General features: G+C 33.2%; 13 protein-coding genes and 1 long non-coding RNA gene across 19 annotated transcripts; 3 read left to right on the forward strand and 11 right to left on the reverse strand.

Moving 5' to 3' along the window:
• The first annotated feature begins 29,852 nt into the window (after positions 1-29,852).
• LOC133805396 (uncharacterized) lies at positions 29,853-35,475 on the forward strand. The gene is made up of 12 exons (XM_062243568.1): positions 29,853-30,242; positions 30,705-30,924; positions 31,020-31,220; positions 31,327-31,397; positions 32,274-32,433; positions 32,928-33,521; positions 33,645-34,025; positions 34,152-34,227; positions 34,416-34,479; positions 34,690-34,825; positions 34,993-35,106; positions 35,231-35,475. Exons 1-12 carry the CDS (start codon positions 29,902-29,904, stop codon positions 35,294-35,296), a joined length of 2,424 nt encoding a protein of 807 aa, XP_062099552.1. The 5' UTR covers positions 29,853-29,901; the 3' UTR covers positions 35,297-35,475.
• A 1,157-nt stretch (positions 35,476-36,632) lies between these two features.
• On the reverse strand, positions 36,633-44,404 carry LOC133805397 (uncharacterized). The gene is made up of 8 exons (XR_009878950.1): positions 44,251-44,404; positions 43,404-43,530; positions 43,052-43,272; positions 42,731-42,800; positions 38,444-38,586; positions 37,592-37,722; positions 37,415-37,501; positions 36,633-37,008 (listed from the first exon to the last, which is right to left on the reverse strand). It is a non-coding gene; the product is annotated as an uncharacterized LOC133805397 (long non-coding RNA).
• A 1,343-nt stretch (positions 44,405-45,747) lies between these two features.
• LOC133806721 (uncharacterized) lies at positions 45,748-48,000 on the forward strand. The gene is made up of 2 exons (XM_062244813.1): positions 45,748-45,873; positions 45,988-48,000. The coding sequence occupies exons 1-2, from the start codon at positions 45,748-45,750 to the stop codon at positions 47,998-48,000; spliced, it is 2,139 nt and encodes a 712-aa protein (XP_062100797.1).
• Positions 48,001-49,140: 1,140 nt separating this feature from the next.
• On the reverse strand, positions 49,141-49,982 carry LOC133806723 (uncharacterized). The gene is made up of 2 exons (XM_062244814.1): positions 49,492-49,982; positions 49,141-49,417 (listed from the first exon to the last, which is right to left on the reverse strand). Exons 1-2 carry the CDS (start codon positions 49,980-49,982, stop codon positions 49,276-49,278), a joined length of 633 nt encoding a protein of 210 aa, XP_062100798.1. The 3' UTR covers positions 49,141-49,275.
• Positions 49,983-50,017: 35 nt separating this feature from the next.
• On the reverse strand, positions 50,018-52,444 carry LOC133804517 (uncharacterized). The gene is made up of 5 exons (XM_062242674.1): positions 52,126-52,444; positions 51,264-52,040; positions 51,023-51,169; positions 50,231-50,934; positions 50,018-50,152 (listed from the first exon to the last, which is right to left on the reverse strand). The coding sequence occupies exons 1-5, from the start codon at positions 52,345-52,347 to the stop codon at positions 50,047-50,049; spliced, it is 1,956 nt and encodes a 651-aa protein (XP_062098658.1). The 5' UTR covers positions 52,348-52,444; the 3' UTR covers positions 50,018-50,046.
• Positions 52,445-54,780: 2,336 nt separating this feature from the next.
• Positions 54,781-60,509, reverse strand: LOC133806724 (enoyl-CoA hydratase 2, peroxisomal-like). The gene is made up of 11 exons (XM_062244815.1): positions 60,450-60,509; positions 60,301-60,323; positions 57,979-58,084; positions 57,832-57,902; positions 57,331-57,403; positions 57,075-57,114; positions 56,629-56,698; positions 56,214-56,364; positions 55,589-55,659; positions 55,114-55,287; positions 54,781-54,953 (listed from the first exon to the last, which is right to left on the reverse strand). The coding sequence occupies exons 1-11, from the start codon at positions 60,507-60,509 to the stop codon at positions 54,866-54,868; spliced, it is 927 nt and encodes a 308-aa protein (XP_062100799.1). The 3' UTR covers positions 54,781-54,865.
• Positions 60,510-63,463: 2,954 nt separating this feature from the next.
• Positions 63,464-68,627, reverse strand: LOC133807274 (L-ascorbate oxidase homolog). The gene is made up of 8 exons (XM_062245489.1): positions 68,331-68,627; positions 68,129-68,238; positions 66,646-66,916; positions 65,349-65,451; positions 64,909-65,260; positions 64,322-64,684; positions 64,151-64,229; positions 63,464-63,996 (listed from the first exon to the last, which is right to left on the reverse strand). The coding sequence occupies exons 1-8, from the start codon at positions 68,481-68,483 to the stop codon at positions 63,784-63,786; spliced, it is 1,644 nt and encodes a 547-aa protein (XP_062101473.1). The 5' UTR covers positions 68,484-68,627; the 3' UTR covers positions 63,464-63,783.
• Positions 68,628-79,186: 10,559 nt separating this feature from the next.
• LOC133806725 (uncharacterized) lies at positions 79,187-81,079 on the forward strand. Its single transcript, XM_062244816.1, has 2 exons — positions 79,187-80,052; positions 80,254-81,079. Exons 1-2 carry the CDS (start codon positions 79,187-79,189, stop codon positions 81,077-81,079), a joined length of 1,692 nt encoding a protein of 563 aa, XP_062100800.1.
• A 293-nt stretch (positions 81,080-81,372) lies between these two features.
• LOC133806726 (uncharacterized) lies at positions 81,373-81,696 on the reverse strand. The gene has a single exon (XM_062244818.1). It carries the CDS (start codon positions 81,694-81,696, stop codon positions 81,373-81,375), a length of 324 nt encoding a protein of 107 aa, XP_062100802.1.
• Positions 81,697-88,677: 6,981 nt separating this feature from the next.
• Positions 88,678-91,225, reverse strand: LOC133804839 (U11/U12 small nuclear ribonucleoprotein 25 kDa protein-like). Of its 3 annotated transcripts, XM_062242963.1 has the most exons (6): positions 90,888-91,201; positions 90,474-90,515; positions 89,671-90,001; positions 89,457-89,562; positions 89,020-89,119; positions 88,678-88,912 (listed from the first exon to the last, which is right to left on the reverse strand). In XM_062242963.1, the coding sequence occupies exons 3-6, from the start codon at positions 89,900-89,902 to the stop codon at positions 88,805-88,807; spliced, it is 546 nt and encodes a 181-aa protein (XP_062098947.1). In that variant the 5' UTR covers positions 89,903-90,001; positions 90,474-90,515; positions 90,888-91,201; the 3' UTR covers positions 88,678-88,804. The 3 variants fall into 3 exon arrangements, with proteins under 3 accessions (XP_062098947.1, XP_062098948.1, XP_062098946.1); XM_062242964.1 differs by lacking the exon at positions 90,474-90,515 and having other exon boundaries at positions 89,457-89,553; positions 90,888-91,225; XM_062242962.1 differs by lacking the exon at positions 90,474-90,515 and having other exon boundaries at positions 90,888-91,200.
• A 1,781-nt stretch (positions 91,226-93,006) lies between these two features.
• LOC133804484 (ubiquitin-like domain-containing protein CIP73) lies at positions 93,007-99,968 on the reverse strand. Of its 3 annotated transcripts, XM_062242636.1 has the most exons (19): positions 99,687-99,968; positions 99,315-99,456; positions 99,091-99,208; positions 98,465-98,572; positions 98,233-98,351; positions 98,041-98,130; positions 97,459-97,638; positions 97,310-97,379; positions 97,078-97,232; positions 96,613-96,777; positions 96,460-96,531; positions 95,816-95,936; positions 95,645-95,719; positions 95,411-95,530; positions 95,166-95,311; positions 94,850-95,050; positions 94,040-94,621; positions 93,553-93,708; positions 93,007-93,444 (listed from the first exon to the last, which is right to left on the reverse strand). In XM_062242636.1, the coding sequence occupies exons 2-19, from the start codon at positions 99,441-99,443 to the stop codon at positions 93,388-93,390; spliced, it is 2,664 nt and encodes an 887-aa protein (XP_062098620.1). In that variant the 5' UTR covers positions 99,444-99,456; positions 99,687-99,968; the 3' UTR covers positions 93,007-93,387. The 3 variants fall into 3 exon arrangements, with proteins under 3 accessions (XP_062098620.1, XP_062098621.1, XP_062098619.1); XM_062242637.1 differs by lacking the exon at positions 95,411-95,530 and having other exon boundaries at positions 95,531-95,719; XM_062242635.1 differs by having other exon boundaries at positions 95,411-95,719.
• Positions 99,969-100,601: 633 nt separating this feature from the next.
• Positions 100,602-116,481, reverse strand: LOC133806727 (neutral ceramidase 2-like). Its single transcript, XM_062244819.1, has 9 exons — positions 116,132-116,481; positions 115,541-115,749; positions 104,603-104,893; positions 104,238-104,478; positions 102,590-102,848; positions 102,340-102,465; positions 102,087-102,150; positions 101,831-102,000; positions 100,602-101,374 (listed from the first exon to the last, which is right to left on the reverse strand). The coding sequence occupies exons 1-9, from the start codon at positions 116,479-116,481 to the stop codon at positions 100,820-100,822; spliced, it is 2,265 nt and encodes a 754-aa protein (XP_062100803.1). The 3' UTR covers positions 100,602-100,819.
• Positions 116,482-122,529: 6,048 nt separating this feature from the next.
• Positions 122,530-123,906, reverse strand: LOC133804902 (dehydrin COR47-like). Its single transcript, XM_062243012.1, has 2 exons — positions 123,470-123,906; positions 122,530-123,380 (listed from the first exon to the last, which is right to left on the reverse strand). The coding sequence occupies exons 1-2, from the start codon at positions 123,794-123,796 to the stop codon at positions 122,853-122,855; spliced, it is 855 nt and encodes a 284-aa protein (XP_062098996.1). The 5' UTR covers positions 123,797-123,906; the 3' UTR covers positions 122,530-122,852.
• Positions 123,907-137,147: 13,241 nt separating this feature from the next.
• Positions 137,148-140,612, reverse strand: LOC133803720 (alcohol dehydrogenase-like 7). 2 transcript variants are annotated; one of them, XM_062241834.1, is made up of 10 exons: positions 140,435-140,612; positions 140,233-140,369; positions 140,102-140,148; positions 139,471-139,796; positions 139,172-139,254; positions 138,992-139,067; positions 138,780-138,844; positions 138,552-138,647; positions 138,275-138,448; positions 137,148-137,482 (listed from the first exon to the last, which is right to left on the reverse strand). In XM_062241834.1, exons 1-10 carry the CDS (start codon positions 140,478-140,480, stop codon positions 137,366-137,368), a joined length of 1,167 nt encoding a protein of 388 aa, XP_062097818.1. In that variant the 5' UTR covers positions 140,481-140,612; the 3' UTR covers positions 137,148-137,365. The 2 variants fall into 2 exon arrangements, with proteins under 2 accessions (XP_062097818.1, XP_062097819.1); XM_062241835.1 differs by having other exon boundaries at positions 138,284-138,448; positions 140,435-140,609.
• Positions 140,613-144,179: the final 3,567 nt, after the last annotated feature.

Consider the following 144,179-nt stretch of genomic DNA (forward strand, 5'->3'; position numbering starts at 1 on the left):
TCGCTATACTATTGACTCTATTAGTCATACACTCACTATCTGGCACGAAGAAGTCTGGCCCTAGATTTGGAGTATAAGTAAAATTGCCGTCCCCGTCAAACAAGTGACAAGGAATTGGCAAGCTATTTAAAAGCAAAATAACAATACCGTTTTCATCTGAGGATTCATCCAGGTCTATGACAGACTCTGTTGCCTTTTGTTTCCCCTTGCCTTAGGGCGCAGAAGGCCTCTTTGCTGAAGGGATGCCAGTGGGTTCCCTGATTGTAACCCCCGTTGGCCTCCTTCGGGGAGGAGATGCCGGGGGTTGCTGCTCGGGATCCCCCTCGGCCGTGGCATCTGCTACCACAGGTCCTCTTGTTTCATGGCGAGGAGCCAGGAGGCCAGATAGCCTCAGATTTTCATCAGTGACCAGGGACTTGACGCTTTTTTCTGTGTCTGCCATCCTGGGCAGTGCGTTGGACCTCAACACCATGTCTGGTGTTGGGTTCGGACGTAACCAAGGACCTGAAAGGCATGGTATACTTTAGAAAGTTTCAAGAGAATTCATAAAGGAAAAGTAGCGACCATTGAAAAAGGCATTTACCTCCGCGAGCGAAGGCCAGGTTGTTCGTAGTCATGTCCGGCGTGAGGAAGTACTCCCTACTGTACTGCCCCACGTTGGAAATATGGGTAGTATCACTCAGAAAAGTTGGCTAGTTTCCTGGTGACAGAGATGGAAGAAGCCTGTTCTGTATTGTTGAGGGTTGGACTTAAGGTCGAAGAGGAAATTGACCTCATGAGGGCTAGGTTCTGGCCATTTTTTAAGTTTATACAGGATATAGAGTGCGGCCAGCATTCTGTATCCATTTGGAGTAATTTGAAAGGGGGCGACACCAAAATAGTTGGCCACCCCCTGATAGAAAGGATGTAAAGGGAAGATAGCCCCCACCTCTATGTGATATCTGGACCAAGCACTATAGGCACCCTCGGGAAGGTTAGCTCTTTGGTCAGCAGCCGGGATGGTAAGATTAACTCCTGTAAGAGGATACTTCCTGCGATAATTGGCAAGCATCCGAGGAGTCACTTGGCTGGTGGGGGAGAGATACCACTCGACACCAAGAAGGTTATGGTGCCGAGGGTGAGCCCTGACTTGGATATGAGGGTTTGGGGCGGCATTTTCTCGACCACTGGTCGAGTGAACCTTAGCCTGTGAATCAGGCTGGGCATGAGAGTTTGGACTGTTTTCGGAGTCAGGTCTTTTCTTGCCTAAGGACTTAGAGCGGGCCATTTGAGGTGGTGATAGACGAGGTCTAGAAGAAGATCGTGAAAATGGAATCTCGTGAACTCGGTCGATCGGTTGTTCTTCACCTTCGAGCAGCTGGGCAAGAAGATCGTCGTCGATGGGCCGTTCACCTCCCCACAAATCTGGCATTAAAGTCTGCAAACAGAAGAATGGGGAGGTGAGGATGAAGAATTTTGAAAGTTTTTTAGAATAACGCTGGTCGAGTATAAAAGTTAAGCTTTTATACAGCGGCATTCTAACAAAAAACTAAATTTTTTCATGCGAACAGTTTGAGAAACAGATCAAAAGTGAAATCAAAAAGTTTTTTGAAAAAGCTTTTTCAACTCCTTTTAGGGCAGGAAAAACCTAGTTTTTCAGCTAGCATAAAAATCGAATTTTCACTTCGATTTTACGTCCTAAGGCCATGATCATAACTATCAAACTAACTCGTAACTCCCTAGTAATAGAGAAATATCACACAACATTCAGTATCACCTATTAAACCCCCCTACTGACATGCATTTCAACCCAGAAACGAATGAACCCAACAGTCGGTCTACAGAAGCATGCACGACAAAAATATAAAGCGTAAGAGTCCAGAAACTTACCAGGATGAAGATCATGGAGATTTGAGAGATTTTCCAGGCGTAAAAGGGGCTCACAGGCTGAATCTTGAAACATCGAAAGACGGTCTTCAGAGGGAAACAGGAGCTCTGGTGTTAGGGTTTCTTGAAAGAGTGATGGCTTGCGTAAAAAGAAAAAGGAGACTTCAAAGAGGCTATATATATATATTTGTCCGTAAGCATTAAAAGGAAGTAATCATCAGCTTCTCCTGTTTCGAAGTATGGGGAAGGGTGATAGTCGTCGAAACGTTACTTGGGAAGCGAAAAGCCGTGATTAGACAAGGGTAGGTTGCTTTTTCCAAGATTGCACGAAGTGTTTTGACAGGTATGGTGGGGTAACCGAAGGGTCGTTTCCTCAAAAGTTTATTTATTGCTCGTAATAAATAAACTTGGGGGGCAAATGTTATCCAAAAAACAGGCACGAATGCGTGGCAAGTGACTTCTGGACACATGGCTGACACTTGGCGGAATTCTGCTAGGGTATCGACCAGAAGAGATATTACAAGCAAAAGGCAGTCGAAGTTTACCCGCGACCAGTATGGTCGCAAGTTCCGCGTATCTCATGATATTTTTATAAAGATCTTAGTCAATCCCGAAATTGACTCTCATGATTTCCTGAGTATCCGATTATTTAGGAAAGAATATCTGTAACAAATTAATGTAATCCCCCTTGAGCCTATAAATAGAGAAAGATAGCTCAAGGAAGGGACTTTTGGCCTTCGAATTATTTGAGACTAGAGTGATTTTATTTGATATATTGTCTTGTCCTTCAGAGGTTGGTGAAACTCATTGAACCCCAGTTCTTTGATCACTCCTTTAAATTCTATATCAATAACAATTCGAGTGGACGTAGGTTATTACCAGATTTTGGGGCCGAACCACTATAAACTTTTGTGTTCTTTATTATTTCGTCATCTTATTCTTTCCAACGTGTTTGTCAGCATCAAGTAAATTTAACTCCGTGTCAGTTGGCAAAATTTGGGGTCAACAAGTAAGATATCATCTACATAAAGAACCAGGAATACCACTATTTGATTTGCCTTCAGTTGGTAAACACAGGGCTCATCAATATTTTGTTCAAAGCCATAGGTCTTGATTATTTCATCAAACCTAATATTCCAGGAACGAGAAGCTTGCTTAAGTCCATAGATGGACCTATTCAACTTGCAAACTTTTCCTTCTTGTCCAGATACTTTAAATCCTTCTAGCTGATCCATATAAATAACTTCGTCAAGCTTTCCATTAAGAAAAGTTGTCTTGATGTCTATTTTCCAGATCTCATAGTCGAGAGCGGCTGCTATGGATAGGAGGATGCGAATGGATTTGAGCATGGCTACCGGACTAAAAGTTTCCTCATAGTCCACACCTTCTCTTTGGGTATAACCCTTTGCCACTAATCGAGCTTTATAAGTCTCGATATTTTCATCAACACCTCGTTTCTTCTTGTAGATCCACTTGCACCCAATGGCCCTAAAGTCACTAGGTGCTTCCACAAGATCCCAGACAGAATTTGAGTACATGGACTCCATTTCATGTTTCATGGCTTCGAGCCATAGTTCCTTTTCAGGGCTAGCCATTGCCTGTTTGAAAGACAACAGATCATCATCACTAGTGTCACCAACAACCATATTGGTTTCACCATCCAAACCATAGCGAACTGGGTTCCTAGAAACCCTCCCACTACGATGAGGCTTCGTGACTATTTGCTCAGAAATAGTGGTACTTTCTTCATTTAAATCGACTTGCGTCGGTTGGACGTGAAGAGTGGGAATTTCATCATCAACTCGCGTTGATGATGATGGAACATTGGTTGGAGTCAATTCTTTAACCATCTCCTCTAAAACTATTTTGCTGCGAGGTTTAAAGTTCTGGACATAGTCATTTTCCAAAAAAGTAGCATTTGTAGAAGTAAACACTTTCTTTTCTGAATGACTATAGAAAAGTCCACCCCGAGTACCTTTAGGATAGCCAACAATCATGCAAACTTCAGTTCGCGGTTCTAGCTTTCCCTCATTTTTCCTTATGACGTGAGCGGGACACCCCCAGATTCTATAATGGCGTAAACTAGGTTCACGACCATTCCATCATTCTAAAGGTGTTTTGGGGATTGATTTAGACGGCACGACATTGAGAATGTCGTTCGCGGTTTCAATTGCATGTCCCTAGAACGAAGTTGGTAGAGTTGAGTAACTAAACATGAATCTAACCATTTCCAATAAAGTTCTGTTCCGACATTCCGCTACACCATTTTGTTGCGGAGTACCTGGGGCAGTAAGTTGTGATAAAATCTCAAGTTTAGTTAAATGATCTTGGAATTGCATATCCAAATATTCTCCACCCCTATCAGATTGCAAGATCTTTAACATTTTACCTAATTGGTTCTAAGCCATTGCTAGGAATTCTTGAAATGATTTTGATTTCCTATGCATTGGGTGAAGACATGAGTATCTAGAGTAATTGTCAATGAAAGTGACGAAATACTCAAAACCACCCCTGGCTTGTACATTCAAAAGTCCACAAACATCTGAATGCACAAGACCAAGTGATTCTTTGGCCCTATTACCCTTTGCAAAGAATGGACGCTTGGTCAGTTTGCCTTCTAGACAAGATTCACAGACAGGTAATTCACCTAATGTGAGTTCCCTCAAAGGTCCGTCCTTTGTAAGTCTTTGAATCCTATCATAGCCAATGTGACCTAGTCTCAAGTGCCATAAATACGTCATATTATCGTTATCGGTCTTTTGTCGTTTATTGGTCCTAGGTTTAGCGACATTGAATAAATCATTATTAAGAGCGAGGGGTTCGTTAGGTCGCAGAATATAAAGCCCGTTTTCCAAACATGCAATACACAATTGTGATCCATTGAAAGAAATAGATATATTAAAACTTGTGAAAGTCATAACAAATCGTTCTAATTGCAACATGGAAACTGAAATTAAATTTCTACTAAAATCCGGAATAAAAAATACATCTTTTAAAATTAAGTATTTATTTCCGAACTTCAGACGAGCTCTTCCTCTAGCTTGGACCGCAACGAACGCTCCGTTCCCAACTCTAAGCTTTAAGCCTCTTTCGTTCACTTCCTCCCACGATTCAAGAAGCTGTAAAGAATTACAAACATGGTTAGTAGATCCAGAATCAATAATCCAAACGGATTATCATTCTCTAAAACACATGTTTCCAAGATAAATGAACTATAATCATTACCTTTGTTTTTGGCTGCTAGAAACTTAGGGCAATCTCGTTTCTAATGCCCATTCTCTTTGCAGTGAAAGCACTTATCTTTACCTTTCTTGTTTTTCTTGTTCTTCCCCTTAGGCGTCTGTGTACTTGGTTGTGCACTTGTCTTTGCAGGCTTGGGGTTGTTTATTTGTCCACCTTTCCTCTTGTTTCCAGCTTTCGAAGACAAAGCTGGATGAGCTTCAACCTTAGCTAGATCAGCAGCAACATCAGTAGTCTTATTTTCACCTCCTTTACTGGTCCACCCATGACAGGTTCAATAATCTGAAGCTCGTTCATGAGCTGCGTCAGACCATAGTTGAGTTGAGCACGAACGTGCAAACACGGTGCCACCCGAGAATTTACGGTGCCATCACGAACATGCAGAGACGATGCTATCCAAGCATTTACGGTACCATCACGAGCATTGACGGTGCCATCACTAACGTGCAGACATGATGCTCATTCTGGGGATTCCCCAATCATGACGAATTCACAATTGTCACCAATCAACTCAATGTTGATGTTTTGCTTCCATTTAAGGAAGTTTTCTCCAGTGAGTTTCTCCATCGAAAGTTGAGAAAGGATGGGAGTAGATACAGCCATAATTATACTACAAATTACCAATAAAATAGAAATCAATCACATTTGCTCAATAAAACTTCTATTCACATTCAAGAAATAGTACAACATATACCAAAAATATGTAAGATATGAGAAAAAATACCAAAAACAATCATATCTCTATTTCTTTAGGTTTGTAACTAATCTATGATATCCTTGTCCTCGTTGGCGAGAGTAAAAAATATCACTAGTTAAATAGAGTTGTAAACTCATTTAATAATGGACACAACTATTAACAACCTACTATTCGATCAAAATAAGAAAACAAAATCTCTTATTTTATGAGCTAGACCCACAGTTTCAATAATCATAGATTTAGTCCTAGTAGTCACCGTAGGGGTGAGTCTAGTAGAATTTGATATATAATTATCTATCTTTCAAAATCTAACCTTGTCAAAATAACTAATGAACACATTCCGTAGGGGGACGAATCAAAGCACCTCGAGGCCCCATTAAGCTATTAACTATGTTAAACCAACAGTGGAGATCGAATAAAATTCTTAAAATAAGCTCATTATAAAATTAAAAATAGTATTTTTATTATTTATTTTTAGAAAATTAATGACTATGGTTTTTCCAAAAAAAATTAAACAGATTAAAAATTTTAAAACCAAAGTCCTATAATTTCTTATTAATTCTAAAGTGTCATATTAAAACAAATTCAATTAATTTAGAATTAATTTGTTGCTAATCAATATTTAGGTTTAACTAATATAATGAACCTATACAATTAAGTCCAACTCAGTAAATGGGCCTTAACAATTGGACTTGTATGGAGGAGGGCTCGATCCAGTATATCGTTCCCACTACAAAAGCCTCCCATCTTCCATACAAGGTCCAAAAGACAGGAATTTAAACATTCGTTTTATTAATTGTTATTAATTGATTAGGCTCACTATAGTCATGCAAAGCAAATGGGCCTTCACAAGTAGAATCACCCACAAGAGAGGAATTTAAACTTTACATTTTCTAATGGGCCCAAATAAAACCTATCATTTTATGAATATTTTATTTGGCAAAATACCATATATCTAACAAACATATGTGCCACTATATGCATCTAAGCCCAATTGCAAAAATACCACATATAGTGCAAACATACATGTTATAATTGGATGGGCCTAATCATGTTACTATATGAGCAATTCTATGAATTTATGCAAAAATACCACAATTTATTTCATTTGCAAAAATACCACAATTAATTATCTAGAATTTATCAAAAAATTCAAATTAATTAAATTTTTACAAAAAATAAGTCAATTTAAATGAAATTTATCAACAATTAACAATAGTTAATTTAAATTTCATTTATCAACAATCAACTTGGTTTTAGATTAATTTGAAAAAAAAAAATTAAATAGGATTTATTAATAATTAATCAAAGTTAATTTAAATCCCATTAAAAAAAAAATATTTTATTAATTGGCTGGAAAAAAATTATATTTTTCAAAATTTAACCAATTTTAAATTTTAAAATCAATATCTTAACTATTTTCCAAAATATCTTGTTTGTTATAACTATTAGCTAATATTTTAACTATTTAATATATATATATATATAAATAGTTATAACAACCCTAAAATATCTCAAAAAAGTTAAACAAATTCAAATATCCATAAAAATATCTAACTAACAATGTTCAAATTTCAAATAATTTAAATATTAAAATCTATAGAATAAAAAAAATATCAAGAATCAAGAATAAAAAATATATAGATAAATAAAGATGAAAAAAATCAAACTATATTTATATTTTCAAATAAAGATTTAATAAAAAAAATCAAGAATTTAAATGAAAATATCTTAAATATCTGATATCATAATTCTAATATTTTAATATATTAAAATATTTAAAATTAAGTTGTTAGTCTATTTTTAAATTTGAATTTGAATCTTTATAGAAAATATCTAATTATTTAAATCTCAACTAACAAAAATATCTTATTTTTAAAAAACAATTTTAAATACATAACAAATCTAATATTTTTGGCTTTGATTATAAATAATAAATATCCACAATTTTAATTTTCTTTAATTAAAAAAACAAAGTGGATGAATAGTACCCGTGGGTACTGTTCACAGTGGCAGGTGCGCGGGCGGGTGCGCACACATGGGGAGCCAGGCCAAATTTTTTCAAAAAACTTTTTTGAGCAATTTTTCAAACAAAAACAATTTTCTAATTAATTTTTAACATGTTTTACACAAAATAAAGCATATATAAAAATTAATAGCATAGAAAACACAACAAAATAACTTTAAAATTGCTAAAATTCACGTAAAATCAATATGCTTCATAAAAACATGAAAACCATCCAATTATTCAAACATATCAAATAATCCAATTTTAAACGTGTTCATGCATGAAAATAAAGATTACCAAAGGCTCTGAGGCCAGTTGTTGGGAAAACTTATACAGGATCTTTATTTATTTTCATGTATATCTAATATTAAATAAATTAATACGAGATAGCCTAAAACATGTTTCTAAAATTGAATTCAAAGAGAAACAAGAATAGAATACTTACAGTATACGCAACGGAATGAAAGATTCATTCCTTCAGTGTCTCTAACTCTTGTATCCTCTCTGTCGCAGAGTATTATCAAGAAACTGAACCAATCTTCTATTTCCTTCACAGCCTTCCAATGTATCCTTAGAATCACCTAGACTAGTGTGGGAAATTCTCAACACATGAGATAAATACAGAGAAGAAGAAGAGAAAATAATCAAAGAGGCTTAGAAAATGACTTATATTTAGAGAGAATCTAAAACTATCAGAAAACTAGTGATTAAACTTATCTGTCGTCTCAGAAATTTTAACTGATGACTTCCCTCTAAGCACTCATTTTATAGACTCAATTAGGCCATTTAATTTAATTAAAAAATCAATAAAATAATAGACATTTTGAAGCCCTAGGTCAAAATTATCATGGGCTTTAGGCCCATGAAATTTCTCATTTGATTATAAGCCCATTGGACTTAAAATCAAGACCTGTATTATTTTCTATTGATTAAATTAATTAAATAATTATTTAAATCCCTTATCAAATTAATTATTTATAATTTGAACTTTGATTTAAACTTATTTATTAATTTAGATACCAATTTATCTTAATTAATAAATCTGCCATAATTTTTCTTTTCTTCTCAACATTACATAATTCTGTGAAACTATCCAAAATTGACCTGGTCAACTTCGATAATTCTAATTGATAATTAAATCAATTGATTGAGACTATCTAGATGATTTTATCCAAGGTACAATGGGGACCATGGGCCTATGAAATCAAGCTCCAATAAGTTGTCATAAATCTAACAAATAAATTTACTAACTTATTAATTCCTCGTGACTCCACTATAGACTCGGAATTGCACTCTTGAATTCATAGAACGCTCTATAACAAATATAGATACGCTATTAATTATCCATTGTTACAACCATAATTGTCACTCAATCCTCTATAGACGGTCTACAATGAGATAGGACTAAAATACCGTTTTACCCCTCATTGTATTTTATCCTTAAAACACTTAGTTCCTTGTAAATGATATTTCAGTAAACTAATTTAATTACTGAAATGAGATCTCTATCATTTAATACCTTGAACCAAACTAAAAGGAAACTATCGTTTCACTTCTTCATCAGAAGCTATAGATGTTCATATCTATGATTAACACTCCAACTCAATTATACTACCGAGTTCCCAAGATGTAAGTATGGGCTAGTCCGTAGGGTAAGCTGGTAACGAACAAGTCAAAGAACTCAAATAATACAATCAGTTAGAATACTAACCACTCAGAATTGAGATTGAATTGACCTAAGGTCAACTATATGATATGACTAGAATAGATAATAACTGTATGTTTACTTATCTTATCAACTGTCAATATCGGTCCTGTCTGATGTAACAAATACATCCGATATTATCTACTTTGCTAATGTTCTGGAAAGAACATAACACTGTAATGAGTAAGTAGATCATATCGTAGATTGGCAAGTCAGTGTAAATCCTGTGCACTGACTAATCTTGGGATTAACTTATTTTGAACATATAATCATATTTATATTCCACTGTGATTACGTCACTATAAATAAGATTAGCTATATGATCGGGATTTAATAGAAGTTTATATTAAACAAATAATCATGAAAATAAAACATGTGAGCAAAGTGATTAACCAAGTCAAAAAATGATTTCTATTCTTTTATTGATAATAAATTGAGATTACAAAGAATTTGAGTTTTAATTAAGGCATAAAATCCCAACATTATATACATTCCAGTATATTATTATTTAGAAAAATAAAAAGGCAAAAAATAAATGTTTGAAGAGCTCCACAAATAGATGAGAGAAAAGTGAAAAGAAAGATAAAATTTAAATATTTGATAAGAAAGAAAAATGGAGAGAAGAGAAAAGTGAGCGGAATAAAATAGAGTATGAGACCCACCAAATATTTTCCTCTTCAATTTGGAAAAAAAAATAAAGAGAAAAGTCCATTACAAATAAATAAAAATAAACAGACTAAAATATTTTACAAAAACTTATAATATTAATATTTTACATAATAATGTAGTAAATTTACTATATACAAAATTTCTTTCCTTCCAAAGTACTAAACAACTAAGAAGGAAATGTATTTTCTGTCTTTCTCATATTTTCGTTCTTCATTACCAAACATATTAGTCTCCAAATTATATAGTAAAAATTGGGCGACAAAATTTAGAGCAAAGACAACCAATGATCATTACTATAGAATAGACAAGATGATGGTGAAAGAGAGAGACATAGAGATTGAATAATTGAGAGAAATAATTAATTTTGAGAAATTGAAAGATTGAGAATGAAAGATGAGAAAATGTGAAGAGAGGCGGCTAGGAGATATAAAATTAGGTTTATGATTTCTATAAAAATATACAGATATTTTTCTAAACTGTACAAATTTTAGAGAAAGAAGAAAATTCAAAGAAATTACTATCGGTACAATATATAAAAGCATGTATCTTATTTTATCTATTTCAAAAGTTATTGATGAGTATACTATTTTTTTTTTGTTGGGAATAGAATTTAATACTATTCAGATTGTAACAGAAAAATAGTACAAATTGGAGAGGGGATTTCTTCCAACCAGCAAATCTCATCATCTAGCCTAAGGACATGTTTTGCCAATCCATGGGCCGCATTATTAAACTTACGACCAATATGTGACAGAGATGCCCTCGAAAAAGTAGACAATAAAGTTTTAATATCTGAAAAAATAATCTCCTGTTCATTTTGGTATGCTATGTTATTATTTAAAGCCAAAACAAGATAAAAGGAGTAAGAAAAAATAACATCTAGTTGAAGTCCAAGCCTTTGAGCCCAAATGAGTGCGACCAACAGTGTTATAGCTTCTGCTTGAAAGGCTGATAACATTCCTACAGTACAATTCAGTGGAGAGTTTAGGTAAGACAAAACAAAGGTATGTCATAGGAATTGAAAAAATAAAAACAAAACCTCCATCTAAAGCAATCAAATAACCTTGACCAAAGGGAGATCATCCCTTTGGTTAAGGTCCCTAAAATCGATATAACCATTTACCTTTTTTGCTCACTTATAGGAATGCCTCTATCTTTTAATTTTGAGTTTTTATAGTAAGTTTTAACTTAAAGAAAAATGACTCTTACCTTTTAAAGGCTTTGATAGAGCTGCAGTAACTTCCATCTCTGGGGAGAGGATGATTACTTCGAATCCTATCGTTTCTGTCTTGTTAGATATTGTAGCATCCATTGATAAGATAATGGGTTGGTTCCCCGAATCTTCTCTTCTTTAATTTGGAGATTTTGCATTTTGTAAGGGTTGCTCTGTCGTTCTCTGTGTGCTTCTTATTGATTCCCAGTATTGGGTTACCCATTCAAACACTTGGTATCCTTGTCTTGCTAGGTGTCCATGGGTTCTTTTATTCCTCTCAAACCAAATTGCCCAAGCTATGATGAGAATTTTTTGAAAGTTTTCTTTTTCCATAATTTCAGAGGCATAAAGTAGAATTTCCTTAAAGGAAATATCTTCTTTCCTATGTGACATGAATGGATAATGCCACTGATCCCATATTTCTTTAGAGAAAGGACACCAAAAGACAGCATGTGCATTAGAATCCTCTCCAAAACCACATAGTAGACAAACACTATATAACGACCCAAAATTTGCTAATAAGGCTTGGGGCCTTGATTAGCGTGCTTGGAGGGCAATAAGTGAATTATTGTTATAATATGTGAATTTATGCGAATATGCAATAAAGATGCATGTTTAGTCGAATCAAATATGCATGTGGGCCCCGTTTGGATATTAGGGGTATGTTTGTGATTTTAGCCCATTGAGGGCTAAATGTGATATGTTTGTGATATATCTGTGTCGCACAATCCGAGACAGTTCTAGGGAGCCGTTAGTCAGAAAGTCACAACGGGGTTGAGAATCCGACTTGGGGCGAGTCGAGGGGTATACCGGGTATGAGATATCTTATGGGGTTTTCGAGTTTTGGAAATAAATATTTGGAGATAGAATTGAAGTTAGAATGTCTAGGAGGGAATATTGGGGAAATTTACCATTTTTCCCTCGGGGACGTTTTGGTACCCCGAGCCTTGAGGTAACCACATAGACTTAAGTTAAATAAAACAAAAAATAGGAAACTCCCAGACTTCTCTTAACCGACTCTATCTCTTCCTTCACCTCTCTTTGGAAGACTTTCTCTCCATTTGAAGCTTGGGGAAAACTCTTGGCAAATCAAGCTAAAGACTAAGAAGTGGATCTGGGATTTTGGGGAGATTAAAGCTTGGAACCTAGAGGATTAGCTCAAAACTTAATTAAGCAAAGGTAAGTTTCTTAATATGTTTAGTTATGTTGATTTGCAGCTGAATTCTGTTGATATTCGGAGTTAGGAATTAGACATGCATGGTTTAGATTCTAGGATTGGTTTTGATTGCTTGATGGGTGTAGGAATTGGTTCTTGAGTTTGTTGGTATGCTTAGGTTGCATAAGTATGAATTTTGGGTTTAAGTGTTGGGTTGAGGTGATTTTGGAGGTGTTAGCTCGAAGGAAATGCAGGGAAAAAAATGGTTTTTCAGGGTTTGGAGGCGAAGGCCGCGGCCCTAGGAGGGGCATGCCGCAACCCGTGTGCACACGAGGCCTGGGGAGGCCATGGAGCTCGAGGCGCGCCGTGGCGCTTGGCCAAGCATGCCGCGGCCCGTGTGTGTTTCCAGGGAGGTGTTAGCCTCTGTTTTGAGGCTAGCTGCGGCCCTAGCCCAAGGTGCAGGGTGACTTGTGGGTTTTGACCTGGGAACCTAATTGCTAAGGCTCGGGATGGATTTTATCACCCGGATTGATAGAATTCAAGGTCCGGAGATTCGAGTTAAGGCTCGAAGTTATTTAATGGATTAGAACTTGATGGATGAAATTGTTAATGCGTTGTGACTAGGTTTTCGGCGAGGCTCGGACTAGGGAACTGTGCTCGGGACATTGGTGCTTAGAAAGCTTGGGACACAGGTAAGGAAACTACTGTTCCATAGAGCTTGTGTTGCAGGGCTCGGCCCTATATGATTGTGTTGCGGGGCATGGCCCTTTGACTGAATTTATATGTGTTCTAATATCTGTTTAGTATATTATGTGTATATGCTAATGATGGAACGACAATGGTTTGGAACATCGAAGGCCGAGAACGGCAAGGGACCGGGTGCAACGTTTAGCACGCGGAGTGCGAGTTGCTAGGGTGAGACCCCAAGGGATACCTGGGATATCCTTACAGTTTAGACCGCGATCCAAGGGCCTGGTAAAGCGCCTGGGACGGCATGGTCGTACTTGTATGACCTGGTGTTGGCTTGATTTTATATTAAGTGTTTGATATGCGTTTATTATTAGCTTTTGAGGGTTTTCTTGCTGGGCTTCGGCTCACGGGTGCTCTATGGTGCAGGTAAAGGCAAAGGGAGAGTCGATCAACCCTGAGTATGGCGAGCGAGACGAGCAGCGCGTACATGTCCGGTCTGCCTGGCTGCCTTGGCCAGGGGTGTTTTTGGGAGATGTTTGTACAAAACCTGAATTTTGTCGTTTAGTCGACTCTAACTAAATTTTGAGTTGTAAATATTTCTAAACAATGATTTTGGGATCCCAAATGCTATATGTCTTATAACTTTCAATGAAAGGTTCATTTTCAAGTTTATGACTCTGATTATGATTTAATTACACTTTTGTCTTAAATCCTCGATTAGAGAGTTAGTTGTACCTTTTTAACTCACTTGGTAACGGCTCTAAGGCAGTAGGGCGTTGCACACTGTGTGAAGAGATATTGCATTGATTTAAACCTTTAAGAGTGGGCAAAATTTAATGGTATCCTCTCCAAGCAAAATGTAAAATTTTACGTGGTATTTTGATTCCTCAAAAGGACTTCCACCACATTGCTAATAATGTAACATATGAAGAGGGCAGTGCAGTGTCCATAGTCGAAGCTAGATTATACCCACTTCTGACAGAATAGCTCCCATGATTTGTATAGTGCCAAAGCCATTAATCTAGATGATCAAAATGAGTTAGAGGTATGGTTAAGATGTTTTGGGCATCAGCAGCATTAAAAAATGGTTGGACTTGTATCATGTTCCATGAACCAAGAGTTTCTATGAGATCATGTACTCTAAGGGGATCAGTTATATCAACTGTACTCAGGAGAAAAGATGGAGGTCTTGGGATCCATGGATCACTAAAAGCCAATGTATCTTTTTCATTTCCTATACGTCTTCGCAATCCTGTACTTAAAAGGTCCCTACCCCAGATGATACTTCTCCATGTTATTGAAGGATAATGACCTTCTTTAGCCTCCAATATACTTGTATGTTGATAGTATCTTGCCTTGAATACTTTTGCAAGAAGGGAGGTAGGGTTTATTAATAATCGCCAAGCCTGTTTTGCAAGTAGTGCCTGATTATACTAAATAAAACCTCGGAATCCTAATCCTCCCTCACACTTTGGTCTACACATTTTATGCCATGCACGCCAATGAATTTTCTTTTGTTCAGTTGTAGAACCCCACCAATATCGGGCTTGTAGTCTTTCAATTTCTTGGCACAATCCTTCTAGTATACAGAAGCATGGAATTAGATAAGTTGGCATAGCTTGGATAACAGCTTTAAGTAAGATTTCTTTACCATCTTGAGAAAAAAGCTTTGATTGCCATAAGTGTAACTTCATCCAAACTTTGTATTTTATTGAATTAAACAGAATTCTCTTATTTCTACCTCCCAACATGGGTAGACCCAGATATGTTTCTATGGAATCAGTCATTTGCATATTTAGAGAGGATGTAGCAATCTCTTTCGAAGTATTTGGAGAAAAGTATAATAAAGACTTTGTAAAGTTGATCATCTGCGTAGAAAGAAAGACACTGATTTTGGATAAATTTGAATAATTGGAAACTTATGAATTGATATCTCTAATTTGAGCTATTTATTAGTGAATGCCTTTATTGTGTCTTTCGGAATTCGATTACAATGGTTTAAAACTTTACATGTCCTGAACATGTCGAGTATAGAGAAAATATGTTTTGTATAGCTTGTAGAGATCTCTCAGATGCCTGAACAATAATGAGGCTTTCATCCGCAAAGAATAAATGAGTAATGAAAGGAGCTCTATTAGCTATTCTTAGTCCCTTTATTTCCTTTCTACTTTCAGCCTGTTGAATTAAAGCTGAAAAACCTTTTGCACAAACCAGGAAAAGATAAGGTGATAGAGGGTCCCCCCTGTCTCAACCCTCTTGATGGAATTGCTTCACCATAGATTAGTCCATTAATTTGAAATGAATATCGGACTGAAGATACGCATTTCATTAATTTTTTAACCCAGTAAGGCCGAAATCCCATCTTTAGTAATATTTTCTCCACAAAAATCCATTCAACTCCATCGTACGCCTTACTCATATCTAATTTCATTGTTGCGAATGATTTCCTCCCTGACTTCTTAGATTTTAAACTATGAAGACACTCATAGGCAATAAGTGCATTATCTGTAATGAGTCTTCCTGGGACAAAAGCACTCTGCGTAGAGCTGATGAGTGAAGCTAGGAAAGGTTTTAATATATTAATTAATACCTTGGAAATGCATTTGTATAGGACATTGCAAAGACTGATTGGTCGAAAGTCACTGATAGCAGCTGGATTTTTCACCTTTGGAATCAAAGTAACCAATGTTGAGTTAATTGTAGACAAATCTTCACTTCCATTTAAGCATTCTAAAATAGTTTTTGAAACTAACGGGCCAACAATATCCCAGTGTTCTTGGTAAAACAATGCACTCATACCATCTGGACCTGGACTTTTATCTGCAGGCATAGAGAAGACTGCATCTTTTATTTCCTCCAGAGAAAATGGGGCTTCTAAGCTGATGTTTATCTCATCTGATACAGAAGTATGAACTCCTTGTAATAATTCTTCAATTTGTTCTTTTGAAGGAGACGAATAAGTGAATAGATAATTGTAGAACTTCATTGTGATCTCGCTGATCTCACTATCACTTGTGTGCCATTTGTTTCCATCATTGAAAAGGTCTGTCATATAATATTGGAAAAATTATTTTCATAAGTAAAGATTTTATGTCCTGCCCATCCTAGCTTTTATTTTTTAATGGTATAGAGATTATTATATATGATAATGGAATACTAGTTTATTATTGGTTTTGTATCTTTATATTATAATTATTCCTTGATTATCTTTGGTTCCTATCTATTATTGTGCCTTGAGAGATTCCTCAATTGTTATAAAGACTTTGTTAGCCAATATTTCACAACAGACTAATTAACCTTCTTGGGGAAGATATTTGGAATTCGAAATATAAGGTAAAATCAAGTAAAGTACCTTTAATTGAATTGTTCTTTTGTCGCTCTCTTGCCTTTTGATGAAAGAATTTTGTGTTTTGGTCTCCTGCTTTTAGCCATTTTATTCTAGATCATTGATGCCAAAAGACTTCCTCTTTGCGCAACAAATCATCCAGTTTTCTTTTTGTTTGTCGTAACTCACTATGATCTTCCATATGTTTTGGTAAATTCTGCAATCTGATAATATGTGAATGAGTTTCTTTGATGTCTTTGGATAAGGATCCAAATTTTGACTTGTGCCATGCAGAAAGGTTAGTTGTGCACGCCTGAATATTACTCATATTTGAGAGAAGGGAGGAGGAAGAAGAAAAAGGTTTCCAACACTTTTGACCAAAGATTTTCAAATTTAAAATGAGGTCTTTTATGTTTCTTAAAAAGTCAGACCCAGTTTCATTTTGTAGAGTTAAGAGAAGAGCTCTATGATCTGAATGGTAGAAGTCTAGATGTGTTAAAGAGGATGAATTAAACCTCTCTTTCCAGTCTTCGTTAACCATTTCCCAATCCAGCCTCTCTTGTAAGATGTCATCCTCACAAAATCTTTGCCAAGTAAATTGATTACCTCTATAACCCAAAGGTTGTAATTCACATACCTCTAGTGTGTTTCGAAACACTTCAATTTGTTGTTCGTTTCGAAGCCTTCCTCCATTTTTATTAGCTTGACTTAGAATTTCATTAAAATCCCCCATCACTAACCACGGCCCATGTGCTACTATTCGCAAATGTTGTAACAGCTCCCATGTCATATGTCTATTGGATACTGGTGGGTCTCCATAAAAGCCACTGAAATGCCAAGACAAATCTTGCTTATCAAAACTTATAAAGTAACTTATGTGATTCGAGGATGATGATTGTACTGAGATCACGACATTTTCTTTCCATAGCAGCATTAACCCTCCACCTAGCCCTGTCCTTGGAACCTCAAAACCATTATCGTAAGAGAGTTGCTTACACATTATTGCCACTTTATCATTAGTAAGCTTTGTTTCCATTAGAAATATTACTTCTGGTCTATTGTTCTTGATGAGGAATATTAATTGCCTCATAGCTTCATCTCCATTAAGTCTTCTAGCATTCCAACTAACAATAGCCATTTGGAGAGAAAACGAATATGGGACTAATGGAAACTTTGGATCAAGCTTGTGATATCTACTACTTTATTTATAATTATTGTAGGCTAAAGAGAATATTTTTCATGAAGATAATATTTTTTAATGGTGATCTCTTTCATATCATAATTAATAATGAATATTTCCTTCAATTTTCATGCAATTTATTATTATAACTATTTTCATACCAAACTGATATCATCTGTTTTGACTCTTGAATTAGACTTAATGATTTTCAAATTTTGTGGGATTTTATTTATTAGACAAAATATTTATCTTTATGAAACTTGTTTTATATTTTCGCTAGTTATGTTTGGCAATATAATTTTTTAAGTGATGTTTGGCAAGATAGTTAGAAATTACACAATTAAATAATATTATGTAGTAATTATTATTTAAAAATGATAATATTTAGTAATTATACTAAATGATATTCTTAAATTTCCTCTTTCATTGACTATTATGTGATACCCATTAACTTTTAATTATATTATTAATTGCTTATGAATTCCAATAAATGTCAATAACGTAGGAATATTAACAAATTATTTCATGCCTATTTGTATAATTTTTATGCAATGAATTATTATTACATATATTAATGTTAAGATTTTGATTCAAATTCATTGACTATTGTAAGATATCCATTAATTTTTTATTATAATATTAATTGTTTATGGATTCCAATAAATGTCTAACATCATAGGTATATTAACAAATTATTTCATTCTTGTTTGTATAATTTTTAGGCAACAAGTTATTATTACATGTATAAAAGTATTAAGATTTTGATTCTATTTCATTGACTATTGTATGATATCCATTATCTTTTAATTATATTATAATTTTTTTTATGAATTCCAATAAAATTCAGTAACGTAGGAATATTAACAAATTATTTCATGCATGTTTGTATATGGGGAATTCTTCTATTGGGGCTTCACTTTAATCCCTACCGGTGGGGCTCTCAGTGTTCTCGACCCGTGAACAGTTTTCGGTGCGATTTTTTTTATGACCATGTATATTGTAGCTATTTAGAGCATCCTGCAAATTTTCAGAAAATTTCGAATAGTTTACAGTACCGAAAACTAAGTTCAAACATGTTGTTACACTCGTGACTAATTTTTTTTATGTGCGTGGAAATCAACCTGTTTGAACCTAGTTTTCAGTACTGTAAACTACTCTGAATTTTCTGAAAATTTGCAGGATGCTCTAAATAGTTACAATATACACAGTCATAAAAAAAATCGTGCCGAAAACTGTTCACGAATCGAGAAACACTAAGAGCCCCACCGGTAGGACTTAAAGTAAAGACCCTATAGAAGATTGTCCGTATAATTTTTAGGGACCAAGTTATTATTACATCTATTATGTGTTAAGATTTTGATTCCATTTCTTACTCCATTATTCTAGCTTCTAGATATATCTTAATAGGTTAAAGACTTTTTTTTTAAGTTTTTATTAAGTATATAACTATCGTTTTTTATTTCCCTATTAGTAGGAATCCTTTATTTACAACTTATATATTTTAAAAATTGATTTCATTTTGGAAGATATTTATTATAATTATTAATAGGATAATTGATTTTCTTTTTATTATGTTTTGGAATTATTATGTTATTTATATATAACTTAATTTGATTTAATAACTGGATTTAAAAAGCGAATAATTATTTAGAAATGAGTTAGGATGATTTCTTTTGTTTTCTAAATCTTGATTAGTTTAATTTTAATAAACGATTTATGGGTAATTTATTTGCTAAAATTGATTATGTCTTATTATGAAATCAATTATGATAATAATGCTTTATAATTTTTTCTAAAAATAAAAGATATTTATTTATTTTATAGTATTTATTATTTTAATAGCTGAAATAATAATCATGTTTACAATTGAAATGGTTAATTAATTTAGCGATTTCTCCAAATTTGTTTGAAAATTGTATAATATGGATTTTAAAAGTCAATTTATAAATTGGAAAGTATATTAATATCAAAAGTTATTGTTCTATTTTAAATTTCTCTTAAATTCATGTTAATTTAATAGATGTAAGAGATAAATTTAATAATGTTTCTCCATATAATTAATAATGTTTATACGTGTGAGAGTTAAATTTAAAAAATATTGCTTTACCATAAAAGTTTTAGAACCATAGTTCTTATTATATCAATCTAAAAATAACCTTCTTACAAAAGTTAATCATGAGGACAAAATAAAGGAAGGAAGAAGGAAAAAATTTCAAATACTAAATAATATTCTTGGAAATTATATAATCCAAAAAACGAACTGACAAAAATCAAAATAAAACAACCACCATAAATCAATTCCTTCATGGTTTTGGGTTTTCCATTTTGTCTTTTCTTTGAACAGGCACATCCTATGAAGAGATTGTAGGGACTGTTTGGGGGGTTGGCATATATGTTTCTTTGTGTGGCTTCTTGATCTGTGTTAAGGAGTTTTTATCATTGCCCAAAGTTATCTCATTTTGCTTATTGGTCTTCATATTTGCCATAGCAATCTCGGAACATGTCTGTCTGTTGGAGGAGGTTGAGTTTTCTCCTATATTTTATTTATAAAACAAATTATGATTCGATGATAAAATTTTAAAAGATTTTAATAATAAAGATAAAAACATTTACCTATTGTTCCCATTTTTTGGCGTTTGACCAACGATTCCACTAATAAGGTTTGTGCACTAGATAAAGCAGCTTGTTTAGCATTCTATGCCATAGATTGTTTCTTTGATCCATAGGCCAAGGGAGAGAATGAGGAGGCGGTTGGAATCATGTTCGTCAAACCAGCTATTTTTAGTGTTTCATCATACTGCAAGGTTGGATTACGGCCCATATCGATTGCATCTCTAAGAGCTCCACAATCATTTTGGAAATAGTCTAGATAGCCACAATAGTAACAGAAAGTGGAGAGTCGCTCGAACCCGAAGGAGACCTATATGTTGTCATTTTGTTGGTCTAGATTCAAGAAGATTCCTCTGGACAGTGGTTGAAAGGAATCTAAAAGAACCCTTAGTCCCAGAAAGGTATGCCGCCTACTTGGATCAAACTCAAGGGAAATAGAGTTAGCTATCTTTTCCCCCAGTGGTTGCGCTAGCAGGGAGGATATGTTTCGCAGTGGGACTCCATGAATCTGAATCCAAAAGGGAATGTATTGGAAATCCTCCTCAGAGTTCTGATCTCTCCCAGTTGATTTTATCAAGACGAAGATGTGACTAGAAAAATGCCACGGTTGACCCTTTAGGATTCTATTCATCAATGTCTTCGACTCAAAGGTAATTATGAAAATGTCATCGGTGTAATCCTCAATTATCACCCCTGACTTATCCTGCCATAGTGCCTAGAAGAAGCTCTTCAAATTTTTCTTCTGGAATGGCTTGTTCGTTAACATTCTTCCAAAGATAACGTTTGGAGGGTCAATTTCTTCAGATTCTATAGTAAGGGAAGGGGTAGAAATTACTTTAAGTTCTTGAGGATGAAGTTGCAGAAAATCTATAAGAGTGTGTTTTGAAGAGTTCATCTTTTAGATGGTAGGAGTATGTTTTGGAGAGTTGAGATATTTGTGTAACGCTACAATATTTGTAAAGGGTGGTCTATATAATGGGCTCCTTCAGATGTAAAGGCAAAATGTAATGAAGTTTAATTTTGATTCTTTTTTAATATAGTAAGAATTCTCATTAAAGGAATATAATAGAATATTTGTTTTGTAATACTAAAATAATTGTCTTGTAATTTATTCTCAATTTAATAGTAAAAAATCTTCTTATTTTCTCTACTGATTTCTATATCTAAAATTCATATTTTATTTCATTGACAACTTCTTAATCTTAGGGATTTCATTAATGACTTTACTTCTGTGTTAGGATTTTAGTTATTTGTTTGGACTTCTAGTGTAATTCTTGTATACAAATTCTCTTAAATGCATTTGAAAAATGTCCTACAATAATTGAGCCTAATCTACCAATCGACAATTAGGAATAAATACTCTTTATTCTAGCAATTTGTTCTGTTAATCATATCCCATTTCTTATTACTTTGAACATATCCCCATTAAATTTTTATTGTATTTATTTTTCGTAATTCCGTTGCAAGTTTCAATATGATTTGGGTGAATTATATATTATATAATAATGCAATGCATTAAATACAAATTTATACATTTGTTTTAGTAAAGTTGAAATAATTCTTTGTTGTATTCCACCGAACATTTTGTATGATTGCAGTAAAATAGTTTTTTTAGGCGTGTATATTTTAGGCAACAAGCTATTGTTTACATATAGTAATGTGTTACGATTTTTATTCTAATTCTTACTCTATTAATCTACCTTCTAGATATATCTTAATAGGTAAATGACCCATTTCTTTTTTCTTTTTAAGTTTTAATTAAGTATATAACTGTCATTTTTTATTTCTTTTTTTGTATGGATTCCTTTATTTACATATTAGATAATTTAAATTAATGATTGATTCCCTTTTGGAAGATATTTATTATAATTATAAAAAGGATAATTGTATTTCTTATTATGTTATGGAATTATTAAGTTATTTATTTATATATAACTTAATATGATTTTATAACTGAAATTAAAAAGTGTATATTTGTTTCGAAATGTGTTAGGGTATCACACAATAAAGTGCTAGATTTGATTATGTCTTATAATGAATTCAATTATGGTATAATAGTTTTATAATTTTTCCTAAAATTAAAATATTTACTTATTTTATAGTGCATATTGTTTTAATTTAATAGAAGAAATAATATGTATGATTACAGTTAATATGGTTAATTAATTAATTTAGAGATTTATCCAAATTTGATTGAATATTGTATAATCTTGAATTTGAAAGGCATTTTATAGATTGGTTGAATAGTATATTAATATCAAAAGTTATTGTTGTATTCTACTTTTCTCTTAGATTCATGTAAATTTACAAGATTAGGCTTGGCTGATAATCAACCTTAAAATTAAGCAATCTATATCATCTATACTCCTCATGATTATTACAATATAGCCATAAAATGATACTCTTAAATTTCCTCTTTCATTGACTATTGTGTGATACCCAATAAATTTTAATTATATTATTAATTGCTTATGAATTCCAATAAATGTCAATAACGTAGGAATATTAACAAATTATTTCATGCTAATTTGTATTTTTTTAGGCAACGAGTTATTATTACATATATTAATGTTAAGATTTTGATTCAATTTCATTGACTATTGTATGACATACATAATATTAATTGATTATGAATTCCAATAAATGTCAACAACGTAGATATATTAACAAATTATTTCATGCCTGTTTGTATGATTTTTAGGTAACAAGTTATTATTACATATGTTAATGTGTTAATATTATGATTCTATGTCATTGGCTATTGTGTGATACTCATTATCTTTTAATTGTATTGTTAATTGCTTATGAATTTCAATAAAAATCAATAATGTAGGAATATTAACAAATTATTTCTTGCCTGTATAATTTTTAGGGACTAAGTTATTATTACATACATTAATGTGTTGAGATTTTGATTCTATTTCTTACTCCATTATTTTAGCTTCTAGATATATCTTAATAGGTAGAAGACTCATTTCTTCTTTCTTTATAAGTTTTTATTAAGTATATAACTGTCATTTTTTATTTCCCTATTAATATGGATTCCTTAATTTACAACTTATATATTTTAAAGATTGATTCCCTTTAGGAAGATATTTATTATAATTATTAATAGGATAATTGAATTTCTTATTATTATGTTATGAGATTTTTATGTTATTTATTTATATATAACTTAATTTTATTTAATAACTAAATTTAAAAATCGAATAATTGTTTAGAAATATGTTAGGATGATTTCTTTTGTTTTCTAAATTTTGATTAGTTTAATTTTAATAAATGATTTATGGGTAAATTTTTGCTAAAATTGATTATGTCTTATTATGAAATCAATTATGGTAATAATGCTTTATTGTAACGCCCTGCTAATTAGGGTCCATTACCAAGTATGTTTAAAACCAGTGCTGGACTCGCTAAACAAGTCATTTGGACTAAATATGTGATTAAGCCTCTAAGGGTTTAGGTATTGAAAGTTTTGATAAACTCATAAACATTTCCATTAAGTTGTAAACATGTTCTTTACATGGGATCCCAAAAACGTTAGTTTAAAAACTTATTACAAAACTCAGATTACACAATAAGCCGTCCTAAGCGGCAAAAGCTGGGTTTAACCCTAGTTCCTCTGAGCATCTCGGCCGTGGTGGTCGAGCGGACTGCATATGTACATACCACTGCTAATGCCCTCCGACTCATGGCTGGTTGAGCTTCTCTTTACCTTTACCTGCACCACAAAGCACCAGTGAGCCAGAAGACTCAGCAAGAAAACATAACCAACAGTTCAGTGAATAAAACAACCATCAAACAGTAATAACTGAGTCCAGTGCATTCATTAAACTCAATTGGAGACCATAGAGTTTCACAAGTGCATGTCGCACTTCCTTTCAAGTTGTTGGCATCCGAGCCAGTCAAGCGCATGTTGCACTCCCAGGGTGGCCCAGCCATGGTGGCCTGCACTCCACGTGCATTATGCCAATCTTAGCTTATAAACTAAGTTCCTTATGCCCTTGACTTATAAGTCAAGCCACCACGTGCCTCCAACTTATAAGTTGAAGCCTTGGGATTTTCAACTATTAAGTTGATCTCCACTTAACATCTTAATGATACCTTAGTTTATAAACTAAGCTTCATAATCATAACAGACAGTCACATGTTTCATATAGCATACTTAACAAATAGTCACACAATGCATTATAATACATTCACTCAACAGTCATAAGCATAATCATAATTATGCACGTTACAGCGTACCTAATCAAACATTCGCAACATAATTATAATCATGTTCATCACCTTAACTAAGCTCTAATCATGCATTCACATAACAAGTGTAGTTTTCTTACCTTTGGTCCGTATGCAGGTTACTAGCGACAACCCTCCGAGTATGATCCCCGATTCAAGCCCTTAGCGAAAACCTAGTCACAACCGCGATAAGGAAGTTCCCATCAATAACAAGTAAATAACAACTTCCAGACCAACTCTTAGCCTCCGGGACATCGAATTCCACTTAACAAGGAAGTAGGATCGATCCCGAGCCCAAATGGTTAAGTTTCCAACCTAAAAATCCCATTAAGGTCAATTTTCCCCTTACGAGCTGCGGCTCGCCTCTAATTCCAAAGGCTCGGCCTCCCTGGAAACCAACGCGCGCCCAGCCCGCCCCTGCATCTGAGCCCTGCTGGCTCAAAATCCTCTTCGCAGGCCGCGGCTCACCACCACGAACCCAGAAATTTCTGGGTTTCTCTTCAACCGAACCCAGCCAAAACTTAACCAAATTCGTCCCACACCTCCAATTCAATTCCCACAACTTATATACCCATTCTTACCAATAAAATCCAGCTAATTACCATAATCAAACTCATCAAAATTCCCAAACCCAACCAACCATCTATCTAACATGCATGGACACCATAGCTTTAAGTAACCTAACTGAACTAACATGAAATCTTTCAGTTCAGAACCTTACCTCAACTATAAGACTCCAATGATAATGACTCCTAGCAATCCCCTTGTCTCAAGCCTTCCCTCCAAGCAAAATCCTTCAATTTGATCAAAATCACCAAAGCTCCAAGAGAAAAGAATGTAGAACGTGATAGAGAGCAAGGGTGAGCTGCTGAACTTCTTTCCTTTAATTTCTCCAACCTTCTGATAAATTCCCAGCCATCTAAATCCTAAATTGCATGGTTATGACTAAATTGCCCCTTGCCCTTAGCTTATTCCCAAAATGTTCACGAGGGCAATTTTGTCCTCTACCTCAAATCCCACTAACCACGATTTACATCCTATAATTCCCGCTACTCCCAATATTCTCACACAATTACCAATAAATTTCCATTACCCACTAGTTCCCGGTAATGTACTAAATTACTAGAATACCCCGAACCGGGTATCTAGACCTCGTTGTGACTTTTTCGCTAACTTGCTCATCGGGACTGCCTCTTGTCGAGTAACCCAAATATATCCACATAATAATGTGGTCTCAATCACACAAGTACATATTCACATTTATACCCCAAACGGGTCAAATTACTAATATACCCTTCTTATAAGAAACGGGTCCACATACACATATTTAATATCTTTAAAATACAAGCATAATTATATTATAATATAATTCACATATTAACTCAATTAGTGCCTCCCGGCCCCCTAATCCAGGCACTAAGCCTTATTAGGAAATTTGAGATGTTACATTTATAATTTTTCGTAAAAATAAAAGTTATTTATTTATTTTATAGTACTTATTGTTTTAATAGGTGAAATAATACTTATTTTTACAATTAAAATGGTTAATTAATTTAGGGATTTCTCCAAATTTGATTGAAAATTGTATAATCTGGAATTTAAAAGTCATTTTATCAATTGGTTGAATAGTTTAGTAATATCAAAAGTTATTGTTCTATTTTAAAATTCTCTTAAATTCATGTTAATTTATAAGATTAGGCTTGGCTGATAGTCAAACTTAAATTTTAGCAAGCTATATCGTCTATGCTCCTCAAACTACACCAGTCCAAACTAAACCAACAAACATACACGAAAGAAGCCTACAAACATGCACGATACAAGCCTACAAACAGGCACACAAGCCTACAAGCAGGCATGGGCAAGCCCACATACAATGCCAAAAAATCCTACAAAAGGGGATGAGAAACACATACAGATAGAGATATTAGAGACCTACAGCTAGGCACAACTTCCTCCATCCAAACTTCATTAGGTCTTTGACATTTTAAATGGTTAAAAAGGTTACTATTAGACAAAATGCTAGATGAAAATTTAAATGTACAAGTGAGAAAACAGAGGTATCACATTAAAAATCCACACATATTTGGTAGGGGCAGAAACTTATACAAGTTGTTTACAATGAAAAAATTTCAGCACATATAATTGGAAAACCTTCTTACACTAGAAGCATAAACTAGCATATTATCGAAGTGAAAAGAAACCCTCTAAACATAATACTACAAATTTTATCCTTAAAACTAAACAAGCACTCAAATACTTAACCGGAGAATGAGACCTATCATTCAACGAAAGAATAATGTATAAAATGAAATGTTAAAAAAGGAAGCTAAAGTCTGATAATCAATGGCCTGGTGTTAATCTCACTGATCCAAAACAGGTCATTTCAAATCAAGGAAGAATTAATTTGTACACGAAACATGTCCAAAACAAACATGGCAATATTGAGATTTTCATCATCATTATTCAAAGCAGAGAAGAGCTGAAAACAAGATTTCTATTAGGATTGTGAGATTTGAGCCTGAAAAGATCGAATTCGTACCAACAAGGAGAGGAGCCGCACTATATCTTAACATCTTAACCAGCAAGGAGAAATGTGTTCATCACTATAGCCTTTTTCTACTTTTCTCAATGCACAGTTGATAAAAGAACCTATTAATTTTTTTAGGAAGCTACTAGCATCAACCCTAATCCAAACACACTCATCAATTTATCCTAGTTCAACCTGTTCTTGATCGAATTATAATTTTTAACATCGGTTCTGACATAATCATCATCTGAAACCCCTAAAATTTTATTCAAATCGCAGTAAAATAGCCACGATGTCTAAAAATTTACCCCTTCCAAATCGATAACCCTCAATTGATCAAATTCCTAAATTAAAACCTTAAAATCCAAAACCCAAATGGAATGATGGAAATAGTATATATCTATGAAAGGTCGTGAGACATTGAATAGGGGAAATGAGAAAGAGGGTATATGGAAACTTACCTATTAATGGAGTCCTCTCTCTCCTTCAATCTGACTTCGGCATCGGAGCTTGAAGAGGGTATTTGGTTTTGGATTACACTCTCCCTTCTTCAACTCCCTACACTTAGTTTTATTTTATCAGAAAGTGACCACAAAAACCCTTTCTTTCTCCCTCAAAAAATGGCCTCCATTCCTTTACTCCATCTCCCCAGTCCCTCACCATCCCTAACCTCAGAACTCGCTTCCCTTCCTTGCCTCACCCATTCACCAGACCCGACCTCCCCAACCTCAAATCTCAACCCAAAAGGCCCAAATCCACCACCACCCGCTTGTCGTACAACAAAAGCTCTGTCACCCCAGCCACCGATCGCTTAGTCTCGGCAGTGGCCTACACTCTCCCCTTCTTCAACTCCCTCCAGTACGGTCGCTACCTCTTCATGCAGTACCCTAAAATGGGTTACCTCTTCGACCCTCTCCTTTCCATCATTGGCATCTACAGGTCCATCCCTTACTCCAGCTTTGTCGCCAAAGATGACGGCGATAAATCCAGAGTAATCCACCGGCAGATCTTGAGGAGACACTACTTGCGGCACGAAAGGCCTCGCCGCCGATGGCTGCCGTGGATCGATCACCCACTTGGTCAAAGAGACGTTTTCAGTTATATGAGTATACTATTGAGATGAGTATTCTTTAGAATTAGAATCCCATTACTCATATTATTATAAGGCATGATAGGTTGCCTAACGCGCTTGATGCATTATACTAATCATCATATATCGTATCAATTGATCAGGATAAACTGTAACATTATGCAATAATCTCGAAATAATTGGACAATGAGAGTTATATTACCCCATTTATATAATTATTTTTTTTATCTTAACTTTTAAAAATGATCTAATATCAATTTTTTTTTAAATGCACAAAAATATGATTTAAAAATTGTAAGGATTTTAATATAAATAAAATAATTTTTAATTTTTTTTTTAAAAGTCATGTTAATTAAAATGTATATACATATATTTTTTAATATTATTACGAGACATTAAAGGTTGCCGCCTAACGCTTTTGATGTGCCATTTCAATTATCGTATGTCGTACTAAGTGATTGGGATAAACTATAACATTATGCAATGGTTCGAAAATAATTGAACAATGGAAGTTATATTATTCCATTAATATAATTAGATTTTATCTTAACTTTTAAAAATGATATAATATCAAAATAAATTATATTGTGTTTTTTACAAAATGCATAAAAAAATATCAAATTTAAAAAATTATAAGGGGTTTAATATAAATAAAATAAACTTTAAAATTAAAGAAAAAAGCCAAATTAATTAAAGTATATGTATATATATTATTATTAGGAGGCACTATAAGATCGGGTGGTGGGGTAGTGGATGAGGTGGGGGATGGGGTTAGAAAAGGACAAACAACGTTGTCCAGTAGTGGTAACGTTGCCTAGCAAGAGTAACGTTGCTTTCCTATTTATTTATTTTTTTAAAATTTCTTTCTCTTTTTTGATTGGTTAAATTTATTAAAAAAATTAAAATGGGGTCACTTAAGTCACTATTAAAGTTGCTCCCATTAATGTTGTTCTAAGGTGCTTATAGCTTTTGATGTGCCATGTGAATGTAGTGTCAAGTAATGAAATTGTTTCATAGTAATTATATATATAGGAGAGCAATTCACTCTAAGGACTTTCTTGGCTGCTGCACCAGTGCAACAAGTATGGTATTTCGACACTTAATTAATTTTTTTTTTTATGATGTTGTACATTGTAGTTATTTAAGATATCCTGCAAATTTTCAAGAAACTCTGAATAGTTTACAGTGTCGAAAACAAGATTGTTGCACGCGTATCTATTTTTTTGTATACACGTGTAAAATTCAACTGTTTAAACCTTATTTTCGAAACGGTAAACTACTATAAATTTTTTGAAAATTTGTAGGATGTCTTAAATGACATACAATGTCACGACAAAAATGAAAAAAAAAAAAAATTTAAATACCAAAACAGTCAAATGACTACACGGATGCAGCAAAATGATACCCTATATATATATATAAATAAATAAATATAAATCATTCATATAATTTCAAAGTTAAGTATCAAGTATGGAAAGTCCTTATCAGTAGTAAATTCGCGTATATGTATATTTTTGGAATTGACAATTATGTTTATTTATTATTCTTATTATTCCAAAAAGAACTACGTTTTCAAAGAGAGCAAGAGCATGGCGACATAGTAAACAAGAATGACAACACAAATAGACAAATAGACTTGGTTCGAGTTTGAGAAAAGCACAGGGTGTTCAACCCATTGGCCGTACAATGTTCTCATACTCTCGCCACACCCACGCCATTTTAATAAAATCAAGATCCCCTTTTACGAGTCTTAATGGGCCTATTCCGAGCCTTCTTATCCAAAATCCATCTCTATTAAACCGACTCTCCCCTCCTACTGCAACGCATTACTACTCTTCTTTAACCAAACCGCCTTTCATTTCATTCAAATCGCTTCGTTCTTTCTCCCGCTCCCGTTGTTCTCTCTCAAACCCTAGAATGGGCTCTCTCTCTATCCTGGACGAGCCCTTGCCGTATCCTACTGCTCGTAGGGACGAGTCCGTCGTCGATGACTACCATGGCGTCAAGATTGCCGATCCTTACCGATGGTAACTGATGAACTCTGGCTTTGTTTGATTTGCGATTCCTGTTTGTTTATTTCTTTTAATGTAGAGATTATTCGGAAGTATTATTGGAAGTTATTCAGTAATGGAAATGTTTGTGGTGTTTGTTTGGTTGACTTTGACCTTCGTTTCTGCTGTCCAGATTTTATCTGGAAAACAGTTAGATTTCTTTTCTTTTCTTTCTATTGTGTTTATGACATAGAATTTGGATTAGATTTGCGAATTGATTATGATTTATTGATTTTCGAATTCTGCATGTTTATTTCCTTTAATGCAAGATTTATCGATAGAAATGGAAAGATTGGTCGTGTTTGTCTGGTTGACTTTGATCTTTAGTTTTCCTTTTGTGTTCTTGTCTAGATTTTCTCGGGAAAACATTTACATTTTTTTTTCCTTTCCTTTTATATAGAATTTGGATTAGATTTGAGAACTGATTTTGTTGTTCAGGCTTGAAGATCCTGACTCTGAAGAAACGAAAGAGTTCGTAAATAAGCAAGTAGAATTGACGCAATCGGTGCTTAAGGTTTGTGATACGAGGGAGAAGCTTAACGAGAAAATCACGAAGCTCTTTGATCACCCGCGTTATGATCCACCTTTTAGGCGAGGGAATAAGTTCTTCTACTTCCACAACACCGGTCTTCAAGCTCAAGACGTCTTATATGTACAGGTTAGTATCTGTGTCCAGATTTGGATTGATAAATACTTTAAAGGTTCTATGTGGTGGTGCTCTGTCTTATTTTATTGTTCTTTGCCTAATATTAGGACAGTTTGGATGGGGAACCCGAGATATTGCTGGACCCTAATTCACTTAGCGAAGATGGAACTGTCGCTCTGAGTTCACTCTCCATAAGTAAGAATGCCAAGTACATGGCCTATGGGCTAAGTACAAGTGGCAGCGATTGGGTAACAATCAAAGTTATGAATGTGGAGGAAAAGAGAGTCGAGGCTGATACTTTATCGTGGGTGAGTTTGTTCGCGTCGTTAAGTTTCAATTGAATTGAATAATGATAAGCGCTTGCTGATACTTATATGATAAGGGAACTGAACATTTCTACAAACTGTTATCCAGGTTAAATTTTCTGGCATTAGTTGGACTCATGATAGCAAAGGTTTTTTCTACAGTCGTTACCCACCTCCAAAGTAAGCTACTAAATTTTCTTTAGTCATTCTCTGGCACTACAGAGTAGATAAGGTTATGAATCCTAATGCGTTTTGTACTTAGAATGAATGCGCATTTGAAACCTTTCTGGGAAGTTTTTCTGATAACAGTTACGAAAATTAGTAAGCATATTTGTTTATATGTTGAGTTTTAAACTATCGAAATTGGAAATAGATGTATCTATGGTATTAGAAGAAACATGTATGATGTTGAAGATGAATATTATCATAAAAAAAATATAGGTTTTCTGATTTCTTTTTTTCTTGTTGAATGGAAATATCACGAAAAGCTTTGGCAAAATTAATAACCACTCTAAAAATGAATTAAGTTAGATTTCACCATTGATACGGGTGGTGAAAAAATTGTTTGAGAGTAAATTTTGTGTGTGCTTAGCATCACTAAAAAAATAAATTTAAACATTTCTTAAAAAAAAAATCCAGTGTAAATGTTAGTGTCTATTTTGTTTATTTTGTTCCTATTTGGATTTTGAAATGGGAGTCTTTTTAAAAGGAGTTTTGCTATGAAAAAAAAAGGTAAATATATATTTATATAATTGTTCAAGCAAAATAAAGAGGTATGAGAAAAGAGGTGTTTACCATGACGAAAAATGTTGATGCAGATTTGAAGGAATTTAAAGAACTTTCATTTTACCAGGAATTTAGGTTTTTTCTTTAAAAAAATGTCTTATGGTTCAGCATAATAGAGATTGGAGGTGCTTTACTCCTTATGTATCATAAACTATTGCAATGGTTTCTTATATGTGTGTGACATGCAATTTGTTTTCCTCAACATACTATTTTGAGATTCTAATGGTTAGTTGAATCAGTTATAAATTATTAATTTTGCTTATTCTTCAGGGAAGGAGACATAGATGCTGGGACAGAGACCAATTCTAATCTTTATCATGAGATGTATTATCATTTTTTGGGTACAGACCAATCCGAAGATATTTTATGCTGGAAGGATTCTGACAATCCTAAATATTTATTTGGAGCAAGTGTTACGGATGATGGAAAGGTAAGAATGGCTTTGTCAAACTCATGTCCATTCTCTGTATGTTGATGTGGATGTAGTATATTTGCTCCACTATACTCTTTTTATATTATATATTTATGTATATGTTTTGTCCATTATGCTGATCATACACATGATTGATATCCTTGTTTGTTTATGAATTGTTGGTGTGTACTCGTCACTATATTTTATTGTAAAGCTATTGTCCTTCATGCTTGAATTATCTTATAATTGTTAGTAGTGCTACCAACTGTTCTCTAGCGGAGTACTGTATTTTATCTTTTAGGTAATTATATGTCTAGCAATGATGATGTATGCTTCCCCTTGACGTTCTCAAATAGCAATCAGAATATTTTGATAGTGAAGGAAGGATTTATAAGATTTGTTTTAACATGCAATGCATATGTGCATGAAACAATAAATTGATTTTAGCATAGATGAAAAGCTGATCTTACGCGATAGTGTAAACTATAAACCAATTTATGTTATTCTTGCAGTACGTTCTTTTGGATATTTCCGAGGGTTGTGACCCAGTCAACAAATTTTACTACTGTGACATATCTGCACTTCCCAATGGACTAGAAGGTTTTAGGGAGAAAAATGATATGCTCCCATTTGTCAAGGTTATTGATAATTTTGATGCGCAGTATCAAGCCATTGCAAATGATGACACATTGTTTACTTTTCTGACCAATAAAGATGCTCCTAAATATAAGCTAGTCCGAGTAGATCTGAAGGAACCGACAGTTTGGACAGATGTTCTTCAAGAAGCTGATAAAGATGTACTTGAATCTGCATGTGCTGTTAATGGTAACCAAATGATTGTAAGTTACTTGAGCGATGTAAAGTATGTTCTTCAGGTAAGGGACCTCAATTCAGGTTCCTTAATCCATCAACTTCCCATTGACATTGGCACGGTCCACGGAATATCTGCCAGGCGTGAAGACAATATAGTTTTCTTTGGGTTTACAAGTTTTCTTTCTCCTGGTATAATATATCAGTGCAATTTAGACTCAGAAATTCCAGAAATTAAGGTATTCCGTGAAATTGCTGTTCCTGGGTTTGATCGGTCAGATTTCCATGTTGATCAGGTAAATTCTTGTGGCCTCCATACTATGATGCTTTTTTCTGTATTATTATGTTCATTTTCTTAATCTATTTTTTATTCTTTTTATTTTATTTTATTTTTCATTGTTTGGGTTCTATGTTTCCAGGTTTTTTTTCCCAGCAAAGACGGTACTAAGATACCAATGTTCATTGTTGCTAAAAAGGATATTCCTTTGGATGGATCACACCCTTGCTTGTTATATGGATATGGTGGATTTAATATTAATATCACCCCATCATTCAGTGTAAGTCGTATTGTACTTTCACGGCATTTGGGTGCTGTTTTCTGCATAGCAAACATTCGTGGTGGTGGAGAGTATGGAGAGGAATGGCATAAAGCAGGCTCACTTGCAAAGAAACAGAATTGCTTTGATGATTTCATTTCTGCAGCTGAATACCTCATATCTACTGGTTATTCGCAACCTAAAAAATTGTGTATAGAAGGTGGAAGTAATGGGGGGCTTCTTGTTGGTGCTTGCATAAATCAGGTGTGACATTTCATGATTTGCTTATCAGTGTTTTTTCTGCTTTCTTTTACATATATATATATATATATATGTGGTTTAATAGAATGAGTTTTTTCACAAGCTGAACAAATTTTCATTTTGTTACAGAGACCCGATCTTTTTGGCTGTGCTCTAGCCCATGTTGGTGTAATGGACATGCTGCGATTCCACAAGTTTACCATAGGTTAGTCTATATAGACCTTTTAACTTCCCTAATTAAATTGTGTTTTTGGTATTGTTGTTATAATCTCACTCCCATGCCAAGCTCAAGTGGTTGAGTGAGATTATGTGTAAGGGTTTGAACCCCAGCTGGGTTTAAGGAGCTAATTGATTGCTGTAATTTTTTTATTATTTTTTAAAAATAAAACCCAGGCCATGCATGGACTTCAGATTATGGTTGTTCTGACAAGGAGGAAGAGTTTCACTGGCTTATCAAGTGAGTATCGTATTATTTAGTGATTTGAAAATATAAATCATACGTTGGATCATTTGGTTGATATAAGCAATTCTTTTTGACATGTAAAATTTTTAGATTCTACATTTTTCTCTAATAAATTTCCTGCATATGTATGCAACTTGGAATTTGTGTACCTCTAGTTATTATATGCTGTCTTGTACCTACCTACTACCTTTCTTGTATTTTCAGGTACTCACCTCTACATAATGTGAAGAGACCATGGGAGCAGCATTCTGATAAACTTGTCCAGTACCCATCTACTATGTTGTTGACTGCTGATCACGATGATCGTGTTGTGCCATTACATTCATTAAAACTATTGGCGGTTAGTATATATCTTCTTTGAGAAATCCTGAAATTTAGGCCACACTCAACATGTTTTTGCTGATTCATATTGCAGCAGTAAATTATAATGTGTTGGGAGATTTAACTTTGGGTATGTTGGTCCTTGTTAAGCAATATATCATTGTATATTTTTTCATGCCCTTGCAGACTATGCAATATGTTCTGTGCACGAGCTTAGAGAAAAGCCTACAGACGAATCCAATTATTGGTCGCATTGAGTGCAAAGCAGGCCACGGGGCTGGGCGTCCAACGAAGAAAATGGTCATTATTCTAAGATTTTTTTTTAATATTTTAAAAAAAATTATATATATTTTAGTAATAAACCTTGTGTTTGTGAGCATGCAAATCTAATTGTCAGATGTTTTTTTGTTCTTTTGAAAAATAGATTGATGAAGCTGCTGATCGCTATAGTTTCATGGCCAAGATGGTGGGTGCATCTTGGGTGGAGTAGTTGGAGAAGCTGAGGACAAAACTTTTTTGGACGTTTGGAATAATTGAAAGACGCCTGCCTGCCTGCCTTCATTTTTAATTACTTGTAATTTCTGTCTGTAATCCATTTATAAATATATATTAACCTAGTTTTTTTAAAAGGAAATTAGGCTAAGTAGAAGGTATCCAAATTTTACATGATTTGATAATATTAATCAGAGAACCACAACAAAAAAACATCAAGAACAAAACGACATAGATTAAAGAAATTCACGAAAAAAACGGAACAACGACATTAAATCTACGAAACCATATTTTTCAAAGAAAACGAATTATATATCCAAGACATTAAAGGGTAAAAAACGTTAGAGATGGAGCAAAACCACGTTAAAGTTGCAAATTTTCTGTCGTTTTTTTCAAATTTTGTCCATGTCATTTTTCAAATTTTCTGTCGTTTTTAAATGATTGATGTCGCATTCCTAATTTATTGCCGTTTTTAAACCTTTGCCCTTACACGATTGATGTCGTTTGGTGGAAGTATTGTCGTATTCAATCAATAACATTTTTCAACTTTCTATCGTTTTTGCAAATTATTTTTGTTTATTAATTTATGCCGCATTCATGTAGTTTGATAAAATTAATGTCGTATTATAAATTTAAAGTCGTTTTAAACGTAAGGTCGATTTATTTCAACCTGTGTCGTTTTAGTAATTGATGCCGTTCCCGAAACCCGCCATTTGTCCGACTTGAATCATAAACATTATTTATTTTCCTGCTCAACAAAAATTATGCTTATGTGGATTTTTTTTATAGGAAATTTGCGAACTATTTTTGGTGATAACGTTTTAAAAATTCTTTTGAACGATAAAATTAAGAATTATGAGTTGTTATTTTGATTTGTGTTAAAAAGTAAGAATATAATTAAGAAGCCCGGTTTGTCCAAATAAAAATAAAAATTCATTTGAAATAATAAAATTTAACCTTGAATAAAATATTCACAAAGCATTGATCAAATGCTCAACACAATAGAAAAGGCAGCAGAGGGTTACTCTTGTGAATGTGTAGAATTCAGTTATTTAGCACAATGACAATTATTCACAAGCAGTTTAGGGTAAAGAGAAAAAAACTCAAGTATGCAGCAATTTGAAACATCAAGAACAAGTTTAAAAAATGAAAGAGCCACGCTAGATGAAAGCTTAAACAAGGCTTCATTCAAGAGTAAGAGCCAGATGATGCTAAATGAAGATGCAGACTGAAAGTCTTCATCCTTGAGTGGTCGAGAAATCCACAACACTAACGAACTTGTAGTCTTAGATAAGCTAAAGGAAATAAATTTTTTAACTTAAGCACACTGACAATTATACCTTCTCACAAGGAGCTTAGAGTAAAACAAAAATTGACTGTGCAGCAATTTGAAATATCAAAGTTTTATCAAATCAATAATCAGTATGAGAATTTCTATAGGAAAAGTGGAAAAAGCATGCTAGTTGTATAATCTAATGCAATGTATAAAAATGGAGCCACTCTAGATGAAGCTTAAACAAGGCTTCATTGGAAATATATAAAGTTAACATAAAGATAAAAAAAAAAAAAAAATCAATAAAATTGCAATATTTACTGCTCTAGAGCAATTGAGAGCCAATCCAGATGAAGCTAAATTACTCACCAATTAAGAGCTAAATTACTTCATCCTTTGAGTAGTTGAGAAATCCACACTAGTGCAACGTATTGCTTCTGTAGTAATAAAAAAAGAAATAAAAATGTTGACAATGGCGTATGAGTTATCCAGAAAAGAAAAAAGAAATAATAATAATAATAAAAAAAAAGGAACAGCAAATCATGAGGTGAAGTTTTGAGAACATGCTTCTCTGACTATCCACTATTTAGAAATTTTTCACCACAACCTACATTAACGATATTCTGATTAACAACAAAACAAGTGTAGAAAAAGGAAGAACAACTATAAAGTGAACCTACCAATTTATTATCCGAGTAATTAACAAGTTTTTCTATGGATTTTGCATCCTCTACACACGGTGGTACATGGCGTGCATTTTACATTCTAACCTGAAAACTACTTTCAAACTTCAGAACTCCCTACTTAATTCAGAAATTTCATTAAAACAAAAAATAGACGTACATCAATATTCTCTCTGCCAGCAGGCATTAAACTCGTAGTTATCACCACGGCACACAGGAAGAAAAGAATCTTGCCACCAATTAATTCCTGCAGAGAAGCATAGAGCATCAACTTGTACTTTGTTCCACAATAAGAAAAAGAAATTGAAACATCATGGCATTTCAAAGGAGATAGTACCTCAACAGAAGCATTTCCCATTCTTTCATTGTCAACGATCCAACGTCTTTGACCGAGGTAAACTTCTTTCCTTCCATTTTCTTGCTTCCTTCGTTGAGACCCTTCACAAGGTCATGAATAGAAAGTAGTTCCTAGATCGTAAAGCACCCATTTTCTTTGTGAAATTTAGTTTCCACGGAAAAATTATTTACATAGAAGGAAGAGATTATGCATATATATATATTTTTTTAAAAAAACATACAATTAGTTGTTTCATGGAATTAGTCACATCACTATAGCCACACTCAAATATCACCCAATAAAAATAAGCCTATCCTTTAGGTATATCCCACCAAAAAGTTGGCAGGGTTCACTGATCTGGTTTGAAAACTAGAGCAGAATTAGTTTCACATTTTATAGAGCCAGTAAAGATATTAAGAACCACAGCCTAACAAACATAAACCACTTTAGATAATGATCATGTCCTGAAAATAAGTTGCCGATGGAAGCTAATTTTTACTGTTTATTTTTTTTTAAAAAAAAAAAAACAATAAATCATGACGAACATGTTCACACAGTATAAAAATACAGCATAACTTCACTACCCCTTGCTACACTACTCTAATCAGTTATCATAATTGCTCCCATCCCATGCGGTTGCAAATTCAATTCCTCATGGGGACCTACCCTACTAAAACATATACTAGAGTTTCTTATCTCCCAATATTTAATTTGTAGGCTGATGAGGACTGTTTCAACAAATTAATGTATTATATTAAATAGATAATAGTGGTAACAAAACAGTTGAAAAATTGCTGTTGATATTAAAAAAGCTCATTCAAAATTATATTCAGAGAATTAGAAAAAGGTGACCTTTTCTAGAAAGATGTTGCCGTGTTCAGAAATTTGACTATCTTGAGAGGTCTCAAAGATTGCTACATCTGATGCAACATTACTAGAATCAGAAACTTTGACACCATCATCAAAAGTTTCCAAGCCACCGCATGTGCTTATATCTGCAAAATCAAAAGAAAGGAAAAAGAGGGATTCACTTGAACATTCAAAGTTGGTCTTCCAATGAATTTGAACATAAATATCTAGGGGATTGGGAATCACACTAGAATTTAGTTTAGACCAAACTAACATCTCATGCACACTGTCAACTAGAAAATTCAAAGTTGGTCTTCCAATCAATTGGACTTAAATTTATACACATCTCACACTTGAATTTAGGTTGGACCTATTTAAATTTTTATGCACATAATCAGTATTTAGTAGAAACATATCACATTCAATAACACATGCACTGAAAGTCATCTTTACTAGATTTTGTAAAAGGCAAATGCGGTCAATAACAAAAGGTCTCTCTCCTTTTCAGAGTGTAATCAAAGAGTTGAAATTTTGTTAGGACCCATTCACCTATTCTAGGCATCGAAGGCAGTAACGGAGTTTTAGTTTTATTGCTTAGTTGTTTTAAAAGGCAGCGGAATGGTTTAGTTTAAGTGTTGAGGAGTTATGCTTTACATTGAGCTGTCATTTCTGTTTGTTTCTATTGGCTGGCTAGTTAGGAGTTGTGTTAGTCTTAGCCTATAAAAAGAGAGACTAAGTCTTGGGATAGGTATTGATGAATTTTGTGATTGTTTAGAGTAAAAGATTACTCTGGGAGATTTCTCCAAGTTTTCTCGAAATAACTTGCAAATTGTACAAACTTTTGGCTCTAATCAATATGATTGTCCTATTCATAATTCTTTCAAGAACTGAACTGTGCAAGTACTAGTGTCTATCAAATTTTTAGACTGATATACAGTCACACCCAATTACAATAGCATCAGCCAAAACATTGTTATGGGTATTTCACAAGATTTATTTACAAAAATGTATCAGTCAAGAGTCAAGACTGAACTAAACCAAATAAAATAAAAATCATGTTGAAAAAGAGAGAGAGAGAGAGAGCACAAGATGTTGTGTAAACCAGAAATTAGTGACATTTATTTTTCTCTAAGAACAAGTCATCTAAAAACACTATTCCAGAACAATTTCAACTAAAAACAATTTTCAGTCCACAAAACAAAATGTTTTAACAATATAAATTGTCTAAAGGCCACACCTTTAATAATAGTATAATCTGAGAAAACTAAGGACCTAATTGCGTACACCATAAAGGAGCTTACAAATAAACCAGTACCGTGCCAAGAGAGGTACTAAATATAAAGTGAATAAATAGTTTTTTTTTTTTGCTAAACAGTGAACAAATAGTTTAGTTTAGCTCTGATGACTTCATAGAAACCCCATATTACACTTTGCAATCTCACAATGAGATCCCCAGCAAAACTGATGTAGGACGAGAAATTTCCTAATTATGTTATTATTCTAGGAGTATCTTTTAGTCATTGATTAATAATTAGGAATTAAATTGGGAATCCTATTCAAATTAGAAATCGAATATTAGAATTACAAATGGGATTAGCATGATATCTGAAGATAAAGAAACCTATAAATGATTTGGTCTATCAAGTCTTGTAACATCATGTCTTCCCGCTAATCCTACAATATTTGTCACACACTTGTCACACGCAAAACTCTAGCAAATGATGGACCTGACACTATGCTTACCTATGGTTGCAAATAAGAAAAAACCAAAACAATATATCATTTATACGGTATGAGTTTCAAGAAATAATTCAAATTCTAAACAACAAAGAAGAATTCAGCTTCTTCATTTCTTCAGCAGAGGTATGAGTTTCAAGAAATAATTCAAATTCTAAACAACAAAGAAGAATTCAACTTCTTCATTTCTTCAGCAGAAGGGTATTGTTTACCAGTGTGAAGGATAAATTCAGTGCTCAAGGAAATAGAGTTGACCCGTTGTCCATGACCCACTCACAAAATAAAAATACAAAAAGAAAAAAAATAAAATAATAATAATTTTTTTTTGGAAGATTTACACTCACACACTATAATATAAATAATTAGTAATTTGACATTGATATTTTAATATACCCATATTATAATATTTATTAACCTAAATAACAAACAACCAAATTTTATTTACTTATTTATTATACCTATTTATATTTTAACATACATCAAAATTACATTTAACATATACCAATATTCAATATATTTCTTTATATAATTGCTTTGCTTTTTAAGACTCATCAATCATATCTCTTAGTCTCTTCTTTGACTTCTACGACTAATTTGGTATATTACAAACATAAAATATATTTCCTTATTTAATTGATTTTCTCTTTAACACTAATCATTATAACTACTTGTAGAAAACCCAAAATACCCAAAATAAATGCAAATGGGATACTATTTGGTATCCTTCTCTATTTGTTATAATATATATTATTATTATTTTGGATACAACTAAGTAGTTTATTTTTATTTAGAACTATTTAACCATGTTATTTACTTCAATCTCCAAAATTATTTATTTGGTATCCTATTTTTCATGTTGTTACTATTTATTATTTTTTGGTGTTGGATTTATGCATTGTTGAAAGTTGAATCTACACATATTTTAAGATGATCATCACTAGATTTTAATTAGATATAGATAACGTAGTTTCAATCTAGTTTGAATATGAAATTATATCTCCAATTTATATAATCTAGATCCAATTTCCAAAGCATCAATTGAGCTGTTAAAAAAATCAAATGAGCTACCAAATGGTATCAAAATACACTACTCACTTCATAATTATTATAGTTCATAGTCTATGTGCTCAACCATTCTTGAGAACATAATGACATAATTAATAAAATGATACTATATAATATTCTATATAGTTTGATACTTGTTGGTATCCTATAAAACCTATTACTATATAATATATTATCTAATAATGTATTTGTTGCGAAATTTAAGATACGCAAGTATACGTAATCGCAATTTGTAATAATGTATCTAATAATATATACTTATTTATTATACCTACTTATTTTTTAACATAGACTATTTCCTTATTTAATTGATTTGCTTTACAAGACTAAATCATTTTTCTCCTTATTTTCTTTGCATTTCACGATTGATTTAGTATATTGAAAGAGAGTGTTCAATTCCTAATTTTTGGGGTTTGGGATTGTATATAATCTTACATTTTTTTTAAATATTTATATAGTTTAATACTAAATGGTACCATATGGTTTCATACAAATTTTTTTTTTTTTTTTGCATAATTTAAACTACATAATATTCTACATATTTACCAACTAAATGGTATTCTATCTACACATTTTGATACTACATGATATTCTACATATATAGTTTAATACTAAAATGATATCCAACACTTTTTTTAACGCCAAATAACTTTTAGATACTTATGCGTATCCATAAAGTGAAAGTGAATGTTTGAACATTTTATATCTTAATAAATTTTCATGCATGTAATTATATATTTAGTGGTTTGGTAAATACATTTATTTAAGGAAAGATTTTATGAATGTGAGTAATATAGGGGATTTTTATTATTTTATTACATGAAATTAAATCCGTTAGCAACAATAAATTTATATTTATATACTAAGTGATATATATTACATAAAAAAAACTACCAATTAGTATCCAACATTTAAACAATATAAACCACCATTTATTATCATGCTTACAAGAGCTATTGTTTAGTATCCAACAATCTCAAAGACTACTTTTTGGTATCAAAAGATAATAATAGTAGAAACATACTCTTAATAAAAATGAGACCAAATAAGTTGTATGTTATATCCATTATAACAAATAAGATATGTTTAGAATAAACAGTACCAAACAATATCCAAAATGCTTGTTCTTCCTCTCCTGTCGATGACTACTTGTTTTTTAATTTTCCACTAACCTTGCAGTATAACCATGGTGTTTCTTTATTAATAATAAAACCCAATAAAGTAAATAATTAGTTATATGAATTAATAATAAGTTGGTTAATTATGTTATTTTAAGAAAGTTGTTATGTTAGTGAGTATTTAAGGAAAATTGTACAAATCAAATCGGTTATATATAAAAATAATTAATACGTTTTGGGTATATATTTTTATCTCTAACAAACTGTAATTATTTAATTCAATGTGTATAGATATGTAAAGTCCCTTTTTTTTTCATTACAACAACGGAACTAAAATGGATACAAAAGACTCATATATGTAAATACTTACCTTTAATTCACGAATCAGCTTGCCCTGTGAAGTTTCCCATACTTTAACAGTACAATCCATTTCCAAAGAACTGCAACAATTACAGAGAAAAACAAAATTTACTTCCTGGACTTGGGCATTGAGAATTTTATAATGATTGCACAATGGAATCGTCATAAGCCAATTTAAAAGCAATATTAAGTTACTCTCATGCTCAGCTAAATTAACATGATGCCCTTATCGACCAATAGACCAATTTATGACTTTGATGAGTTGATTAAAAGTATAAAGGTGAAACTAACAAAAGCTATTTACTAATGAAAAAAAAAAAGAAACACATACCCAGTGTAAATCACCCCATCTTCACTCCATTTAACACAAGTGGCAGAACAAGTGTGCCCAGAGAGACATATGAGAGATTTCCTCAATGATATGTCCCATATGCATGCAACACCATCTTTACTAGCACTTACAAAGCATCTACATGGAGCACTTATGTGCACTGATTTCCAAGCAATGGCCTTAACATAAATCTTGTGACCCTGGAGTAAATATTGCAATGTCTACAAAATAATAGGAATGAAAGATAAGTGCTAACTTCTAGCATTGTTTTTAGTTTGTCACACAATGATGACAAAATTTATAAAATGCAGTTCAAAAACATCCTAATTCCTAAGAAGTTAGAACTATTTACCATTAGCGTACTCCCTAATTGCTTTCTGTTCGTGGATCCCAACTCAAAATTTCTCCAGCAAAAGCCCCACTCACAAGATGCTTACCATCAGGTGACCATGCAACTCAAAGAACATGATTTTAATGTCCTGAATAAAATAAGGTCACAGATCAATACAAGTCTAATGAAAAAGGGGGAAAAAATCAAACAACTTGCTTCATGTCTAGGCTGCAACAAGCAGAAAGTGAAAATATCAAAATTAGCTTCTAAAACAGTACATCAAAATTTGAGTGGATCTTCCTCAAGTGGCGTTTAAACTGAGTTATTTTGTTTAGTAAGTATAACTGATCATGAAGTTGTAAACACATGAATCGATTTACCATTGAAATAGATGAATAAAGTTAAAAGAGTTAGATTTCAAACCTCTACATGTGTACAAATCTATAAGACAACAATGGACCAAATGCGTTTATGATCATCTCGAGTAGACCAACAAATTGCTGGTGTTTTAAATCCATTCAGTGATAAACTACTACTAATAAGCATAAAGGCTATACAAAACCCTAACTCTATCATTCAAATCGCTTATGAGCTGAATCCATAAAACCCTAAAAGCACTAATAAAATCTAATTTACATGTATTTCGAATCCATAAGACAACACTGGACCAAATGCGATTACGATCATCTCGAGGCGACCAACAAATTGCCAGCATTTCATATCCAAGCAGTGATAAACTACTAATAATAAGCACAATGACTCTAAAACACCCTAACTCTATCATTCAAATCGCATAGAAGCCGAATCCACAGATAAAACCCTAAAACAAAACAATAAAAGCGAAAGAGGTCTGGAATATGAGACGAACCTCAATGGACAACTCCTTTGCAGCGGGGGAAGGAAGCTCTCGAAAAAGTTCGAGGAGATCGCCATTCTCGCATTCGGCCATTGTAGAAACTCCGAGTAGAGAGAGTTTCATATCGTTGCAGAGAAGCGTTTCAGAGTAGGCGGTGGAATCGCTGGAATGGGGAGGAGAGAGAGAGAGAGAGAGAGAGAGAGAGGGAAGTTGGGTTTGAACTTTGAAAAGTCCGCTATTTAAACCCACTCAGTCCTAAGGCCCGCGCTTTACTTGGCTTCACACACATTTTTCGTTTTGGGTTTACCCTTATAATAATAATAATAATAATAATAATAAGGGGCCATGGGCAAAATGGCCTCTTTTGATAGTGCAATTTGCACTATGGCCTAGTTTCAATAGTTTTTATCTAAATGGCTTCTTTTATTAATGAACTTTTTATATTACCCATTTTACCCTTAAAATAAAATAATAATAAATTAAAACAAAAACCCTAATAATAACTATCATCTTCTTCCTCTCACCCATCCACCCACACCTATCCACAACCACCCATAATAATCCCCCCCACCAAAACCACCACCACCACCGCCACCGCCGACCACCGCCCCCTACCGCCGGCAAACACTGTTCATCACCGGCTGCCACAATTTCTCCACAAATCCAGCCACCACTCATTCAAAAGGTTGGTTTATAAAGCTTTTTTTATTTTTATAAAATATGAGATTTTTTATATTGTTTTTGTAGATTTAAAATGCAAAATGATTGTTTTAGTATGTTGAAAGTATAAGTAAGGATTTAGGTTTATTTCTGGAGTTTTATGGAGGTTAAAACTTGAAAATCTGAAAAAATTAATGGTGGTTTCGGTTATTTTCGAGATAGAAAAACCCAGAATTTTTCGACAGCTTGTCTAATTTTTCGACAAGGAGTCTAAATTTTAGACCAGTTGTCTAAATTTTAGACCAGTTGTCGTATTTTTTCAACCACCTGTCTAAATTTTAGACCACCTGTCTAAAATTTCAACCACCTGTCTAAAATTTAGACAGGTAGTCTAATTTTTAGACGGGATGTCGAATTATCAGACAGGTTGTCGAATTTCTAGATTTTTCAACTTGATTTTCATTTTTTTATATAACTTTTTAATCAAAGTAATATCAATGATTTATATTTGTTTATTGTATTATTATTTTTCAAATGTCTTTCAAAAATATTGTAATATTATGTGATGGAATGTGGAAAAAGAATGAGGACTCGTGGAAATGGATTTCAAATGGCCCACGATCAAGATCAAGTTTGGTACAAACTAACCTAACTTATGAGGAGTTAGTTGAACATATTTATGAAGTTACAGAAATCAATCGCAACCTCTTCGATATAGAATTAACTTACAAGATAACAACAATGGTGGAGATTGAACCAATTGCAATAAAAAATAGTAGAGACATTGTTAGTTTCTTTACATGGCAAGAGCGCGATTTGGTTCCGTTATGTGTGGGTTTGATCAAGAAGATGGAAAATATGCTCATTAAGAATAAACTTGTTACTAATATTGATTCTACTACAAATATTGATTCTATTGCAAACATTTCTACTGATGATGATTTTGATGATGCTGGTTTAAACGATGATAACAATGTTGATTTAGATGATGACGATGATGACAACGACAACGACAACGATGATGATGATGATGATGATGATGATGACGATGACGATGACGATGACGATGATGATGATGATGATGATGAGGGGGAAAGAAACAATATTGATGATGGTTTTGTTGAGGTAAATTTGAATGTCCCATGTCTTGAAAATAGAACTTTTGATGATTCCTTTGACGATGCATACATATGTAATGTTCCTGATGCTAGTTCTGCACCTCACACTCTTGAAGATAACCATTTACCACTTCCTCGTGTATCCCCTAGTGATCATTGTAATGAAAGAAGTCATGTTAGTAGTACACCAAGCTCAAATGCAACAAGTATTGATGAAGATGTTTTTTGTGTTGGTCAATATTTTGTGGATAAGAAAGAGTTGAAGATGAAAGTACACATGCTTGCTATACGACGAAACTTTGAATTCAAAGTGAAAAAATCAAATAAGAAATTAGTGGTTTTGGTTTGTGTTGACCCCAATTGTATGTGGAGAATTCGTGTGACAAAGACATGTGCAACAGGTTTGTTTGTTATTCGCAAGCATTGTAATGAACACACTTGTTCTTTAGAAATGCGACAAAATCATCATCGACAAGCAACTTGTTCTATTATTGCAGAGCACTTGAAAGCGAGATATGAAGGTGTGAAAAAAGGTCCAAATCCAGCACAAATAGTTAATGAGATGAACAAGAATCTTGGTGTAAAGTGTAGTTATTGGAAGGCATGGAAGGCAAGAAAGTGCGCACATGAACTTATAAGGGGTTCAGCGGCAAACAGTTATCCAAAACTCCCATCTTACTTGTACATGGTCCAAAAGTCTAATCCTAGTACGTACACTAGATTAATTGTTGATGAAGAACAGAAATTCAAATATTTATTTTTGTCTTTGGGAGTATCCATTAGAGGTTTTCGTTACATGAGAAAAGTTATATCTATTGATGGAACTCATTTGAAAAACCAATTTGGAGGAACTTTACTCATTGCAACTGCACAAGATGGAAATTTTCAAATTTATCCTCTTGCTTTTGGTATTGTTGATTCTGAGAATGATGTATCTTGGAATTGGTTTTTGACATGCTTACGAGATCAAGTGCTTGATACTACTGATTTAGTGTTTATATCTGATAGACACAAAAGCATTATAAAGGGAGTTCGAAATGTATATAAAAATGCTTACCATGGAGCTTGTATGTGGCATCTTGGACAAAATATAAAGACAAAATTTAGTGGTAAAGGTTTGAAAAAGTTGTTTGAGAAGACGGCAAAAGCGTACAGAGTTTCAGAGTTCACAAAGTTATTTGCTGAGATTTCTACAAAAAAACCAAGTCTGGCAACATACCTGAAGAATGCATCTTTTGAAAGCTGGTCCAAATGTCATTTCCATGGTAATCGATACAACATCATGACCACCAACAATTCTGAGTCATTGAACCAAGTTTTTAGAGAAGCTCGAGAATGGCCCATCATTCCTTTATTGGAGGAAATTATCACTACACTCTCCAGATGGTTCTATGAGAGAAGGACAAATGCAAATTCTTGTCCAACACCACTTACAGTTGACGCAGAAGATATAATGAGACAAAGATACGAACAATCAAGGTACATGAGAGTTACACCCATTAATCTAAGTGAGTTCCATGTTAAAGGTGAGCCACTAGACGGTCTAGTTAATATTGAGGAACATTCTTGTACATGTCGAGAGTTTGACATTGATAAGATTCCATTTATTCATGGAATCGCTACAGCAATGCATCGTGGAGTAGATGTTTATAGTCTATGCTCAAAATTCTACACGACTGAATTTTGGAGGATGGCTTATGCAGAATCTATTTACCCTTTACCACCTGAAATAGAATGGCTTCTTCCAGAAGAGGTTAAGTCTCAAGTCGTTATCAAACCAGTTAAGTTAATTCCCCCAGGGAGACCAAAGAATAAACGAATTCCTTCGAGAGGAGAGTTTCCAAAGGAGAAGAGTAATTCTGCACCTGAATCGTCATCAAAGAAAGTAAAGGGTAAGGTTTCTGATGTTGATGGGGGAAAAAAGCAACGGAAGTGTTCCAATTGTGGATGTTATGGGCACAACAAAACCACATGCAAGAAGTGATTATTTTTCAATTTATTTTGGACTTGGTTTGATGTGTTAATGTTTTGATAATATTGTGTGATTTCATATTTTGGACTTGGTTTGATATTGAGATATATGTTCTTTTATTGTGTTATTGGAGCCTTTTTAGACATTTCAAACATGTTAAACAGGCAGTCGAAATTTTAGACAAGCTGTCGAAATCTTTAGATAGGCAGTCGAAATTTTAGACAAGCTGTCGAAAGTTTTAGACAGGCAGTCGAAATTTTAGACTAGCTGTCGAAATTTTTAGACAAGTAGTCGAAATTTCAGACTAGCTGTCGAAAGTTTTAAGACATGCAGTCGAAATTTTAGACTAGCTGTCGAAAGTCATGACTAATTGTCAAAAATGTATAATGAATTAAGATCCAATTCGGCATGATAAAGTGTTGTTCTAATACTATAAACACAATCATCATAATAGTACCTCAATAGATTATCTACCACTAAATCCTTGATCATCATAGTAGTTTGATTGAAATATGTACCACTCAATCTGTAATCATCATAATCTCATAAAGATTAAGTTTTCTTTAACTTTATAAAATGTTAGACAAGTTGTCGAAATTCATGGCTAATTGTCAAAAATGTGTAATGAATAGATTATCTACCACTCAATCCTTGATATATGTTCTTTTATTGTGTTATTGGAGCCGTTTTAGACATTTCAAACATTTTAGACAGGCAGTCGAAATTTTAGACAAGCTGTCGAAATCTTTAGACAGGCAGTCGAAATTTTAGACAAGCTGTCGAAATCTTTAGACAGGCAGTCGAAATTTTAGACAAGCTGTCGAAAGCTTTAGACAGGCAGTCGAAATTTTAGACAAGCTGTCGAAATCTTTAGACAGGCAGTCGAAATTTTAGACAAGCTGTCGAAAGCTTTAGACAGGCAGTCGAAATTTTAGACAAGTTGTCGAAATTTTAGACAAGTTGTCGAAATTTTAGACAGGCAGTCGAAAGTCATGGCTAATTGTCAAAAATGTATAATGAGTTAAGATCCAATTCTACATGAGTAAGTGTTGTTCTAATACTATAAACAAGCTGTCGAAATCTTTAGACAGGCTGTTGAAATATAACACAAAGAAGTCTGAAACAGAAACATCCAACACAAGTAGTCTATAACAATTTGTGGTATACCAGAACTGTTTTATACATAAACAAAATACAATTCCATTGCCTTTGCTAATAAATATCCAATACAAGTCATACTATAAGAGTTTGATACATAAACAAAATACAATTCCAGATTTTCCTTTACTATGGATCCCAATCTCTATTGTAGATTTCACATGACATTTTTTTCCGAAAGAAGACAATATTGTCATCGTGAACATAATTCATGTTTAGCCCGCACATGTCGAACTCGATATGCTTGATGGCAAATATTCCACAATCTCCGCTGCATAAAGCAATTACAATTATATAACTAAGTCAAAATTAATCAAATCACATACAAATGTTCGGATGAAGTACCTGGATTGGTCTTGAGGAATGTCACACAACCTTCGACATGTAAATGGCTCAGGAATTTTGTGAAGACGACCCATAAACTTACCACTTTGACGAAGCAAGTACGGTAGCATGCACCGAAAAGGCTCCAAGTGTTTGATAAATTTTCGCTCAGGTGTGAGGTTTATATTACTATCAAACACTACAATCTCCCACTTCTCCAACTTGACTGCCAAAGATACCCAATGTTTGCCTTCGATATTTAGTGGTGCGTAAAGTGTGTGAACATTCTCCCAAGCCTTTCCTCTAAGTGGTTTCTCACCATTAACATACTTAATAAAAACATCATCAAATACAAAGTCCTTGTAATTTTTACCTAAATTGAACTTCTCCCAATGTCCGCAAAGCCACTGAGAAAATAATTCATCAAGAATGGCGACATTCTGATCAAAGAGGTCATGATACTTTTGTGACCTTTTTCTCATGCCCCATAAAGCATCATCTATATGCTGCATTAGTAATATCATTTTAAAGGGTAGCATAAGAAAACTTTCATTTATAATATTTGAACAAGTAAAATTAAAATACAATTATACTAACATCAGTAGACAGCCATGTTGCTGGGGTAAATAACTGTTCGAAGTATTTCCTTTGGTAGCTGCCGGCTCCACAGTTAATTAACATGCTACACACATCAATTTTTAAATTGTGTTAGGCATGTAAAGACAATCATAATGCAAGGAAAAATATTAAATTAAAGTACCTTGTGTTGTTCTCATTGAACCACTTCATAAAAGCCTCTTCCTTGTGCTCGTCAATCTTGCGAAATGGATCAACTTTGAACCCTTCACCTTTTCTAAATTTTCTCCTTTTTGTTGGGTCTGTATATGGTGTCATTAGGGCAGGAGCACGTTTCCTTTTTCTCATTGGCCTAGGATGAGGAGATGTGACCTCAACTTCATTTTCGTTATTGCAAACAACATCATCACCATTAAAAGTAGGTGGAGTGACATAGCTATATGCATCTCCGCACTCACCACCATCAACTTTTATGCCATTATGTTTAGCCTCCAACTCAAACTCAGGTTGATTAGATTTACAACCAGAACTACGAACCATCATTGATAACACCAAGTCCAATTTGGAGTCCATTTCATCTTGTCGCTTCATCAACTCATCAAAACGAGTGTTCATTTTCTTCTCCAAATCAACCCATAACTTTATCACATTGCCCGAATTTTGATTTGGATTAACATTTGAAGCTGAAGGGCACATTTTTTTATCATCTGAAACATCAACCTTCTCTTCTTCCTTATTGTATTCACTCAAAACAGGACTGCAAACCTTAAGTTTTTTAACAAAGGTATCAATCAAGTCATCGGCTTTATCATTCAATAACTCAAAATCCTTCATGTATGGTTGGCACTTCTCTAACTTAGAAGCATGGAGGATATGATGTACGTCAATCTGTCAAACAAACATATAACGACTTAAATTTACCTTACCCATATTAAAATTAAATTCACACATCACCAAAATGGTAATTTTGACTTACTTTTCCATGAGTAAGCTTCAATGCCTGACTAATCTCTTTGTATTCAGGCTCTTTTGCTTCCCAATGTAAGCAACGAGGAGTCACATTTCCTTCTTTTTGGTTTGCAAATAAATTTCCAAGTAAAAGTATTGCTTCATAAATCCAAACCTAAAAAACCAAAAATCAAAAGAGATAAATTAGACAAACTAAAGACAAGATACTGATGTTTAAATTCATTCAAATATATTATTAAACAACTAACCTGAAAAATATAAGGAAAACCATATAATTTGTATGATTCTTTGCTTTTTTTCCCACCAACCTTATTTTGGTACTTAACAGACTTTTTCTTCAAATTCGTCTTCAAACCATCTAATGTGAGATTATAACATAACCTACCCCATGGATATTTGTTAAAGACATCAAAGTCCTCAACAATACCCATGTTTTCCTCCCCTATAGGTTGTGCAAGCTCATGTGCAAGCACTACTCCTTCCAAACAATAAAGCAAAACAAGTCTCAAATGATCCTGATTTTTCTTTATGTATTTCTTCTTTTTTTTCAACTCCCCTACTAGATTTTCTTCACTCATATCCACAAACATAGTTTCCAAATCTTTAAGAGTAATGTGTCCTTCTATGTCCCTAAAATACTCTTTTTTAAGCCTATTACCCTTTCTTAGACTACTCAAGTTTGGGTCATTGGATTTTCCGCAATTAAAGCCACTAATCAATGCAAACTCGTGCATTGAAAACCTAACAGGTTGACTATCAATAACAAACCATAACTCATTTTCTTTATTAGTTTGTACCCGCCTCTGTAAAAGAAAATGTATCAACTGCCCACTACTCTTCGCTAGATCGATTAGTTTAAGAAGATGACCAAAACAAGAAGCTGTGAATGCTTCCAAATCTTCATAACAACGTAGTGATCGTATATTCCTCAACACTTGTATCCTGTAGGCTACAGATACACGACTTGTAAAATGTTCATTCTCCATCAATATCAGTCTTAGTGATGGTATGTCTAAAGATTTCACCTGTAAAATTATAACATTATGAATCAATTATATTCTTATTCTTACTTATCCAACAATGATATCATTCTATTATTTATTTATATACCTTAGACAATAGCGGTGATGGTTTCAATGAATACTTTTCATTTGTCTCTTCTCTTGCATGTATTGGAAGAGAAGATGATTTTTGTGGAGACTTTCTAACTGCTTCTTCTATTGCTTGAGTTGGAGGAGATGCCGATGTCATTGGAGACTTTTTTGTTACTTCCTTTATTGATTGTTTTTTAGGAGATGCCACTAATGAAGTGCTTGAACATCCATACACCATTTTTCTTGTAATAATACTACTTGTAAAATATTCAGCAAGACCTGAGACAAATAATTTACAATTTGACAGTCCAAAACGAAATACCTATTACAAAGAATGAGACAAACAATTTACAACTAACCTGTCCAAAATTAAGTACCTATTACAAAAACTGAGTCAACCAATTTAACCCGTTCACAAACCATGCTCAAAGGTTTATTGTCACTACAATATATTCCTAATGAAAAATATACAAACAAATACTCTATCCTAATAAATTCAGTCATGCATTGTGCCTATTCTAGTAAATAACCCAATTGATTTGTTCAGAAATCACAATTCAATGCAGGAAACCAATCAAAGTGTTACTAAACATGTCTAATTTTAGGCCAGCTAATATGGAATTAATGATTGAAATTAGTGTCACTACTACAAATTAAATTAAAGTTCGCTGACAATAATAGTGTAACAAATTGTTTGAGAAAATAATAATAATAATGTAACAAATATTTTCCTTATATGTACAGAAAAAGTTGAGTATTCCGGCTACAGTGTCTCATGTGGTGAAGTACGTACCACTGCTACAAGAAGAAGTGGAGGAACTAAAAAGGGAAGAGCTTTTGTCAAGGATAATTCGAGGCAGCAAGGGAATACTAATACTCTCCAAAAAGTCAGACAAAATAAAATACACGGCTGCAAACTCATTATCTTCCATTTCAGCAACTAAACTCAGTGAGAAAGAAATTGAAGTTCAAATAAATATAATCCCCACCTATCTTCCATTTCAGTTCATGAGAAAGAAATTGCAGTTCAAATATATATAATCCCCACCTATCTTCCATTTCAGCAACTAAACTCAGTAAGAAAGAAATTGCAGTTCAAATAAATATAATCCCCACCTATCTTCCATTTCAGTTCAAAGAAATTGCAGTAATCCCCAACCTATCTTCCATTTCAGCAACTAAACTCAGTGAGAAAGAAATTGCAGTTCAAATAAATATAATCCCCACCTATCTTCCATTTCAGTTCAAACAAATTGCAGTTCAAATATATATAATCCCCACCTATCTTCCATTTCAGTTCAAAGAAATTGCAGTTCATTATCTTCCATTTCAGCAACCCATCGGGTCAATGAGAGAACAAAGAGACGAGGTGGAGGGATGGGTTGCATACCTGCGTCTCCGTGAGTGACGGCGCCGTGAAGGAGAAGACCGGAGTGCGTGAGTGAAGGAGAAGACCGGCGTGCGTGAAGGAGAAGACCAGTTTATGGATTTTTGATGCGTGAACCCCTCCGTGAAGACCAGAAGAGAACGATGGGTAGGGATGTGTGAACCCCTGCGTGAAGACCAGAAGAGAACGATGAGACCAGTTTAGGGATGTTTTTGGGAAAACCAAGTTTGGAATTTTTAGTGATTTTTAGTGCGTGAAGACCAGTTTAGGAGTTTAGTGCGTGAAGACCAGTTTAGGAGTTTAGGGATTTTTAGTGTTATGAATTTCTTTTTTATTTTTTTTTTGTCAAATAAAATGAAAGGGTAAATGGGTAAAATTATGCCCATTCATTTAAAATAGAGGCCATTTAGCTAAAATGTTTTGAAAGTAGGTTATTGTGCAAAATGCACTATAAAAGGGGTCTATTTCACCAATTTCTCTAATAATAATCTTGTTCTTAATTTGTAAAGATAAGTCAAATATTGCATAATAGTGAATGGGAACAAAGTCTTACATAATTTTTGTGGTTATTTTTTAGTTAATTAAAATGCTTAGATAAGAATTATTCCAAAAAGTAAAACCTTATTAATTTTGATAAAAACTAATATAAATGTGTATTAATTTGCTAATCTAATAATACTTGTTATTTAATATTATGAAACTGAATAATTTGAGCATTCCATCAAATCTAGTGCAGATTTTTGTCATTATCCCAATGTGTGTTATGGTTCAAAATTAACTATTATTGTTTCATAAAATGTTGGCAATTAAGGGAAAACTAACATAAAACAATTATAAATAAATCCACCTAGAACTTACAAAGGCCATCAAAAGCATATACATATTTTGAGAGTATAAATATTATAAGTAATGATATGTGCACAAAAAATATACACTTAAACATTACACACAGTAATATATCAGTTTAGTCTAATTAATCAACTTTATTAAAACTGAGACTCACTGTTTTAAAAAGCAGTGATACATCACTGTGTATAATGTTTTTGTGCATATTTTAAATATACATATCATTAGTCAAATATTATATACATACTAAAGCAGTTCTCTCTGTAAAATTTGCAAATTAAATTTCTAAATAGAGACTCAAATTTTATCTAATCACAGCCTTATCATCTAAGAAAGCACCTAAACAAACCATAAGTAATGTAAGTATGACCATAGCCAAATCCAAGGTCATAATGTGAGTATCAAAACAAAATCTGATGATATCAACTCTTTTGTTTATAATAATAGTGTATTTGGGGTTTATCAAGTGGGTAATAAGAAGAGAGTTGGGTTGGGAAGGCTTCTAGTTGATAAGCCCTTACTTTTACAGGGAAGAAGTTAAACTATGAAGATCAACAAAGCCAGAGAGCACAGTCCGATTGCGTTCTTTCACCTTAGTTTGGTATATGACCCTGCATTTATAGAAAGAAGCACCAATATTTCAAATCCATGTTAGTATTCAACTCATGCTTGTTGTGCTGCGTTGTGTTAACCCATGCTCTTATATATTGTTGAATGTACCCACACACTATTAATATGAGATATTTTTCTCTAATAATTGACACTAACTACCTCATGCCCTGAAGCCACATTTCAGTGATCAATGTTTCCCCAGGGTACACATGCAACAGGAATCGCCCTGATATGCTCTTCACCATGTTTGGATCGCCTTTGCAGATGCATTTGATGGCGGCTCTAACTGCAAATCCAAGTGTGCACAATCCATGCAGTATCGGCCTCGAAAATCTTCGACAACACAAAAGCAACATATTTTGTCAAATGTAGGTACAAGTCTGAAAGTAATTGAACAAATTGACTAAAGCTTTGTTAATGAGCTTGGCCAGACGAGGGTTGTATTTGTGGAGAGTGTAATGCAACAGAACCAAGAAGTTACATCAGTTAGAGTGCAACAAACTAAGAGTCTTAACAGTTTAACTCTACAACTAACATAACTAACTATTACTGTCTTCAAAGTCAAATGCCATTAGATAGGTGGATTAAAGCTGTGATTAAAAATAAAAACGAGGCTCAGCAGCACTGTACACACCCTGCAACTTTTGCAAACTCGGGATCCGAATGTAGAGGGTTGTAATCATCTGATAGGCCATAAAGTAATGCCTGCAGAGAGAGAAAAAAAAAAAAAAAATTGAGAACTTTCACAAAGTCAAGGCAAATAAACGCTATTAACAGAAATTAAAATGGAGATATGCAAAAAGTACATGATTTAGGGATAATCAGACTCGAACGGATGACTTTTACCACATCAAGATGACACTCTACTGCGGAGTTGTATTTCTATTTCTTTGTTCCCCATCAAAAAATAGAACTGACTAACCTAAGACAAAGTGTCGAGAAACTCAACGATACTATTCTCGAACAACTTAGAGTCTGACCTTCTTTTCGCACTATTACTGATATGAAAACAATGAAAAAAATTGGATTCTATTGTAAGTTGTTCCTATGAGAAATAGGATTGACTATGGATAAGTTGTGTATTTTTATATTCTCCTAAAAACCAAAATATGCAGTGTACCCACATGGAATTTCTTGTAGTAGCAGAGTTAATATGGACCACTAACATGTTGACCATGATTAAAATCCTGAAAACAGAACATCTAGCTTTCACTTTTTAATGAGCAAGTTCCAGCTCTTAGTTAATCAACGAAACATGCCTGAGATGGTTGCGTAGGATCTTCAGACACTGCGAAAGGTTGATGTTCTGGGATTTTAATTGCTGGAACCTGGTTGGCTGGATAGTTTGAGAAGGAAAATGGCTGAGATGAAGTTGAGAAACCACCAGCACCTCGAAGAAAGACCGTCAACCTACAACATCATACCCAAGCTAAGTGTAACAATGTATAATGGGATGTAGTTTAGACACTAGATGTGGATAGTAATTGTAGAAAGTATAAGCATAGGGGTGAAAGGTCTAAGTAACATGAGGTTCCATCTCAAAACCAATTGGTGATGAGTGGAGTAACCGATGCTCTTATATTGTTGAATTTGCTCACGCATGTGGGACACACTAACACTAAGTGACTGCATCAGAATTTTGTGGCAGTTTATTAGAAAGGGTGCTTAGCTTACCGGTTCATGCATAACAATTCACCACACTCATTGTAACTTTTTGTTTCAATCTCAACAATAGCTGCTTTACCTATAAAAGAAAGATTAGATAAGATGAAAAGTAGCCACCAAACATTTATATCTGTAAGAAAATCATTCTATTTTTAGTATTATTCTTGTGTGGCTGTAAGTTAGCTATTGTAATTTATTGTTCCATATTTTTAGGGTACAGTTATGAGTTTTTTTCTATCATTATTATTTGATTTTATTTATTTCCCTTTTAAGGGATCCTTGTACATGTTAAATATATGTTTTTTTATGAGAAATAATATACAGAAATTACCCTATTTTGTTGACTAACAGCATAAATCTATGTTTTTGACTGCAATATCAGATTCAAGTGTCTTATAATCTTCATAATGCATGTATATGCAGTGTTAAAAAAGTCTGTCAACAGATATACTTACCTTTGTCATGCAATCCTGCCAGAGCAACCTTATTTTGTATCTGCATCATCAACAAAAGAATAACATTCTATTCAGTGTCGGAAGAAGAAAATAATCTTGGTTTCGTTGATTCTATAACAAAACATACTAAACTTAAGTGTTGCAAGACAAGAAGATTGTTGCATAATCTAATCCATATTGACTTGTAAAAGAAAAGTATAGCACATTCTATACTATCCATGATGGTTATTGGTTAGTGGTTTGAAAGAAGCCTTACACGACCACTTGAAGGCAGTGGCTTGTACAATTCTATGTATTGTTGGCCATGGAGCAGAAGGCGTGGATCATATCTAGTGGCAATACAATCAGAGAAACCTGGTTAACTATCTCCCATATTTGCAGACATAGACATAAATAATCAAGCTGGTTGATGTAGAGACGGTAATGAAACTAGTTGCATGTTTACTTAGTTCACCTCAATATGAATTACTTGCTTTGTAATGTCTACTTAGACTACTTAGAATTGGGAATGAAAAAACATGGTGGGGGTTCACATGTTACAGGGAAAAACATATCCCCAAACCCAGAATGGTCATGCATTTTTCAGTTCTTATACCAAAACTTGCTTAGTTCAGTAACATCATTATTACATCTGTAATTCTTATTCTTAGTTAGGCTAGTAGTTTAAGAAGAATGCAATAATCAAGGATTCGTATTCTAATACATGAAAACTACGTAAACAAGCTAATGAGAATTATGCCTGTAATGTATAACTTACTCTAATCCTGGTAGAAGAGACCTCATTGATACAGACCTTACGGCAAACAGAGCAGCAAATGTTGGCAATACCTGGAAAAGAAATATTCATTCAGGCCATGAGTGAATAACGTATGATAAAGAATCAAATTCAGGCCATGAGTAAAACCTGTATAAACTTCTGCCCATCCTCGTGATAAACATATTTCAGTTCTTCACCATCCACGGCATCACTAGCACAAGCTCCAATACTTAGCGCATAGAGCGTTGCATCTCTGTTTTCCAAAAAAAATTACAGTATTAGGGGACACACACACACATAAATATAACACTATAATGCCATTTTTTCTGGCCCAAAATTTTATGCTCTTTCAATTTACAAGTGTGCCCTTTTTAACAATTTTCAACCATTAACAAGAACATGTTTCTAATTAGTTTTTAGATGGAAGTCCATATTTGTTTTCATGAGTCATATCCATATTATTTACGAAATGTCACATGTGAACCAGTTCAACAATTAATTTTTATTATTTACAAAATCTAATAGAAATCTCATAGAGTAAGTTGCATAGTTTTAGGAGAATTTTTAACATTGCGAATCGTTAAAAGGGCACGATTATACCGTGGTCATAGTTCTGGGGACAAAAATGTTAATTATTCTCTATTTTATATATGTTTGCAGGTACTTCTCCATCTAGCCATGCATTCAACTATTTTTGCATTCCTACTTTCATCGGTCTCTCTTATAACTCATGTCTTATATTTATATGGACCCCTTTGTGATTTTTGTGCTTGAAGTGGAAATGGGTTTTAGCTGGTTATTGTGGTCTATCTAAGTCTGATATGTTTGATAAGCAATTTGAAGTTTGAGAATAAATTCGAACTTTATAGGACCAAATCTGAAATGGGTCTATATATATTTGGTTTTTAGGGCCAAAGGATCTTCCAATTATTGCCAGAGCTAAAGCTCGCCAGGTACTACCTCCTGTTAATCACTTTATGCTCTGAATAAACCAATGGAGGTGCCAAATAATTATTGAAAAGTAAGTTTGTATTAAATTATGTTTATTTTTGTATAGTAGGATTGGAATGGATATATCATGTGTATTATAACTTGGGCAAGAAAAAAAAAGAGTTTGGTAGCTTTATACTTTGCTTTGATTAGGTTCACAAAGAACTCCAAGATACAATGATGCAACTTGAGGCGATTCACCATGAAATTCGAAGCATATCTTTTGTCAATCCTGGTCCTTTCACTTGGAATTTGATGGACAATGCACTTGATCCCAGTCATCATGTCAATGCTGGCATGCTGGTAGTTTTGGTCCCCATTAAAATACTAATCTTGGGTTTGTTTTGCACTACTCTTGTGAATAAGCAACATTTCTGTACTTTATAATTGTAGGTGAGAATTGCCAATAGTGAAGGCTTTTAAAACTTTGCCCCTTTTTGACTATGTGGCTGTTTTATACTGCATAGACTATTCTGTGTTCTCTTATTTTCTTTTTAATTGTATTTTTATTAGGATGATAGTTTCATAACCTCATCTTGAGTTGACTTCCATTCTCAAGCAAATTCCTTTGTGAAATTAGCAGTGAAGATGTGTTCTTTTCGCGATTTTACCTGTTTTAGCTGAATCTGTTGGATTGCTTTGGAATCGCAAGGGTAATGGTCTTCAGACTACTAAGCTTATATTTTGAAATTCTATAATATTTCCTACATTGTTGTTTGCTCTCATTTCATTTAGTTATAATTATAAATACTCTTTTTTTTGTTTTTCATTTTTGAAGCAGTGGAAGGCTGCATGAAATGGTATATTAGTTTCAATCATTTTTGATAGTTGACTAAAATTTTAAGTTTGTTCACTTGTATGCAATCCAAAAAAAAAACTGGTGAAATCACTATGAAAGAGTAAAGACACATCAATGACATTGCATTGTATCTTCTATCTATGATAATCAGTTCTACCTTTTTTTTAATCGTAATTAGATTTTGTAATGCTGTAAATCTTGTTTAGTGCTTAACTTTCTTGCATATATATCTGAATAAAAATGCTTATATATATGTTTTATTGAATGGCTGTGAAAGTTATGATTAAATGCTTTCAGTTTCACCATCCATCATGCAAGTTTCAACATGTAATAATTTCTTTACACCTATCGTTTTGCTACACAAAAACTTACTTCAAATAATCACTAAACATCTACTAGCTTATGTACTAATGTTTGTCTAAACCAATTTGATAGCTATAAGTTGGTGAACCTTTCCATATACATGCATTGATAATATAAGGTTCGAAACAAGTTACTCAGGTCACAGTTGTAGTTATTGTGTATTGTCATTTCTATTGAGTTATTTAAAAACTTAGATCTTTATTTGATCACTTCCCTTCCACTAGTATATACATACATATATCCAAAAAAAAAACTAAGAAATTTACCCGGAAATTATCACATGTTAGAAGATTGAAGTCGTAAATTTGAAACTTTACCTCTCAGAATAGGTAAACGTCACCTGCAATCCATCTCGCGCCAGCAAAAATTGAGAAAGAAATGGTTAAGAAAATGTGATCCAACCAAAAAATTGAGAAACTACCTCAAGGGACTTTCTACAAACACTTGGTAAACAAAAAAAAAATACCTCTGGGAAATTTTGAGAGACAAGAAGATCAGGATTGACAGCCGGAGCATATCCCGCCATCAGAGCGACCAAAGATTCCACGAACCACTGGAAGAATAGATAATCCAAACCGGCCTTTCAAAGCATCTCCTTCCATAGACATTATTAACATTATTATTATTATTATGAATAATAGACATATACAATATTTTATCTCCAGTACTCTCTGTCAACTTCTACGAAATTGTTATAATACTTATTTTTCTAGTGAATTATATCAGATTAATTGAAGTGCTAACAACACCTTTTTATTTTAATCTTTTAGTCATTTTCGGTTTTAGAAAATACATGTCGGAGGATTTTTTTTTCAATATTTTTATAGTTCAAATTTTAAAAAAATTCTGAATAATTTATCATATTAAAAACAAAAACATGTACGTATTTTTTTGAATATGAGCGGTAAATCGGAATATCAATAAATATTAAGAACTCTGTTTTTGACATTGTAAATTATTCTGAATTTTTTAAAAATTTACAAAAATGATGTTGTAGCTACAACGAACACTGCCATGTGTTTGTAAAGGCGGAAGTTGATTAAAAAATTAAAATATGAGATTGACTATAACACTCCTCTCGATATGTTTGCGATGAAGAATAATAAACAAATTAAAGTGCAGTCCTGCTTTAAAAAATAGCAAACACTCTCCCTCACATGTAAATTTTAAATTTATGTTAATATTAGGAATAAAAATCATTTATCCTTAACATTTATTAGTCTAATATGTTCCATCTATAATACAAAAAAATATTTCATTCTATTTTTAATTATTAACATATTAATACAAGTAAACTGATTTGTCAATGTAAATTTCAATTTTAGATATTAATACAAATGATTTATGAATTTTTTATACTGATATTACAAATAAATGTGATACTAGCACCAAAATATCCTAAAATAATGTTCTAATCCAAACATTGTTGATCATAAACTTTGATTTTATAATAGGTGTAATAACTTGCTTTAGTATTTTGAGTAAATAAAGTGAGTCCCTTGCCTCTTCTCACATTTTGCTCGAGCCATGCGAGTGACTTAACAAGCAAAGTATCATATTACAGTTAATGCAGAACTCAACAAACAAATCAGCATAGTTGGGAAAAAAAAATACAAGACATGTTCTATAAATTCCTTGCACCTCTCAACATAATATTGTATACGCCTGAACCAAGTCAACTCCAGAAAAATGGGTCAAACTTGTCTTCACCAATCATGATTTCCTCGATGAGCTTAACATATTCTGGATTGTCAAAGGTTGATGCAATTTCACCACCAGCTACTAATGTTAGTCGCCAATGCCTTCAGATTCAAAATTAGGCTAATCAACAATCTCAATATGCGTCGCTTGGTGTATCGGTAGAATTATCTTCTCTATGCATCCTTTCTATGTAGGGTTAGAGGTTCAAATCCATCAAAATTTTCGCTTTATCTACTACAAAATCTGCATGGAACATTGCTTTTTCACTTACGTACGCATGTTCAAACGTTGGTTAAGAACTGATATCCTATGCAATGATGTCTTATGAAAAAATATCAAACATCAGTTGACACCAAAGCAACATCTAGCATTAGATACCCCATGTCGATTGTGGGACAAACGATGTCCCAAAAACGTCAAAATTAACTAGATTTGATGCGTTTGGGATGTCATTTCCCTAACAAATGAACACCACATGTCAATTGTTGTACAAGTGAGGAACGGAGTCACATGCTTGTCTTTGACACTCGCCAAATGTCGATTCTATAATTTAGGCAATGTTGAAATACATAGTACGACGGTTAATTGGGAACTAGCGTAAGTTTCATATTTGATTTGAACTTGAACTAAGTATCATATTGTGTAGATGTTGTACATCACATTATATCATTATATAAATGATAAAAGTTGATTTTCAGGAGTTTTGGGACATTTTGGTAGTTATGAATATTTCATTAAAAATAATAATAAGAGTGTAAGGACATTTTGTATATGCCTGACCCAAGTCAACACCAGAAAAATGGATCAAACTTGTCTTCACCAATCATGATTTCCTCGATGAGCTTAACATACTCTGCATTGTAGCCGCCCAATGCCTTTAGATTCAAAATTAGGCTAATCAGCATTCTCAATGTGCGTCGCTTGGTGTATCGGTAGAATTAACTTCTCTATGCATCCTTTCTGCATAGAACATTGATTTTTCACTGACGTACGCATGTTCAAACGTTGGTTAGGAGCTGACATCCTATGCAATGATGTCTTATGAAAAAACATCAAACATCAGTTGACACCAAAGCGACATCTAGCATTAGATACCCCACGTCAATTGTGGGACAAACGATGTCCCAAAAACATCAAAATTAACCAGATTTGATGCATTTGGGATGTCAGTTCCCTAACAACTGACCACCACACGTCAGTTGTTGTACAAGTGAGGAACGAAGTCCCATGCTTGTCTTTGACACTCGCCAAATGTCGGTTCTATAATTTGGGCAATGTTGAAATACATAGTACAACGGTTAATTGGGAACTAGCGTCTCATGACCTTTCAAATTGTAGTAGTGAATCATGCGTTCTTGATGGAAGAGAATTTGTAACTTATAAATGGTTATAAGATTCATAGCTTATACTCTTAAGTGTGTAAATAAGTTTCATATTTGATTTGAACTTGAACTAAGTGCCATATTGTTGATTTTTTAGGACTTTTGGGACATTTTGGTAGTTATGAATATTTCATTAAAAATAATAATAAGTGCAAGGACATTTCGGTACTTTAAAATGCCAAAAGATAATAGCAACTCAACGGAAGTTGTGACACATCGTCCAAAAAGCACTATTCAGGTGTTAAATGGAGTTGTTTTGTAACTTTAAGCTCAGCTTCAAATGCTCTTTTAACCTCTAAATATACTCTTTATGTCCACAAAACATTCAAGAAAAAAGAGCAGAAAACACTATAATACTATTTTATTTGCACAAAATGATCAATACTTGAAATGTATGTATCACGAAATAAATATATATTGAAACATGAATTAATTGATAATTTATATATGAATCCTTTCATTAGATATGAAAAACAACAATACAATCGATTCTAGATTTTAGATATAGAAAAAGAATGTGCCCTCGAGCTGAGGACCTAATAATGAAAGTGGTACATACGCATTAAATCATATCACAATGAAAACGCACCCAATCAATAATATAACAATAGAGTAATTTGAGCCCAACAAATACTAACCTACTCTTCATCAACTAAAGCTTGGGTAGACCTTCCTACCTAAACCATAGATGTCTTTCGAAATTGGCTGCCTTTTTGTTTAAAGGGGTCGAGTACGTCTTCCACTTGCTCTTCCACAAAGAAGTGCATTCTTTGGAATTGGGTACTCATCCCTCAAAGAAGTTGATGCTGTATATACACGCAAATATAGTTGTTGTCCCAAATATTGTCTAGCCCAGAACTCAGACCTCAAGTTCCACATACCCACATTGTCCAAAGCCACATGTATGGCAGTCCATGACTTGGGATACACCTGCATTCACCAAGTAAGTTTGTGACACGTTAAATACCACTTTTCTTTTATGTCAGATGGATAATGAAAGGAGTAAGTCATAATATTATTGGGGGTTCTAACACTATTTAATAATATTCATGTTAATTTCTCCTTTTTTTTCTAAATGTCTTACCTGAGTGGTGCAACGTGAAACTGCATCTCGAAGATTATACTGATCCCTACTAGACGGTGTCCACTGGCCTCCGTCCATTCTGCCACCAAATAACAAAAGGTTTATTATAAATAAAATACTCGAATAAGAGGAAATGAACATGTCAATTGTAAATTATTACTATATGCTTACCCAACGACAAAGAAAGAGTAGCCATCCAAATGTAAGCTCTGCACTATGTCTTCATCATTTTGGAAGACAAATTCGACAAAAGTTCTATAATCAGCTCCAAGAACCGCTGTGTCAAGGTACAATCCACCGCCACTAGGCCTGTCACCAATGCTTCCCACGCGGAAGCCTCCAAGTTTGAAATAGTCAGCGACCTTAAGAGGAGTATCAATTGGGATGAAGGACACACTGTTGAATCCGTATCTTTGCTTGCCGTTTATTTGTCCTGCGGAACTTGCAAGTACGAAGGTTTTGGTCAAGTTGATAAGACCATAGTGGTACGACCCTTGTGGGTTCGGCCTTGGTCCACTTGCTGTAAGATTCGTCCTGAAATGAACTTTTCCATGTTTAGCATAATATTCTATAACTATTAACTCTGCATACCATGAAATTATTGAATAAATAGACATGTGCAACAACGGTATACAATAAAATAATGTTACCCTTAATTGTTATGTTTATAGTTTGGTTGATCAGTTATTATTCTAGAATGAAGACTTAGATGATAAGTAGACAAACAGTAATAATAAGGGAGAAATGAAATGAAGTACCTAATAGAGCGGGCTTGGTTCAAAGACCAATCAATTTGGATGGTGGGACCACCAGGAGGTGGGCCAGAGACTTTGCCAGCAGAGTTGCTATAATGAAGAACACCGGTTGTAGTGAGGGAGTCATTGCCAGTGGTGAATCGAGTGGAAACCACAATGTAGTAGTCTTGTCCAGGCTGGTCTGCTGTCACCAGAACGGAATACGATTGGCCTGCGTGTACATCCAAGGAGGAGTAGGTGGTCTGGAGTGTGTGTGTTCCCTCCACTTCTACCAACTTCATTTTGTGATTTTGAATGCGGAAGTTCAGGGAATTTTGCAGCCCAACGTTTGAAATTCTAAGCCTGTAAGTTTTTCCTGAAATGGGAATATTTATTTATTTTTTACACCATGTCCAGCAATAAGAGAGCTCTTATTATATTGCATGTGAAGCTCGAGAGCTTACCTTGGTCAACCGTAAGAGAATAACCATTAGGCCCACGACCATTGATGAGAATTCCATCAGGGGAAGGCAACTTCTTGCCATTATCAAGATGGACTTTCAAATCCTACACAAAAGCAAATTATAATCATCACTTACCATCCAATATATAATCGAGTTAAAGAAGTTAATTAAGCAAGTACACAACAATGCCGTGAAAATGAATTGTGCGTCTTATATCAGCTCCCCTTGCAACTTGAGAGTGGAACAGAATCAACTTCATGAGAGAGAGGCATTCTTTAAACGAATTGGGCATGATTGAAACAACTTTTGAAAGAGCTATATTTTAAGCCTACCAAATGGTCAATATATTAAAATTGTGTTCATTCCAATACTTTGAATATAATCCTAAACTTTTTAGATATTAATTACCTTCTCGTATATAGAGTGAAGACAACACAAACGATTCAAACCATTAAATGAAACGAATAAGCATGGCCACCGCCATTTGCAAGTTTTTAAGTATAGAAACAAAAATATAAAAAATAAAAGAAGTTGCTGTGATCCAAACATTTAAAAGTCACAATTAAAATACAGTTAGCAAGTTGGCCCGCGTACCGAAGCAGTGGTAATTACAATGATGATATCGTTGACTCTGTTTCACTTAAAAACATTTTTTTTTCTTTCTTTATTTTGAACTTGTTTGGCTTCGAAGGAATGCAAGCGGAAGATTATTGTAAAACAATTTACAAGTGACACGAGTAATTACGAGTATGACGTATCCATAAGAATAAAAGCAAAGAAAAACAAAAAAAATGTTGGTTTAATAGTTACTATTATTGAAACATTTTCTTTTCAAAAAAATAAAAGTTCCTTCAGATCTCTACTACTATAACTACTAGTACTAGCTAAATTTAAATTAAACCGGGATATATGAACCCAGCCGAAAAGTAGTGGTGAGTCAACTCATTCACTATGGACAATGAACAGTTGTCTTGACTTTTGCTTAGCACACAATTTTGGGAATAAAGGGAAAAAAATTATGTTTTTATCGACAATAGAGATTGGGGAACCCAGCTATCAGAAGAAACAAAAATACAGATCCATCTAGAAACATGTTTATTATGACTACAACCAAGTCCCGGCCACAGTGATTTTCCTCCCAGCTAGCTTATTATGCACCACCAAAAATATTTTCTAATTAAAATAACCCATGGTGGTATTTTATTTAAAACTATTAATGTACCTAAAAAAAAGTAGATCACATGCAAAAATAAATAAATACGACTAATAAATAGTTTATATAAGGAAATGTGCTTACCGTGTGGTTGGACTTGTACCAGTCCCCAATAAGAACAGTGTAATCACCAGCAGGGTCTGGAAAAGGAACAGGGATTCTGGGCCTGCTAAGGATTCTAATACCTCCAAATCCTCCAGCAGCTTTGTGGAATGCAAGAGAAGGGAAATAGTAAAAGCTCCCAATCTGATCCTTCACTTGGAGAATGTAGGTGAAATTCTTGCCTGGGGGTATTGGGCATGTCGTTCCCCATACACCATCTTCAAAAGAATTCCTCCTGTTTTGAATTCCATTCCTATAACCACACACAAAACGACATTACTTCTCTACTAGCCAAAAATTAAACCCATTATCTAAAATAGGTCATTATTAATTATGCATTGTTATTTGAGCTACAAGATTTGAGGCAATAATGAATCAAATTTGACATAATTGATGGCTACCAAATTTGCATGTGCAAAGTAAACCCCAAAGTGCAAGTTTAATTCAATTTGGAAGTCGGTGGCCAAAATTATTAATTAAAATAATAAGAGAAAACCACTCCAATTTTTCTACATTTGATTCTATGGTTGGGCTGGCTGGTATAGTTGGACTAAGATGTGTCATATTGGCAGGAATCGAGGAATTTATCGAAATTCGGAATAATAGAAAAGCCAATGCCTTTTTACCTCCTGTACTCGTACTTCTGCCACTGATCCTTTTTTCAGTTTTCTACACGTTTCCTTAGTCTAGTTATAATTTAAATAGAAATGTCACCATCAAAGGCTTGCACCAGCTGTTGTTTCTCCATTAAAATAATCATGTTTTAAATAATGACAGCTAGATGAAAATGAATTCAAGGTGTCACTGTTCTAATATTTATTTTTTCATCTATTAATGGACACTTAATATCTCCTACTAATAATACCAACAAACATTAAATAATTCTAACTTAAAGTTGCTTTAGTCGATATTAACAGTATAGTCTAAGATTTGGACTTTTGACACTGATATTATAAAGACCAAAGTATGTTTGGTGGGACCCGTATTGCTAACCAGGCTCTGTTTTTCGATAACCGATTTGATAATGACCAAGAAGATAGGAGTTTTTCTCGGTAGAAAATTCCAATACAAAGTTGGAAATTGAGTCACGGGCATTTCATTTTGCCGTGATTATGGGAATTTAATATCCAATAGTGAAAAGGGAATATCAGTTGACAGAAATCTGAAACTTCCAGATCTAAAAATAAAGTCATCAACCAGAATTTTCATAATAAGCAAAATCACATGATTCGTATATAGGCCAAACAAAATCATATCGAACATTCTCATATTCACATTGTGAAATAATAAGAATAACACAGCAACACGAATAATTTACGAAAACGTCATCAAGCTTACATTATACTATATGCTTCTAAAGTAAGATTAGCGAGGGCAATATAGTTTTTCGAACAGCTAAAAGCAAAAATATAATTGATTATCGTTAATTAGTGGAGAGAGAGAGAGAGAGAGTGATTTAGTTTACCAAGAGATGAGAAAAGGCTCGTCCAAGCTATTGTGGACATTGATAATGAGATTGTCGTTAGTAACAGAGTGAATGTCGGGGCCTGGAAATTGTCCATTGATAAGGATTCCCTAGAAACAAACAGATCAGTTCCATTTTAGAGTCAGAGCAGATCGAAACCCAGACCAATAATAAAAAAAAAAGATCAAAATTAAGCAGGTACCTGCTGGCGAACACCAAGCGGGTAAATGTCACCGTAAGTGACATTCCAGTCAAAGAACCTGTAAGGATCTTCAGCCCTAACAATGGCGAATAGTGAAGCGGTGAAACATAGCAGAGCGCAGAGTTTAACTCTCGCTGAGCTCATTGGCGCCATAGAAACTGAATCAAATTGTTCAGTTTGTTTGTTTATTGATCTTCTTGAACAATTGTGTTGTATTTGGTTGAAGAGAGAAATGAGAGAAGAAGAATGGTGTGGTGAGTGGTGAGTGGTGAGTGGTGTGGATGGAGGAAGAAGAAGAAGACAGAAGACTATTTATAATGTAAGTGCGGTACAGGAGAGAGAGAAGAGAAAGTGGAACATGTGCAGCCTAGCCGCAAAGAAAGAGGGAAAATATAATATTTTGTAAATAAAAATAAATTAAATTAAGGGAGAAAAATGTAGTGTCGGTGGTGGGGTCCTCATAGACAGCAGACTAGCTAATTAGTTAGTATTAGTATTGGCTAAGTTTGAAGTGTGTGGGGTTTTGGTTTGGTTGGGTTGGGTTGGGTTGTGTTTGTATCTCCCACATGGGATTGTACAAGTATTTTGGCGCCACACATATTGAATTGAGTTGCATGTGAAATCTTTTCTTTTCAACTATTACGACCCTTTCTTTTTTCTCTATTTTTAAAAAAATAAAAACAAGAAAAATTATGTATAAAAGAGAATAGAGCCGAGGGTTTTCAATATGAAAAAAAATTTAGAAATTATAACTAAGGAACACATAAGAGGTATATTAGGGGCTTAAAAAAGAGTCCACCAGCAGGACTATTGTGTATTCCTAACTTGTGAACATTTTTCAGTTCGATTTTTTTTTATAATCGTGTATTTTGTAATTATTTAGAATATTTTACAAATTTTTAGAAAATTCAAAATAATTTACAGTGTCGAAAACTAGGTTCAAACATATTGTTTGTCACGCGCATAAAAAAATTAGTCACGCGTGCAACAATCTGTTTTGAACCTAATTTTTGGCACTGTAAATTATTTATAATTTCTTGAAAATTTGCAGGATACTCTAAATAACTAAAAAATACATAATCATAAAAAAAATCACGCTGAAAACTATTGACAGGTCGTGAATACACAAGAAGCCCCACTAATGGGGCTCTTTTTGAAGCCCTTATCGTAGAATCTCCCTATAGTTTTATTTAATTATAGATAGAGTAAATTGTGGCTAAAAATCCTAATGTTTTTAAAATATTGTATTTTTATACTCAATTTTTTTCGATGGTAAATATACTTAGTGTCTTCAAAATGTTGTATTTTTATAAACAAATTTTTTTTGCGGTAAATATACTCAATATTTTTAAAATGTTGTACTTTTATACCTATTTTTTTATTATTATTTTGAGAAATAATAGGAAAGTGAAAGAAAAATATAGGGTTTTGATTATAATTTAAATTTTAAATTATTTTCACTTTCTTAATCTTTCTCAAAATAATAAAAAAAATCATTTAAAATATTAAAATTAATCAAAGTAATTCAAACTTATATTTTTCATTCATTTAAAAAAAATTATATTTTAAATTGATGGGGAAATATTTTTTAATTATTTTAAATCATTTTTTATTAATTTTAACTAAATATTTATTAATTTTTTATTTAAAATAGTTATTTTGAGGAATAATAAGAAAGAGAAAATAATTTAAAAATAATTAAAAACTTATATTTTTCTTTAACTTTCTTATTATATCCCAAATTAATAATAATAAAAAATAGATATAAAAGTACAACATTTTAAAAATATTGAGTATATTTACCGGAAAAAAAAATTTGGGTATAAAAATACAACATTTTGAAGACATGAGTATAATTACGGCTGAAAAAAAACTTAGGTATAAAAATAAAACATTTTAAAAACATTATATATTTTAGTTGTAATTTGCTTTATAGAAATATATGTATAAAAGAAATTATACATTCAATATAGAATAGATTTATAGTGTATACATATAAACACCGTAATAATTTAAAATGTAAATTGAAAATATCTTAATCTCAACTAGAATAACTTCAAATCAAGAATTTTCTATAGTTTAAAATTTATTTCTAAACTGAATAAACAGAAAATAATTACACTTATTTATTCTTTTCCCTAGAAATTGTGTGCTTCATTAAATGCTAACTATACCATAGTGTGTTGAACGATATTATTGAAATCACATGCTAATAATACCAATATATAAAATATAATTAGCTGGTTATGGTAAAAAATAGTGAGTATTAAAAATAAAAATAAAAAAGCATACTATAGTTGATATTTGCATTAAAATGTCATGGCATAGAGAATAAAATGGTGTGTAGGTGCCAGCTATGCATAGAGAGATTTAAGAAATGTTAGTAGGAGAATTGTTAAATGACATCACTTGTTTCGAATATCATTATTAGTACAATTTAATATTAGATCTCACATATTTTAATTTAATATACAAATATCGCTAACTAATTTACGTACAATTGAGCGTCCTTAAACTCGGGCGTTATGGTAGTGTGCTGTCCTTTCATTGTATGCATGTACATAAATGTTGTTGAAAAATGATCCGATTCCATAATAAATAATATCTAATCATTAATTCATCTCATCCCAACCCATCCCATAAATTCAATTTCATTATTAGTTGTTATGGTTAGAAAGTAAAAGTGAATAGATGAGATATATCAAAAATTAAATCACGTCTATGTTTATTCTAAATGAAACTTGAATAAGCTTATACTAATCATAAATCTCTATTTGCTATGATCTTCTTTTATAATTTATATGTATATGTACATATATTGTTGATGGAAGGTTTGATCAAAATAATAACAGTAATAAATAATGGATTACATGAGTATAGATTAAAAAGTAAGAAACAAGTAAGGGCATTGCCACATGGCACAAGGTTTTTTTTCTCTTATTTATATAAAGAAAATATAAAATATATAACTTTTCTTGCTCTCGGGAGATAATGGGAGATACCTTAAGTAAATTTCGCATGTGCATTTTCGCAATTAACTATGTAGGAGTGTTTATCTGATTCGATTTAATATTTTTATCCCTAATTATTCAGATCCAAATAAATGTTGGATATTGGAAATTATATTCCAATCCAATCTAATGCGACCTCAAAATCCAATCAAATCCAATTAATTGGATTAGATCAGTTATTTTATCTCTAAACCTAAATTTTAATATTAAAAAAATTAACAAATAAAAAAAAGCATATGAAAGAAATCATACAAAAAACTAAACATTATTTAGTTATAATACTAGATTGAGTCCTTACAATTTCCACATTAACTTAGAAAGATTAAGTTTACAACACAATCATTTAAATTTAAAACTAATGTCTTAAAACCAATAACTAAAGTACTTAGATAGTAACATAACATAAACGTAATAATATCTTCAAAGTACTAACATAGTATCAAAAAGCAACAACAATCCAAATAAATATATTTATATATAATATAGTACATATATATAAAAAATATATTTTAATTTTAACTGGATTGGATCAGTTCTTAATTAGATTTTCACACTCATATCTGTCAACCGATAAATTCCAATTAACATCCAGCTTTTCAAATCTAGTTCAATCAAATTGTAATTTGATATCAATTTTTTTTTAATTGAATTGGTTTGGATCTTGAGCACTCCTAACTATGAGTATGAAATCAAGGAAGGATTTTGTGTCACAGGCACCGAGAGGTACTTGGATACAAGGGGTGGGCAACATCCAAACCAATCCAATTACAAAAAATTGGACATCCAATTACAATTGGATTGTATTGGATTTTGATTGGATTGGATCGGATGGAGCATGACACTGTCAAAATCCAATTAAAAACCTATCCAATCCAATTACATATAATATATATTAAAAAGTATTTATATTTCTTTGAATACATTATTACTGGCTAACTATCAATCTTTCCCTATACGCTTCCATACCTAATTAGAGGAGAATACACTAAAATTATGCATCTATTATCCTCATCTCTCATTTTCAATACTACTTCAACCTTTTAGTTTGATTAAACTTGTAAAGTTAATAACTTTATGTAGTTTGAACTTAAATGAATTGTGTTGTTTAGTTTTTCAGTGATTTTTTGTATGCATTTAAGTTAATATTAAAAATCAAGTTTCGGCTTGTTTTAAAAAAAAAAAAGGTTCAACTCAAAATTTAATTAAAAAATCGAACCAATCAAAACACTAATTTGATTGAATTAGATTGGATTGAATTAGTACAAAAATGTTGGATTGGATCGGATGCCTAGCAAAGTACTTGCATACCAACAACGGACGGATGGAGGAATTATAGATCACCGAGGCCAAAATGTGAAAATTATTTATTGAGGAATACAAGATCAATGCTTTTTTGAAAAATATAAGAATTATTTAGTAAAATAACATATAAGTTTTAAAAATAAAATTGGGAGAGGGAGGGGAAGACTTGGCCCCCATTTGGACAACGCGCCTCCATCCATGATACCAACGCTGCTCGGCACTCGCAATGATGCTATTCAAACACGTGGAGCACTCCAATTGGCTGACTAAAAATCCTTATAACAAATATCATTTTTATTTTTGATAAATATAATATGTTTAGTACATAATTAAAATATATTTAATGCATGTTCAATATATTGTATTTAATAGATTTAGAAATTTTATTATTGAAATAATTTTTTTAAATCATAAAAATACCTTAAAAATTAATTATTTTTCAAAAACTCCTATAATAATTCGACTTTAAATGCTTATATCCAGACAGGAAGCGAATTAAAAATGATAGGGTCTTGGATCTTGGCCACTTGGGCCCCTCAAAATTTTTCTTTATTAATTTTTAATACTAATTTAGTAATATTTTCTTCAAATATGTAATTCAATTTTTTTATATATATAAAATAAAATAGAATGATTTTATGGTAGAACAATTTTCGGCGCGATTTTTTTATGATCGTGTATATTGTAGTTATATAGAGAATCTTGTAAATTTTTAGAAAATTTCGAATAATTTACAGTACTGAAAACTAGGTTCAAACATGCTATTTTCCACGCGCATACAAAAATTAATCACGCGTGCAACAACCTGTTTTTAAACTAGTTTTCAGTACTGTAAATTATTCGGAATTTTTTGAAAATTTGCAAGATGCCCTAAATAACTATAACATACATGGTTATAAAAAAAATCGCGCTGAAAACTGTTCACAGATTGAAAACATAAAAGAGCCCCATCGGTAGAGCTCTTTTTGAAGCCCATACTGTATCAATTTCCAATAAAATAATAATTCAGCCCCTCTAAAAATTAAAAAACACAAATGGCCTTTCTTATTCAAAAAAGTATGGTTTCTATAAATACATGATTTGGTGGCATTTTAAGTCACCCAACCACAATTTTGAGCAAATCTACATTTGGTATACAGTATTATGTCGTATTGTATTGTATTATAATAAATTATATTTTATAATATATTTTTATATAGTAATATGTTTTGTATTGACGTTTACTAAAATATTATATATTTATATGTAAATACAAGTCAATATCAAACATAGTACTATATAAAAATATGATTTAAAACACAATTCATTATAACACAATACAATACTATACTATGTAATAATAATAGGGCACATGGAACAACAATGGATCTTTATACATAGATTTGTCTAATATTATAGTTAGAAAAGGCTCTGCTACTTCTTGGTACGTTCGTAAATCACATGCATGTGTAGTGTAGACAAACAAGCATACATGCCTGTGTTATATATATATATATGGTCACCATTTATGTATATAATTTGTTTAGAATAATAGACAACTATTCTATGATTTGACTTCAAATGAAGTGAATATAGACCGACATTGATTAAGAAAATAAAATTATATCATCATACACTTGTTTTTTTAATTAATGCAACATTTGATTTTTATTAATACTAGAAAATGCACATGACTCGTCCTTATCTTAAAAATAAATAAAAATGAAAAATTAAATTGAGAAATATTTAGGTAGGGTTTGGTATGGAGTAAAGTAGATATGAAAATGAGAACCTAAATTCTTTTTTATGTTTAATTTAAATTTTAAGAAAGTAAAGTTAATAATTTATGTATGTCCCATATATATTTTAATAATAAAATAAATATTTTTATACACAAAAATTTAATATTATCTCTATTTTATAACTCTCAACACTTTTCATTCAAAAAGTAAATAAACTACCTTAATAGTTTAATAGTTTAATAATGCATTAAAACTTGATTGTTATCTGAGTATAGAATAGAACGCTGTAAAAGTTCACGTGAAAGTGAGTTAATTAATTAATGAGAATTGTTATTTTTTATTTTTTGAAAATGAGAATGAGAGTACTTCAATTGATTTTATATTAATTAAAATTTATATCTTCAACTTTAATAACTGACAGATTCACAAATGATCGAACTAGTCTATTTTTTTTAATACCAATTAAAAAAATAGCAAGGTCTATGTACTTACTGACTGACTCACTGAGCAACTTTTTTATTTTTTTATCTTTAAGAAGCAAATATACTGATTAACACACGCTAAAGAAAATGTTGATTTTGACTTTCATTTAAATAATTGAAATGGTTTATGTGTGTAATTAGATATGCCTGACAGTTTGCCAAATACAAATAATGGTTGGTTTGATTGATTTATTATTCTTATTATAGTTTGACAAACTTGGTCTATACAATCACCAAAAGGTAAGTTTGAAATTTGAATTACTTTCTATACAAATAGTATCATAACAAGCAACTCATGACATTGATTGTTTTTAAGTTCAAATATTTCATAAAAGAAAAATACTAAATACACTTTTCTTTTTAAAAAAATCTTTTGTAATTTAAAAATGTATATATTTAAATAAATTATCAACACATTAGAGTATTAATTTTTTTTTTTACATTCCATTTGAAAAATAGTGAAAAATACCGATTCGATTCACGTATTTATTATACACATTAATTCATCTCATTTTTTATTTTCTTTTGTTCACAAATGAAGCTATCAAATTCAAATTATAACACTGACCATAAATTAGGGTAGGAAAACCAATGTAGTTGTAGATGATTTTGTATGAAGTCAAACTTCCTCATCATGTGTTATGATTTCGAATATTTCTTTCACTTTTTTTTTGGATTTGGTTTGGACTTATTCTCTTGTCTTTCACTATTTCATTTTCATCTAAGGAAAAAAAAACTAGTCCAAAAGTGAACAAATGTGAACCAGCAGAAAACCCATTAAACAACAATCCTATACTTGTCTAGTTAATTGAAATCTTAACCCCAAATTTGTATCACAATTTGAATTCACACAATGATTTGTTGGCTATTTTTCAACCTAAACAACCAAATAGAAATTATATATATATATAAAAACTTTGGACAATTTTTCTTATAGAAGCTTCACTTTAAGCTCTACCGATGAGGTTCTCAGTGTTCTTGACCTGTGAATAGTTTTCGACGCGATTTTTTTTATGACCGTATATATTGTAGCTATTTAGAACATCCTGCAAATTTTCAGAAAATTTCGAATATTTTACAGTACCGAAAACTAGGTTCAAACATATTGTTTTCCACATGCATAAAAAAAATTAGTCACACGTGCAACAACATGTTTGAACTTAGTTTTTGATACTGTAAACTATTCGGAATTTTCTGAAAATTTACAAGATGCTCTAAATAGTTACAATATACACAGTCATAAAAAAAATCGCGCCGAAAACTGTTCACGGATCAAGAACATTAAGAACCCCACTACTAGGACTTAAAGTGAAGTTCTTATAAAAGAATTCCCTAAATACTTTAAAGGGTGGGGTGGCCAGATGTTTTGAACCCCTACCATCAACTTTTTTTAATTTTTAATCATAAATGTGAATTTACAACAAAAGCCTAGTTTCTAAGAATGTAGGGGATTTCCATCATTGACAGCCTAACTACCCTATTTGCATATTCAAATGGAATATAGAGAAACATGGAGTTACCAAAACTAAGCTTTAAAGATTCGAAAAGGTGAACCGATGAAATCTACTTACAAAAGAATAGAATTATTACAGAACCATTATTGTATTTTTTTTTTTTACTCAAAAACACTAAAATTCCCTTTAAAACAATAAAAGAATCTCATGACATGTTGTCCCTAGACAGACAGAAGTTTTAATCTTTTGACTAGTTTGTAACTACTTTTTTTTGTTTGTTTTTGGATTGATAAAAAAGTCCAGCTATTGAAAAAGACATGCAAATAAAAGTAATCAACCCATCATTCCTTACTTTACATTAAGGTAGATGAAATTTCAAACTTGGAAATTATACTAGCCATATATACATCATGAAAAACCACAACCATTAAAATAGCAAATGAAATTTAAATATATATATATATACTAGTATTGTGTTTTTGACTTATTATCTTCTACTATTGATTTACTCATTCCGTATTACAAAACAGTAAAAGAATAACACTTTAGATTCAAATTTGAATATTTTCAATATTGAGTGCACTTGAAAAGAAGATTGTCATCGTGACTTATCTTGTTGAGTCCATAAAAATTGAAAATATATTTAATCAAATTATAGTCTAAGTATTTTTTGTTCACTGTCCTATTGAGTTTTGTCCGTTAAACCATTAATAGAATGATAGATCTTTCTCCTTAAAAAAAAAAGGGTTTTGTCAATAATACAGAGGTAAATCTGGTATTATATCAAAACACATATACTTAAAATAGTATATACCTAAGAAAATATATGCTCTTTGAATGACTACGACCCATGTTTCTGTTCCTCCACGTAGTAAACTACAAGTTTCATGCATGTGCTAAATTGCTAATCATTGACATATATGATATATATAAGGAGCGACACACACTTGGTTTATATTTTCTACAACTTGATAATTTTTTTATACAACAATATATATTGTAATTATTTAAAACGAACCAGCAAATTTTTTAAAAATTCTAAATAATTTATAGTGCAGAAAATAAAGTTCAAACAGTTGAATTTTATACGTGTATACAAAAAATAAGCACACGTACAACAAATTGTTTGAAATCCTGTTTTCGGTACCATAATTTATTCAAAATTTCTTAAAAATTTATAAGATGTTCTAGATAACTACAATACACACCGTCATATAAAAAAATTTAGAATTATATCAATCCAAGTGCCGAAAATAGAAAAATAATGAACTGTTGTTGTCAAAAAAGTGGATGCGCTTATATCTATATATAAAAAGATAACAAATAGTGGTTTAATGTTATATGATTAATCATTATTGACATAATTAGGAAGACACATGCCATGTTAAAGACGCAGCTACTTGCATACTAGTTTGGCCCCCCCAAAAAAAAAAAGAAACGCGGTTTACAACCCAACAATATTGTTAATTAGGTTCTAAACAAGTGGCCCTATATCAGGGTAACAAAGGCAGCTAAAGCAAAAATGCTCATTATGTTCGTGTTGGTTGCTACTCTATTGCTTTCAAAGATGAACAATTTTCAAAAGCACCAACGATATAAAATATGGGCAACCAAAAATAAAATGGGGTATACTTTAGGTTCCAAAACCTGAAACCACAGTTGCCCACTAAATCATTTTATCATCTTAAAAGTTCTTATGGATTTCATTAAATTGCTTCTACAATTCATAGTGGAATGCTTAAAGACCACAGATGACACTAGAAGGTCCACAAAAACCCATCTAAGCACAAGACTCAAGTCCAACTACTCTTCAGAATAGTGCTTGACAAAAGTACTAAATCTTCTAAAGCTAACTGGGCATTTCTACAATAAAAACATTCTTCAATCTCCTCCACCTCTATACATAATAAAACCTGGCATCTCAACTCAAAGTATTACTTTTTTTTTTTTTGAAAAAACTCAAAGTATTACTAAACTAACTACACATGAGAAACATCTGGACAAGATTTTTAAGCAACAGCAGCCTCATCAAACATCAAACAGTAACACATACATACACATGCATATATTTTGAAAATCAAACTACCATTGTATATCTCAAATATCGTTAAAAAAAATTAAACCATCGTCCCAAATTTATCAACACAACACCTACCAAGTTGATGGTATGGTAGTAACAACCTGATATGCCAGGAATCAAAATCTACTCTCCACAGTCTACACAAGTAGAAAAATAAACTATCTTCAAATGAGTGATGCTAAATTTCACTACCCAAATGGAGAATTGCCCAAATCAGAAGCCACCACAACACAGACACTTTCTTAAAAAAAACTAGAACCAAATGTCAAAAAACTACTAAATGTACAATCAATATGCCCAATAACCTTCAACATGGCAATTAATCAAATTTGTGACCAACCACACCATTGATGGAAAAATTTATAAACTAAGAAGATACTTTTTTTTTTTTTGATCAAGAAAGAGAATCTTCATTAATCACAGACAAAATACAAGCCAAACCCCTCATATAGAAGGGAACAACAGCATTAAACAGAAAATAAATTCCTCACAAAAGCCATCTCTTTGCCTGACAGTTTCCTTTGAGTAAAGAAATTACATCTGTAACTAATGTCCTTCTTAATCCTATCAACTATACAATTAGCACTATAAGCAATGTGATTAACATAACAAGAATTACGATTAACCCAAATATAATAAACTGTCGCTGAGAAGACAGCCGCCACAATCAAAGCTGTAACATCCCTTCTCATGTTCCCAATCCACTGAGACCAAGCATTGAAGCTCAAAGGCCAAGTGCAACCCAGCCAACTGTGCACCAGCCGGGTAACCTTCTGAGAAAAACAGCAGCCAAAGAAAAGATACTCATGGTTTTCTGCAGCAATCTCACATACTGGGCAGAGAATGCTTTCAAGCTGCCCAAGCACTCGGTTCAGATGATCACGAGTTATCAAGAGAATGCTGAAAGGTACAGAGGTTTTTTAATACAAAGGAGCAAAATAACTTGGTTACTGAAGGGAGATGATAATAATGCTTATTTTCATGCTTGCATTAAAAAAAGAAGGGAGGAGAATCGAATTGTCTCCTATTTGAATGAGCAAGGGGAAATTGTTGATGATTATGGGGCTGTGGTTCAGCATTTTCTGAATCATTTCCGTGGCTATATGGGCGGTTCCAGTTCAGCTAATGGATTTTTTAATGCTCAGAGTATGGAGTTTGGGTCTTGTCTGGATATAGAGCAGCAGCTGCGGTTGACTAGGAGCTTTGGAAAAGCTGATGTTAAAAAGGCTCTCCTCAGTATTCCTGGTGTTAAAAGCCCAGGGCCGGATGGGTTTGGGGCTGAGTTTTACAAAACGATGTGGCTGGATATTGGGGATGATATTTCTGATGCGGTGCTGGGTTTTTTTCGAGATGGAAAAATTCCTGAGGCTCTCAATGAAACAATGCTTGCTTTGGTTCCTAAAACAGATTCTCCTATTCGAGTAGTTGATTATAGACCCATAGCTTGCTGCAACACACTTTATAAGTGCATCTCTAAAATGATTTGCAGCAGGCTATCGGAGGTTCTTCCTCATTTGATAAGTCAAAATCAAGGTGCTTTTGTTAGAGGGAGATCTTTAGCTCATAATATTCTCATAATTCAAGACTTGATCAAGAACTATAATAGGAAGAATTCTTCCCCTAGATGTGCTCTGAAGATAGATCTGAGTAAAGCCTATGATACCGTAGACTGGTGCTTCCTTGAGAGATTATTGATTGGGTTTTGATTTCCCATTCGATTCGTTCAATGGGTGATGGTTTGTCTGCGAGGTACCTCTTATGTGCTTATGATGAATGACAGATTGTAGGGAGGGTTTAAGGGAGTTAAAGGCCTTCGCCAGGGGGACCCTATTTCCCCTTTGCTTTTTGTATTGATAATGGAATATCTAACTAGGTTGCTTCAGCTAGGTGCACAACAGCAACAAGAGTTTCGGTATCACCCTTTGTGTAAAGGCCTTAAGATTATTAATCTTTGTTTTGCTGACGATTTAGTTATCTTTTGCAAGGCTAATAGTGGCTCGGTCCAAGTAGTTAAGCAGGTGTTTGAGGAGTTTTGTAACAGCACTGGTTTAAAGGCTAATTCTAGTAAGTCTCAGGTGTTTTTTGGAGGGGTTTCTGTGGCTGTTAGGAACCAGCTTCTGAAGTTAGTGCAGCTGGAAGAGGGAATCTTCCCTCTTAAATATCTGGGGGTTCCAATGCGTCCAACTAAATGGAAGATGGCTGACTGTGATGAAATCCTTAAAAAGATCAAGTTAAGACTTCATACTTGGGCAAGCCGACATCTTTCTTATGCAGGGAGGGTTCAACTGATCACTTCTGTTTTGTTGGGGCTGCGGAATTATTGGATGAACATTTTCCTTCTCCCTCAAAGCATTGTCAAAGAAGTTGATAAACTTTGCTTGTGGTTTTTTTGGGGCAATAATGGTACTAGAAGTAATTTCCATCTCACTTCTTGGACCACAGTCTGTTTGCCGAAAAGGTTTGGGGGGTTAGGTTTCGGTGAGGGATCTAAGTGGAACAAAGCTATGTTAGCCAAATATGTCTGGGCGATCAATAACCAACTTGAAACGCTTTGGGTAAAATGGATCAATTCAGTCTATTTAAAAGGCCAAAGTTTCTGGCAGTACAAGCTTAAGAATGACACCAGCTGGTATTGGCGAAAAATTTGTATGCTGCGTGATGTTTTTTCTCAAACAGTCATTGATGCAGCTGTTAGATAGGGAAGATTTAAAGCTGGTGTGCTGTATCTGAACTGCATACAGCAGGACCCGATTAATTACCATAAGTTTGTCTAGAACAAAGTTAGTGTGCCAAAGCATAGATTTATCACTTGGCAAGCGGTGAACTAAGAAGATACTTTCTATTCTATGCATCTACATTTTTTAATTTCACACAAAATTATTCGAATTAAAAGAAATCCTAGAACTCAGTTCCTTCAGTTTATAAAAGGCTAAACCATTTAAATGGATACAAGAAATTAAACGAAAATGAAAATAAAAAATTACTCAAAGACTCAATTTTCACCAGAGAGAAGGTGTAGCCTAGAAGAAAAGAGACCAGTAGGCTCGAGGGAGGCCTCATGGAGAAGAGCTTGCTTAATGTTGTTCACGCGATTGTTTAAGGTTTCTTCCTCTTGTTTAAGAGCTGCAGTGTCCTCGAGAAGGTCATGAATCCGATACTTTTGGCCCAGAGATCTAACACTTAAGAGCAAGATCCCAGTCATGGCAAAGAACTGAATGAATTTGTCTTTGCGGTTCATTGCATTTGCCACAAGCCCTAACTTTTTAGGGTTTTGGAGAGGTGAAGCTGAGCTAGGCGGTGCTGAGGACGACGCCATGGCCCTGACTCTAGGAACTCACAGTCAATAACTTTTCTTCTCAAAGTATATTCAGTCTAACAGGGCAAAGATGAACCTATTCAAGGAATCATCCCCAGTTTAAAGCAAGCCCATATTATTATTATTTAACCTTTCAATTTTCTTCAGAAAGATATACAAATTTTATGAAATCATCACAAATATACCAGAAGAATTTGATATACTACATGAATTTTTTTAACATAACCAGTTTAGATTTCTCATGGATAAACAACTGAAAAATAACTAATAAGAACAAACTGTAAGAATGGTAACCATGACCAGTACTAACAGATTACTTACCTACATTACAAAGATTTCTTCTTTATACTTACACGTTCAAAAGTTATTTATCCATTCCATATAAGTTTATCACATTATATTTATATTCAACTATATTTTCCATCTAGACTAACAAGAAAAATAAATTACTGCAATTTACTAATGGTAAAAGAAACCGTATGTATTACATGATATATTTAATTAATGCCTCTATTAACTTTTATGTCCTTTCAACAAATTTTACCTACTGAATTTTATGCACTAATAACTTTTCCAACTCTAATTTATAAACCTAAGTCCAAAAGTTGTTTGTGGTGAACATGTAAACATAGCAAGCAGGACACACAAAAAAGAAGAAAATTAAAATAAATGATTGATGTGAACTCTTGAGAATGGAAATAACTAACTATATTGTGTCCATTCATTAAAGCTTCCAAGTTATGGCCATTTTACCTTTTAGAAAAGAGTTTTATAAGGGGCAAGTAGAGAAAATGGAGTCATCCTTACCATGCTTACGGGCACATAATAGAGATCAAGCCATTTGACAAAGAAATGCCAATACTATATATTTTTTATATGAACATAGTATGTGAATGTGACAATTAGGATGAGAATGTACAAAAATAAAATAAAATCTTCCTTATTACTAAAATCATCATGAAGTGTTTAGAAACTTTAATAAAATTAGAATTGTAATCATTTTTACAAGATAAAACTAGAATTTGTTTTTTGAAAAAAAAAAGCAGAAACTTAGAAGAGGCATTTCATCAAACACATTGTAAGCAACTGTGAAAGACTGAAAGACACTACAAAAAGCTAAACTACTGAGAAACTTTTTCAAGACTGTACCTATATCTATAACAATTAATTAATAAGAACAAATACAAAAAATAGAGTTGTCACATTGTTAATTACTTCAATTAAAAAAATTCACAAAAATAATTGAAATTGCATAAACCAAACATCATGAATCAAGTGATTGATTACAAATATCACAAAAATGAAAGACTGAAGACCATTAATTCAAAGTCAAAATTAGTAAAACAACAAGAGAGAGAGGGGGGCTTGCCTGAGTTCAAAGCCAAACTGGTAAATGAGAATAGAAAAAGGAGAAGCTAGAGGAAGAGTAGATGTTGCACAGAAATGATCTTACGCTAATGAACGGTCCAGATTTAGTTTGACCATAAAAGGAAAATGAGGCAGAAATTTTACCGAATATGGTCTCGTTTGGGATTCCTCGCATTAGTAATGCAGAATAATATTTATATAATTTAGTCGCAAATAATATAAAATTACACTAATATATAATTACATGGCTTATGTGTACGACATGACATGTTCCTAACCATAACAAAAGCGGAAGAAAACCAGTGACAAGAGAAAGATTATTGGCAGATGTTCATAGACAGACCCTTGAACGAGCATCATGCAGGGCCGGGCTCATATTGATAACACCCGAGGGGCATCACATCACATTCATTGTGCCTTAAGGTTCGGGTTTAGCGCAACCAACAACGAGGTTAAGAACAAAGCACTGCTCGTTGGGCTAAAAATGGCCAAAGAATTGAAGGCCAAGTTATTGAAAATACGTAGCGATTACCAGCTGGTAGTTAATCAAATACTTGATGAATATCAAGCTCATAGGACGAAAAAGGCGTTGTGTTTGGCAAAGGCAAAGGATATGTAGGCCCAGATCGACCACTACACTATTGAACAAGTGCCCCACGAGCAGAACGTGAATGTTGATGCCTTAGTGAAATTGACCAGTGCAAGAGATGTTGAAACTCTAAATGTGGTCCCCATCGAATTCTTACCAGTTCCCAGCATCAACAACCGGACCAAGAACATGTTGATAGACATTGAAAATGCGTAGCGACTATCAGCTGGTAGTTAATCAAATACTCGATGAATATCAAGCTCATAAGACGAAAAAAGAGTTGTATTTGGCAAAGGCAAAGGGTATGTTGGCCCAGATCGACCACTACACTATTGAACAAGTGCCCCACGAGCAGAACATGAATGTTGATGCCTTAGTGAAATTGGCTAGTGCAAGAGCGTTGAAACTCTAAACATGGTCCCCATCAAATTCTTACCAGCTCCCAGCAGGACCAAGAACATGTTGATAGACGCAGACGAGGTCGATTCCTAGATGACTTCGATCGTGATATACTTGGTCGATGGAGCAATTCCAACAAATAGAAACAATGCCATGAAGATGCTCTATCTGCCCCTTCACTACATTATACAGTCGCTTATATAGGTGTGATTACTCGCTACCCGTATTAAGATGCACAACGAGGGAGGAAGCCTAGACAATATTGCAAAAGGTGCACAAAGACTTTTATGGCGACCATGCTGGAGCACAAAGTCTATCAAGGAAAATACTCTCTTGGGGTATTTTTTGTTTGGGATTTAAGGATTTATACTTTCTAAATCAACAATGAATAATGAGAATAATTCAATATTACAAACCTAGATGCTAATCAAGAATCTTATTCAAAATACGAATGCAAATCTTGATAATCAAATAATCATATTCAAAGTATGAATGCAATTCTTGATAATTAAAGATTAAGTGATTAAATGATTATAACATGAATTTAAAATTATTTAATCATCAACACTAACAATAACGAACACAATTAAAGAAGTAAATCACAATAGAATAATACAATTACAAAGTTAGGATTTAGAGAGATACAACATTTGAATTGAGCAATTGAAACTTCAAATTTGGGGAAAATCTAAAGGCTTATACATGAAAAATATAGCTGTCCAAAATCTCTATTCCAAGCCTTCCTTTAGTTGTTTGAATCTCCACCAATGTGGAATGAGAAGTGAGATTTAACAAGCCTTGAAACTCATACAAGTCAAGCAATATTTGATGAGTTTCTTGGAGAAAATGAATGTTCTTTGAGAGCTAGAAAGAGACGGAGGTTAGAGAGAGAATTGAACAGTGTGATTAGTACTTTCAATTCTAATAACTCTTATTTATAGTGTAGGTACCATCATTAAGTCTACCCAATAGGATTAGAGCTTTTGAACACATCATTTTGGAGCTAAAACGTGTAAATGTACGGACACGCCAGACGATGCGTCGTCTCTATATAGGCGATGCATCGTCTATAAGGTGGTGATGCAACACCATGTAAGCAGGTCTACATTCTCAAAAGTGACCTTAAACACCTCCAAATGCTCTCAAACTTTTTGAGCATGCTTAGATACATCATTGTATCACTTTAAACCCATAAAAGTCAATTATGGAAGCCAACTACAAAATCTCATATTTTCACTTCAACTTAAGTGAAAATCGTTAAGTATTTTGCACCCCATTATGTAAACAACTTAACCATTATATTTAACCAATCTCAACACTTTTAGCCCATGGTGAATGATGATTCAATGGAGTATGTGAGGAAGTGTGACAAATGCTAGTGCTTCGCCAAGATTCAATGAGCTCCTTCTAATGAATTGAAGCAGGAGCAAAGTACGTGGCTATTGGTCATCGGGAATAGACTTGATCGTTCAACTTCCAACTGGTCGTGGGGGAGTAAAGTATGTTGTGATTGTCGTGGATTATTTAACGAAGTGGTGCAGGGCCAAGCCACTGGCGATCATCATGTCAAAAAAAGTGTTTGATTTTGTGTTGAAGAATATCATCGTTGCCAAAGAAAACTGTATTTGATAATGGGACACAATTTGATGGTGAACACTTCTCAAGCTTTTGTGTTCCCCATGGAATTTTGCAAAGTTTCTCCTCATTTGCACACCCACAAATGAATGGACAAGCTAAATTATCAATTCTAACAATCCAGGCCTCCATTGGTGATACAACATTCTCACTGGCCTATGGCTATGAAGTTATGCTACCAGTGGAAGCAGATATCCAATGGACAAGATAAATTATCAACAAGACCCTCAAGAATGCTTTGAAAAAACACCTTAGAGAATAGGAGTGTTCATATAAACTGCAAACTGTGGTTTGGAACCAAACTGCACTGCACCAAACCGCCAAAAACCGTAACTGGTGAAACCGTTTTCGATGGTTTGGTTTAACCGGGCCGCTCAACTTTAATGGTTTGGTCACGGTTTTTAATTTTTTAAAACCAATTAAACCATATCAGACCGTGATTTTTTCTAAAATAAATAGTTTTTAGAAATGATGGTTCAAAGGTTTGAACCCCTACACTTAAGTTAATATAAAATCTACCAATCTATCAAAGCCAAAACAATTTAATTGTTTAGGATATGTTTTTAGTAGTATTTAATACATGCACAAGTTTCCAAAACTAAAAAAGAAAAATGTAAAGTCCCACATTGTTTAGAAAGTAAATATTTCTTTTTCTCACTTCTATAAAATGATTCAAAATACTTACACTTACAACAACAAAGACAATGAGTTTGTTGTAGACTTTTATCGTCTTAAAAGTAAAGCTAAAATTATTATTATTATTTAAATACAATTATTTTATAATAAAAAAAGTTTACCAAACTGCACCAAACTGTTTATTTATGGTTTGGTTTTTCATTTTAAAAAAACTACATGAGCGGTTTGCACCAAACCAAACCGTGTACACCCCTATTAGAAAAGTAGAGGGGGCATGGGCAAACGAGGCTTTCAAGGTGCTCTAATTGTATAGAACAACAATCTGAACCTCCACTGGAGATACAACATTATCACTAGCCTGTGGCTATGAAGTTATGCTACTAGTGGAAGCAGATATCCAATCTCACCGAAGGATTACCTACGACTAAGAGTAAAACCAACTGCTACTCGTCGAATCTCTTGGGTGGTTTAACAGGTTGGGCGGTTTAAAATTTGTTAGGGTTATTCGGGTAGCGTTTTTTGGTAGGTTTTCCGGTTTAATTAGGGCATGTTGCAAAAAATTTTGTACAACCCTATCGGTCAATATGGCAAATGACCTGAGACTCCTTACTCCTAAGTCACTTAGGGGTATATAAGGTATACATACATAACAATGGGATATATTACAAAATTAAGTGTAATATATGCGAAATTGGTTCACAGGACTGTCAAAAGTTCAGGGGAAAATTTTAACAAACCATATATTTTAGGGGCACAATCTAGTAGTATTAAAAGTTCAGAGTGCAAAAATGTTATTTATTCTATTTTTTATAAAGAGATATAAACATATTATTAAGTGGAAAAAATTGTGATTATATTACCAATCCATTTTTCTCACCTTTTGAATTATCATTTTCATTCATGCAAGTTAATCATAATAATATATTATTGAGAAACAAAATCTCACCCTGTCTTTATTGTTTTCAAATCATTTTTTCTTATTATGATTTTTTTTAAAAAAATCAATTCAATTCAATTGAATTTCATATTATTTTTTCATTGTTCAAAAAAAAAAAAAGAATTTTATATTATTTCACCTATCAAATTAGACATAGGATGATACTTAAAGAATGAGAAGTACCTAGTAAACAAACCAAATCTGAGAACTATCAAATCAGATTACATTTTAAACTAAAATTCTTAACATAAATGGGGCAAATAATCGAATTACTTTCATATACATGGTTAGATGTGTTTATTTATCGAAAGAAATAATAATTCTTTTAATACACCAAATATACTTAAAACTAAAAGTAATAATGTGCTAAAACCAAGTACAGAAGAACTATGTTAAAAATAAAGACAATCGGTATATATATATATATATATATATATATGTTGTGTTTGCATCGAAAGGGCAGTCCAAAAACACATTGAATTTTACAGTCCTTATAGCTTCATTAAATTCGTAAAGTTTGTGGAATTTAATGTGTTTAATAATCATCAATCATCAAGATAATAACAAACGAAAAATAACCACTTTGCAAAAGTTTTAAAAAGGAAAAAACAACAATGTGATTGTGATCAACAAACGACAACAAACAAGGCATTTGACCAAAAAAAAAAATGAGATGAACACCCAAAAAATAAAGGAACCATCAGAAACCCTAAACCCTAGAAAAACAGTTAAGCTTCAATCATGATTAAGCCTTCATTCTAGGAAAGTTTCATCATCTGGTTCCTCCTCAACTCTAAACCTCATAAAAAACATAACACAGCAGACTTCCCAAAAATAGAAAAAAAAAACCCATAAAGTTCATGAAGCCTACCCCAAGAATCAGATAGCTCACAATGATTTTTTGCTTTCCCCTATCTATGTCATCTGTAAACTGTAATACCCTGATTCAGGCTTATAATCATCATCCCAATTTAATCCTTTATCCAGCTAACTAAACAGAGTTACGCCAGTCAAAAAGTGTTATACAAAATCACCTAAAGAAAGCTAGGAACATGTATGTAGGAAATCACCAAAATGACATGCAACAGACAATTAGGTGACAGTAAGACAGTCCTGCATTATTTTCAAACAAAATTTCTAATCACCCCTTAAGTTGGTGGTTATGTTTAGTTGGAGGATAGCGCATGTATGAGAAAAGGATGCACTTATTTTTCCTGGAAAAGAATCTCCAACCCTGTTTTACGCATACTGTCTAAATTGGTTTGCTGAAGTATGAACACGATGACGCTGTCATTGGATTTCTTTATCCTATTGCTAACAAAAATTAAGAGTCAATTAAGCTTTTGGTTTTGGAGTGAAAGACCGAAATGCAGAAAAGAATAATAAAAAAAAGGGTTTAGCCGGTAAGACTTAATCATATAAACAAAAGAACCTCCCTACATCAAAATAGTGCAAAAACAAAAAGTTTATCCTAAACAGAACACCAAAATGTGTTTTTCAAGAGGTATCATAAGTTCACTCCAGTAAATACAGAACATTCAACACTAGGATTTACCAATAGCACGCTTGTTAAGGCCATGAAAGAAACGGTGCTTCTTCCTCTTTGAATGTCTCCGAGTATTCTTTGACACCACGTAAGGGACAAACTGAACCTGCACATAGTCAATCATTGTTTCAATCTTTTCCCTTTTAAAACAAAGAAAATTCGTCTAGAAAACAAATGGCAATAAATAAAATAAAGAACACACAGATAGGAAACCTTTGAATTGTTCCGTATGCCGAAATCTTGAAGTTTGGCCTTGTCATCTAGTAGCTTCTCGTTCTGGTATGATAGGCAAGAATTTGCCCATACATGCTTCCTGCATGTCCAAATTAATTATTATTAATCCGAACCATTTTAAACGAAACACAACAAAAGTAAAGAAAATGACATAAATAAAGAAAAACAACAAAAGTACAATAAACAACACAAGTACAAAAACAACAAAGTAGAAAAACGACACAAGTACAATTAAAGAAAATTGTAGTTTTCCCTTCAAAAACAATTGTTTATTCAGTCAGAACAATTACCAAGACTAGACTGTTTAAACAATGATAATATTCATGCCTAATCAACCAAAAAAAATGCGGAGCAAGCATCACCATGCCTAAATAAACCAACAAGAGAGGAAAAAAGAGTAAATTCACAAAACTAACCATGAAATATGACGGTGGCCCATATTGGATTGCTCCACCTCATTTACTTTTTGCTTGATCGCAAGCTTAAGATCCTTGACAGTAGCAGAATTCATCACTGCCACATCTTCCCAAAATAAAAATATTTATAAAACAGATGTTCTTCAAGACGTAAATTACATGCTTTTGAGAAAATGTCAAGTCGAAGATACTAGACATGGGAGAAATAAAGTACCAAAAGAAGTGTCATCAAGCTTGAGGACGGCGACACGCATGGCACTGCCCAATTCGAGGCTTATGAGGGTATCTACATCCAATAAAGTCGGCTTATTGGAGACATCAGCCAGAATTGGATCTTCCAGAAGAGCAGTCAGTGTTGACATCAACCTTGCCTTCTTTATACTTTGACTATTGTAACTTTCAATTTTCACATTCTCTTCTTCCTTTGCACTCGATTCTATCTCCATCGGACTCAGCGGTGAAAGAAGAAACCCAACTTGAAATTGCAGGATCTCTGACTCTCAGTTGCCTGAGATTACCTGGGTGTTAATTGTGTAAAAAGGAGTCTGTACAACGGCCAGTAGAAAATTAGTCAAATGGGCTCTTGGGGAAATGATCAACTTTAGTGTTTTTGATATAGCAGTAAATTAGAGTAAAAAATGTGCTGTACCAGATCACCTAAGAGAGCATGGAACATGTAAGCAAACAAGTATTGGGCATGCAATACACACAATCAGGTGAATGTAAGGCAATCCTGAATTATATTTAGACACAATTTTATCCAACAGAAAAATTATAAAAGGCAAGATCTCCAACAGAGCCATACTGTCTCCCAGAGCTTACAAGAATGGCTTAGAAATCTACCATCTATAAAAGAATGAATTATAATAGTCCTCCGCAACTTGAACAAAAATGAAAATTAGTCACAAATGAGATAAATCAAAGTTCATTTTGTATGGTAACATGGCAGTAAATCGTCAAAACTCTCATAAACTTAACGTAAGACTCCTGACTTTCCATGCTTGTCATATGGTTTACCTTCTTAGGATCACTTAAAACTTGATAAGCTTCACCAAGTGCCTACAATGCATGTATCACTAATAAATTAAGTGCAAGAAGGATTAAAAAAAGTACAACAACAGAATATTCAATTAAAGCACACGTATCAAGAAATTATTCAACATATAATCAATAATATTCACACAGTCATTTTATCAAACATCATATATGCCAACTACAACAATATCATATTGCCAAAGGTTGAACCCTAAACATACTTTCCCATATTAAAAAACATCAAAGACATATTCAGAGAACAGAATCCAATGACCCTAAATATAAATTTGTACATTCTACCAATTCCCAATAATCCCATATGTAAAATTATACATCATTGAGAGAGAGAGAGGCAGAAGAAGAGGCATCGTTAGGGTGAGAGAGAGAGGCATTTACCTACAGCAGCGTCGATCGCGGGCTGCTGATTGACCGGCAATATTGTCCAAGGAAATTTCTTCGATCGCGGGCTGAAGAGAAAGAAGAAAACAGGGGAGAAAATGTGTTACATATTTTCACTTGTGTAATATGATGATTTTATTTTTAAAAACTATGAACCAATCACATATTACTGTGTGCCCAAATTTTATCAGGCTTTATATTATTTATTCATATTTTTTAGTTTGTAATTAATATTTTCGGGTCTTCAAAATTTGATGAAATGAACGCCAAAATAAATTGGTTACATAAATACAATAGGAGAATTCTACGGTAGGGTTTCAAAAAAATTTTATTGGTGGGTTCTTTTATACTTCTAATCCATGAATAGATTTTGACTCTATTTTTTTTAATGAGCATATATATTGTAGTTATTTAGAGCAAATTACAAATTTTCAGAAAATTCGGAATAATTAACAATGTCAAAAACTAGGTTCAAACATGTTGTTTTCCACTCGCATAAAAAAATTAGTCACGCGTGCACCAACTTATTTTTAAACTAGTTTTCGGCAATGTAAATTATTTTAAATTTTCTGAAAATTTACAAGGTGCTCTAAATAACTACAATATACAGTAAAAAAAAAAAATCGCGCCGAAAACTGTTTACAGATCGAGAACAAAAAATAACCCCACCGATACGGCTCTTTTTGAAACCCCTACCTTAGAAATTTCCAATACAATAACCCGTTCTTAATAAAATACTTAAGTGACTAAAAAAACATGTCATTAATAATGTTTTTTTTTTAAGAATCAACGATACAACACACGTTATCTTTTGTGTTGCACTTACGTCTTACTATCGTTTTTCGCGCGAGGATAGTTAGAATATTAATTTTTTAATAATGGTACACATTGTAGTTATTTAGAACATCCTACAATTTTTTGAAAAAATATAAATAATTTATGGTACCGAAAATAGAATTCAAACAAATTATTTCACAAACTTTTAAAACTTTATTTTCAACGCTATAATTTTTTTAGAATTTTTCGAAATTTTACATGATGTTGTAAATAACTATAATTTACATCATCATAAAATCTAAAAAATTAAATTAAAATTCTAATCATCCACGCGCTGAAAATAATCGTTAGGTTGTAGGTACAACACAAAACATGTGATGTACCATAGATTTCCCTTGTTTTTTTTAAATGACAGTTTAAAAACAAATCTCCTTACAAGAAGATTAACATAGGCATAAAACTCCAAAAGAAAATTAATAATAAACTATGTTAGTAAAAATCTAGTTAAATTGTAGCTAAAAAGCCTCTTACCATTCGAGAAGATGACTTTGACAATCTACCATAAAAATGACACACAACAAATAACCTTTCAAAGGATTAAGAATGACAATAGCACCCACAATCAAGTGAAGACAACACCAAAAAAAACAAAAACAAAAACAGCCCTAAACGCTACTTAAACAAAGAATCAAACCCAACAAAATTCACCATAAGAATAAACCAAAGTATTAGATCTGTAACCACAAACAAAACAAAATAAATAGGAGGGCAAACAAAATAAAAACAAAGAACTATCTCAGCAACAGAGAAAAAAAAACCCCGCCTCATACTCCAGTTGAAACCCCAACATAGAACCACTCGACGACCACTCTTTTACCACGAACCACCTAAACCTAGATCTAAGCCCCTAACGCCAAGAGATCCCTAAGACCATGAAAATGCCACAAGGAGCCATAGACACCATATCTCGCTCCCATGAAGCTCAAGAGTTGCAACGTCTATTCGTACGTTGGCTTCCATGTCTGATGACAACCACGCAACCAAGATGTTGTTAAAAGCCACCCACAAACGCCATCACCAATCTTCTCCTCTTAGCCAAGCACACGAGACACAACCACAGGTCAGCAGCAGCCATGCCGAGAGGAGTGGAAGAAAGAGAATGGTAAAAACGAGAGAGAATAAAAGGCGTTTATAATTAGTTACCTACTTATTAAGTCATTAATAATGTTATAAAGCCAAAAAAATTAAAATTAAACCATTTATCCTCCAGTAAAAATTGAATACCAATTTTTTTGGAGACTTTCATTAGTTCCAAAATAAAATGAACTTGCAATTTAAGTAGACATGCACATTGGCAAACTTGTTCTCTTCCAAAAAGTATTAGCCTCGCATAAATTAACACCAAATTTTTAAAATTTAACAATCGAGGGCCAGAATCTAATAGATTACTAGTTTCTGAAAATGAATTAAAATACAACCCAAAACATGGATTGCTTGCATAAATAACTTTGAGCACATCATGCCCTAATCCTATTTTGTACAAGAAGTATCAACAGTTCTTTTTACTGCTTCCATCTTGGAGTATCTACTCTTGTAAAACCGATTTCGAGTAATCCCACAAAGTACTAGCCAAATGGGCAAATCTAATTCAAATCCTTCAAGACCAATGATCAGACCAACTGCCTGATAAACGCCAGGCTAGCACTTGTCCACCTCCAAATCACAAATCACCCTGAAACCGTTGACCTATTTCGTTTCGTAATAGCTCGAGATATTCCTGCACATTTGAAATCATAACAAAAAGTTCAATTATCACACCATAGAATAAGCTTGGACTACACTCGTCACAATTCAAAAGATTCAACCTAAATCAAAGACTACTAACATTAACAAGGCTCTCGTTGCTGCACAGCTCATCAACAAGTCCTTCAGGGCCACTTTCAATGCCAGATAACCGAAGTGAGTTTTCAACTAGTGAATGAAAAATGTCTTCCGGTGGACTCATGTTTTCAATCTTTTGAGTCACTGATTGAAGGTCATCCTAAAAGAAAATAAATAAATAAAGGTAAAATAACAGTTTATAGTCTGGACATATTCTACCTCAGTGAACAGAAACTTCCAAAGTATTGCCAACAATTTCCGTATACAAAAACAAAAACAAAAAAAACCAATGGCCAATACTAAAATCTATATTAACAATTTTGTACTTGGGTGTGTGAATGGATTAGATAATTGGAAAAAAAGAAGACAGCAGGTTTCTCTTGTGGATTAGATAATTTCACAATCAATCTAATGAAGTATAACATTTGGAAAAAGCAAAATAAGATCTCCAAGCTAGAAAGTTCTAATAAGATTTAAAGTAGCATACAAACCTGTAAATCCTGGTCATTGTTCTCACATCCACTTAAATTCCTTTGATTGTACTGTGGCAATGCTTGGGGCTCCACAGCAGAGACTGGTTGTGGAGCAGTTGGCCCTGTACTTCCAAGGGCTCGAGACACAATGGGCATCATTTGTTGAAACATCCTTGAAAAATCGAGTCCACCACCTTGGCCTCCCATTCCTGTAAACATGTTTCCGACATCCTGACTGTCGACCTGTTGAGCGATTTGATTTACTACATTTCTCATTTGTGGGCTTTGTGTGAACTGCTGCAACATATTCCTCAAGGCATCTGGAGACCCCACACCAGTTTGCTCAGAAACGCCTGACAGCATACCATTCAGAGCAGGACTTTGCAGAACCTGAGACATAACGCTTGCCAGATCATCTTGGCCATCAGAACCTAGCCCACCCAAAGGCCCACCATCTCTGGCCAGCTGAACCGCAGAGGACGGTTGTCCTGAAACCTGTTGGTTGGTTCTCACTTGCTGATTTTGATTAGTGGAACTACTAGTAGTGCCACTGTCTGCACTTTGGGCCAGTGGTTTTTGTAGCTGAGTTCGGGCACGTCTCTGATTTAATCATTGAAAAAAAGTTGCACTAAGCAATCTAATTGTAGTTTAATGGCAGCAACAGTTTACCCATGAAATTAGCAAAGTAAACTAATGTACAGCAGCCAAATCCAAGACATAGTTTAACAAAGTTGGATCTATCAGTGTAGTGAACCAAATAAAAAAAAAATCATTTAGTTCAACTTATATTATATGACCAATTAAAAATACGATGAGGGATTGATTTACCTTGCGTTCCAAACCTCCAAGTCCTAATCCAAGAGGAACAACTTTAGCAGCATCATTTCCATCCAGCTTCTCAACATCCCTAGGACTATTTTCTTTATGATCTTCTACATCCTTCTCCATTTTTTGTCCACTGGCAGAACTCTGAGAATCTTTATAGGAGCACGTCAAATCATCTTTTAAATCAGAAACAACACCTGCATCCTGAAAATACCAATTTGATTGTTCTCAAGTTAGGGTTAGGGCCAGTCCAAACCCAAAATACTACTCAAATGAAATCAAATAAATGAAGGTTCTCAATCCAGCATGTAAAGTGTACCTCACGGGCTTGTTCTGGTATACACCCAAGGGATGAGACATTGGATTCCCCATCTACATTAACTGCTGGTGTAATACAATGCTCAATCTCTGCATCACGACTACCGGAGGGAACATGTGAGTTCTGATTATTCGTATCTTCTTGACCTGAAAGCAAAAATAATCAGCTAAGGAGCATAGGGTTTTTTTTCCAAGGGATATGTTATTTTATTCAAATCAGCAATATGAACTATGAAGTTCAGCTACCTGACTGAACCAGGTTATCTCCCTGCATGTTACCAACTAAATTTCTAATTTGTGAATTTACTTCTGCTAAAAGAGAGGACAGTGAATCAGAGTTAGTAGCTGGCTGTGAAGCAGATGCACCTGGAGCAGAAAGAACAGTGGCAGGATTCACAACACTAGACAATGCAGAACCAGAAGGGCGTGGTGGGGCAGCAGCAGTAATTATATTTCTAACAGGTGTCACACGTGATGCACCTGAATCAGCAGAACCAGTTCCTCCACTGCGGCGTTCTCCCTGCAGCCCGTCTCCATTAGCACCCTGCGTACCAACTGCAGAAACAATTGGCACAACCAAGACGCCTCATTACAAGCATTATTAGATTACAGAACAGAGTCAACGTGCAGGGCAATCAAATTTTGTCTTACCAGCATGTATATGAATGTTTACATTTCTGGGGGCATTTCCAATGCCGGCAGAACCCAAGGTCATGGGATTCAATTGAGGGGCAGACCCACTAAAGAGAGAGCTTGTTTGAAGGGGAAAAGGCTGCAATGTAGAAAAGATCAGTCACGCGCTCATCTTTTAGAAGGTTTAGAGCTAATAAAACCACCAGAACTGGTTTGTCTCACAAAAAAATATCCCTCAGTTGAAATCATGCACGTGGAACAACAATCTAAATCATAAGAACAATTTCAAGATGTCAAACACAAGCAATAGAAAAGCATAGATGCCAACATATGAGTATATCTTAATTCTCCACTAGATCCCAACTAATTCTGAATAGCTACAACCAGAGGAAATCTTTTTACAAACAACTTCCAACTTACAAGTACTTCTCAATCCAGACAGTAAAGGACAATAATATGAATCAATAACACCCACATTGTCCGACGCCACTATTATCAATTATTCATATTGCAATACGCTAAAGAAATTTGTTTTTATAATGCCATCAAGGGTCAGTCTAAGTGAGGGAAAAACAAAGACAACAATTCTGTATTTTTAGTATGACCTAAAAGACAAAAGGAAGAAGGTAACCTACTCTAACCATAGGCAAGCATTAACAAACCTGAACCATTATAGGGTTAGGCCCTGATGGAGAAATATAAACAGCAGGTCCAGCATTTACAATAGATTCTGCCTGCATGGAAGAAAACATCAAATTAAATGACTATCACTCAGATACTTAAATACATGAAGAAGTGATAAGATAAGACCATACAGGAGTCTGCCCCATCCGCAGAGTCAAAATAGTACGACCAAGCTCGAGAAGAAGAGTGCCTAAATGTTGCATTGCAAGACCCACTTGCATCGACTCTGTCTGGATTTGACCTCTCACAGTAGGATCAGTAGATTCTCTATCCTGCTCCAAGCGCCCTGCAATATGCTACAAGGTTGCAGCAAATTACAAGAACACAAATCAGAAACAAGAGAAAAGTGTGAGTAGCATATAATGCAATCTTAGTCCGTTTTAGCAAATGAGACTAAAAATTAAGTGGCATTAGATATTGTTCTTTATGCAAAAGAAGTAGAAGAAATCCCCCATTTATAAGGGCCACGGTTTCCTTTCTTTTAACTTCTTTATTTGTTGTCATTCAATAGTCATAATATTGAAAAATAAATTAAAATCAAGTTGAATTCAAATCAAGAACTGAAAAATGTAATGCAAAATGCTTCTTGATATTACAGATAATGCAGCAACTGCATGAGTGCTCAGCAGCCGTTCTGCTTGACGTAGAACAATGCTCAACGCTTCTGGTGTATGTAACCCCTGGGCATTAGAAGGCAAGTCCACCCTTGGTAGATCTCCGGTACTGATTGGAGATGAATTTGGCTGGTAACCTACATTTAGCATAAAAAGTCATTTAGCACCTTTTTTTAAGAAAAGAATAACATAATAGTTGTTCTAAATTAATCACCAGTTTGTGAAAAAGTCTGCTCCATGCGATTCATAAACTCTGAAAGAGTAGTCAAAGAGCCTGGAATTGGCTGAGAAGAAGAGAAGGAAGTTGTGAGTAATAGTCACAGTTAAATGCATGACACAACAAAATATCAATGAGAATAATACCGTATTTAGTGAAGGAATAGGTACTGATGCAGTAGCAATAGGGATTTGCAGAACTTGAGGCAATGGAAACCTAGGGAATGCCTGCCCAGACTGTGGTTGGTTTCCTGCTTGGTTCTGACCACCAACATTAACACGAATCCCTTCTGTTCCATTTCCTTGGGCAGTACCAGGATTACTTGACTGTAGATACCAAAAACAAGAATGGATCATAAGTACCACATTCGTGAGACATTAGTACTTTCTTGTTAAACTCATTTAGTCCATTCAAGGATTCAGTTACTTTTATCTTCAGCGCCACGTCTACAAACATTTCTTGCAAAGAAGATATGACAATGTTGAAGGATTTTTTAAGCAACATGGAAAAAAAGAAGAAGATTAATATGTATAGCGGTGAATGTCTTAAATTGCAACTTAAATAAAGGGAGAAAGAAAAGAAATAAAGAAATCATAACAATACAATGATAAAAGAAAAAGGGAAACAAAAAACACATTCCAAGACAAGTAAATAAATCAATTGACAGTATCAGACGCACATAATCATTAATTTTATGTTATTGTAATTTTAAGAACATTTATGCTCACCATACTATTAGACTGTGCAGTGCCAGTAGCATTAGCCATAGCCTGGTTCTGGTTTCCAATACCAATAGAATTCAGAACTGCCCCAATTACCTAAAGGAACAGCAACATTGAATATTGAGCTCCTAGGACCCAATGAAAAAGGCTTTGAATGAAAATTAAATATTGAGATGCTGCAACAATAAATACACCCACCCGACTAAGGTCAGGAACCATCCCTTCACCTTGATCCCCAACATTAAATGTCCCGAGAACTACACTGTGTGAAATTTGTCCAACACGGTTACGAGAAGCACCCGCATTGGCATCATTTGCTGCCAAATCATTCAACCACAAAATGTGTAACTAACAACGAATAAGCATTCTTTCCTGACAATAGACTAAAATCCTGATACGCTACAATAGAAACAAGCCTCAGAATCAGCACCTTGATTGTTATTATCCCCATTAGTTTCACCAGTACTTGTACCGGAGGAATTTTGAGACTGTGCTGGCTGCCTTTCAACTAGATGAAGTGTATGACCATTTTCCACGTCTATGATTAGTTAAGGGATCACGTGTTGCAATAAACAAGCAAATGGGGAAGACAGAAATACCAGAACTGTGAGTAAAAGCTCTACGCCCAATGTCAAATAATAACAGTTTGCATGAAATGTCAACACGATACACCAAACCAACCAAGGAGCTAACTAAAACTGAATGGAAATTAAGTAGGTGCTGGAGTTCTCATATACACCAATTTCAAATATTCAAATTCCAAGCACGCATAAGTAACAATCTAACAATTCATCTCCGTGATAATCAAGCTTTCTACAGGATCTAGAAAACAGTAACCATTTTACAGCACACCAGCTTACACTATTATTTGTTCAAATTTTTAGAAGTCACTTTGCAATATAACAATACCTCTTAACCTAGCAAATGTATTTAAAAACAATGTTCACAATCCATTTTGCATTCCCTGGACCCTGGTGATGCATCCAGTACTCTACTACTCGGATCAAAATTGGTAAGTACACACATTACACATAAACACCTAATTTGTTAGGATACGGTACTCAGAAAGAAGATGCTCATCTTTTAAGACCTTTCCCCTAAAAATCAGCCGTTGCTGACCAACTGGTAGGCCAGTTTCATTAGCTATCTTCTCCTTAAACGACAAAACAGACATCTGAAATTACAAAATCCTGAAGCAGTTAGTTCGTGGTGAAGTAAGATTAAACAAAACGCATAACTGTAGAGTAACATCATCATCTTCTTCTTCTTGTACGACTTACATTTTTATCAACTCGAAAACTGTAAATCTGCGAGTCTAATGTCTTGATACTGATTTCCACAATAGAATCCGAACTATCCATAGTAGTATTGATAGTACTGGAGCCTTCACCGGAGTACTGATCCGCCATTACTTTTCGATTCCTTAAAATACAAAAAAAAACACACGCACAGTCAAGTTTCTAGGGTTTCCCAAAGAAATCCTACACTAAATCATAGCTTTCGATTATAAAATCATCAAGGATAACATCCCTAACAACCCTTACAACAAATAATAAATTAAAGATTCAAGTATCGATCTCAAGTACCAAAATGAATCAAAATTAAGATTGAGAATGATCCACACAGTAATCAAACAAAGAAATGAAACGAACCTGAAGTGGAGTGGCCGATATCGGAAGCGATACGAAGCAGAGCAGGAGACTCAAACGGCTTAATCGATTAAACTTTAGAAAAACGCTTTGTGAAGATGAATATTTTGAGAGTGAGAGTGAGAGAGATAAGATTATCGGAGGAATGAGCTTTTTTTCTACCTTTTTCTTTGTTGGTTTATGGGTTGGACCACGATAACACGCTTAGATAGTTCCAGAAGAATCTAGATTATCTGGGGTTTGCTTAACTCCTAAGATTGAACCTTCGTATGTGACGGTCGGTAAGTGAAGAGAGAAAGACGATATTTTCTTTTGGTCTCCTCTTGTGTCCCTTAAAACGACATGTCGTTTGTAATAATTGATTATTAAAAGATTCCTCCTCTATCCGAAATAGAAACTTGACTAGACAAGTCAACACATGTATACCCTCTTTTCTAACTAATACTATCATATTAAACTACATGTCGTTTAGTTACGGATGAAACGACATTTTCTTTACCATGAGTTTCATTTTTTATATTTTTTGAGAAAAACTTGGCCTCATAGCTTGAGTGAACATGAGTTTCACTTAAATAAAAAGTTATCTAGTAATAAAACACGTCTCTTGGTAAGCCTAATGAGCTTTACTTTTGGTGTTGGTTTTTTTAAAACGTGCTTATTCATCCTACTTTTGTTTTATATTTGTATAACTCTTATTGTATTGTTATAAATATTAATTAAAGCACAATCAGATCACCATTTTAATAGTGTAATAAAAAAAAAATGAAAATTTTGATGAATTTTGTAGGTAGATATAGGTATACCTAATGAGCTGGAGAATACACATTTAAAAAAAAAAAAAAATTTTAAAAAAACTAATATCAGATGACAAAATAATGGCTGATTTCCATTTTTTACAGGAGCAACATATGAGGGCAATCAACTTTATTATATATATTGTTGATTGGTTACTACGTTTACAGACTTCTGTACAATATAGAACATAGTATTGTGGTTTGCAGTACTATCAACACATTGTAAGGCCTGGCCAATCAAGGTGAGAATTGCAGACTTATATTGTCGTTTCCTACTTATTATTGTCGTTTTTACAACAGGAAAAGGTGGGCTCAGTCAGTCAGTAAAGCTCTAAAACTTCACTATGATACTGCAAATGCACTAGAAGCGCCAGTAAAATATACGATTGGGGAGTCTTTTGCTTTCCTTGACGAGCCAAAGTGCCTTAGTCTGTACACACCAGACATAGCATCCTTTGGTATTTCCCATTCTATCTTAGCCAAGCTGTACAAGCCACTTTCATCCAATTTGTATTTAAAGAACAAGCTGAAATCATCATCATCATAAGCTGGAATCCACCCCTTTCCTTGAATAAGAGTCTCTACAACAGCAAACGTTCCTTCTGTCAAGAGATCATAGCTTGGGTTGGCACTCCAAAATGTTGCATGGGGTTTCTCCCCTCTGTTAAAGAAGCCACTCTTTGGTACTTTTATGTCCTCTTTCATATCACCAAAGCTCACTCCTGAGGGAGGTGAATCCCCAAATGGTCCCAGCACGGGTCGACGCAGGACAGCGGAAAGATCAGGTGGCGAGGGACCCTTGGTGATAGTTTGTCCGGTAGCCATTGCTTTGGCTAATTTCTTAAACTCTTGGAGATATGCTGACAAGGTATGAGGACCATAGAGAGTTGAAGAAGCCTGCAAATTTGATTGTGTATTGATCAGTTCATGTTAAGTGTCTCTGATTGGTTTATCAAACTAAAAGCTAGAAGCTGAGTTAGTTAAGTATTTAGTTATAACAGCTAATTAAATAGTACAGCGGATTTGTCCTTCTTTAGGAAAAAAATAATGCATACTGTTATGTGCTGCAAATTTTTGGACAAAATTTGGTCCACATGTTGGTGTAATACTGATATTCTAGTAGATTTTGACTAAGGGTATACGAACAATGCCTTGGATGTATGTGGCTGAAGTGATTAACTGTCAGTCCACTGAACCAAGTAGTAATTCTTTTAAGTGTTCTTTATTGTTACTTCATCTCTTATTTGTGATATACTACTGTGATTACAGGAACCAGAGCTTATCTTAACAGATCAAATAGGTATAATTAGTTGCTAATGAGTACTACTTATTACTTATATGAGTATTAAGTACCTCATATCGTTGTTGCGTGTATTCTTCAAAAGTAGCTATGTATTGTGAATAAGTGTTTGACAAACCAGCTATAACAACATGTGCGTCGTCTTTAAATTCACCACCACCAAAGCTTATAAGTGTCTCCTTAACTGCTTCTCTAAGCCGTCGCCCGGCCATTGTGGTAAACTCTGCAAGTTCCAGCAGTAGCTTAGAAAAAATATAACATTAATGGCAGGAAAATCATGCTTAAATTATGTTATAATAAGAAACTAACCTCCTGGAACAGCAAGTATGATCAGCTTTCCCAACCTCAGCATTTGAATTGGAATAATCGCAGGCTGCATTTATATCCATTATTAATATTGAACTCTTTGCCGATTGATTTTGAGATGAAACATGGCATTAAAATCTAATTTCAAACAAATGTCGGGTCCAAAATAATAATAATAATAAGTCAAAAGAGAGAGTCTCTAGAGATCTGATTATATATTAAGTTAGAGTTGAGTATGTATGTAGATTAGTCTTACCGCCCATGCATAAGGGTCAAACATTTCACCAGTGTCGAGCAAAACTGGCTTAGGCTTTTGGCAGTCCACTTGAAATTGGCTTGGTTTTTTCAGTATGTCCCTTTCTTTTCTCCACTTCTCACTTATCTATAGTTTTCAGGGAAAAAAGAAATAGCACCAAAACGTTTTGTAGTTGAATACAATGAAAAAGTAATGAAGAGAAGAGATTATATATATATATATATATATATATATATGTATGGTGACCGACCTCTTTATCACCTTGTTGAAAGCCAGGGAAACCAGGTCCATCAGTAGTTCCAGCAGCAAAACCTGGTCCAAGAGCAGCAGGGCACGTGTGCACTACATTGTTGTTATCTAACTCAACCTCAATATTAGTGAAATTAAGATACACATGACGATAATCAATCTTCCCAGTCAGTTGTTCTGTAGCAGAGGTAAATAGATCAACGGCCTTTTGAAACTGTGTCTCCCCTATGATCTTCGTGCTCAGAATTTCATCTGGATACCTGTTACGTGAACACAATAACATAAAACATGAAAAGCCAAGAATCCTTTATATTTGTATGTTGTTATGTATTAGAATGTACACGTGAAAAATGTGTGAGCAACATTTGTCTATGACTACTCCACTCAAAACAAAACAACATATTTAATACAAGAATGTTGCTATTTTAAACTTCATGCTAACAACATATTTATTAGACTTGATATTAGATTACACTAATAATATCGGTTCATATAGTATTAGTTAGGTATCTTATAAAAAGTACCCTCACCATTAATCTTAATATGAATTAATATTTTCCTATACTACCACAAATAATTTTCTTAAATAGCGTCTATCAAAAGAGTTGACTTATATTGTAAAAACGCAAAAAATTTCAACGTCAGTTAAACATTGTACGCCCTCATTTTCCACGGGCTATTAGAAAGTTGAGATATGGCATAGTTATATCAACCATGTGGCCGAAGCTGCTGTTATCAGGTCCTACCTCTTAAGCTCGAGGTATCCAAAAGTTTATTAAGATTACTAAGGAGCCGAGTCAGAGGTATGAAGACCGCGGGTTAAGAAGGCATCCTGCTCGAGGCACGGGCCTGAGTTGGAAGCTGTGACCCTTTATAAAATCAACCACGCAATGTAAATGTGCATATATCAGACATCACGTGTCTGATATATCCCTGAATTATCGGACACTCAGTATAAACGTGCGTGTTCAGGCACCCATGACTGGGTTGGGCCGTGCGGCCCATTATCCCTCTTACCTATTGATTAGACTACACTTCATTTATCAGGTTTTAGGAATTAATCATGAATGTCACAGAAGTGACATGATGGGTAAGGAGGTCACGGGATGACCCCCTTGCCAACCCTCAGGTGTCCTCTCCTATAAATATGGAGACCCTGAGAGCTGTAAGGGGTTGGATTCTATGGTGTAAAGAAATACCCTGTAAAGAATACCAGAAATATAGCAATAATATTGGCTGGTGGAGTAGAATGATTTTAACCTTTGAACCACCTAAAAAAATATTCGTATCATTAGTTCATTTTAAGATTATTCATCTGTTTCGGTTCATTACTTAGCACTAATCTCATTATCTTATTTTCTTAATTACCTGTTGGCGAAAAACTGCGTCAACAAATATTTTACACAATTACATTCTTTTTCTATTTTGAAAGAGTATTGTTATTTGACATCTTAAAGTGTCGAACAACATACGAAGTGATAACTCATAATTGGTTAGCGATATCTGATATTGAATTATACAAATAGCGATATGCCACTTTTTGTGGTGTTGGACACAAGCAGTGCCCTTAGCAATTCTCTTTTGAAATGGTAATTGAATGACACCATAGACAATATAATATTGTGAAGAAGGTGCTACAGAGTACGTACCCGGGTCCACGGCCCAAACAAAGTTGGTTATCGCCATTACAAGAGGAGTGATTAAAATCACAAGGTTGTCCAGTGTCACTACAAAAAGCTCCCAAAACATTTGGTGTCACATCTCCTACATTGGACTGGCAAAAAGCTCCCACAAACAGCGACCCGTTGTTTTTTCTCACCTTGAACCCTTGGCTTGTCGTTTGACCGCAAAGCTTTCCTCCCGTGGCTTTGATTCTTTGCGCTCTCTCAACTATTAATTCACCAATATCTTATATATGTTTAGCCATGAAAAAAATCAAACAACAATTCAGAATTCGGCAAATAAAGAGAAAAAGGTCATTACTTAATTTGCTCACTAATTATAATATCATTACCTGGGGTGGTAGAGGAGGAGTTGATTGGTGGTGATGAAGCGAACCAGTCCTCGAAGAACCTGGCAGCAGCGCCCTTGTTGTCGCCACTTATAAGCCTGTTGTTTTTGGTCATTGAGGTTCCGTGCGTGGCAAACCAGCTGAAGCTTCCGAGGCTCTTACCGCTTGTGCTGTCTACAAACTTCAAAAGCGTCATTAAGCTATCGACGTTGCTTTGGTATCGAGCTCTCTCCTCCTCTGGATTTAGCAGATACGCACTTGGGCTCCTGCTTATTCCTCCGTTTTCCACATCCCCTGTATGAAGAATTTTTAGTGTTGGAATCACATTGTTATGTTCTATTTAAAAAAAAGGACACAAAATTTATCATAGTTCACTTTGCATAAAAATAACAACAACTCGTAAAAATGTAGAGCATTTGGCGAAATAGTCCTAATCACTTTGCATGTTATAGATATATTTTTTTTTTGAACAAAAACTTATCAAAAGAAACATTTTGCAGAGTAACATTTAAAGGAATTTATTTTCACTAATTATTTTAAAACTGTGGCCGAACAAACATTTAACTTTAGCGGGACGGTTTATTTAAATCGATATTAAATAATAAAAATATACACAATATAGTAAAATCTTAACAAAAAAAATCAATTTTTAATTCATTTTATTGTGCATTACTTGACATTCGTGCATGTAATTACATATATTTATAAAAAAAGAAATAAAATCTTGTTATATTGGTCCAGGCAACTAACTTCTAACTGTTTTCGTTAAGTTTGTTGGTTCTATTTCTTTACTTGTAATACTTTGCTATATAAGTTTGTAATACTTTAGCTTTTTAACTGGTCGTGAAAAAGAACAAGTTTTATTCTCTAAAATTGTAACATCTTGAGTGGAATAGAGACAAGAGTGTTGTAAGGGTGTAAAGAGAATTGTATAAAGAAAGAATCAATAATAGTGGTTGTCCCTGGGATGTAGACTAGTAGCATTTTTTGCTCTAGTTCGAACCAAGTAAATTTTGGTGTGTTGTTTCTTGTTATTTTGTTATTCTTTGTTTTACTGTTATTTGGTTGATCAATTTTTTTGGTCTTTAAATTTGTATCTTGATTAAAGCTTCTGTTTTGTGGTGTTCTTTCTGATATACTGGGCACAAAAAATTGGTGCGGTGAGTGTGGAGCTGGCCTGTGATGGCTTCCGCCAAGTATGAGGTTGAGAAATTCACTGGACAAAACGATTTCGGATTATGGCGATTAAAGATGAGGGCTCTACTGGTTCAACAGGGTCTACTTAAAGCTCTTTCTGGGGAAGATCGTCTCGATAAGTCTTTGGAGGAAAAAGATAAGAAAGCTCTGTTAGAGAAGGCTCACAGTACAATTATCTTAAGTCTCAGTGACAAAGTTCTCAGATAAGTCTCTAAGGAGAAGACAGCAGCAAGGATTTGGACAAAGCTTGAAGGCTTGTACATGACTAAATCCCTGGTAAATCGTCTATATCTCAAGCAAGCTTTGTATTCTTTTAAGATGCAAGAAAACAAACCTGATGATGAACAATTGGATGTGTTTGATACATTGATTCTTGATTTAGAGAATATTGATGTTTCAATAGATGATGAAGATCAAGCATTACTTCTACTATGTTCTTTACCAAAGACTTACTCACATTTTAAAGAAACTCTTTTGTTTGGAAGAGAGTCTCTGTCACTTGATGAGGTACAGGCTGCTTTAAACTCAAAAGAATTGAACGAAAGAAATGAGCCAAAGTCTTCTGTTAATGGTGAAGGACTTACAATGAGAGGAAGAACATTCAAGAAAGATAACAAGTCAGAAAGGAGACGATCAAAGTCACATTCAAGAAATGGGGATTATAGAAATGGTTCAGATTACAAAAATGGTGGAAATGCACCCAATATCAGATGCTACTATTGTCGGAAGGTTGGTCATACACAGACGTTCTGTCTTGACAGACAAAAGGGTAGTTCGAACTATGAAAAATCAAAAGAATCAGGAGGAGATGTTGCCATGTTTTCGGATGGATATGAATCTGCTGAAGCTCTAATGGTGTCAAGTAATAATTTTGAAACATAATGGATAATGGACTCTGGTTGCTCATTTCATATGACACCAAACAAATCATGTTTTGAAGATTTTTGTGATAAGGAAGGAGGATCTGTTTTACTTGGTAATAATAAGTCTTGTAAAATTGCTGGAGTAGGTACAATTCGATTCAAGTTCCATGATGGAGTAGAAAGAATTTTACAAGAAGTTAGATATGTTCATGATTTAAAAAGGAATTTAATATCTCTTCGGGAGCTAGACAAGAAAGGATACTCGTTTAAAGGTGAGAATGGTATTCTGAAAGTTATTAGAGGATCTATGGTAGTCATGAGAGGACTTAAGAAAAATGGGCTTTATTTTTTGGAAGGTGATGTTATAATCAAGTCTGTTGCATCTGTCTCAGATAAAGTTCAATCCAAATCTGATTTATGGCATATGAGGTTGGGACATGTGAGTGAAAGAGGTCTTATTGAATTGGGAAAATAGGGTCTGCTATGTGGTGACAAAGTGGAAAAACAAAGATTTTGTGAACACTGTGTTTTTGGAAAGTCCTGTAGAGTCAAGTTCAATGTTGGGCAACAAAGTACTAAAGGCACCCTTGATTATGTTCATTCAGACTTGTGGGGATCATCAAGAACTATTTCCCATTCAAGTGCTAGATACTTTATGACTATCGTAGATGACTACTCAAGGAAACTCTGGATTTTCATCTTGAAAACTAAGGATGAAGCCTTTGAAAATTTCAAGAATTTGAAAACTCTCATTGAGAACCAAACAGAAGAAAGGTTAAGAGATTCCGTACTAACAATGGACTTGAATTTTGTGATAACATGTTCAATGACTACTGTAAAGCTAATGGAATAGCAGGACACAAGACAGTTGCTCGTACTCCTCAACAAAACGGATTAGCTGAAAGATTCAACAGAACTATACTTGAGCGTGTGAGATGCATGTTGTTAAGTGCTAATCTACCAAAAATATTCTGGGCAGAAGCTGTGATGACAGCAAGTTTTCTGATTAATAGATGTCCCTCTACAACTCTCAACATGAAAACACCTAAGGAGGTTTGGTCTGGTCATCCACCGAATTTGGAAATGCTCAAAGTTTTTGGGTGTGTTGCTTATGTACACGTTAGGCAGGAAAAACTAGAGCCTCGAGCTTTAAAGTGCATGTTTATTGGGTACCCAAGTGGAGTGAAGGCCTATAAACTTTGGTGTTTGGAACAAGGGTATAAAATATGTATTATAAGTCGTGATGTTGTGTTTAATGAGTCAGAGATGGCATATAAAACCAGAGAAAATGTGCAAGGTGAAAGTAGCCAACAGAAAATTAAATCAGATGCTGAGAGATATGAAGTTGAGGTGGAACATCATGAAAAGCCTGAACATGATCAAGTTGGGAATTGGCTTCTTGAAGAGGAAGATCAAATTGAAGAACAATCAGTTTAATCACAACCTGAAGAGGATGACTACATGCTCGCACGTGACAGAACTAAGAGGAAAATTAAAGCTCCTGAGAGATTTGGTTATGCAGATTTAATGGCCTTCTAATTAGTGATAGCAAGTGAAGTCCTTGATGATGAACCTAAGAGTTTTAAAACTGCTATTGCTTGTAAGGACGGAAAAAAATGGCTTACAGCCATGGATGAGGAGATGAAATCTCTATATGAAAATAATACATGGAGTTTAGTAAAAAGGCCTACTGGTTCTAGATTGGTAAGCTGTAAGTGGATTTTCAAGATTAAAGAAGGAATTCCTGGGGTTGAAAAAGGCAGATTCAAGGCTAGGCTTGTTGCTCGTGGATTCATACAAAGGGAAGGCATTGATTTCAATGATGTTTTTTCTCCAGTTGTGAAGCACAGATCTATAAGGATCCTTTTGGCTAAGGTGGCAAATTTTGATCTCGAGCTTGAGCAATTGGATGTAAAAACGACATTTTTGTATGGAGATCTTGATGAAACAATTCTTATGACTCAGCCTGAGGGATTTGTGGTCAAAGGAAAGGAAGATTATGTGTGCAAGTTAAATAAGTCATTATATGGCTTAAAGCAATCTCTGAGACAATGGAACAAGCGTTTTGATCAATTCATGACTCGAATCAAGTTCAAAAGAAGTAAGTTTGATAATTGTGTTTACTTCAAGTTTATCTGTGAAAGTATGTTTGTAATTTTACTCTTATACGTTGATGATATACTATTGACAAGTAATGACAAAAGTGAAATTGAAAGGATTAAAGGTGAGCTGAAAAATGAGTTTCAAATGAAGGATTTGGGTGCTACGAAAAGGATTTTGGGTATCGACATTAAGAGAAACAAAAGTAAAAGGCTGTTGTATTATTCACAAGAGTCTTATTTGAGAAAGCTCCTTGATAGGTTTGGGATGTCTATTGCCAAGCCTGTAACTATTATATATTAATATAATGTTTGATTGATTAAATAAGTGTTACAAAAAGTGATTATTTAATCTAGTGGAGGAATGTTATATTATTTCATATAATATAATATTAGATTAAATAATGTGACAAAATGTGATTTGTCACACCTTGTAACATATTATTGAGAGTCACAAAATTGGGCACATGTGTGTGCCCAAATGTGACATATTTTGGAGTTACAAAATCAGTTACAAATTTGTAACTCCCAAATATTACCCAATAATGTGTATATTATATGTTACACATTTGAGATTGGATTTCATAAAGCCATTATGAAATATGGCTGTTGGAGATATGATTTTAACCCCAATAATGTGTTTTGGGAGTTACAAAATAATTTGGGAGGGTTTGGAACCGTTTGGAAAAACAACACATTTTCAAGTGCTGAAAATGGGCTGTGGCCGCGGCCATAGGTGCATTTCAGGCCAAATTTTCAGTTTTTTCCAAATGTGTTGAACGGTTCTAAAAACTCAAATAACTCCCAAATCTCAATTTTACTTCCATATTAATCCAATTAAACATTGGTAACAGCCATGGGGGTTGGTGGAATTTGAAATCCAAAGGGTGTCTCAAACTCTATAAATAGGAGTCTAATGCTCACTTGTATGATACACCATTTTTCATCCACAAAGCACTTGGCTGAAAAATACACCTTGAGGCTTGATTATTCCAGAGAGTTATTTCCTTGAGAGATCCCTTAGTGCTTAGAGAATATGGGGAAATAAGCTTTTGGTCAAAAGGTCTTGAACCTTGTTCAAGTTGGTGATCCCACTACTCTACACTTTGGTTGTGTGAGAGTTTCTTTGTGTTTTCATTCTTTTGATCTTGTTGATCTTATTTACTTGTATTATTATTGTTTTGAGTTTGTAATCTTCTTCTCCTACATCTTTCTAGTTACTTGTATTTTGAGCAATTGAGTTGTAATATTTATTTAATCAATTACCTTGTCTATTGTATTTTTGCATAGAGTTGTATTTTTTGTTTTTCCACTTTTCCATTGAGAAATAAAATAATATTATCTAACAATCAAAAGCTTATTTTTCTCTTTGTTTCAATGGAAGGGGAGACCATCAAAATCATGAACCAAGACCTAGTGAGGTTGGATAGGTTTGATGGATCCAATTTCACTAGGTGACAAGACAAGGTGAAATTCCTTTTGACAACACTCAAGATAGCCTACATCCTTGAGTCATCCTTGGCACCTATAGCCGAGCCATCCAACAAAGACACTCCCGAAGAGGTGGAGAAAATAAGGAAGAGAGAAGAGGACAACCTTCTTTGTAGGGGTCATATTCTTAATGCCTTATCCGATAGGCTATATGATCTCTATACCAATACCAAATCCGCGAAGGAGATTTGGGATGCCTTGGAGAGTAAGTACAAGGCTGAGGAAGAAGGTACAAGAAAATTCTTAATTTCTCAATATTTTGAATTTTCTTTCATTGATGGGAAAACTCTTTTACCTCAAATTCATGAGTTACAAGTGATTGTGAACAAGTTGAAAGTTCTCAAGATTGAGCTTCCCGAGGCCTTCCAAGTTGGTGCAATAGTGGAAAAATTACCACCAACTTGGAGGAGCTATAGGAAAAGAATCCTCCATAAGAATGAGGATTACACTTTGGAAGAGATCCAAAAACACATTAGAATTGAAGAGGAATCGAGAATAAGAGACAAGGATGTGAATGAGTCTAAAGATGAGACTTCCAAGGCCAATGCGGTTTCACACAAGCATCCAAAGGGCAACAACAACAACAAAATGGGTAGCGGGAACCCTTTAGGTCCAAAGAAAGATCATGGACAATTCAAAGACATGAGAGGTCATTGTTTTGTTTGTGGAAAACCCGGGCACTATGCTAGAGTGTGTAGGTACCGAAAGGACCCACATAAAAATGAGGTAAATGCTATAGAAAAGGAAGAAGAGATCCTAGCATGATTACCATGTTTATGTGCCTTATTGGGAAAATTGTTATTTTGTAATAAAGCTTGTACTCTTGAAAGCTATCAACAAAATTAAAGTATTATTCTATGATGATTCTTTATTTTGCTATGAGACATTAATAAAGTTTCAAAATGAACTTGTTAAAATAATAGGTAAGTGTGTACACCTATTGTTTCAAAATGTGATTATTTGTTTGAGAAATTCTCACATTACACTTGTGTTCGCATTTTATTTTGTGAAATATATAAAAGAAAGCAACCAAGTGAAAGTTACTTTCAAATAAGTGTGTCTTGCTTTAGCAAGTAAATGAATCAAGATAAACATTGAGGTTTTTTTATCTTGATCCATTGAGTGTTTATCATGAAGCTTAAGGACTCATGATGAACTTTGAGAATCTTAGGTCTAGATTTATCTTGGAGGATAAATGACTTATTAGAAATGAAGATGTTTCTATTTTAAAGTGATATTTTATTATCACTATATGAGAAATGTGGGGGTGATGCTCCAAAGTTAATCAATTTATTTTGTTGTTAATTAATTGATTAATTTGGTCATTCTATCAAATAGGTGATTTGGAATTCCACATTCTAAATCACATTCGCTATATATAGATTGGATAAATCCAGACATGCTTGGTGTCTAAAGTTACTTTTTGTAATATTTTGATTCAAGAAGGAATCAATTTAAAACATAAAGGAGAATTTTAGAAACAAAGAGGTTTCTAGAATTAATATTCAAATGTTTATCTTGGATATTAAACTATAAAATTGTGGGGGTGTTGACTATGGTCAAAATCACTATTTTAAAGGGGTAACTATTTTAATCAAACTATGGCTAGCAACAAAGTTTGAATAAAATAATGGGAGTGTCTAAGTATGCATACATGAGAAAAGAAATGATTCAAATGGAATCATTTCTACATTTCAAGGGGTGGGACTTAGATTCCCTAAAGAGATTCACGGTTGATGGTAACCTATCTTAATACTAGTAAGCAAACTAGTATTAGGTTCAATAGGTAATAACAAGTCAATCAAGTGAATAGATAGTAGTACTCAAATTTTGTCCCATCTGAGATATGAGTACTAGTGTGTTACCAAAATGAGGGTTAAAACCGAAATGATTTTTAATAGAACTCAGTCTTGAAAAGACAAGTATTTTAGGGTAACAAAATACTGTAAGAGTTCTACCTATATAGACCTAGGGGTGGTGCCGCCCGTCATGAGAATTGGGAGTCATTCTCAAAAAAAGTCTATGAATGGAATGTGCACATGGCTATTAACGGTGCAAAAGCGAGACATTGAGGTCTCAAGTGAACATAACAAAGGTGTGTGTATTATCACCGGTTTGTTATCAAGAGATAGTGGTTCAATGCTTCGGCAACCAAAATTTCAACAAACTTTGTGATAATTACACTAAGGTAAAATTCAAGTCAAAAGACATTTTACTTTATGCACCAATGCAAAGGTTTCTATAGAGAATGATTATTTAATCAAGTGTGGGAATATTATATATTAATATAATGTTTGATTGATTAAATAAGTGTTACAAAAAGTGATTATTTAATCTAGTGGGGGAATGTTATACTATTTCATATAATATAATATTAGATTAAATAATGTGACAAAATGTGATTTGTCACACATTGTAACATATTATTGAGAGTCACAAAATTGGACACATGTGTGTGTCCAAATGTGACATATTTTGGAGTTACAAAATCAGTTACAAATTTGTAACTCTCAAATATTACCCAATAATGTGTATATTATATGTTACACATTTGAGATTGGATTTCATAAAGCCATTATGAAATATGGATGTTGGAGATATGATTTTAACCCCAATAATGTGTTTTGGGAGTTACAAAATCATTTGGGAGGGTTTGGAACCGTTTGGAAAAACAACACATTTTCAAGTGCTGAAAATGGGTTGTGGTTGCGGCCACTAAATGATGGTAGCCGCGGCCTGGGGACAAAGAGTAGTGGCCGCGGCCACTGATGTCCCTGGCCGCAGCCATAGGTGCATTTCAGGCCAAATTTTCAGTTTTTTCCAAATGTGTTGAATGGTTCTAAAAACCCAAATAACTCACAAATCTCAATTTTAATTCCATATTAATCCAATTAAACATTGGTAACAGTCATGGGGGTTGGTGGAATTTGAAATCCAAAGGGTGTCTTAAACTCTATAAATAGGAGCCTAATGCTCACTTGTATGATACACCATTTTTCATCCACAAAGCACTTGGCTGAAAAATACACATTGAGACTTGATTATTCCAGAGAGTTATTTCCTTGAGAGATCCCTTAGTGCTTAGAGAATAGGGGGAAATAAGCTTTTGGACAAAGGTCTTGAACCTTGTTCAAGTTGGTGATCCCCACTACTCTACACTTTGGTTGTGTGAGAGTTTCTTTGTGTTTTCATTCTTTTGATCTTGTTGATCTTATTTACTTGTACTATTATTGTTTTGAGTTTGTAATCTTCTTCTCCTACATCTTCTAGTTACTTGTATTTTGAGCAATTGAGTTGTAATATTTATTTAATCAATTACCTTGTCTATTGTATTTTTGCATGAGTTGTATTTTTTGTTTTTCCACTTTTCCATTAAGCAATAAAATAATATTCTCTAACAGTAACTGTACCTTTATCTCAACAATTCAAGCTCAGTTTTGAACAAAGTCCTAAAACACATGAAGAGGGAGTCTATATGGATGATATTCCATATGCAAATGCAGTAGGATCCTTGATGTATGTAATGGTGTGTACTTGGCCCGATATTGCTTATGCCGTGAGTATAGTGAGCCGTTCCATGTCAAATCCTAGTAAAATTCATTGGCATGCTCTAAAATGGATTTTAAGGTACATCAAAGGCACTCTAGGGAGAAGTTTGGTTTATGGTGGAACTGTTGAAGGTCAAAAAGGGACAGCAATAATAAAAGGTTTTGTCGACTCCGATTATGTCGGGTGCTTAAATACAAGAAAATCTCTGTCTGGCTATGTGTTTACTGCATTTGGCACAACAATTAGTTGGAAAGAAGGTTGTAGCCCTGTCCACCACAGAGGCTGAATACATTGCTCTCACTGAGGCGATTAAAGAAGTTATGTGGCTTGAAGGTATTGCTAAGGAACTGAAGCTACAGAATGATGTCATTACTATTCCCTGTGATAACCAAAGTGCTATACACTTGTCTAAAAATCAAGTGTACCATGAAAGAACAAAACATGTAGATATCAAACTACATTTTGTGAGAGAAGTTATTGCTCAAGGTTTGGTGAAAGTTAAGAAGATTCCTACTGAACATAATCCATCTGATATGATTACTAAAGTACCTCCAGGCAGCAAGTTTTATCACTGCTTGGATCTCATTCAATTACAAGATGGATAGGCCCTACGAGGCTATTTGGGCAGTCACTAGTTCAAGTTTAGTTTCTGAACCAAGGTGGAAGTTTGTTATATTGGTCCAGAAAACTAACTTCTAACTGTTTCTGTGAAGTTTGTTGGTTCTATTTCTTTACTTGTAATACTTTGCTATATAAGTTTGTATTACTTTAGTTTTTTAACTGGTTGTGAAAAAGAACAAGTTTTAGTCTCTAAAATTGTAACATCTTGAGAGGAACAGAAACAAGAGTGTTGTAAAGGTTGTAAAGAGAATTGTATAAAGAAAGAATCAATAATAGTGGCCGCCCCTTTGATGTAGACTAGTAGCAATTTTTGCTCTAGTTCAAACCAAGTAAATTTTGGTGTGTTGTTTCCTGTTATTTTGTTATTCTTTGTTTTACTGTTATTTGTTTGATCAATTTTTTTGGTCTTTAAATTTGTATCTTGATTAAAGCTTCTGTTTTGTGGTGTTCTTTCTTATATACTTGGCACAACAAATCTCTACTTCTAAAACAATGTAAGTCTTACAAAAAAAAAAACTATATATTATGTTTTTTATTCGAAAAGTTCAAATGAGGAGATTAAGATTACATGGAAGAAAATTAGAACAAATTTTACTCTCTAAACAATGTCAGACTTTGTATGTAATATTAAATATTATTTAAAGCTAACAATTAACAACAATAAATGTTCTAGCTTGGATGGTTGTGCTAATTTAAAAATATTTTATTAATAATAATAAAGATTTTGGCATGGAACATGATCATTATGTCAAAGTATTAATTGTTATATATTAGTTTTAATTAAAAATATATATATTAATTAATTAAAATACATATATTTTTAATTTTTTTTTTTTTTAACTCGAGGCGGCTGCCCACCTCGTCTCTATATGAGTCTGCTCCCTGATTCTAAAAATATCGTACTATAATTCTGTTTATTTTTTTCTTTTGGCAAAACGAACAGAATAGAGTTTTCAATAGTTGGAGTTCTGCGTAGAAGAACATTTGTAAAGCAAAAGAAATTAAAAGATAAAAGACAAACATTAAATAATTCGATGAAGAAAAAACTAGTTGTCCTAAGTTGAAATATTCAAAAGAGTTTGTATAAATAACACTAGAAAAATAAACTCATAAATTATTACCTTGGTTGATGAAAATTGAACCTGGTTTGAGGTTTTCATGAGCCTGAACAAGGCTCTGCTCAATTGCATTGACAATAGCATCAAATGATTGTTGTACAAAACCTAGAGATGTAACAGAGTAAACCACATACTGCAAATAACCCCCTGGCCCTGAGTGTGTGTGAATACCACTAATTGCCACATTTTCTTCTGTGTATAAACTTCCATACCTGTTACAGTACAACCTCAAAAATTAGAAAATGTTATACAACCAAAGTGATTATGGCTATTTTGCCAAATGCTCTATATTTTTATGCCCTATAGAAAATGTTTATTTCCACGCTTATAAAAAAATTAGTCACAGGTGCAACAACATGTTTGAATTTAGTTTTTGGTACTGTAAACTATTCGAAATTTTGTGAAAATTTGTAAGATACTCTAAATAGTTACAATATACATGATCATAAAAAAATTTGCACCGAAAACTATATATTCACAGGTCAAGAACAATAAAAGTCTCACCAATAGAACTTAAAGTGAAGACCCTTCTCTATATATTTAACCAAAGTAATAATAACTTATCATTTTATATGTATATGTATAGTTGTATACCTTGATTTGAGTTTGTCCAGTAGTTTAATGGTGACGAGTTGTGAAGCCATTCCAGAGTCAAGATTAACAAAAGCAAACCTGGAACCCTGAGAATCCTCATCGGCCACTATGAAAGTCCTGGCACGTAGTCGAAAATGGACACCAGCGGTAGTTTGCTCAATGTTAGCATAGCCCATCATGTTGACCCCAGCAGCAGGACCAGTCATGTCGTAGCTCCCAACTCCAATCAAGTATTCCCCATTACACACCCTTATCAGACTATTATTCACAGACCAAATTATAGCACTACTCACAAGTAGTGAGAAAAGAGATGAGTAGAGGTACTGGTAGTGTATTCTCAGTCCTCTCATGGCTTCAAAATTGAGTACGTACTTACATAATTACGTGTGTGTATATATATATGTATGTATATGTATTTGAATTCTGGGATGTTTAGGATTCTTCTTTCCTACAAAATATTCCATGGGTTATAGCTACCTTTGGTCTTGGAATTGTCTTTGGTTTGAGTTGGCACAAGAGCATCTTCACTTGGTTGTTCCGAAGGTGAGAGAGATTGACGAGGTTTTTTCTTGTCCTTTATTTTGAATATTTATACGTTTAACCGCCAAACTGAATCCAAACAAAACATTATTAACAATTCGGTGTTTGGTCAGATTAATATTCTTGTTTAAGTTCCAACCAAAAAAAATATATATTATTGTTTAAAGTAATTAATGTAATGATCTAGTAACATTTTATTTGACCATCATCGTTATAATTAGTATATGTCTTTATTTATTTTTTTCTATTTAAATATCTACACACTACTTACAAGAAACAATACTTTTTGCGATGCATTTCATGAGAGGTGTCGCAAAAATTTGTATCTTTCATGACGTCTCTCACAAAATGTATTGCAAAAAGTTCTAACATTTTTTTGAAGAAGCACACATTTAAGGCGTTACAAAATAACTTTTTGCAACGATTTTTGTGATAGGTGTCACAAAAAGTGTTTCATTCACGACACTTTTTAAAAAACGTAGTGTGAAAAATTCTAACAATTTTTGTTTAAAAGTCTACATTCAACGACGCATTAAAAGCATCACAAAATGATAAGATTTTTAGGAGAAAATCTTCTCACCAAATATTTGGAGACTAATGACGATGAATTACAAAATTTGTCACCAAATTTCCAAACAAAATGTCTTTGTCGAATGGCGTCACCAAAATTATGAACGAAAATATAAATATGATAAGGTGTTTATAATTCTTTTTTATATGTATAAATACGACTCAATTAAGGTAGACTTTTTTAGGGAGCATATGTGGTAAGGTAGACTTTTTTACTATACTGGTACGCTATTACTTTGTTTTCAGCACGTGGGTAAGTTATGATCTTAGTTTTTTTTTTATATAATAGTGTTCGTTGTAGTCATAGAGAATCTCTCGTATGTTATTTGAAAAATCTGAATAATTTATTATGCCAAAATCATGATTCTAATTTTTTTTTTTGTCGTAGCAGTACTACAATACTATCCAGACTTTTTATTTGAATTTTGTTTTTAATACAATAAATTATCCAAATTTTCTAAAAAATTTACAAGAGATTCGCTACGACTGACTACAATAAATATCATCAATAAAAAAAATAAGGTCATAACTTATCCACATATATGAAACTGGATAATATTGTACCCGTAAGATAAAAATAGCATGCCCTATATACCACACGCTTCCTATACTTTATCAACCATTACAAAAATGCTCTTTCAACTTTATTTTTTTAATCAAATTAATTTAATTTTAATAAGCCACTAATATATTTTGATTTTTTTACATGAAATTATTTTTATACTACTACCAGAAAAAAAAAAAAAAAAAGGTTTTAAGGACTCTTTTATGAGTCCTTAAAATATTTTTAGGACATTTTACTACGAATCCTTAAAGTCAGTGCCCTAAAAACTCAGGTTTTAAGGACAATTTTCGTGAGTCCTAAAAACTAGTTTTTAAGAGCACTCTCGCGAGTCCTAAAAACTTGTATACATTCAAGCATTTTATTAAAAAGAAAAAATATTTAAATAAAAATTGAGTTTTTTATATAATATATTACTTTTAAAAAATAAATTTTATTATAAAACTGTTTGAAGACATTTATTTTTTTTAAGTAATTAATGTAATGCTTCTTAAACATTTTAAAAGGAAGTTATTTTTCTAAATAAATAATTTACTAAAACAATTTTAGAATAAAATTTAATTTAACAAAATAATATTTTAAAAATATTTAAAAAAAATTATAAAATATAAAAATAATTCCAAATAAATATAGAGTATTATTGTCTTATTAAATTTAATTTTGACTAAAAACAAATTCAATAGTATTTTATCTAATAACTGGTAGAACATATATCTGTAATTTAATATTATTAAAATTACCAAAGGGTAAATAGTATTTAAGTATAAAACAATAAAGTAAAATAACAGGATTATATTTTTGCTGTGAAAGAACCAATGTCATGTGATTAGTAAAATTCTTTCACTGCACTGTGAGGAGACGATATTAAATTACGCCCATAAAGAAGCAAGTCACATCTCACTATTTGCTACAATCCTAAATTAATATTTAGATACAGCTATTTTGATTTTTTATTATAATTTACCACTATTTTTAAAGTTTGGTTTGTACCATTTTTAGTTGATTCTACCTATTTTCCATATTTTCTTTAGGCTTATAAGTTACGTATATATAATTTTCTGATAAATCGTTTTAAAAATTAAAATAAAATAAAAAATTATAGCTTTTTCTTTTTAAAATAAGAAAAGTATTTTTAGTTTTTAGCTGTGCTAGCAAGATTATTAATTAGATCAATTTATCCTCTAATCATTTTTAATAGCAGATTATATATACCTCTATTTTGTTTGGCCGCTATATAATTTATTTGCTTATAATTTTTTTTTTTTGAAGTTAAAAAATGTCAATATTATAACTTTACGAGTTTTGTTCATAAATTTAGATCTGTACTTTTTTTAATTATGTGTATTTCTTTATTTGTACATATTCAGCTGATTTATAAATAATTTTGTTACCTTATTTGGAAAAAAATATATTTCTTTTTTTTTCTTTTTTTTTAATAATCGAAAACAAATATCAACTTGAAGATTCCAAATTCAATTATTTTGCTAAAAATGGCCACTATTTGAAGTTATGGGCACCCATATCTGACAAAACTCAGCCTAACTTTATCATTTATTTATTTATTTTAAAGAAGAAGAAGAATATATATAGAGGATATTTTATAAATTATAAGAGCTCGTCGGCAAGATATTTTGTCCTTTTATTTTTTTATGTGGTTCAAGCTCATTGGATTTCTTTCTTTTTTGCTTCATCACTTTTGAGGTCCAAAGTCATTTATTTCAAACTTAATGCACCAAGGATATGATGGGAGCTTTAAAGTGACAATTCTTGGCCATACAATAATGAAAAAAGTCCAAATTAAACTATTTTCTTTATATATATTTATACACTCATGAATTCATGAGTTTTGTCAATGAATTCATTGAATTTCAAGTATCTTCAACCAATAATAGTTGACATATCAACTCCTGGGGTACGATTAATCAAATATATGGCTCACTTATTGTGCTTTTTACTTGCTACCTCTCCAAAATTTGCAACTGATGAATTTACTTTAATTTAAACTATATATTTATATAAGAATAACGATATATGTACCAAAATATTACATTAACTGGCATGACACTATTTTTTAAAATAATGAATCCCAATTGAGATAAATTTAATTAATTAAATGAAATTGTCATGTTAATTAGTGTAATATTTTAGTACATAATTTTAGTGCACGTATCATTACTCATTTATATAAATATATAAGATTGAATTTCCCAAATAGGTATTCATTTTCCATTTTTTTTCTATATCCCAACTTAAATTATACATATTTAGAAATAAAAACATAAAATATACATACTCAACTACGAAATAATTATCTTTTGCGTTACATTTTAGCGTCGATCAAACATATTAACTGACGTTATAAAAATGGGAAGATTATAAATAATGGTTTAAAAACAATACCTAAAACTAATAAAATTGTTGGCATTTTATAATATTTGGCATTGGCTTAAAAATGAAAAAAAAATCCATAATTAAGCGTTAGCACAGCCAATTGAGATACATTCAATCGAGCAGACAAAATAATAATCTGTCCATCTAATTGACTACTTAATTTGTCATTATTGAAATAATAATTCCAAATCCCATTAACTAGTAATTAGAAATATTTTTAAAAAATATGATTTATTATAGGAAAAATCAATCCTTGATAAGATTTTTTGTGGATTACATTTGGATATAATTTTTTTTTTTAGGAGATCCAAAATGAGTGCACGTAGATGGATCGAATAATATACAAGTATAAAATAGTGAGATATCAATCAATTTTTAGAAACTTTTTACTTGAAGAGATAATATAAGTAATTAATATACATATGTATGATTGATCAGCACGTAGATTAATGTATATACGATCATTTGTGTTACGGCTCTTTCGAACATTATATATCAAAATCATATAATATAATTACGTACCAAAAGCCAAGCCAACTCACCACACATATCCATATCATCATCATGATACAACCAAGCACTCTTCTTCTACAAAATTCCACATAATAATTCATTTATATATATCTTATTGGTGACGTGGATTACTAACTATGGAAGAATATGACCTAAAAATAAACAAATAGATAAAGACAAGGGAGAAATCATAATCTACACCAATATATATATATATATATATAATATAGTTATATTCTCATGGTCGACAAGAGCTCACATCCAAATTATATGTGTTTCTTTATAGCCAGCCAAGTGGGCTGTGAATTTGCTAAGGGTATCATAGGTGTTCAATCCTATAAGGAGGTGATATATTGATATTTGTGCAATCAAATATCAGAGCTCACATATTTAAATTTAATAATTATTATTGGGTATTGCTAACCAACCATAAGGTACCACTTCATATACTGTTGGACACATTAAGATGCCAAATAACAATATTCATTTTTTATTAAAGAAAAAAGTAGTAGTAGTTTAATTTACCAAACTACTTTATTCTCTTAATCCTCCTTTACATGTAATATATGACAGTTATTTTAGTTGTTTTTAAAATTTTAATACATGAAATACCTCAAGTGTCCTTAGATATTTTTGAAAGTATATATTAATTATTACCTTAAACTTTCATTGATCACTTTGTATATTCTTTTACATCAAATTGAAATTGAAGGAAAAAATCACTATCTAATATCTTATCGTGGGACAAAAGTTATTTATTTGTAATGATCACATAAAATATATATACTAATAAGAATATAATAGTAGATATATATAAATGAGTGGGCAAATACAAAAATTATGTATAAAAACTAAATAAAAAAAATTCAATAGGTCATATGTAAAAATTTATACTAAACAGAATTAAAATATGAAAATAAAAATTCTTGGGGGAGCTGTCCGCTAGTAATTGTAAATATAAGTTGATAATTATGTTTTTGTATGAGTTTTTATCAAAATCCGTACGGAAAATATCAATTTCAAAATATTTAATCATAATTTTCATTAAAACGATAGGGGTAATTCTTAAAGGAAGGTGTCACTTTCACCTAGGGTTTTTTATTTTTGATATTCAGAGAAATTATATCTTCAATTTTTTATATAAAAGTATATATTGTAATTATAATATTTATATTATTAATTTTTTTTAAAATTTAAATAATTTAAATTTTGAAACCAGAATTTAAATAGTGTGTTTTGCATTAAGAAAAAAAAAACGTGCTTGTACATAGCTGATTATTTAAACTATAATTTTGATACGGTGAGTTATTTAGAATTTATAAAAAAAAAATAGAAGAATGCCTACTATAATTATAAAAAAATTTAAGTTACAATTTATCTAAATTCAAAATAATAAGAAAAAGCACTGCCGAAAACTCTATTCTAGATTTTCCCATATATGGAGTAGTTGTTAATATATTTGTTTTCCCATATGTGGATGGAGTTGTTGCTAAAGTATTAGTGATTTTCTTTTTTTCTTTTTTTTTTTTCCTTTGAGAATTTACTATTAACATTATTATTTTTACTATTGAGACGATATTTTATTCAAGAGCACCCCAATTCGGATATGAAAATTTTATTCTATATGCACTATAGTGTGTTGATCACTACAAATATCCTATTTTCTTTTTTACAAACAGTGCAGATATTTTTTGAGTACTTGAATCCAGCGTTATATATTATTATTATTATGTTTTGTTCACTTTTTTTGTTTTTTTCTCCATTTTGGGCTGTTTAGCACTATTCACTTTGCCATAAATGTAAAACTGTAACAAGATATAAATACAAAAGAAGGTCCAAATTTATTATTAACATTGCTGTAAAATCAGCTCACAAAAGAGGTAACCAAAAAGAAAAAAAAATATTGAAACGATAACCCCAGTCGAACATTTTCAATACACCATGAATTTAAACATGCATACACATATATAAGTACACAATAAACCACTTATAATACCCCTTTTTTTTTTCTTGAAACAGAAATGAAAATGAAAAAGAAAAAAAAAGCAAAATATACCCATCATGAAGATAGGATTTTTAATCAATTAACAAACAAACCACACCATAATCAAACGAAATATTGGCCAGGCTAGGCAAGCTTTTTCTTTAATAATGTGAACCACTTTCCTTCTCTTTCTCTTTCTCCTTTTCCTTTTCTTCAGTCTCAGTCTTGGGATGGTACCCAGGAAGCTTTTCCTTGATCTTCTCCAAAATACCCTTCTTCTCCTTAGCCTCACCTTCATGATGAGTAGCAGTAGTGGTGGTCTCATGCGATGAGTATGGCTGATCATGGTGAACCACACCCGGAGGTGGTGCCGGTGAAGTCGCCACAACATCTTCCTTCTTGTGCTGACCAGGCAGCTTGTCCTTGATCTTCTCAAGAAAACCCTTCTTTTCTTCTGGGTTTCCAGGGCTCACCACAGTCTCTGTTGTTGTGTAGCCATGAGCTTCGTGCGTTGTGTGATGAACTTGACCTTCGTGCTCAATCGGCACAGATGTGTCCACATGATGGTGCTGCTCTTCCTCTTTCTTATCTTCTCCTGAGAATTTTTCCTTGAGTGTCTCCTTAAGTCCCTTCTTTTCCTTTTTCTTTTTCTTCTTCTCTTCTCCTTCACATTCTTCCTCATCGCTAGACTATACATACACAAATCAAATCCAATCAAAACCAAGCATATCAAAACAACATTCACACGTATATATATATATATATATATAAAACTTACAGAGCTAGAGCTACTGTGAGAACGGTGGAGCTTTTCTGGATTTGGCTTCATCTTCTCTTCTTCATTAACAGTTTCCTCGGCGTTGAAATAGTTAACTGGTTCATGCGAAGACTTAACTGGTTCGTGCTCAGAATACTTAACCGGTTCGTGTTCAGACACTTTAACCTTCTCACTAAACTCTGAGCTTAGAGCTTCATCGTGATGATGATGATGATCAGGCTTCTTCTCCTCGTGATGATCATCTTTCTTCAAAAAATCAAAGAGTCCCCGATCTTTGGTCTCCACCGATGAACCCTCGTAATCGTGGCTCTTGTTCTCTTCGGCCATGGTTAAGAATAGATAAAACTTGGGTGATTGATGATAAGAGTGGGTGATGAGATGAGAGTGAGAACTGAAAAGTTGAAAGCTTTGAATGTAGTTTTGGATTGTTTAACGATATGGTTTTAGTTTAGAAGAGAAGTGAGCTTTTATAGGACTAGCCACACGGACCCAACGCGACTAAGAAAAAAAAATTACCTTATCAAGTTGATTCGGTAACCGACGTTATGGTGCTTTACAAAAATAAGAGAACACGACGAAAAAATACAGCTAGACTTACAAATAAATAATGACAATTGCCGAGGGGCACTTATGTGAAATAAGATAAATTGTTGCTATTTTTGCAGCAATATTATTGGTTACCTATATTTTATAATATTTAATAAATTTAAATATATAGGACATTATATTGAATTATACTAATAATAGTATATAAATTTTTGTGGTGTTAGCATTTCTCAATAAGATAAGAAGATGGTATATTGTTGTTGTTGTTAGTGTAATTTAATAGCAGGTCTCAATAAATTTAATAAGTATTATGAGTTATCACTAATTAATTATAAGATGTCATTTTATATGGGTATTGGACATCTTATGATGTCAAATATCAACACTCACAAATAATAAGTTTTTTTTTCCTTTTTATAGCATAAATATCTCTTAAATTCTTTATGGCAGTTTTAGTTTTTTTTTCATTATTGTATTATTGAATTTCAAAATTAATAATAATAGTCTTACTAATTAATTTTTTTTAACAAAATTCCAAGTATAATTTTAGTATTTTTTAACATTCTCTATATTTTTTATTTACACATATATGTATAAAATATTGGGTTTATATTTTTTTAGACCATGTATTTAGTCTCATTATTTATTTGGATCCTGTGTTTTGATAAATTATTTTTTGAATCCTGTGTTTTTTAAAATAGTTTAAATAAACTCTTAAACTCAATTTTGATTAAATGTTTTTGAACTAAAATCACAAATAATTCACCAAACTAATAACTCATAATAAAAATACAGTTATTCTGCTTAATAATTGTGTAGTTATACTCAATTTTTTGTTCATCAAAATCAGATTTAGAGGCTTATTTAAACAATTTTACAAAATATAGGGTCTAAAAAATAATTTGTCAAAACATAAGATTTAAACAGGTAATGAAGCACAACACACGATTAGAAAAAAAGAGTATAAACCCAAAAATATTTAAAAGTTAAATTTTTTTTTTTAAAATAAACAATAAAAATTTAATTACTGCCTTTTATAATTTGTCAAAAGAATATATAATAGTAAAAAGCTCGGAAAATATTTATGTTAAAACTCTATAAATAAATAATAATGAATTATTGCTTCACGCGTTGACGCGTACAATTAAGTTGATACTCGCTATATTCTATTGACAGGTCATCAGCCCAATCGGGCCCAGTGAGCGAGTTAAGGTGCGTATTCATCAAGTAACCCATATAGGAAAATAAGTAGTCAAAAGGGTAAAAAAGCGAGTGGGACATGACGTTCTGTTGGTGATTGAGTTTAGCCAATGGAATCAATCCACGTAGACGGAGAACGTGAAAGGATGGAACTTGTGGGACCCAAAATGTCAATAAAACTGAGAAGGTCGGTGATTGGGGCCCACCGTAAATTAAGGGTCATAATTTCTGACACGTGGCAGTTGCTTTGGGAAGTGGGAGGGAGTGGTTTTCGAGATCTGCGACTTGTAGGTGCACCGTAAGACTGGTAAGTATTGGTGGGCCTTTTTTATTTATTTATTTATTTCAGTTTCATAGTTGTCACTTCCGTAGATACGTTACTTGGTTTAATACTCTGTTTGTCGACATTAGTAACAGTTGGTCGGTTTAGTATTCCACTTTCGGTTTTAATATTAAGAAAGCAATTATTTAAAAAAAAAAACCTAATAAATCACCAAGTTTTAAAAAAAAATTAAGTATATTTTGTGTGAGATCATTACATGTAACAATTATATATATTATACAATATGTTATGATGAGTTATATAGATAATTCAATCCACTGCAAAATTTTGAGTATTTGATTCTACTTTCTAATATTTATAACATATTTTTAGAAGAAAATAGTGTGGAACAACTCACAATGAAGTATTCATAAATACTGCTATGGAGAAGACAACAAATACAATTTAACATAGAACATAATATAATATACACAATATATAAGTTTAAACCTCGACCCACCACCCCAACTAGGAGCGATTGGCAAATAATATAGGTGTATGTCTATATAAGTAATTTAATTTAGTTATTTTATGTATTCTTACAAACTATATTTCTGATCACCTATCTCAATTGGTTGTCACTGCTAATATTAATGTAAAATTTGAAACAAAAAATTATTAAACACAATGGTGTTGTTTGGGAACACTTAAAAAAATAATTTTTTTATTTAATTAATTAAAAATTTGACAATTAAACATAAAATATTGTTTTGTAACTCTATTTTCATTTATTATTTTAAAAAAATTTAATTAAAATTCATTAAATTTTAAAAATAGAATTTTTCACTTTCAAAATTCTTTTAAACTGTTTTCGACTTTTCATCTTTTTTCATGTCTTCTTCAAATCAACACCTCATTTTATATTATTAAACAAAAAATAAAAATAAAAGTTATCAAAAACATTTATTATTTTTTGTTTTTAAAAACAAAAAACAAAAATAGTTACCAAACATATATTTATTTTTTAAAAATAAAAAAACAAAAATAAAAATAATATTTCCATTTTTGTGTTTAAAAAATTCAAAAACAAAAATTTTACCAAAAACAACCAATATTTAACATTATATTTCAATGCACAAATGTCTTATGTATAATACTATTTGAAATAAAAATTTATAAAGGTCAATAATATTTAATAAATATATGATAAAAATTTTTATTAATCAATTTTTAATAAATATTTATTGCTATATCAAATTTACAATATTTGTGATTATGTCAAATTTGATACTAAAATATATTTTGGGTTAAAATTGTCATAATATTTAATATATACAAAATATGACACCATTTTTTTAATATTGCATTGGAAGAGGTTTTATTTTTACTATTGAAATAAACTAAAATGTAGCATTGTCACAAAATTTAGAAGAAAACGACAATGTTAAATTATAAAACAAATAATATATATATTTTTATCACAGAGTAGATTAATTAGTAACTCAAAAGAATAGACATGGATCTAATTTTCATTAATTAAAAAATGTTTTTTTAAATAGGGAAAATAAATAAAGTATTTTGTACATTTTGAACTTAACGTTGTCACATGCAAGTGCATGTGAGGGGTTTATTACTGTCTCATTTGTTGTTATTTCAAGAAAAAAGATTTTAACCGAGGCTGTAAAAAGGTGAAAACTACTTAGGTATTGGTAAAACGTAAATCATAGGGTGACAAAATTGAATAATTTAAGGAAGATGTTACAACTTTGAGATGTTAAATCAAGATTAATGCCCCTTTCCATAATAATAATAATAATAATAACAATAATCAAGACTAATGTGGCTTGATTTTATGGAGAATTTAATAGTATGATTTGATCTGTGTGGAATTGGAATTATAATTACCGCTGTATAAAGTATATATATACAAGTGGTTAATTTTATATGTATATATATATATATTAATTAAAATATTTCAAATATGATATTAAATTTATTAAATCACAAATTAAATGTTGTTGGATATGGTATGATGCCCCTAATAATATTCTAAAATTAAATATTTAGCTTCAAAATTTGAGTGGCTAGATACTCTCCACGATAGTGTTTTAAATATCTTTTATTTCAAATTCTGAACTAGTTGAAATTGGCTTCATCTAATGTAAAAGCAAAAAAATTATATACTGGATTCACTCAAATACATCATATAAATATATATATATATATATATAAATATTTATTTATAAGTATTTATACAATACAAGATCAGGTATGGAGGAAAGAAAACAAGAGTTAAAGAAAAGATAATATATTTTTCTTATTTTGTTTAATAATTATAATTTAATAATTTTATATCAATTATTTTGAATTGAAAATAAAAATAATTAATTAATTTAATAATATATATGACAAAAGTTTTCTCTCTAATTTGGAAATAACACAAATTGTTGGCCACACTATTTTATTTTTTATCCATCTATTTATCTTTCATTCTCTTTTCTCTCAAAATGAAACAAACATTTTTTTTTTCTTCAAATTTTTCTTTCCTCTCCGTTTTCTCCTCTATCAAACAAACATATAGACTAAAATAATCTTAGCTAGAAAATGGAGCAATCTCAGTTCAAAACAATAGATTTTCTTGGGGACCCACTGAAAGGAAGGACAAAAATGCAGTTGTCTATTATTTATATATATATATATATATTCATTATGATTTTAGATAATTTTAAATAAATATATTATTATATGGGGAATTTATAGGAAAAATAGTTTTTGAAAATATTTATTGAAATATACGGGACATATTAAAAAGAGATATTAGTGGCAAAACTATCAAATGTTTACATAATATAATTTTTAAATACTCAAACTTTTTTTAACGGAAAAAGTACCTAATATTGCTAAAATGTAGCATTTAAATACTTAATTTTTTTTTAACAAAAATACTCAAAATTGCTAAAATGTTGCACCTAAACTACGAAATAGTTTTAAAAAAATGAATACAAATATATTTGAAGTTATAAAAATCATTAATATACACAAAATGACTTAAATTAATTCTACAATTAAAAATAGTTTAATTTATTTACTATTTTCATTAAATAAAATTATTATTTAATTTTAGAATTAATTTAGGTTATTTTTTACATATTTATATATTTTTTTATAACTTAAAATACATATATGTTATATTTTTAACTGTTTGAGTAGTAAATGAACTATGTTTTAGCAATTTTGAGTATTTTTGTCGCAGAAAAAAAGTTTGGATACTTAAATGCATACATTTTAGCAATTTTGGGTACTTTTTCGTTAAAAAAGAGTATGAGTATTTAGATGCAACATTTAGTAAACATTGAATATTTTTGCCGCAAATATTTATATTGAAAACTATGTTAATGTTATGGATTGTACTTAAAAAAAAAAAGAGTAGTTCTTATTCTCCTTGAATTATGGAAATAAAAAATTGCCATATTTTTCAAATTAATTGATTTTTCCATATTTTTAATTTTTCTTAATATGTTTTTATATGGGAATTTTTCAAAAATATGGCTTTTTAGCCATCAATGTGCAAAAATATAGGAGTTAAACTTTCTTTAATTTGTATGGGAAAATTTAATTAACAAAAACTTAGTTTATGAAAAACTTAATCCCATATTGGAAATCAAAATTAATAAAAAAAAATCAGCAAAAGGAGGGGTACTATGGTAATTAACATTGCCAAAACTCCTTCAGCCAGGCCACATCTTCTCTTTCATTTTGCCCTAGCCGCCTCACCATCTCCACCATAGCCAAAACTCCTCCACTCAGCTGCCTCACCATCTCCACCATCATCTCCGGCCACCCACCCTCACCACCTACCAAGAACACCCCAGCCGCACCTTCGTGAAACCCAGCCACTCCTCCACTCAGCTGCCTCACCATCTCCACCATCATCTCCGACCACACACCCTCACCACCTGCCAAGAACACCCCAGCCACACCATCGACGAACACAATCTCAATCCGCGCATCTCTGCGCGATTCCATTCGTGAGCCCCCAAATCCAAAACGACGGGGATAGGGTAAGGTGAGGGATGTGGTGGTGATGGTCGGAGGCGAGGAAGAAGGGTGGTGCCTGGGCTGAGTGCGATTTGTGGTGCTCAGAGCTGCGCAAAACGACGGGGATGGCTGGGTTTTTGACGGGGTTTTGCGCGTAGGGGATGGGGGTTTTGGGTGGTGGTCGGACGAGAGGGAGGAGGTTGGTTCGTGGTCAGATCTGGTTTTTTTTTTTCCGTCTTCAGATCTGTGATAACTGGTACCTTCACGTTCTTTGTTTGTGTATTTCAGGAGGTAACTAGTTACCTTCACATTCTGATGTGTGTGTGTATATTTCTGGGTTCTATATGGTAACTGGTTACCTAGGTTACTAAATCATACTTACTCTTCTTTTTTTTTCCTTCAAATGTGATTTTTCTTTTCATTTCTAATATGAGTGACTCGTCACCCCTCTTATGGTAACTGGTTACCCCTCTTATGGCAAATGGTTACCCCTCTTATGGCAGTAAGTTAATAATATCACTGTAACTAGTTACCTCTCTTGATACATGTATTTAACCTCCAAGACTATTTTTTATATAAATGTTAAAAATCAAACAAGTAACTGGTTACACCTCTGCATAAATGTTATTTAAGCTAGCTGTAGGATTTTTTTTTTACATACCTTTGAAAAATCAATTAAGTAACTGGTTACCTTATGTAATGCCCCAAATTTTCTAATAAGGTTTAGGACATTGATTAGGAGGCCGGGAGGGCCATAATTGGTTTATTATGTTAATAAATGATTATATGCATGTTTATGTGAATTATATTATAATATGATGTTAAATGCATGCATATGGGTCCACATTTTTATGGTAAGGGAATTTTGGTAATTTGGTCCGTTGAGAACGTAATTGTGTATTTTGGTGCATGTTTGTGATTAATTAATAAGGCCACATTACAATGTTCATTTGTTCGAACCATTTGGCATGAGACGATCTTGAGTGCAAAGTAGCGGTTTAGTCATAAGGGGATTAAGTTCGGGGCTCGGTGTAATGCCCCGAATCCCTAATGCGGTTTAATGGTTGGATTAGTAGGCCGGGAGGGCCATAACTGTTTAATTATGCCATTAAATGATTATGTGCATGTTTATGTGAATTATATTATAATATGATGTTATATGCATGCATGTGGGTCCACATTTGAATATTATGATGTTTTGATAATTTGGCCAATTGAGGGTAAATTTGTGTATTTGGGTGCATAATGTGATTTGTGAATGAGGTTCCATTATTATGGAGATATATTTGAGCTATTCGGCATGAGACGGTCCTATATAATGGATTAGCAGTTTTTTCATAACGGGGTCAATTGTCGGGTAGTAAGAATGTTTATTTATGATAAATTGGGAGTTATTGAGATCAGGGTGAAATTCTGGAAGTTTTAACTATAATGTCCCCGGGGGTGTTTTTGGGACCCCGAGCACTAGGTTTTATTTGAGGTTACTTAAGCTTGAAGTAGCTTTCCAGATAGAACGTACGTTAGAAAACCTCTCGTTCTTCCCCGTTAGCTCATTTTCACCGTTCGAAGCATTTTCGAAGATATCTTGAGTTCTAGGAGTCGGAATCAAGCGAGGATCGAGGCATAGCGATCCTAGGAAAGATTAGAAGCTTCTTGACAGAAGGATTTGACGAGAAACAACCCAATCGAAGGTAGTCTAAGTTTAAAGTTTTGAGTTTTTAGAGTTTCCAAGCTTAGAATTGACTTTTGTGAATCGTTGAGTTTTTGGCTCGATTGATCCTTGGGTTTTGATGGTTTTGGAGCATTGGGAAGCTTGGGAATTTTGATTTGATGATTTGGTAATGTTTAGGCATGATTTTGGAGGCTTTGGGATGTTGGAGAACGAGTTTGGGCATGTTCTGGGTTGGGCGTTGCGGCCCTGTTCTTGGAGAGCTGCGGCCCTAGCTCAAAGAAGCAGGTGGGAGGTTTTGCCTTTGCTGGGCGCCGCAACCCTTGATGTTGGGCACCGCGGCCCTTGCTTCAGTGGTGGCTGGGGGCCGCGGCCCTTGATGCCAGGGCCGCAGCCCTTGAGCAGGGTTGAGCCCGTTTGAGTGTTTTGGCCCCGGGAACATGGTTTTAGGCCTCGGGATCACTCCTACTATCCGAATTAGTGGGGATTGATGTCTCGGAGGCTAGAACTTGGCTTGGGAACCCTTGATTATCATTTTATTGATGGTATCCTATAACGTGTTATGATTAGGTGATCGCTAAATGACTAAAAGCTAGACCGTTCTCAAGGGTCGTTCTTTTATTCATTCTAGCTCGAATCAGATGTAAAAAAACTGCACCCCATATGTGACATGCATGGTTATTCTTGAGGCATGTTGATTGTGTAATGTGGACATGGATTGATTATTGAATGCTTAGCAAATTTTGCTCACTTGTGCATGGTACTGACTCATTAATCAGAATTGGCATAGGTGTCAGTATCAACTGCGAAGCTGTGACTCATTAGTCAGGTTCGGCAGTGGTACTGGGCACTGGTCACATAGTGTTGACTCATTAGTCAGCACGGCTTTAGCATGTTCAACGCAAGCCAATAAAGATTAGATCTAATCGATATCCGCATTGGATGACTTAAAGAGCATTAATTCCAGACCGACCTCAAGTTCAATGAATATTATAAGCGCTTGTGTGACTTACCCATCAGTCACTCATCTGTTAGGTTAGAGACTTACCTATCAGTCTCTCATCTGTTTAAGGCTAGTGGCTTACCTAGCAGCCACTCTTCTGTTTAAATTAGTGACTTGCTTGTCAGTCACTCAGTATGGTTTTTTTCTAGAACCACAAGTGATATTCACTCATCTGTTTAAGAGCTATAAGCTCTGTGTGATTATAATGATAATCCTTTGATAATGTTTATATACAATGCTGTGTTTTCTTGCTAGGCTTTGGCTCATGGGTGCTATGTGGTGCAGGTAAAGGGAAAGAAAAGCTCACCCAGCCCTGAGTGGAGAGCTTAGGTGGTGATGTGTACATATGCGGCCGCTTGACCACCACGGCCAAGGAGTTCTCAGAGGAACTAGGGGGTTTACCCTATTTTTGCCGCTTAGGTCGGCAGGTTTGTAATTTTGAAATAGTAATGACCTTTTTGAGTTGTAAATAACTTGTAAATGTTCTTGTGGGCCCATGAATAGTTTTATGTATTAAATAAAACATATCCTTTCCTTTTTGTTGTTTTTCACCTTAGCCTGTTAATAACACTTAGAACACATTTTTAACCAAAGGACTCGGGTAGCGGGTCAAATTTCCGGTTCACCGTAATGGTTCTGGGGTATCCAGGGCGTTACACTCGGAGTGAGTCTCGGGTGATTTTAATGATTAGAGCGTTGTCGGGAGTTAAAGGGTAATGAGAGATGAATTATTGGTAATTGAGAATATCGAGAATAACGGGAATTGGAGGGTGTTAATTATGATTAACGAAATAGGCGGGGAATGACGATTTTGCCCTTGGTGGCAGTTAAGGCTTTTATTTAGGCATGAGGGCATTTAGGTCTTTTCACCCTAAGTTTATAATTAGCCATTAGAAGGCTGTGGAAGTGAACCAAAACAGAGCACCTTCTCTTCCTTCTCCCGTACACCATTTCCTCTCCATTTCTTCTTGAATTTTGGAGCTCTTTTTGAGGAATCAAGCTAGGGTTGTGTTCCACCATTGAAGAGGGTGTGTTGCTGAGATTGAGGTGAGTTTTTAGCCATAGAATCTCTTGTTCTTGCTCTGTTTTCATTGGAATTTCAGTTTGGTTTTTAAGTTGGAAAGTTGAGAATTCAATGAGAGTTTTGGCAAGGGATGCTTGGGTTATGATGCCTAGGTTGTATGTAGATGATATTTGGGTTCAATTGGGGGTTTAAATGATGTTGGGAAGCTTTTGGTTTGGGTTGGAAATGGTGGAGTCGAAGGGAGAAGTTTATGGGCATCTTCAGGCTAGGTGTAGCGCTATAGCGCCCACAAGGGGGCGCTACAGCGCTACCCAGGGATGCTTGAGGGTGGTTTTGGTTCTGTGAAGAGCGCTGTGGTGCTAGTGGGTAGCGCTGGGGCGATACCTTGTTTCACAAGAATCCCGTTTTGTGTGTTTTTAAGGGTTTTTGGCTCGGGTTTCAATCCTTAAGGCCTGGGATCTAATCTACTCACCGTGTGGGTACATTTCGGGGTCCCCAGAGTGGGGTTTGGGTCAAGATCCTATTATTGTTGATTTTCATTGATGAATGTTATATTTGGTTATGACTAGGTGACCGCTAAGGGATTAAAAGGGCCGATCGTTCTTATTCTAATTCTCGCTCGAACCAGAGGTAAGAAAACTGCACTCCACATGTGACATGCATGGTTATTCTTGATGCATGTTGGATGTTTAAATGTGATGCACGAGAAACACGTGATTAGGGCATGCCATGAATATTGAATATGAGACTGTTTAAAGCTTGAGTCTCTGTGTTTATGCATGATCCAAATTATGCTAGCAATTGTTAAGTAAGCATGTTGAATGCCCTGTATTTGGATATTTGACATATAATATATGTTTGATAGCATTGCTTACTTGTGCATGGCTCTGACCATTAAGATTTGGCATTGGTCGTGTGTTACCGACCTAAGAGCCAAAAACGGCACAAGCGTTATGAACGCAGAGCCGATAAAAGATTAGATCTAATCGACATCTGCATTAAATGGCTCAGAAGAGCGTTAATGCCGGACGGACCTCAAGTTCGATGAATACTATAAGCGCTTGTCTAACCAAAGGCTTGTTACTTAGAGCCATAGTGGCTATTTAGTCACATGGCTGTGGGTGCCGAGCCCCGTGTGACTTACCCATCAGTCACTCATTTGTTTAAGCTAGTGACTTACCCATCAGTTACTCATCTGATCAGAGCCATTGCAGGAAAGCCCAGGTGGCGGTTCAGTCACACGGCTATGGGTGCTAAGCCCCGTAGTGACCTGCTTGTCAGTCACTCATTATGGTTTAACAAAACCTCAAAGTGATATTCACTCATCTGTTCAGAGCTATAAGCTCGGTATGATCATTCTGATCATCATTTGCATGGCTTTGGGTGCTGAGCTCCGTGGTGACTTGCTTGTCAGTAGGATTGACTTGATTGTCATCCAATCAGGAGGGCAAGATTTCTTATCCTAGATTCCCTAGCATTATCTGAATTTATTTGCATGCTTGAATAGAGCTATGTTTGCTAGGCATGCCAGATATGATTTGATGTCATGATATGATTGTTCATGAGCATATTGAGTTTTCTTGCTGGGCTTCGACTCACGGGTGTTATGTGGTGCAGGTAAAGACAAAAGAAAGCTGGACCATCCTTGAGTTGGAGAGCTTAGGTGGCGATGTGTACATATGCGGCTGCTCGACCGCTACGGCCGATGGTTGAAAGAGGAACTAGGGTTAAACCTTGTTTTGCCGCTTAGATCGACTGGTTGTAATATTTTCTTGTAATAGACCTTTAAATTATATTTTTTGGATCCCAATGTATACAGTAAACGTTCTAATGAAACGTTATATCTTAAAAAAAAAATTTAATCCCTAAACCGCTAATCATACTTAGTTACACGATTTTAGCCAAATGACTCGATTAGCGAGCTTAGCACTGTTTAAAAGGCACGCCGTAACGGTCCCTGGAGTTTAGGGCGTTACACCTTACCCAGGTTTTGAAAAAAAAAACATACAACCTAAAAAAAAGAAACAAAAATGTTTACAATAAATAAAAAAAAAAAAAAAAAAAACACAACTCATATTACCAAAAAAAAAAAAAAATTTGCAAAACAACCATGAAAAAATTTAATATAAAAATAGTTATATAAAATTAATATAAAAAAATAAAATAAGCTAAAAAAAATAATTAAATTACAAACATACCCTTCCAAATTAAGAAAACTTGATTAAAAGTAAAAATATGACATAAACAAATTTTTATACAAAAATATGGGAAACTAAACCCATAAAAGTGAAATTTAAAAAATAAAAAAAATCATAAATTAACTTTTCTTGAAAAAAAGTCATATTTTTGCACAATTTATTAAAAATCTCATATAACATATAATTTTCACTTTTTATATTTATGAAAAAGCCCTATTCTATATAATTCTTTCATCTTTCTAGAAGAAAAGGTCAGAGGGAGCCAATTGAACTAATTAAGCCCACTGTTCTAAGGTCTAATATGCAATAGGGATTTTTCACCAGAATTTTCATTAAATACGAGAATTTAATTTAATTTTCCTTAACTTTGAAAAATATGTTAAAGTTATTAAAAATACCACAAATGTAATACTTTTATTGTCTAATAATGATATTTTATAAAAAAAAAATCCCTTCATATAATAAGAACAAAAAAAAAAACTTTTCCCTATTATATTTATTTATTTCAAGAACAATTTTTTTTTTAATTTTACGACTTGCTTTTCAAATCGTTGATGATTCAATTTTCTTAGGAAAAATGTTGATAGTTCTACAAATTTTTGTAAAAAGTAAAAAAAACATATGAATATTTTTTTATGTTACTCGTATTTTTCGAGTGATCAAATACGTGTAGCAGCCCACAAAGCATGTGACCTCCTTGACACATGTTGAGTGTCGGAGCTCAGCGAGGAGCCATTTCTCCAAGAACTATGCAATGCCTCGAAGGTCCCATCCTCAGAGTAGTCCAAGAGACGGAGTCCAAGCAGTACGTCCCTTCTCGGAACCCTCCGTCAACATATGAGAAGAATGCGACCATGTGTCAATTCCAGAGACAATGGGACTACCCTGACACGCGTGGCCACCTACCTCTACCATAAATGGTGGATACCTTGAAACATGGGTGTCCCCTCTATACAACCGACAGGGCGGAACGTCAGGAGAACAAAATCACCCTTGGAAAAAGGTGGTGCACCGCCTGACACTAACACCGCTACCCCCATATGTGGTCGTACGCACGTGGGTTTGGAAGCCTCTGAGAAACTGCTCGCAAGGATGAGTTTACTTAATGGACAAATCTAGGCCTCCTCGCAAGCCACATTAAACACACTTTACACCTTTTATTTTGTTGTTATTCCCAAACCACCTATAAATAAGGCAAGGAATTCATCGTATAACAAAGTCAACCTATGCATGCAAAAATGCTGCTAAATTGCAAACTCAAAAAGAGGTTGAACTAGTGCAAGGTCTTCATTTAATACAATTGACTCGTGAATTAAGCTTAATTAATAAACTTAACCACGTAAAATCACGATTGTCGCTTTCATTTTCTATTTCTTTTACGTTTCTTATCGTTGACAAAATATCACGTCATCAGAATAAATTATATAAAATCTTAAAATTGAAAAGGAAAAAAATTATTGATGTTGTATAAATGATAAAGCTCATACCATATATGAAAGAATAAAATAAAATTGGGTCGTATTGGCATAATTATTCCTTTGTAATAAGCTATGGGCACCACAAATTGAAGCGAGAGAATTAGAATATGATCCAACATCAGGTCAACAACAAAATCAAAATTCTTAACAGTATCTATCAGCCCCCCTAATTCACTAGTATATTCCATTGTCTCCTCTTTAGTAATAGTTGGGCCTACTTTTATTTTGTATGAATAAAACATACTAAACTTTTTTATGCCTTAATTTAAAACATACTAATCAGATTCATTAAGCTTATATATGAACAAAAAAGCCTCACAAAACGCAACCGAGCACATCCACAATCGAAAAGAAGAGGTTCATCATAATGTTTAAGAAAATGACATTTCAGAAATATGTGTTACCATAACACTTATTATGTTATAAATGAGAAGGAGTTTATATGCAGTGGCTAAGTACTGGCCAGCAGGAGTTGTATTCATTTGTCCATCCAGATCACACACCTGAGACAATGCCCTTCAATGAGTAAATCAAAAGCTTTGTTGATTTCTTCAAACTTGACCTCGTGAGTCACAAACTCATCCAGCTGAAGTTCCTGGTATTCAAATGCATTACAAAAACATTAGAAGAGATGAAACTAGCTGGCCATGTTTGCAACTCCATTATAAAAATGTTTAAAACTCCATTATATAAAGTGCAAGGACTTGTCATGTTTGGTTGGAAGAAAATGAATAGAATAGAAGATTCAATAGTTTTGTTTGGTTACTCACACATTGAAATAGTCATTCGAATGGAATAACTTTTTCAAAAGGAATTTTCAATCCATTGTATATTATTTTTTATTCAATTTCACTTCCCATTTCTATTCTTATTATTCTCATTCTCAATCTTCTATTTTCATAACTCCCAACTAAACAAGTAGTAGAGATAGTGCATGCATAAATTTATATATAATCTTCACTGGATCAAAGAAATTATAAGTGTTTAGCACTGCCCTTTGCAAGTAGGTAGATGTTAGAACTTAGTGCCCAACTCAACTTAGAATTATTCCATAAAATAACATCATAGAAAAATAAATTAGGACTCTAAGTCTAACCAAACTGTTAACATCTATGAACCAATATTGAAGTTTTTTTCAAATACTAATATTGAATGACAAGTAGGGTTCTAAACTCATATTTCTTATAAGTGTATTAATTTTTCCACATCTTTTCGATATTGGACTTCCCAAATATAAGACTCCTAAAATAATTCTAAAAACTAGCCTATAAGAAAATCTATGCTAACACTACAGAGCCAACAGAAGCACTCACTACATAAATAACATTTGAGTACTGCTATAGAGGAAAGTTACATAATAAAGTACTAATGGAAGTTGGGGATTTACATGTATCACCTTGTCTGTATATCGCTTGAGGAGGATAGGAATATGAGTTTTAGGTTTCAGTCCTCCATATAAGGATCCCAATAAGCTTTTCCCTTTATGTAGGATATCAAATGAGGGAAGTGTCACTTGTGCCCCTGGCTTATCCACACCTAACACAACCGTCTTTCCCCAACCCTGAAGTTTAAGAGACAGATAACATGAAATGAGCAAAATCCAAGGAAAGATATTCAGTTCTATTGCTATCGATTTATGTTTGTGTTTGGAGTAAAAGAAAGACCTTTCGGCAGCTAGCAAATGCTTCTTGAACCAAGGATGCAAGTCCAACGCACTCAAAACAATAATCTGCACCCCCATCAGTCATGCTCATGATCACCTGCTAGTCCAGAAAGAATTGTACCAGAGTTACAAATTGCAAGAACCAACTGTAATCCACTCTCATATTACAAGGTAACAGTTCTTTATCTCAAGTGTGGATTGAAGTAGAAAGCAAAGGTTAAGGAAAGACCTGGCTCACGGACTTGTCCCCACAGTCTGCTCCATTGACAAAGTCTGTGAGCCCAAACTTCTTTCCTGTCCAACAAATAAATCATCTAGATTAGATTATTAAAAACTTATTTTTATCAACCGTTTCCTTGGCTTGACTATGCATCAATCACCTCATAGTTCACAGCATGCTAATCAAAGAAAAATAAAGGGTTCAAGATAATATCTACTAACCAAGTTCAAATTTATCAGGGTTCACATCGACACCAATAATTCTGGCAGCTCCACACAGTCTTGCCCCCTCTGCAACCTATATATTCAACCCATAAGCAATTAGCTTCTCCAATAGCTTATGTGAAAAGACAGCCAAGGAATATGTATTAAAACATAATAGGAAGTTTTACAAAATCATACAGCTAAACCAATTGAGCCCAATCCAAAAATTACAACAGTAGACCCTGCCTCCACCTCAGCTGTTCTCCAAGCAGCACCCACCCCTAAAAACCAAGATGTGGTAACATGTACTATCAATCAAGCAACATTGTTTCCAACACTTAGTAATCAAAAAAGGGGAATGAAAAAATATAACCAATTAAGGATGTTTGGGGTGGGGGTGGGGGGTGGACTAGTATGCTAACTTGGTTGTGTTCATATCAAAATATCTTAATCCAAACACAAGTACATATCAGTGCCATAACCAAGAAGAGTCCCACCTGTTGAAACCCCACAACTGAGGAGGCAGGCCCTATTTCGAGGGATTTCAGAACTAATTTTGGTAAGATTGGCGATATCAACCACCGTATACTCACTAAAACTGGACACAGACAGAAAATGGTACAGAGGGCCTCCTTTGAGGTCTGTGAATCTGGTTGACTCATATCTTGGCATCCAAGGTGAGACCTTGAAGGGGAATTTCGAACAGAGGTTACTCTTCTTTGATTTACAGTCGAAGCACTCCCCACAATCTGAAAGGAATGTTGGGATCACTGTATCTCCTTCAACTACTTCATTCACATCTTCCCCTACACTCTCCACAACCCTACAGATGGTTTGGTTCAGTTACTACAAACATAAATATTAGAGCATCTGCTTCCAAACAATAGTAAGTCAAAAGGAATTCAAGATTGGTACTTGAAAATAGCCACCATCTTAAGGAATATATAAGAATATCAATAGTTTTAAGGATATCAATACACTCATAAGATTAAGATTACTTCATTCATTGTCAAATAATTTTGAGTTGAAAGATAGATCTTAACAGATATTAGCACCAACCCAACTACTATTTCTTTCAATTGAATGCTTTTTGAATATAGTCAACGCTAGTTCAGGTGGTTTACTTACCCTACTGCTTCGTGACCCAAAATTCTTGGACAAATTCCAGGAAATCCCTTCATAGAAAACAATTAATGAAATCGATATAAGGTAGTGCAAGAAAAAAAAAACTGAAAGAAAAAGAAAGATAGAAAAAGAACCTTCATTTTCCAGAAAGTGACATCGCTCTGACAGAGCGAGCTACATATAATCCGAATCCGAGCTTCACCAGGCATCGGTGGCGCCACAAAAACCTCTTCGATCACTAATGGCTGACCAGGCTCTCGACAAATAGCAGCTAAAATAGTAATGCGAAGTTATTAAAACTCATTCCAAAAAATCTTGAGAAAAAAACGTACGTACCTTTGCATCGAATGGGCTTCCCTGTAGTTTGAGTTGAATCTTCCATAGCTTAGCTCAGGCTCTGGGAGATAAGAGTTCGTTGAAATTCAACCCTTTAATGGATGATAGTAGTGATTGCTTTAGCCATACCCAGCTACTTCTTAAACTAATACTCCCTACCTAACAAGAACACATGACAAAAGAATTAAATAAAATAGAAACAAAAAATTAGACAAAATGAAAAAGACACGACTAGATTTACGTCGGGAGCAGCAAACAGTCCCACTAGATCCACGTGTCCTGTGCATAGAGTCCCACGTAACCAATTTTTTTATACTTTTAAAATGCTTTTTTATTATTTTATTAAAATATTACTGAGCCATGGGACCCACTTATTTAACCATTCTCATCTTCTTTTTTCGTTTTCTCTCTCACTTGACGTTTATTTTTTTCTTCATCTTTTTATCTCATTTTGAATTTTGCCGACAGAACTTTGAATAAAAAATTCTACAGAACTTTCAACTTTTGTCTCGTTACTAAAAATATTTGTGATTTTAGATAAAAGAATTAAAAACAAAAAAAAAAAACCTCAACAATATTGAAAGCCTACTGATGCGTTCTTCTATATCAAAGCAAATGTAACTTTTTAGAAAAAAAATATGGAAAGAAAGAAAGAAAAAGTTTCAGAATTTTCCCCAAATTTTTGGTCTGATATATATATACTAGTTAAACGGTACGTGACTAAGGCACGTAACTGTTGATTTAAAAATAATTAGTAATATATTTATTAAATTATATTTAGAAATTGATAAATATGTGTTTAACTTTTTTGTTTCATCTTGTAGAAATAGATTTGTCATTTGAGCTTATTAGGAGTTGTTGTAAGAGATTTTTAATCTTTATTCTTGATGAATGAATGAAAACTATGAATTTTTACTGTCAAAATAATAAAATTAGTTAAATTGAAAAAGAAAGGCCCAATTGTTGAGTTTTTTTAAATTATTAGAAGATGCACAATAATTTAATTGTTTTTTTTCCTTTCATTTTTTACACTTTGCATGTTTTTGGATTTTGATGCTACCCCATATAATTATACCTATTATATATTTATGCCATATCATGGCTACATCATATCATGAGATAATGCTAAATTTTATGATATTATATAATTAATATGGTGTTTCTAACAACAATAGTGATAAGATGTATTTAATCAAACATAAATAATAATAATAAAAAATAGGTAGAATAAAATGAGGAGCAAAATGAAGAAATAACACAAAAAGACAAAAAATAAAGAATACATGCTAAAATACTGAATGACTAATGAAAAAGTAACCAATCATATATAATAATTATATATTTTTTTAAATAAATACAGAGAATATTCTTTCACTAAAGAATATTCTAGACTATATTGAATATCCCGACTTCTATATATTACTATAGATATATCGTTTTAAACTTCATTTTGAGATTTGCATATTTTTCCCTTATTTATAAGGCAATGTAAGTTATTTTGTTTTTATTACTTAACAATAGAGCATTAGAATTGTTTGTGTTTGATGATACTGGGAAAATGAAAGTGTAAAATTATAGTGTATTTGTGTTTTTATACTCGTTTTTTCGTCAACTCACATGGAATGATAAGTAAATAGTTGTCTTGTGTGTAATACCTCATAGCGAATCTTAATGATGAACAATAAGCTAAAAAAATATATGAATAAATGCAGCAATAAATGAATAAGATGAATATATATAGTGATTTGACTTGAAAAAGATGACATACGTCCACTTTAATCATTGTTATTTATGAACTTTGAACCTCAAGAGCCAGATGTGAGTTTGATCTTGCTCTTAGGGCAGTTATAGCGATGGAGAGTAGAAGCTCTCTCCGAAAGTGAACATTTACTTACTTATTTTGCTCTCTCTTTTTCGATCCTCCTGCTACAGTGAGGGTTGCACTATTTATAGCCGCGAAGATGGGAAGGGCTGACGATGACACCTTGCTTCCCGATCAGGCTAAATCTTGGTACACTTGGCTTGGAGACATGTTTGTGTCTCACCGAAAATGGTAGTCCGACGTGTTATGTTCATTTAATGGTTGTAGGTGCACTCGGGTACGGAATGAGGCTCGGGTGGCGAGGGCCTCGAGGGTCAACTATGGTCGATGACAACTTTAGCAAATCCTTGTGATGCATGTTTGTCCAACTTGTGCATCTAGCTAGGGGATTGGCTAGGGCCCTTTCCTTCTAAAAATTGATGTTGGTGTGGCCATCTGGGGATCATTTGGCTTCACGCGATGGGAGAAGCTGGCTGGCCTGGCGAATCCTGTCTCTTCTTGTGTATTGGGGAAGTGGCAAGGGTCACTCCTCACGACGACTGGTGGTGACTGTTGCGTCTCGACACTTTGTCTTGACACGTCATCTTTTCGCGAGCTGCCACGTGGTGTCAAATTTCAAGTATAATAATAATAATAATAATAATAATAATAATAGAGAACGAGAGGAAAAATCAAAGCTGCAATACATGAAGCAGCTCCTCCTCACACCCCTTAATTACTGGTACAAGGCGAACATAAACCAAACCAGATGTGGCCTAGACACAATCTCATACCTGTTTTTTCCCATCAAGTGAACACTCCTATTGCACGATCTATATGTATAAAAGACAGTTTTGGAAGTATGGGCGTGATTTGATAGAATCCACCACAAACCCACAATCTCTAAAACAAAATTGGTACCATTAATAGCCTCATCAACTGCTTTGCAATCAATAGCCAAATGGAGAGATTAGTGTATCAAAATCATAATTAAATGGGTTAAATATTTTTTTTTATAAAAGAGGCTAAAAGATGGATCTGATTTTCTTCACCAAAATGATTGTTTTTGTGTTTTTTTTAATAAATTATATACATAAAATCTAGCCACGTGGATCACATTTAAATTCTGTTAGGATGAATAGTTTTTTCCTTTGGGTAGGTAACCATTTGGTACCCTGTACTTTTGCAAAGTATCATTTTGGTATCCTGTGTTTACAATAATGCTCATTTGGTACTCTGTATTTTGAAATCATACATATTTGGTACCCTGGATTATAAAATCGTACATATTTGATACCATAAACTCAAATTTAATTAATAAAATTTTACAAATTTAATCAAAATGCTCTCAATTATATGAGTTCCAAATTTATATTTAATTACTTAATTACATATAATTGATAACAGTTTGGTCATATTACAAAATTTTATCTATCAAATCCAAGTTTATGGTACCAAATATGTATGATTTTAAAATACAATGTATCGTATGAGCATTATTGAAAACAGAGGGTACCAAAACGTTACTTTGCAAAAACACAGGGTACCATATGAGTAAAATCCCTTTTCCTTTTTTATTGATATAATCTTCAGTACAAGTACAAAGTGTTGTTAGAGAATTTAATATTCAATGTAATAAATAGAAATCAAGATACAACTCTAATAAAGAAATATAATAGATAAGGGGATTACTAAAATAGATGTTACAAACTCAATTACTAAAAATATAAGTAAATAGATTTGAGAAGTAGTAGAAGAGAAGAAGATTACAAACTCAAAACATGAATAATACAAATATATAAACTAAAAAAGAAATACAACAAAAGATGTAAAGAACAAGAATAAAAACAAGAACTCTCACACAATCAAAGTTTAGAGTAGTGAGGATCACCAACTTGAACAATGTTCAAGACCTTCCAAAAGTTTATTTCCTCTATTCTCTAA

The sequence above is a fragment of the Humulus lupulus genome, chromosome X (assembly GCF_963169125.1).
Source record: "Humulus lupulus chromosome X, drHumLupu1.1, whole genome shotgun sequence".
NCBI lineage: Eukaryota > Viridiplantae > Streptophyta > Magnoliopsida > Rosales > Cannabaceae > Humulus > Humulus lupulus.

Bases quoted from the DNA above. Each gene is read 5' to 3' on its own strand.
- LOC133805396 (XM_062243568.1), top strand. From the start codon at position 29,902: ATGTTCTCATACTCTCGCCACACCCACGCCATTTTAATAAAATCAAGA. The intron at 32,434-32,927 runs GTAAGAATGGCT...TTATTCTTGCAG, and splicing joins GTGTTACGGATGATGGAAAG to TACGTTCTTTTGGATATTTC. The intron at 33,522-33,644 runs GTAAATTCTTGT...CTATGTTTCCAG, and splicing joins CAGATTTCCATGTTGATCAG to GTTTTTTTTCCCAGCAAAGA.
- LOC133806721 (XM_062244813.1), top strand. From the start codon at position 45,748: ATGGAAAATATGCTCATTAAGAATAAACTTGTTACTAATATTGATTCT. The intron at 45,874-45,987 runs GTTGATTTAGAT...GATGATGATGAG, and splicing joins GTTTAAACGATGATAACAAT to GGGGAAAGAAACAATATTGA.
- LOC133806723 (XM_062244814.1), bottom strand. From the start codon at position 49,982: ATGCAGCATATAGATGATGCTTTATGGGGCATGAGAAAAAGGTCACAA. The intron at 49,418-49,491 runs GTACTTCATCCG...TGCTTTATGCAG, and splicing joins ATTCCTCAAGACCAATCCAG to CGGAGATTGTGGAATATTTG.
- LOC133804517 (XM_062242674.1), bottom strand. From the start codon at position 52,347: ATGGTGTATGGATGTTCAAGCACTTCATTAGTGGCATCTCCTAAAAAA. The intron at 51,170-51,263 runs GTTAGTTGTTTA...TTGGTTTTTTAG, and splicing joins GTTTTCCTTATATTTTTCAG to GTTTGGATTTATGAAGCAAT. The intron at 50,153-50,230 runs GTACTTTAATTT...TGATGTGTGTAG, and splicing joins TTCAATGAGAACAACACAAG to CATGTTAATTAACTGTGGAG.
- LOC133806724 (XM_062244815.1), bottom strand. From the start codon at position 60,509: ATGGCGGGATATGCTCCGGCTGTCAATCCTGATCTTCTTGTCTCTCAA. The intron at 58,085-60,300 runs GTAAAGTTTCAA...TTTGGAAAACAG, and splicing joins ACGTTTACCTATTCTGAGAG to AGATGCAACGCTCTATGCGC. The intron at 56,699-57,074 runs GTAAGTATATCT...TTTCTTTTATAG, and splicing joins GGCAGGATTGCATGACAAAG to GTAAAGCAGCTATTGTTGAG.
- LOC133807274 (XM_062245489.1), bottom strand. From the start codon at position 68,483: ATGGCGCCAATGAGCTCAGCGAGAGTTAAACTCTGCGCTCTGCTATGT. The intron at 66,917-68,128 runs GTAAACTAAATC...GTGTGGTTATAG, and splicing joins GAGCCTTTTCTCATCTCTTG to GAATGGAATTCAAAACAGGA. The intron at 64,230-64,321 runs GTAAGCATATAG...ATTTGGTGGCAG, and splicing joins TACTCTTTCTTTGTCGTTGG to AATGGACGGAGGCCAGTGGA.
- LOC133806725 (XM_062244816.1), top strand. From the start codon at position 79,187: ATGGTTTTCTGCAGCAATCTCACATACTGGGCAGAGAATGCTTTCAAG. The intron at 80,053-80,253 runs GTGCTTCCTTGA...ATATCTAACTAG, and splicing joins GCCTATGATACCGTAGACTG to GTTGCTTCAGCTAGGTGCAC.
- LOC133806726 (XM_062244818.1), bottom strand. From the start codon at position 81,696: ATGGCGTCGTCCTCAGCACCGCCTAGCTCAGCTTCACCTCTCCAAAAC.
- LOC133804839 (XM_062242963.1), bottom strand. From the start codon at position 89,902: ATGGAGATAGAATCGAGTGCAAAGGAAGAAGAGAATGTGAAAATTGAA. The intron at 89,563-89,670 runs GTACTTTATTTC...TATTTTGGGAAG, and splicing joins GCTTGATGACACTTCTTTTG to ATGTGGCAGTGATGAATTCT. The intron at 89,120-89,456 runs GTTAGTTTTGTG...TTGGACATGCAG, and splicing joins GGCCACCGTCATATTTCATG to GAAGCATGTATGGGCAAATT.
- LOC133804484 (XM_062242635.1), bottom strand. From the start codon at position 99,443: ATGGCGGATCAGTACTCCGGTGAAGGCTCCAGTACTATCAATACTACT. The intron at 97,233-97,309 runs GTGATTAATTTA...TGCTAAATGTAG, and splicing joins GCAGACTTTTTCACAAACTG to GTTACCAGCCAAATTCATCT. The intron at 95,720-95,815 runs GTAAGACAAAAT...TTGTTTCTGCAG, and splicing joins AAACATTCATATACATGCTG to TTGGTACGCAGGGTGCTAAT.
- LOC133806727 (XM_062244819.1), bottom strand. From the start codon at position 116,481: ATGAGAGGACTGAGAATACACTACCAGTACCTCTACTCATCTCTTTTC. The intron at 104,894-115,540 runs GTAATAATTTAT...TTCTTCATACAG, and splicing joins TTCAATTTTCATCAACCAAG to GGGATGTGGAAAACGGAGGA. The intron at 102,151-102,339 runs GTAAGACTAATC...ATATAAATGCAG, and splicing joins TTGACCCTTATGCATGGGCG to CCTGCGATTATTCCAATTCA.
- LOC133804902 (XM_062243012.1), bottom strand. From the start codon at position 123,796: ATGGCCGAAGAGAACAAGAGCCACGATTACGAGGGTTCATCGGTGGAG. The intron at 123,381-123,469 runs GTAAGTTTTATA...GTGTATGTATAG, and splicing joins CTCACAGTAGCTCTAGCTCT to TCTAGCGATGAGGAAGAATG.
- LOC133803720 (XM_062241834.1), bottom strand. From the start codon at position 140,480: ATGGAAGATTCAACTCAAACTACAGGGAAGCCCATTCGATGCAAAG. The intron at 140,370-140,434 runs GTACGTACGTTT...TTACTATTTTAG, and splicing joins GAAGCCCATTCGATGCAAAG to CTGCTATTTGTCGAGAGCCT. The intron at 139,068-139,171 runs GTATGATTTTGT...TTGAATATATAG, and splicing joins TGGGCTCAATTGGTTTAGCT to GTTGCAGAGGGGGCAAGACT.